General features: G+C 38.1%; 2 pseudogenes; one reads left to right on the forward strand and one right to left on the reverse strand.

Moving 5' to 3' along the window:
- The first annotated feature begins 36,246 nt into the window (after positions 1-36,246).
- On the forward strand, positions 36,247-38,373 carry LOC117975297 (syncytin-1-like; annotated as a pseudogene).
- A 32,811-nt stretch (positions 38,374-71,184) lies between these two features.
- LOC134728460 (uncharacterized) lies at positions 71,185-117,427 on the reverse strand (annotated as a pseudogene).
- Positions 117,428-144,179: the final 26,752 nt, after the last annotated feature.

Here is a 144,179-nt window from a genome sequence, read left to right on the forward strand (position 1 = left end):
GACCAATGTGCCTATTGTAAGGGGGCTGGCCACTGGGTAAGAGACTGCCCCAAAAAGAAACCACGAGGACAGGGACCTGGACCCCCTAGGTCTACACCCGTACTAGTCACTCAAGACGAAGACTAGGGAAGACGGGGTTCGGACCCCCTCCCCGAACCTAGGGTAACTTTGCAAGTGGAGGGGTCCCCAGTCCAGTTCTTGGTCGATACGGGAGCACAGCACTCGGTCTTAGTTAAAACTAATGGGAAATTATCCTCCAAATCCTCGTGGGTACAAGGGGCCACAGGAGTTAAGAAATACCCATGGACAACACAAAGAACAGTAAACCTCGGAGCCAAGAATGTAACCCATTCTTTCCTGGTCATCCCTGAGAGCCCCTGTCCCCTATTGGGGAGAGACCTGCTAACTAAAATGGGAGCAGAGATCCATTTCCTCCCTGAGGGGCCCGTCGTGACCAACCCCCACAATCGAACCGTGTCCATCCTGACTATAAACCTAGAAGATGAGTACCGGCTCCACAAGGAGAAAGCGGCCCCTGACCAGGACATAGCAACTTGGCTCCAGCAGTATCCAGAAGCGTGGGCGGAAACGGGGGGCTTAGGTCTAGCAAAACACTGTCCTGCCTTATTTATTGAACTTAAGCCTGGGACAGACCCCGTGCGGGTACGCCAATACCCATGCCCCTAGAGGCCAAGAGAGGGATTGCCCCGCATATCCGCCGGCTCCTTGACCAAGGGGTCCTACGCCCATGTCACTCACCCTGGAATACTCCATTGTTGCCGGTACGAAAACCTAATAGTGGAGAATACAGACCTGTACAAGACTTAAGAGAAATCAACAAGAGGGTTGTGGACATACATCCAACTGTACCTAACCCGTATACCCTCCTAAGTACCTTAAACCCTAAACATCAATGGTACACTGTTTTAGATTTGAAAGATGCTTTCTTTAGTTTGCCTTTAGCCCCTCAGAGCCAAAAGCTCTTCGCCTTCGAGTGGAATGACCCTGATAGGGGCATAAGTGGCCAACTGACATGGACCAGGCTGCCGCAGGGATTCAAAAACTCTCCTACCCTGTTCGATGAGGCCCTCCATGAAGACCTGGGTGAGTACCGACGTAAACACCCTGAAATAATTTTACTCCAGTATGTTGATGACCTCCTGATTGCTGCTGAGACCCAAGAAGCTTGCATCCAAGGGACCAGGGTCTCTTACAAGCTCTAGGGAATCTAGGCTACCGAGCCTTGGCAAAGAAAGCTCAAATCTGTAAGCCAGAGGTAATATATCTAGGGTATCTGCTTAAGGGAGGGCAGCGCTGGCTAACAGACGCCCGGAAACAAACTGTTCTGCAGATCCCCAGGCCACAATCCACCCAACAAGTGAGAGAGTTCCTGGGGTTGGCAGGATTTTGCCGACTATGGATACCTGGGTTCGCAGAACTGGCTAAACCCTTGTATCAGGCAACACGGGGGCAACAACCATTTAATTGGACAGACGAACCCGAGTTGGCCTTCCAACAGATTAAAACCGCCCTACTCTCCGCACCTGCACTAGGACTACCTGATGTTACCAAGCCCTTCCACTTATACGTGGATGAAAATAAGGGTGTCGCCAAGGCGGTAATAACTCAGAACTTAGGCCCCTGGCGGAGGCCAGTTGCCTACCTGTCAAAGAAGTTAGACCCAGTAGCTGCCGGGTGGCCCCTTTGTCTCCGAATGATTGCGGCTACGGCTCTGATGGTGCGAGATGCTGATAAACTTGTCATGGGGCAAGAATTGCGGGTCATTACTCCACATGCCATCGAAGGTGTACTCAAACAGCCACCTAATCGATGGATGAGTAACGCCCGGCTCACCCACTACCAAGGACTACTACTAAATCCTCTCAGGATAATTTTCCTGCCCCCAACGACCTTAAACCCTGCCTCACTGCTGCCCAACCCGGACATGGACGCCCCACTCCATGACTGCACCGAGATACTAGCTCAGGTGCACGGAGTTCGAGAAGACCTGCAGGACCGCCCACTTCCTGACGCCGACCTCGTCTGGTTCACTGATGGGAGCAGCTTCATGCATCAAGGCCAGAGGTATGCTGGGGCGGCAGTAACTTCAGAGACTGAGGTAATCTGGGCGGAACCCCTGCCCCCGGGGACCTCGGCCCAGAAGGCCGAACTGATAGCGCTCACCCAAGCTCTTACCTTAGGGGCGGGGAAAAAGCTGACAGTATATACAGACAGCCGATATGCTTTTGCAATGGCACATATACATGGGGCCATTTACAGGGAGCGAGGGTTACTGACGGCTGAAGGAAAAGAGATAAAAAACAAGCAAGAGATCCTAGCCCTGCTAACAGCCCTATGGAGGCCAGAAAAATTAGCCATTGTACATTGCCCAGGGCATCAGAAACTAACTACTCCAACTGCTCAAGGCAACTTTCTGGCAGACCAAACTGCAAGAAATGTGGCGAAGGCTCCCAGCCAACTCCTTGCACTCCAGCTCCCTGACCCGGGCCCCCGGGACTTGCCATATTTCCCTGAATATTCAGAACAAGATCTCCAGTGGATTGACAAACTTCCCCTGAAACAAATCCAGAATGGGTGGTGGACTGATACTAATGACCAAACCATCCTACCAGAAAAATTAGGACAACAGGTGTTAGAACACATCCACCGAACCACCCACCTGGGGGCCCGGCGGATGATAGACCTGATCAGATGCTCCAAGCTCAAAATCAGACATATAGCTGAGACGGCCAGCAGTATCGTGACAAGTTGCAAAGTCTGCCAGCTTAACAACGCATACCCCCAATCTCAAGCTGCAGCAGGAACAAGGCTCAGGGGAACCAGGCCCGGTATCTACTGGGAAGTAGATTTTACTGAAATAAAGCCAGGAAAGTATGGGTACTGGTACTTACTTGTCTTTGTAGATACTTTTTCAGGGTGGACTGAAGCATTCCCAACCAAAAGAGAAACTGCTCAGGTCGTAGCAAAGAAAATTCTGGAAGATATCCTCCCCAGGTATGGCTTCCCCATCCAGATAGGGTCAGATAATGGGCCCGCTTTCGTCGCTAAGGTAAGTCAGGACTTGGCTTCCATCCTTGGGGCAAATGGGAAACTACATTGCACTTACAGGCCCCAGAGTTCAGGACAGGTAGAAAGGATGAATCGGACCTTAAAAGAGGCCTTAACTAAATTGACTATAGAGACTGGCGCTAATTGGGTAGTCCTTCTCCCCTGTGCTGTGTTCCGGGCCCATAATACCCCTTACAAACTGGGCCTCACCCCTTACGAAATCATGTATGGCAGACCTCCACCCCTGGTTCCTAGCTTAAAAGATGACCTGCTTAAGTCTAAAACAGAAAATGTCTCTGAATTCTTATTTTCCTTACAAGCCTTACAGAAAATTCACCAAGAAATCTGGCCCAAGCTGAGAGAGCTATATGAGACCAGTCCCCCACCGACACCCCATCCGTACCAGCCGGGAGACTGGGTCCTGGTTAAGCGACACCGACAAGAGACCCTAGAGCCCAGGTGGAAAGGACCACTCCAAGTACTCCTGACCACACCCACCGCCCTGAAGGTAGAAGGCATTGCGTCGTGGATCCACTACACCCACGTCAAGCCAGTGGACCCAACCTCCGACCTTCTCGGGCCAATCACGGCGGCGGCGGCTGAAGCACCGGACACGTGGACTGTGGACAGAGCTAAGAACAACCCCTTAAAACTCACCCTGCGCCGGCAGCATAACTCACTGCAAACATGCAGTTAGGTAGTCTAACTCTAACATTAGTCGCCCTAGTGGCCGCTGGGGAAAACATAAAGCCAGCTCCTAATCCCTTTGTCTGGAGATTCTGGCTTTATGAAAACCAAACCCACCCTGGGCAACCTCATAAGCCCGGGAAATTAGTGGCCAGTGCAGATTGCCCCTCCTCAGGGTGCAATAGCCCAATTTTACTAAATTTTACCGATTTCCCAGTAGCCAAACCAGTGGCACCAATAATATGCTTCGAGTATGATCAGACTGAATACAATTGTAAGCACTATTGGTGGCACCAAAGTGCCGGCTGCCCTTATAACTATTGTAACATCCATAAATACCAATGGTGGGCTGGAGAAGAACAGATAGATCCCAGATGGCCCTTCCATCGCAGACGAGATAGAGACCTTTCATATACATGGATAGTTAGAGACCCCTGGAACTCCCGCTGGACCACGCCTCAACACGGGGCTGTATACTACTCCTCCGCCTCCACATGGCCTAGCAGTCACCTCTATCTGTGGCGGGGTCTAGTGCAGGTACAGCCCCTGGTCCATGGAAGTATCCAGCAACAAGAAAACCGCCTGACACAAGATTTACGTCCTTTTTCCTGGTTAAAATTATTGCAAGAAGGATTAGAACTTGCCAACCTTACAGGACTTCACAGCCTGTCTGGCTGCTTTCTATGTGCCACTCTAGGGCGTCCACCGCTAACCGCTGTCCCCCTGCCATGGGGATCATCCACCGCTGCCCAAGCTAACAACCACCAAAACCTCTCATATGCCCCTATCCCTAACGTGCCACTATACCTAAACCCCAGTCAAGAGAAGTTTCCCTACTGTTTCTCAGGAACTAATTCCAGCCTCTGCAACATCACTGCAACGCCCCCTAACGTCACCTTAAGGGCTCCGTCAGGCATATTCTTCTGGTGTAATGGAACATTATCTAAAAACCTATCAAGCCCCTCTGTTACCAACCTACTGTGTCTTCCTGTCACATTAGTTCCCCTGTTAACTCTACTTACTGCCGGCGAGTTCCTAGGGTATACCCGTAACTGGACTAGTGCTGTTATTCACCCAGACCCTAGACCGAGACCTGCACGAGCCATATTTCTCCCCCTCATTGCAGGAATCTCCCTCACCGCATCCTTCATGGCGGCCGGACTGGCTGGGGGAGCCCTAGGTCACACCCTTATAGAAAGTAACAAGCTGTACGAACAATTTGCCGTTGCTATGGAGGAGTCAGCTGAGTCCCTTGCCTCCCTCCAGCGGCAGCCCACGTCCCTAGCACAGGTAACCTTGCAGAACCGGAGGGCCTTAGACCTACTCACTGCTGAAAAAGGGGGAACGTGTATGTTTCTAAAGGAAGACTGTTGTTTCTACATAAATGAATCAGGACTCGTGGAAGACAGAGTCCAACAGTTACGCAAGTTAAGCACAGAAGTAAGAACACGGCAGTTTGCTTCAGCTGCAGACCAGTGGTGGAACTCATCTATGTTTTCTCTGTTAGCCCCCTTCCTTGGACCCCTGCTGAGTCTACTATTTCTGCTTACCATACCCAAGATTGGCTCTAAAAAAAATACCTGAAAAGAAAGGGTGGGAATGAAAAGAGCCGTGCACATTCCTCACCCCCGGGCTCAAAACAAACAAGCCCAGTACAAACACATCCCATCCTCCCATCCCACCACATATCACCATATATCTCTTAAACTTCCCCGGGGCTCAAAACAAACAAGCCCAGTACAAACACCACCAGGAAAGTCTCCGATAAGGGGACAGATGAGGGGACAGCCGTTCAAAGTTTTACTGAAAGAGCGGGAACCAAAAGAATTCCTTTGTTCCCCTGTAACTTTCAGGCTATAAAAAAGCAAACACTCGCATTGTTCGGGGCCCTCTTGTATGCGGTGAAATGGAGGGACCAGGTTCGAACTTGTAGTAAAGATCCTTGCCACTTGGCTTTGACTCTGGACTCTGGTGGTCTTCTTTGGGGAACAAACGGTCTGGGCATAACACAGGCACGTGCCTCTGTGCCCAGATCACTTTTAAATTTTTTAGAGTCTCATCACTTCATTGCAATCCTCCTGATTCAGCGTCTCAAGGTGCTGGAATGATGAGCGTGAGCCACTTCGCCTGGCCTCAGGGGAATGATTCACAACCACAACTAGTCTACTATTTTTTTTTCCTTTTTTTTTTTTTTTTTTTTAGAACGAGTCTTGCTCTGTGCCAGGCGAGGTGCATCACTTTGGAAGCCACAGCACCGCGTTCCAAAGCCCCATTAAAATGCACAAAGCTTTGTTCCCTTCCTGGAGTCAGAGCTGGTGACTTCCATAGCCTCAGGCCTCTCTCCATTCAGAAGCTTTTGCAGGCACCACCCCACCAGAAGCCTGGCTGCAGTTGGCGACTGGGGGGTGGGGTGGGGCTAGAAAGTCAGTCCCCCACCTTTGCTAGTTTGGCCAGGACATACCCCGCCCCCCACCGCTTGCTCACCCTTTGAGATTCCCCGCCTCCACAGCTTTGGAGGCTGAACTTTACTTTCTTTCTTCCTTTGTTGAGCTTCAGTAGGGGGTACAGGGGTGAGGGTGTGTGTGGGGAGGGGGTGTGGGGTGAGGACGGAGGGGAGTGTCCTAAGGGTCGATTTAGTGTCATGCCTCTTTTATCACCATCACCGAAGATGAAACCAAAAATAATTAATACCTAGTGTTCTCATCTATAAGTGGGAACTAAATAATGAGAACACTTGGGGAGAAAGGGGGACGACAGACATGGGGCTCTACTTGAGGGAGGAGGAGTGGGAGGAGAGACAGTTTCAGATAAAAACACGAAAACTGTCAGGTATTGCGCTGAGTACCCGGTTGATGAAATAATCCGCACACTGAACCCCCAGTCAGAAGTTACCTATATAACAATCTTGCACATGTATGCTTGAACAAGAAATAAAAGTTGAGAGAGAGAGAGAGAGAAATAAAACCAAACACCACCTCCTCGACCTGAGTCAGGGTTTATCCGGCCTTGTGGGGGACTTTCAGCGGCAATGGAAGAAAGCCACAGTTAGCCCCATGGAATATTTTCTGCCTCTTAAGGGATCAGAAACTGCAAACCACTGTAGTTTCTGAAGGGGAAAAGGGAAGGAAGGCGGGGGAGTATTTCAGTCTTTTTTTTTTTTTTTGGAGACTGAGTGTCTTGCTCTGCTGCCCAGGCTGGGGTGCAGTGGCGCTGTCTCGTCTCACTGCAACCTCTGCCTTCCGGATTCCAGCTATTCTCCTGCTTCAGCCTTCAGTAGCTGGGATTACAGGCGCACACAGCCACTCCCGGCTAATTGTTGTATTTTTAGTAGAGACGGGGTTTTGCCATGTTGGCCAGGGTGGTCTCAAACTCCTCACTTGAAGTGATCCACTCTCCTGGGCCTCCCAAATTGCTGGCATGACAGGCGTGAGCCGCCCAGATTTTAGCCTTTAAAAGCGCGTGTTCTGCCGCCTTTCACTGCGGCCCTTATGCTCTGAATGATGTGTAATTTTTGCTATAGGTCGACTTCCTGAGTCCCCTCTCCCCGTTAGTTACTCAGTTAAGTAAGTTAGTTTTGTTTTCTATCTTCTTCGCTTTTAGACAGTGTGATCACCACGCCTGTTGTCGGTGGCTAGCAGACTGTGTGTCGCCCCAAGACGGATGTACGGAATCCCACTGGGAGGGGAAAAACGGATCGGGGTATCTGGTGACCTTGGCCTGGGGAGACCGTCATTTTCCCTGCTCACAAAAAGGTCACGTGGGGGCAGAGGGAGCACTTTGCCTTTGGCCCTCTGAAGTTTCACCTGAAACCTCAACTCGTCAGAGGCAGATGAATAAAAGAATAGGCAGACATGTTTCTGGGACCTGTCTTCACGGGAGTCTGCAGAACGAAGGCCCTGAGATGACAGGGAAATTGTCTGTATATATGCTTGGGTTCCATAGGGTGTGTCTGGTTTGACCGTAGGTCCTGAGACCCCCGTTCCGGGGAGGGCCCTGCCCCTTCCATGAAAGGAAGGAGCACCGTGCTTAGAGAGGACGAGAGGAATCTAGACAGACGGGCCTTGCTGGGCTTCCCCACTCGGTGTATGATTTGGGGAGGTCGAGGCCAGGTCTCAATTTGGATGAAAGGGGCATTTTCAGACTTTCCCCCCGTCACTTGTGGCATCTATACTTCTCGTATTTCCCTGACAAACTCCTCCACTTAAAAATAAACGGTTAAAGAAAATTTTACCTAGTGAAACCAATTGTGAAGGTGCCGAGGAAGAAAGCTCATTATTGTGGCATAAAATTCTATACACATGGTGGGGTGCAGTGGCTGATGCCTGTAATCCCAGTACTTTGGGAGGCCGAGGTGGGTGGATCACCTGAGGTCAGGAGTTTAAGACCAGTCAGACTCACATGGAGTAACCCTGTCTCTACTAAAAATACAAAATTAACCGTTCGTGGTGGCACATGCTTGTAATTCCAGGTACTTGGGAGACTGAGGCAGAAAATTCGCTTGAACCTGAGGGACAGAGGTTTCAGTGAGCCAAGATAGTGCCACTACACTCCAGCCTGGGCAACAAGAGCGAAACTCCGTAGAGTGATTTCTAATAAATGCCACAGTGTCGTTACCAGGCTAGGACGGCAGTGATGTTATTGTGGCGAGACACTGTGTGGAGCGATGTGTAGTGTGCGGACTCCGATCTTAGAGGTCGGATGTGGATGTTTTGGGATTCACCGAACTAGATTCCTGACTGATTCACCACAGGGTGGACTTTGGGGAACACGACTGAGAAACGGGTACTACGTCAGTGAAAACTGGCCCCAGAACAGGAGGGAGTGTGGTGCCAGCTGTCCTCTCTGTGAAATCCACGCTATGTCCGGGAGCGTGGATTTCATGGAATTCCTCCCTTTGTGACAGGTATTGCCACTCTGAGGTCGTGGGTCTGGAGTATACTCTGAAACGCTATGGACTGGTCTTCTGCCTTAGATAGGTCCCACCTCGGGACCTAGTCTCAGTCCGCACGCCCGTGCTCTGGTGGTCCTCTTTTCTCTCTGGGGGGAAGGAAGTTCCAGACGATCCCATGAGCAGAAAGGTAGGCTGTGTCCCCTGAAGGCTCTGGTCGACTAGTCGTGGGCATCAGCTGGGAGGACTCCCTGGGCCCAGAAACGACCTGGACTGAGAGGGATGGGCAAGAGGTCAGGGAGTGGGTGTGCCTCTGCCGCCCCCCTCCCCAACCTCCACCGGGACCCAGAGAGATCCTTTGTTCGCTTCTTTTCCCTGCACACACTTGCAAGCATCGGTTGTCTTCCGGCGTCACCTAGCGGCCACTGTTATTGAAAGTCGAAGTGGCACGAAGGGAGGTCTGGCCGACTTTACAAAGCCTGGGGCAACTGGTTTCTCTCCCTCCCTTCTGGAGGCCCCTCCCTCTCTCCCTCGTTGCTTAGGGAACCTCAGCCTTGGCGGGGCCCCTATTGTTCTTTTACCAGCACTTTATTTTTCTTCGTGTGTTGGTTTCTTTAATGCGCATAGGCTCTTCCACTTTAGCTTTATGTGGAGTCACTTTAAGTCTCCCCCCGGCCCCCCATGCCCCTTTACCTTAATTTAGTGTTAGTTAGGTGGGTTTCCCCCAACCCCCCGCCTCCCAGCATCCTGCTTGGAAACGTTCCAGAACCACTCTTGCATGTCTCCGTCTTCTCTCCCCTTCCCCTACCCCTCACCGGCGATCTCATTCTGGCCAGGCTGACATTTGCATTGGTGGTCGTCAGGCATCACTCATTGGCCACCGTTTTTGAAGATGGGGGCGGCACGGTTCTACTTCCCCAGAGGCAGCTTGGGCAGATGGCATAGCCCTTGACCCGCCTGGGCAAGCCGGCTGGCGGGCCGGACTGCAGTTGTGGGTTTTTCCCCCTTCCCTCCTCAGGCCTCCCTACCTAGGAAAGCTTCATCCTGGCTGGGTCTCAAACAACTTGTCAAGATGTTTTATTTTCTCCTCCCTCAGGCTAGCATATTTTCAAAATGGAAAGTGTGTCACAGCTCTACCCTGGGCCTTATTAGTATTTGCCCAAAATAGAAACACTTTCTAAAACGCCTTTTGCTCATTTAAGATTTCCAGAGACGATGCATTGGCCCATGTTTGTTTGCTTGTTTATTTTGTTTTGTTTGTGTCTTTCCTTTTTCTTATTTATTTCTTTTCAGGTGAAGTAGAATTCACCAATTTTTAGGAAGACCGTATATTTTCCCCAGGACATGTTAGCTGCTGTTTTCTTCTGTTGTTAACTAGCGCTTTTGCGAATCTCTGAATGTGTAGTCAGAGCCAGTTAATGTAAACTGTAGTTCATAACATCTTATTTTCTAGAAATTCGTAAGTGAGTGCTGCTGCTGCCGCTATTGTTTTTGACGTTGTTGTTTTCGAAGCATACTCCGGCCACCATTTATGGCATCAAAGCTTTATAAAATATGTGTAATTATTTCTTGAGTACCCCCTTCCTCTTCCTCTTCCTCTCTCCATCTCTCTGTCTCTCTCTCTCTGTCTCTCTCACTCTGTCCCTTTCCTTGTCCCTCTCTCTCTGTCCTTCTCTCTCTCTCTCTGTCTATGTCTGTCTGCCTGTTTCTCTCTCTTCCTGTCTCTGTTTCTTAGTCTGTGTCTCTCTCTGTCTTCTGTCATTCTCTCTCTCTTTCTTTATCTCTGTGTGTCTCTCTCTCTGTCTCTCTTTGTCTCTGTCTCTCTCTGTCAGTCTCTTTGTCCATCTGCCTCTCTCTTTCTCTGTGTCTCTCTCTTTTTCTCTTTCTTTTTTTATGTCATCTCTCTCTGCCTTTGTCTCCCTCTTATTCTCTCTCTCTCTCTCTCTCTGTCTCTCTCTCTGTATCTTTCTCTCTCTGTCTTATTCTGTCCCTCCCTGTCTTTTTTTCTAAAATAGGCTCAGGTAGATCTAATCTAATCTATTACCAAGGGTGAATTCTTAACTTTAGAAATCCCAGATTTGATCTCCATACAGAATCCTGTACAGAACTGGTGAGTTGATTTCTGGGCTTGGATACCTCATAGATATTACATATTAATAAAGATCCAACCCTAAAATCTGAGTTTGATTCTCCCTCGCTTCAGCTGTGACCCAGAATTACTGTCTTGATAAATCATACCTCTGTTCACCTAGGATGCTAGGAGGGTTTTCTCAATCTGTATCACCCCGTGTCCTAAACAACCCATGACTGAGCCCTGTCTGTTCTGTCTTAAATATGTATCACCAAACACTTTTCTCCATTTCCAAAACTACTCATGGCCCCTTGTTGAACCACTGGCTCTTTGAAAAACCTCCCAGAAGTGGTTTCAGCTTTTTGGCTAGGAGGCCTAAGCCTGCTGAGAACTTGCCTTGCCAGGATTCTGTGTGAACACAAGTGCCTCTGCTGGGGAGCTGTGATCCTCGAGACCATGCTTGCTAGCTTCCTCTGGAAGGATGTATGGGACTTCACAAAGCTGACCACTCCCAACGAGGTCAAATGCATACCTCTACATTGGCCCTTGGCCTCCACCTTGGCCTCTCACCATCACCATCAGCATTCTTGTGAGCCTGCCCAAGCCACCCACTCCAGGGAGATATTTGGGAGGGCTACCTTCCTCTGCTTAAGTCCAGCATGACAGCAACCTCCACCCACATGGTCTCCACTGCACTGTGAAGATGTGGAGAGTAGGGCAGACAGAAGAGCAGGAGGGGAGACGTCCTGACAGGTGATGAGTTCCCTAGACTCTGACCAATCCAACCACGTCCCATGTCTCCAGCACCACCCGGACACTGCCACTCTTTCCCCTCCTCTGTCTACAGCGTCCCACACCAGCACACACGTTGGAGGTTACAAAACCACACGGTGTGAGTAGAACCTTACGCTCTCCTTATGCGAGTGTCCGGAGCACATAGATGGGACGTTTGTTTGATCTTGGCATCATCTTTAACCTGTGGCTGCTTGCTGGGAAACAGATTCTCCCATTTTTATTGAATGGAGCGAGAGCCCATTTCACGAGGGGTTCTGTAGAGAGCCTGATTCTCCAGCATGGGTGGCTACAGGCTAGAAATGAATATGGCTTCTTGAGCGGAGGGAATTTCTGAGGCCGTCACTTGTGTGGGACTACCTCTCAAACCCTCCCTTGAGGCCACAAAATAATTTCCACCCCACCCCCTGACATTTCCCCGGGTGCTGGATGTATCCTGTCAGGAGACCTGAGTGTGACACTTTGAGTTAAACACCTTCATTGGCTTTGCCTGTTAGTTTGTTTCTGAGATGGAGTCTCACTCTGTCCACTAGGCTGGATTTACAGTGGCTCCGCCTTTTGGGTTCAAGCAATTCTCCTGCCCAGCCTCCTGAGTAGCTAAGATTACAGGCACACACCACCACACCCAGTTAATTTTTGTATTTTTAGTAGAGATGGGGTTTCACCATGTTGGCCAGGCTGGTCTCACAATCATGACCTCGTTATCTGCCTGCCTCAGCCTCCCAAGGTACTGGGATGACAGACATGAGCCACTGCACCCAGCCACCTTCACTGGTTTTAACTGGAGATTCTAGATTCAAACCACACCTCATTCTATGCCACAGAATGACCTTTATCCTGCCAATTTAGGAATGTCCGGCCCCTTGTCATCCATTTCAAACCACGAGTCACCTCATGTTTGGAAAATGGGTCTGCTCTCAACTTCAGTGGAGGGATGTGGCATGTAGGATGAGGGACTGTTCCTTCTGACTTGGTCTGTACAGTGGGGCCTAGGACTAGAACTCACTGAGGACCAATGGCTCCCTCTACCCTGGATTGCATCAACCCCACCGTGGGACATAGGCCTTGGCAGATCCTGGCCTGTAAGACACTGTCAGAAACCCCATCCCTTGCTCGGATGCCCCGAATGACTGCGGCTTGTGCCTCTACAGAAACATTTGAAATCTATCCTCTACAAGTGGCCATGTAAAACCACAGGAGTGCGGCACAGTCGGCCACCAACCACCCCCACCCTTTCGGTAGAGAATGCTGAAAGTCTCTGGTTGACACTCCCTTGACTTGAGTTCTTCACGGGCATGTGTTCAAGATACAGTGAGACCAGATATATTAAGTCAGGCTGGGTGCAGTGGCTCACGTCTACAACCCCAACACTTTGGGAGACTGAGGCAGTAGGAATGCTTGAACCTAGGAACTCGAGTCAAGTCTTGGACAACACAGCCAAAACCCGAAGTACATGCCTGTGGTCCTGGCTACTTGGGAGGCCAAAGTGGGAGAATCACCTAACCCTGGAGAGGTTGATGCTGCAGTCACCCATAATGGTGTCACTGCCCTGCAGCCTGGATGACAGTCAGAGTGAGACCCTGTCACAAACAGATGGACAGACAGACAGACAACAGCTATATTATGTTTTTCTCAGGGTAGGAAGCAAAAATAACAGAATACAGCATTTAAGATTTTTTTATTTTAAATTTTAATCTATTTATTTATAATTTTGAGTCCAGATTATGAAACCAACTAATGTTTATATTTTTGTAGAGAGGAGGTTTCACCATGTTGCCAAGGCTGTTCTGGATTGCCTGGGATCAAGGGATTCACAAGCCTTCAGGTTCCCAAAGTGTGGGGATGACAGGCGTGAGCCACTGCCCCTGACAGCATTGTTTTTGTTTTGTTTATTTCCTTTTTCAATCGCTTGTCCTTATGAGAGTTTCACTGCAGAGTGTTTGGCTGGCTTGTTTAAATTCAATCTAAATAGAAATTGAGGATGTCAGCTTCTGGCCTTATAGACTCTGAGGTGATGAGTCCCCTGGTCTGTCTATCACAGGATGGTACACGTGATGAGTAAAAAAAGTAACATTTACAATAAGTAATTTCATTATACAGAAATACACGGATGCACCCAAAACAAAGAAATGATTCTTTTAAAAATTGTCTTAGTCCTAGTGGGTGTGCCGGTGATTCTTTTAGGCTTGGACCTTGACTGAGAGAATTTCCAGTCAGTCTCTCATCTCTGAATGGAAGTTCCAGGTGATCTAATGACTGGGGACTTAGGCTGTGTTTTTCAGGGACCCTCGTTGATTAGCTGTGGGGACCACCTTGGAGAGTATGGCTACCCACTGTGCTGTGGGGGCCTCTATCCTTCTCTTCCTCCCTCATTCTGGGCGATCTCAATTCACTCCAGGCTTACACTCTCATTGGCAGATGTCGGGCATCACCTAGAGGACACTGTTACTCTGAAAACTGAGGCCTCAAGGAGGAAGGAAGCTCAGGCCACCTGCCCACAGCCCAGGGCAACTGTGTCTTCCCCACTGCCCCTGCCACAACTTCCAAGTTCCTCCCTCCCTTGTTGCCTAGAAAATTGCCACACTGATGACTGAGTCAGATTGTTCTTCGCTCATATATAAAAAATATAGGCAAGTCACGGTGGTCCACACCCATCATCCCAGCACTTTCGGAGGTCAGGTGTTCGAGACCAGCCTGGCCAGCATGATGAAACCCTGTTTCTACTAACAATACAATAAATTACTCGGGAGTGGTGGCATGCACCAGTAATCCCAGCTACCTGGGAAGCTGAGGTAGGAGAATTGCTTGAACCCAGGTGGCGGAGATTGCAGTGAGCTGAGATCACAGCACTGCACTCCAGTCTTCGTGACACAGCGAGACTCCATTTCAGAAAAAAAAAAAAAAAATCTCAACTCACCAGGAAGGGAACAAAACAGCATGGACAATGAGTTTGATGGACTGACGGAAGTCGGCTTCAGAAGATGGGGAATAACAAACTCCTCTGAGCTAAAAAAGCATGTTCTAATGCAATGCAAGGAACCTAAGAACCTTGAAAAAAGGTTAGACAAACTGATAACTAGAATAATCAGTCTAGAGAAGAGCATAAATGACCTGATGGAGCTGAAAAACAAAGCACAAGAATTTCGTGATGCATCAATAGCTGAATAAATCAAGTGGAAAAAAATCAGAGATTGAAAAATCAACTGGTCGGGCATGGTGGCTCATGCCTGTAATCCCAGCACTTTGGGAGGCCAAGGCAGGCGGATCAGGAGGTCAGGAGATCGAGACCATCCTGGCTAACACAGTGAAACTCCATCTCTACTAAAAATACAAAAAAATTAGCCAGGCATGGTGGCAGGTGCCTATAGTCTCAGCTACTTGAGAGGCTGAGGCAGGAGAATGGCATGAACCCGGGAGGCAGAGCTTGCAGTGAGCCGAGATAGTGCCACAGCAGTTGGCCTGGGCGAAAGAGTGAGATTCTGTCTCAAAAAAAAAAAAAAAAAAAAAAAAGAAAGAAAGAAAATAAAAGAAAATCAACTTAATGAAATAAAGTGAGAATACAAGATTATAGAAAGAAGACTAAAAAGAAAAGAACAAAGCCTCCAGGAAATATGGGACTATGTGAAAACACCAAATCTACATTTGACTGGTTACCTAAAAGTGATGGGGAGGATGGAACCAAGCTGGAAAACACTGTTCAGGATATTACCCAGGAGAACTTCTCCAACCTAGCAGGACAGGCCAACCTTCAAATTCAGGAAATACAGAAAACACCACAGAGATATTCCTCGAGAAGAGTAATCCCAAGGAATATACATAATCACCAGAGTCACCAAGGTTAAAATGAAGAAAAAAATGTTAAAGACAGCCAGAGAGAAAAGTCAGGTCACCCACAAGGGGAATCCCATCAGACTAATATCGCGGGATATTCAGTTTTTCACTACTGGCTTCAATGGGCTCTGAAATGTCCCTTCATAGATTCTACAAAAAGAGTGTTTCCAACCTGCTGAATCAAAAGAAAGGTTTAACTCCATGAGATGAATCCACACATCCTGAAGTGGTTTCACAGATACTTTGTTTATATTTTTTATCATGGGAAATTCTGTTTTTCCCTATAGGCCTTAATGGGCTCTGAAATGTCCCTTTGTAGATTCTAGAAAAATAATTTTTCCAACCTACTGAATCAAAGGAAAGGTTTACCTCTGTGAGATGAATCCACACATCATTAAGTGGTTTCACAGATAGCTTGTTTCTTGTTTTTAATGCAGGTTACTCGGTTTTTCCCTATAGGCCTTAATAGGCTCCAAATTGTCTCTTGGTGGATTCTACATAAATAGAATTTCCAACCTGCTGAATCAAAAAAAGGTTTACCTCTGTGAAATGAATGAACACATTGCAAAGTGATTTCACAGAGAGCTTGTTTTTAGTTACTGTCTTGGAATATTCAGTTTTTCACTATAGGCCTCAATGGGTTCCAAAATATCCCTTCGTAGATTCTAAAAAAAGATGATTTCTAACCTGCTGAATCAAAAGAAAGGTTCAACTCTGTGAAATGAATCCACACATTCCAAAGCAGCTTCACAGACAGCTTCTTTCTATTCTTTATCTCCAGATATTCGATTTTTCACAATAGTTCTTAATGTGTTCTGAAATTACCCTTTGAATATTCCACAAATAGAGTGTTTCCAAAATGCTAAGTCAGAAGAAAGGTTTATCTCTGTGAGATCAATCCACACATCATAATGCCATTTCACAGGTAGATTATTTCTCATTTTTATCACGAGATATTCATTTTTTTCCCAATAGACTTCATGGGCTCTGAAATGTTCCTTCTAAGGCTCTACTAAAAGAGGTTTACAACCTACTGCATCAAAAGAAAGGCCTATCTCTGTGAGATGAATCCACACATCGCATAAAGGTTTCACAGAGAGCTTGTTTGTTTCTAGATTTTTTTTTTTTTTTTTTTGAGAAGCAGTTTTGGTCTTGTTGACCAGGTTAAAGTGCAATGGTGCAGTCTCTGTTCACCAAAACCTCCACCTCCTGGGTTTAAGCAATTCTCCTGCCTCAGCCTCCTGAATAGCTGGGATTTGAAACATGCACCATAATGCCCAGAGCAATTTGTATTTTTATTAGAGACTGGGTTTCTCTATGTTGGTCAAGCTGGTCTTAAACTCCTCACCGCAGGTGATCTGCCCACCTTAGACTCATAAAGTGCTGGGATTACAAGTGTGAGCCACAGTGCCTGCCCTTGTTTCTAGTTTTTATTGTGGGATATTCAGTTTTTCAAAATAGGCCTCAATGGGCTTTGATATGTCCCTATAGAGATTCTACTTAAAGAGTGTTTCCAACCTGCTGAATCAAAAGAGAAGTTTAGGTCTGTGAAATGAATCCAAATATGACATAATTGTTTCATAGCTAGCTTGTTCTAGTTTGCATAGTAGGATATTCAGTTTTTCATTATTGGCCTCAATTGGCTCTGAAACGTCACTTTGCAGATTCTACAAAAAGAGTGTTTTGAACTGGCTGAATCAAAAGAAAAGCTTAACTCTGTGAGATGAATCCACATATCACAAAGCTGTTTCACAGATTTATTGCAGAATATTCAATTTTTCACTGTAGGATTCAATGGGCTCCAAAATGTCCCTTAGTAGATTTTTTTTTTGAGATGGAGTCTCAATCTGTCACTCAGGTTGGAGTACAGTGGCATGATCTAGGCTCACTGCATGCTCCACCTCCTGCATTCACATCATTCTCCTGCCTCAGCCTCCTGAGTAGCTGGGACTACAGGCACCCACCACCAAGCCCTGCCTTTTTTTTTTTTTTTTTTTTTTGTATTTTTAGTAGAGACAGCGTTTACTGTGTTAGCCAGGATGGTCCCCATCTCCTGACCTCATAATCCACCCACTTCAGCATCCCATAGTGCTGGAATTACAGGTGTGAGCCACTGTGCCTGGCCATCCTTTAGTAGAGTCTAAAAAAAGTTTCCAACCGGCTGAGTCAAAGAAAGTTTTAACTCCGTTAGATGAACTCACACATTGCCAAGCAGTTTCCCAGATAGCTTGTTTCTAGTTTTTATTATGTGATAATCTGCTTTTCACTATAGTTCTTGATGGGCTCAGAAATGTCCTTTGTACATTCCACAAGAAGAGTGTTTGCAGAATCAAAAGAACTTTTTAACTCTGTAAGGTGAATCCACACATAGCAAAGCAGTTTTACAGATATCTTGTTTCTAGTTTTTATCATGGGATATTCAGTTTTTCACTATACACCTCAATGGGCTCCAAAATATAACATTGTGGATTCTAAAAAGAGAGAGTTTCCAACCTGTTGAATCAAAAGTAAGTTTTAACTCTGTGCAATAATTGCACACATCATAAAACCATTCAACAGAAAGTTTGTTGCTAGTTTTTGTCATGGAATATTTGGTTTTTCACTACAGGCCTCACTGGGCCTTGTAATATCCCTTCACATAGTCTACAAAATGAGGGTTTGCAACCAGCTGAATCAAAAGAAAGATTTAACTCTGTGAGCTGAATCCACACACCACAAAGCTGTTTCACAGATAGCTTTTTTCTAGTTTTTATCACAGGATATTATGTTTTTCACTATAGGCCTCAGTGGGCTCCAATATATTCTTTCACAGATCCTACAAAAAGAGTGTTTCCACCCTGCTGAATCAAAAGAAAGGTTCAACTCTGTAAGCTAAATCCACACACACAAAGTGGTTTCGCAAATAGCTTCTTTATAGTTTTTATCGTGGTATATTTGGAATTTCACTAGAGGCCTCATAAAGTTCTGAAATGTCCATTTGTAAATTCTATACATAGAGTGCTTTCAACCTGCTGAAACAAAAGAAATGTTTATCTTGGTGAAATGAATCTGCACATCCCAAAGCAGCTTTACAGTTAGACTCTTTCTAGTTTTTTTTTGCAGGATATTCCATTTTTCACTATAGGCCTCAATGGGATCTCAACTGTCCCTTTGTAGATGCTTCAAAAAGAGGGTTTCTGACATGCTGAATCAAAGGAAAGGTTTAGCTCTTTAAGATGAATTCACACATCACAAAGCAGTTTCACAGATAGCTTCTTTCTAGTTTTTATGGTGGAATATTTGGTATTTCAATATAGGCATCAGTGGACTCCGAAATGTTCCTTTGAAGATTCTAGAAAAAGAATGTTTTCAACATGCTAAATCAAAAGAAAAGTTTAACTTCTGGAATCCACATGTTGCAAAGTGGTTTAACAGATAACAATTTTCTAGTTTTCATTGCAGCATATTCTTTTTTTTAAATATAGGCTTCAATGGGCTGCAAAATGGCTCCTTGTAGACTATACAAAAAGAATGTTACTGAGCTGCTGAATCAAAATCAAAGTTTCGCTCTTGGAGATGAACTTACACATTGCAAAGCAGTTTCACAGATAACTTCTTTCTTGTTTGTTTTGCGGGATATTTGGTTTTTCACTATAGGCCCTAATGTGCCTTGAAATATCTCTTTGCAGATTCTACAAAAAGAGTGTTTACAAACTCCTGATTCAAAAGAAAGGTTTAACTCTCTGAGCTGAAACCACATATTACAAAACAGTTTCACAGATAGCTTTTTTCTAGTTTCTATTTCAGGATATTTGGTTTTTCACTATAGGCCTCAATGCCCTTTGAAATGTTTTGATGCACAATCTACAAAAAGACTGTTTCCAAACTGCAGAATCCAAAGTAAGGTTTAATTCTGTGAACTGCATGCATGCCTCATAAAACAAGATCACAAATAGCTTCTTTCTTGTTTTTCTTTTGGGATATTTTGTTTTTCACTATAGGCCTCAGTGGGCTCTAAATTGTCCCTTTGGAGATTCTGCAAAAAGAGTGTTTTTAAACTGCTGAATCAAAAGAAAGGATTGACTCTGTGAGCTGAATGCAGACATCACAAAGCAGTTTCACAGATAGCTTCTTTCTAGTTTTTATCATGGGATATTTCCAAACTGCTGAATCAAAAGAATGGTTTCACTCTGTGAGCTGAATCTACATATCACAAAGCAGTTTCATGGATAGCTTCTTTCTAGTTTTTATCATGGGATATTCATTTTTTTACTATAAGCCTAAATGCCCTCCAAAATTTCCATTCACATATTCTACAAAAAGAGACTTGCCAATCCGCTGAATCAAAAGTAAGGTTTAACTCTGTGAGCTGAATGTACATATCAGAAAACAGTTTCACAGATAGCTTCTTTCTAGTTTTTATCACAGGGTATTAGGTTTTTCACTACAGGTCTCACTGGACTCTGAAATGTCCCTTGGCTGATTCTACAAAAAGCATGTTTCCAAACTGCTTAATGAAAAGAAAGGTTTAACCCTGAAAGCTGAATCCACACATCAGGAAGCAGTTTCATGATAGATTCTCATTTTTATTTTTGGATATTCGTTTTTTCACTTTAAGCCTCAGTCAGCACTAAGATGTTTCTTTGCAGATACTACAAGAGGGGTATTTTCAAACTGTTGAATCAAATGTTACATTGAAAACTGTGAACTGAATGCATATGTCACAAAGCAGTTTCACAGATAGGTTCTTTCTAGATTTTATTTTGGGATATTCAGTTTTTCACTATAGGCCTCAGTGGGGTCTGAAATGTCACTTTGCAGATTCTACAAAAAGAGTGTTTCCAAACTGCTGAATCAAAAGTAAGTTATAAATCTTTGACCTGAATGTACACATCACAGAGCATTTTCACAAATAGCTTCTAGCTAGTTTTGATTTTGCAACATTCTGTTTTTCACTGAAGGCCTCACTGTGCCCTGAAATGTCCCCTTGTAGATCCTAGAAAAAGAGTGTTTCCAATCTGCTGAATCAAAAGAAAGGTTTAACTCTGTGAGCTGAATGCACACATCACAAAGCAGTTTAACAGCTTCTTTCTAGTTTTTATTTCAGGATATTTGGTTTTTCACTATAGGTCTCAGTGGGCTCTGAAATGTTTCTTCACAGATTCTATAGTGAGAGTTTTTAAAGACATCTGATTCAAAAGTAAGGTTTAAATTTGTGAACTGAATGCACAAGTCAAAAGCAGTTTCACAGATATCTTCTTTCTAGGTTTTATCTAGAGATGTTCAAGTTTTCACTATAAACCTCCAAGTGCTCTGGAATGTCCCTTTGCAGATTCTACAAAAAGAGTGTTTCCAACCTGCTGAATCAAACAAAAGGTTTCACTCTGTGAGCTGAATGCACAAATCCCAAAGCAGTTTCAAAGATAGCTTCTTCTAGGTTTTATTGTGATATATCCTGTTTTACACTATAGGCCCCAATGCTCTCCAAAATGTCCCTTCATAGATACTATAAAAAGAGTGTTTCCCTTTTTGCTATAGGCCTCAGTGCATTCTGAAATGTCCCTTAGTAGATTCTACAAAAAGAGTGTTTCCAAACTACTGAATTAAAGGAAAATTTTAACACTGTGAGATGAATCCACACATCACAAAGTAGTTTTGCAGATAGCTTCTTTCCAGTTCTTATCACAGGATATTCGGTTTTTCACTATAGGCCTCACTGCACTCCAAAATCTCCCTTTGCTGATTGTACAAAAAGAGTGTTTCCAAACTCCTTAAACAAAAGAAAAGTTTAATTCTGTGAGTTGAATGTACACATCATAAAGAAATTTCTCAGATAGCTTTTTTTCTAGTTTTTATCACATGATATTTGGTTAGTCACTAAAGGCCTCAGGGGGCTCTGAAATATCCCTTCACAGATTCTACAAAAAGAATGTTTCAAAACTGCCAAATCAAATAAAAGGTTCAACTGTGTAAGGTGAATTCACAGATCACAGAGCAGTTTCACTGATAGCTTCTTTCTAAATTTTATGTTGGGATATTCAATTTTTTACTATAGGTCTCAGTGAGGTGTGAAATGTCCCTTCATTGATTCTACAAAAAAGGTGTCTCTAACCTGCTGAATCAAAGGTAGGTTTAACTTTGTCAGCTGGATTCACACCTCACAAAGTGACTTCACAGATAGTGTCTTTCCCATTTTTATAGCTGGATATTCTGTGTTTTACCATAGGCCTCAGTGGGCTGAGAAATGTTTCTTAGCAAATTTTACAAAAATAGTGTTTCCAACATGCTGAATCAAAAGAAAGGTTTAAATCTGTGAGCTGAATCCACACATCACAAATAATTTCACATATAGCTTCTTTCTAGTTTTTATCAAGGGATATTCAGTTTTTCATTATAGGCCTCAATGCCCTTTGAAATGTTTTGAAGCACAAACTACAAAAAGAATATTTGTAAACTGCTGAATCAAAAGTAAGGTTTAACTCTGTAAGCTGAATGCACAAATCACACAACAGTTTCACATATAGCTTCTTTCTAGTTTTTATTTATGGATATTCAGTTTTTCACTTTTAGTTCTCAGTGGGCTCAGAAATGTCCCTTCGCAGATTCTACAAAAAAAAGTGTTTCAAAACTACTGAATCAAAAGTAAGGTTTAACTCTGTGAATTGCATGCACACATCACAAAACAGGTTCAAAAACAGCTTCTTTCTTGTTTTTAGCTTGGGATATTTGGTTTTTCACTATAGGGCTTTGCAGTCTCTAAAATGTCCCTTTGCAGATTCTATAAAGAGAGCATTTAAAAACATCTGATTCAAAAGTAATGTTTAACTCTGTGAAGTGAATGCACACATCAAAAGCAGTTTCAGAAGTATCTTCTTTCTAGATTTTATCTAGAGATATTTGGGTTTTCACTATATGCCTCAAAGGGCTCCGAAACACCCCTTAGCAGATTCTACAAAAAGTGTGTTTCCAACCTGCTGAATCAAACAAAATGTTTCACTCTATAAGCTGAAGTTACATATCACAAAGCAGTTTCAAAGATAACTTCTTCTAGCTTTTTATTGTGGTATATTCAGTTTTTCACTATAGGCATCAATGCCCTCCAAAAAGTCCCTTCACAAATACTACAGGAAGAATGTTTCCAACCTGCTGAATGAAAGGACAGGTTTTCCTCTTTGAGCTGAATTCACACATCACAAAGTAGTTTCACAGATATATTTTTGGAGTTTTTGTCTCAGGATATTCAGTTTTTCACTATATGCCTCAGTGCATTCCTAAATGTCCCTTTGCAGATTCTACAAAAAGACTGTTTCCAAACTGCTGAATTAAAAGAAAGGTTTAACTCTGTGAGCTGAATCCAGACCAGATAACTTCTTTCCAGTTTTTATCAGAGGATTTTTAGTTTTTCACTATAGGCCTCAATATTCTCATAAGTGTACCTTCTCAGATTCTACAAAAAGAGTGTTTCCAAACTGCTGAATTAAAAAAAAAAGGTTTCACTCTATAGTTTAATGCACACATCACAAAGCAGTTTCACTGATAGCTTCTTTCTAGTTTTTATTGTGGGATATAGTGTTTTTCAGTACAGGCCTTCTGGGCCTTGAAATATCCTCTCACAGATCCTACAAAAAGTTGTTTTCAAACTGCTGAATCAAATGTAACACTGAAAACTGTGAACTGAAAGCACATGACACAAAGCAGCTTCAGATATCTTCTTTCAAGTTTTTATTTTGGGATATTGGGTTTTTCACTATTTGCCTCAGTGGGCTCCTAAATGTTGTTTCACAGATTCTACAAAAAGAGTTTCTGTCTGGGTGCAGTGGCTCATGCCTGTAATCCCAGCCCTTTGGGAGGCTAAGGTGGGCAGATCACTAGGTCAGGAGATCAAGACCATCCTGGCTAACATGGTGAAACCCCATCTCTACTAAAAATACAAAAAATTAGCCAGATGTGGTGGCAGGTGCCTGTAGTCCCAGCTACTCTGTAGGCTGAGGTGGGAGAATGATGTGAACCAGGGAGGTGGAGCTTGCAGTGAATCGAGATCCCACCACAGCACTCCAGCCTTGGTGACAGAGTGAGACTCCATCTCAAAAAAAAAAAAAAAAAAGAGTATTTCCAAACTGCTGAATCAAAGGTAAGGTTTAACTCTGCAAGCTGAATGTACATATCATAAAGCAGTTTCACAAATAGCTTCTTACTAATTTTTATTTTAGGATATTCTGTTTTTCACTGTAGGCCTTACTGTGCCCCAGAATGTCACTTCATAGATTCTACAAGAAGAGTGTTTCCAATCTGCTAAATCAAAAGAAAGGTTTCACTCTGTGAGCTAAATACACATATCACAAAGCGGTTTCACAAATAGATTCTTTCTAGTTTTTTTTTTTTTTTTTTGATGGAGTTTCACTCTGTCACCCAGGCTGGGGTGCAAAGGCTTGATCTAGGTACACTCACCCTCTGCCACCCTAGTTCAAGCGATTCTCCAACCTCAACCTATAAAGTAAGTAGCTGAGATTATATGCTCCTGCCACTGTGCCTGGCTAATTTTTGTTTTTATAGTAGCGATGTTGTTTCGCCATCTTGGGCAGGCTAGTCTTGAACTCCTGACCTCATGATCTACCCACACAGGCATCCCAGAATGCTAGGATTACAGGCAAGAGTCACCATGTCCAGCAATTTTTTTCTAGTTTTTATAGCGGAATATTCATTTTTTCACTATAGGCCTCCAATGCCCTCTGAAATATCCCTTCACAGATTTTAAAAAAAGAGTGTTTCCAAACTGCTGAATCAAAAGTAAAATTTAACTTTGAGCTGGATGCACACATCACAAAGCAGTTTCACAGGTAGCTTCTTTCTAGTTTTTATTTTGGGATACTCCATTTTTCACTACAGGACTCAGGGGGCTCCGAAATATCCCTTTGCAGATTCTATAAAGAGAGTGTTTAAAAACATCTGATTAAAAAGTAAGGCTTAATTCTGTGAACTGAATGCACATGTCACAAAGCAGTTTCACAGATATCTTCTTTCTAGGTTTTTCCTAGAGATATTCAGGGTTTCACTATAGGTCTCAATGGGCTCCAAAATGTTCCTTTGCAAATTCTACAAAAAGAGTGTTTCCAACCTACTCTATCAAAAAAAAAAAAAAAGTTTGACTCTGTGAACTGAATGCACATATCACAAAGCAGTTTCAAAGATAGCTTCTTCTAGGTTTTATCATGGTACATTCAGTTTTTCACTATAGGCCTTACGGAGCCTCAAAACGTCACTTTGCAGATTCTGAAAAAAGAGTGTTTCCAAACTGCTGAATCAAAAGTAAAATTTAATTCTGTGAGCTGAATTCACACATCACAAAGCAGTTTCACAGAAAGCTTCTTTCTAGCTTTTATCAGGGGATATTCAATTTTTCACTATAGGCCTTAATGCCCGCTGAAATGTTCCTTCACAGACTCTACAAAAAGAGGGTTTCCAAACTGCTGAATTAAAAGAAACGTTTCACTATGTGAGTTTAATCCACGTATCACAAAGCAGTTTCACAGATAGCTTCTTTCTCGTTTTTATTGAGGGATATTAAATTTATCACTATAGACCTTACTGTGCCTTGAAATATCCCTTTGCAGACTCTACAAAAAGAGTGTTTTCAAACTCCTGAATCAAAAGCCAGATTTCACTTTGTGAGCTCAATTCACACATCACAAAGCTGTTTCACAGACAGCTTCTTTCTAGTTTTTATCACAGGACATTTTGATTTTCAGTATATGCCTCAATGCCCTCCCAAATGTCCTTTCACAGATTCTACAAAAAAGTGTTTCCAAACTGCTGAATCAAAAGTAAGTTTCAACTCTGTGAGCTAAATGCAAACTTCACAGAGAAGTTTCATGGAGTGCTTCTTGCTTGTTTTTATTTTGGGATATTTTGTTTTTCACTATAGGCCTCACTGGGCGCAAAAATATCCCTTCACAGATTCTACAAAAATAGTGTTTCCAACTGCTGATTCAAAAGAGTAGTTTCACTCTGTGAGCTGAATCCACATATCAAAAGTAATTTCACAGATAGCCTCTATCTAGTTTTCATTGCAGGATATTCAATTTTTCACTGTAAGCCTCAAAGCCCTTTAAAATATTTCTTAACAGATTCCACAAAAAGTGTGTTGCCAAACTGCTGAATAAAAAGTAAGGTTTAACTCTGTGAGCTGAATACACAAAGCACAAAGCAGTTTCACAGATATATTCTTTCTAGTTTTCATTTCGTGATATTCCATTTATCACTGAAGGTCTAAGTGAACCCCCAATTGTCCCTTTGCAGATTCTACAAAAAGAGTGTTTCCAAACTCCTGAATCAAAAGAAAGGTTTAACACTGTGAGCTGAATCCACTCATCCAAAGCAGTGTCACAGATAGCTTCTTTCTAGTTTTTATTGAGGGATATTCGGTTTTTCACCATAGTCCTCAATGCCTTCTAAAGTGTCCCTTTGCAGATAATAAAAGAAGAGTGTTTCCAAACCGCTAAATCAAAGAAAAAGTTTAACTCTGAGAGCTGAATCTATACATCACAAAGAAGATTCACAGATAGCTTCTTTTCAGTTTGTATTGAGGTATATTCGATTTTTCACTAGAGGCCTCAGTGAGCTCCAAAGTGTCCCTTTGCAAATTCTACAAAAAGAGTGTTTCCAACCTGCTGAATCAAAAGAAAAATTTCACTTTTGAGCTCAATGCACACTTCACAATGCAGTTTCACAGATAGCTTATTTCCAGTTTTTATTTAGGGATATTCCTTTTTTCAATAATGGCCTTACTGTGCCTTGAATAGATCCTACAAAAAGAGTGTTTCCAAACTGCTGAATCAAAAGAAAGATTTAAATCTGTGAGCTGAATCCACTCATCACAAAGCAGTGTCACAGATACCTTCTTTCCAGTTTTTATCATGGGATATTTTGTTTTTCACTATAGGCCTCAATGCCCTCCAAAATGTCCATTCCCAGACTCTACAAAAAGAGTGTTTCCAAACTGCTGAATCGAAAGTAAGGTTTAACTCTGTGAGCTGAATGCACACATCACAAAGCAGTATCACAGATAGCATCTTTCCAGTTTTTATCAAGGGATAATCTGTTTTTTTACTACAGACCTCAGTGGGCTTTGAAGTGTCCCTTTGCAGATTGTACAAAAAGAGTGATTCCAACCTGTTGAATCAAAAGTAATGTTTAGCTCTGTAAACTGAATGAGCATGTCACAAAGCAGTATTTACAGATAGCTTCACTCTAGTTTTTACCTAGAGTTATTTGGATTTTCAGTGTAGGCCTCAGTGCATTCCAAAATGTCCCTTCACAGATTCTACAAAAAGAGAGTTTCCAACCTGCTGAAGAATCTAAAGACAGTTTTGACTCTGTGAGCTGATGTGCACATCATAAAGCAGCTTCATAGATAGCTTCATTCTAGTTTTTATTTCTGGATATTTGGTCTTTGCTATAGGCCTCAGAGGGCTCCAAAACCTCCCTTTGCAGATTCTACAAAAATAGTGTTTCCAGCATGCTGAATCAAGAGAAAAGTTCAGCTCCATGAGCTGAATACACACATCACAAAGCACTTTCACAGATGGTTTCTTTCTGGTTTTTATCACAAGTTATTTGGTTTTTCACTATAGGCCTCAGTGCATTCTGAAATGTCCCTTTGCAGATTCTATAAAAAGATGGTTCCAAAAAGCTGAATAAAAAGTGAGGTTTAACTCTGTGGGCTGAATTCACACACCACAGAGAAGTTTCACAGCTGGCTTCTTTCCAGTTTTTGTCTAGAGATATTTGGCTTTTCACTATAGGCCTCAGTGGGCTTCAAAATGTCCCTTTGTAGATTCAACAAAAAGAGTGTTTCCAACTTGTTGAATCAAAGGAAGGTTTCACTCCATGAGCTGAATGCACACATCACAAAACAGTTTCAAAGATAGCTTCTTTCTAGTTTTTATTTCAGGGTATATTCGGTTTTTCACAGTAGGCCTCAATGTTCCCTGAAATATCCCCTTGCAGACTCTACAAAAAGAGTGTATTCAAACTTCTGAATCAACAGAGAGGTTTCACTCTGTGATCTGAATGTACACATCATAAAGCAGTTTCACAGATAGCTTCTTACAAGTTTTTTTTCCAGGGATATTCAATTTTTCACTACTGGCCCCAGTGGACTTTGAAATTTCCCTTCACAGATTCTATAAAAAGAGTGTTTCCAAACTGCTGAATCAAAAGTAAGGCTTCACTCTGTCAACTGAATGCACACATCACAAAGGAGTTTCACAGATAGTTTTTTGTCATTTTTATCATGGTATATTTGGGTTTTCACTAAGATTTTAGTGCATTCCACAATGTTTCTTTGCAGATTCTACAAAAAGAGGGTTTCCAACCTGCTAAATCTAAAGAAAGGTTTAACTCTGTGAGTTGAATGCACACATCACAATGAAGTTTCACAGAGAGAATCTTTCTAGTTTTTATCACAGGATATTCGGTTTTTCACTGTAGGCTTCAACGTCCTCCAAAATGTCCCTTCACAGATTGTTCAAAAAGGGTGTTTCCAAACTGCTGAATCAAAAGACAGGTTTAATTCTGTGAGCTCAATCCACATGTCACAAAGTAGTTTCACAGATTGCTTCTTTCTAGTTTTTATAGTGAGGTACTCTGTTTTTCAAAACAAGCCTCAATGTAGTTCAAAATGTCCCTTCCCAGATTCTACAAAAAAAAAAAAGTGTTTCCAAACTGCTGAATCAAAAGTAAGGTTCAACTCTGTGAGCTGAATGGACACATCATAAAACAGTTTCACAGATAGCTTCTTTCTAGTTTTTATTTCAGGATATTTAATTTTTCACTATAGCCTTTAGTGGGCTCCTAAATCTCCCTTTGCAGCTTCTACAAAATGAGTGTTTCCTTCCTGCCAAATCAAAATAAATGTGTCACTCTGTGAGCAGAATGCACACATCACAAAGCAGTTTCACATATAGCTTCTTTCTAGTGTTTATATGGGGATGATCTGTTTTTCACTCTAGGCCTTGATGCCTTCCAAAATGTCACTTCACAGATTCTGCAAAAAGAGTGTTTCCAAACTGCTGAATAATAAGTGAGGTTTAACTCTGTGAGCTGATTGCACACATCACAAATAAGATTCACAGATAACTTCTTTCTAGGTTTTACTTCAGGATATTCTATTTTTAATTCTATTATTATACTTTAAGTTTTAGGGTACATGTGCACAACGTGCAGGATTGTTACATATGTATACATTTGCCATGCTGGTGTGCTGCACCCATTCACTCATCATTTAGCATTAGGTATATCTCCTAATGCTATCCCTCCCCACTCCCCCCCACCACAGTCCCCAGTGTGTGATGTTCCCCTTCCTGTGTCCAAGTGTTCTCATTGTTCAACTCCCACCTATGAGTGAGAACATGCGGTGTTTGGTTATTTGTCCTTGCGATAGTTTGCTGAGAATGATGGCTTCCAGCTTCATCCATGTCCCTACAAAGGACATGAACTCATCATTTTTTATGGCTGCATAGTATTCCATGGCATATATGTGCCACATTTTCTTAATCCAGTCTATCATTGTTGGATATTTGGGTTGGTTCCAAGTCTTTGATATTGTGAATAGTGCCTCAATAAACATATGTGTGCATGTGTCTTTATAGCAGCATGATTTATAATCCTTTGGGTATATATCCAGTAATGGGATGGCTGGGTCAAATGATATTTCTAGTTCTAGATCCCTGAGAAATCACCACACTGACTTCCACAATGGTTGAACCAGTTTACAGTCCCACCAACAGTGTAAAAGTGTTCCTATTTCTCCACATCCTCTCCAGCACCTGTTGTTTCCTGACGTTTTAATGATTGCCATTCTAACTGGTGTGAGATGGTATCTCATTGTGGTTTTGATTTACATTTCTCTGATGACCAGTGATAATGAGCATTTCTTCATGTGTTTTTTTGGCTGCATAAACGTCTTCTTCTGAGAAGTGTCTGTTCATATCCTTAACTCTCTTGTTGATGGGATTTTTTTTTTTTTCTTGTAAATTTGTTTGAGTTCATTGTAGATTCTGGATATTAGCCCTTAGTCAGATGAGTAGGTTGCAAAAATTTTCTCCCATTTTGTAGGTTGCCTGTTCACTCTGATGGTAGTTTCTTTTGCTATACAGAAGCTCTTTAGTTTAATTAGATCCCATTTGTCAATTTTGGCTTTTGTTGCCATTGCTTTTGATGTTTTAGTCATGAAGTCCTTGCCCATGCCTATGTCCTGAATGGTATTGCCTAATTTTTCTTATAGGGTTTTTATTGTTTCAGGTCTAACATTTAAGTCTTTAATCCATCTTGAATTAATTTTTGTATAAAGTGTAAGGAAGGGATCCAGTTTCAGCTTTCTACATATGGCTAACCAGTTTTCCCAGTACCATTTATTAAATTGGGAATCCTTTCCCCATTTCTTGTTTTTGTCAGGTTTAGTCAAAGATCAGATAGTTGTAGATATGTGGCATTATTTCTGAGGGCTCTGTTGTGTTCCATTCGTCTATATCTCTGTTTTGGTACCAGCATCATGCTGTTTTGGTGACTGTAGCCTGGTAGTATAGTTTGAAGTCAGGTAGAGTGTTGCCTCCAGCTTTGTTCTTTTGGTTTAGGATTGACTTGGTGATGCGGGCTCTTTATTGGTTACATATGAACTTTAAAGTAGTTTTTTCCAATTCTGTGAAGAAAGTCACTGGTAGCTTGATGGGGATGGCATTGAATCTGTAAATTACCTTGGACAGTATGGCCATTTTCACGATATTGATTCTTCCTACCCATGAGCATGGAATGTTCTTCCTTTTGTTTGTATCCTCTTTTATTTCATTGAGCAGTGGTTTGTAGTTCTCCTTGAAGAGGTCCTTCACATCCCTTGTAAGTTGGATTCCTAGGTATTTTATTCTCTTGAAGCAATTGTGAATGGGAGCTCTCTTGTGATTTGGTTCTCTCTTTTTCTGTTGTTGGCGTATAAGAATGCTTGTGATTTTTGCACATTGATTTTGTACCCCGAGACTTTGCTGAAGTTGCTTATCAGCTTAAGGAGATTTTGGGATGAGATGATGGGGTTTCCTAGATATACAATGATGTCATCTGCAAACAGGGACAATTTGACTTCCTCTTTTTCTAATTGAATACCCTCTATTTCCTTCTCTTGCCTGATTGCCCTGGCCAGAACTTCCAACACTATGTTGAATAGGAGTGGTGAGAGAGGGCATCCCTGTCTTGTGCCAGTTTTCAAAGAGAATGCTTCCAGTTTTTGTCCATTCAGTATGATATTGGCTGTGGGTTTGTCATAGATAGCTCTTATTATTTTGAAATATGTCCCATGAATACCTAATTTATTGAGAGTTTTTAGCATGAAAGGTTGTTGAATTTTGTCAAAGGCCTTTTCTGCATCTATTGAGATAATCATGTGGTTTTTGTCTTTGGTTCTGTTTATATGCTGGATTACGTTTATTGATTTTCAAGTGTTGAACCAGCCTTGCATCCCAGAGATGAAGCCCACTTGATCACAGTGGATAAGCTTTTTGATGTGCTGCTGGATTCGTTTTGTCAGTATTTTATTGAGGATTTTTGCATCAGTGTTCATCAAGGATATTGGTCTATAATTCTTTTATTTGGTTGTGTCTCTGCCAGACTTTGGTATCAGGATGATGCTGACCTCATAAGATGAATTAGGGAGGATTCTCTCCTTTTCTATTGATTGGAATAGTTTCTGAAGGAATCGTACCAGCTCCTCCATGCACCTCCGTTAGAATTCGGCTGTGAATCCATCTGGTTCTGGACTTTTTTTTGGTTGGTAAGCTGTTGATTATTGCCTCAGTTTCAGAGCTTGTTATTGGTCTATTCAGAGATTCAACTTCTTCCTGGTTTAGTCCTGGGTGGATGTATGTGTCGAGGAATTTATCAATTTCTTCTAGATTTTCTAGTTTATTTTCATAGAGTTGTTTGTAGTATTCTCTGATGGTATTTTGTATTTCTGTGGGATTGTGGTGATATCCCCTTTATCATTTTTTATTGCATCTATTTTATTCTTCTCTATTTTCTTCTTTATTAGTTTTGCTAGCAGTCTATCAATTTTGTTGATCTTTTCAAAAAACTGGCTTCTGGATTCACTAATTTTTTTGAAGGGTTTTTGTGTCTCTATTTCTTCAGTTCTGCTCTGATCTTAGTTATTTCTTGCCTTCTGCTAGCTTTTGAATGTGTATGCTCTTGCTTCTCTAGTTCTTTTAATTGTGATGTTAGGGTGTCAATTTTAGATCTTTCCTGCTTTCTCTTGTGGGCATTTAGTGCTATAAATTTCCCTCCACACACTGCTTTCAACGTGTCCCAGAGATTCTGGCATGTTGTGTGTTTGTTCTTGTTGGTTTCAAAGAACATCTTTATTTCTGCCTTCATGTCATTATGTACCTAGTAGTCATACAGGAGCATGTTGTTCAGTTTCCATGTAGTTGAGTTGTTTTCAGCGAGTTTCTTAATCCTGAGTTCTAGTTTGATTGCACTGTGGTCTGAGAGACAGTTTGTTATAATTTCTGTTCTTTTACATTTGCTGAGGAGAGCTTTACTTCCAATTATGTGGTCAATTTTGGAATAGGTGTGGTGTGTGCAGAAAAGAATGTATATTCTATTGATTTGTGGTGGAGAGTTCTGTAGATGTCTATTTGTTCTGCTTGGTGCAGAGCTGAGTTCAATTCCTGGATATCATTGTTAACATTCTGTCTCATTGATCTGTCTAATGTTGACAGTGGGGTGTTAAACTCTCCCATTATTTTTGTGTGGGAGTCTAAGTCTCTTTGTAGGTCTCTAAGGACTTGCTTTCTTAATCTGGGTGCTCCTGTATTGGGTGCATATATATTTAGGATAGTGAGCTCTTCTTGTTGAATTGATCCCTTTACCATTATGTAATGGCCTTCTTTGTCTCTTTTGATCTTTGTTGGTTTAAAGTCTGTTTTATCAGAGACTAGGATTGCAACCCCTGCCTTTTTTGTTTTCCATTTGCTTGGTAGATCTTCCTGAATCCTTTTATTTTGAGCCTATGTGTGTCTCTGCATGTGAGATGGGTTTCCTGAATACAACACACTGATGGGTCTTGACTCTTTATCCAATTTTCCAGTCTGTGTCTTTTAATTGGAGCATTTAGTCCATTTACTTTTAAGGTTAATATTGTTATGTGTGAATTTGATCCTGTCATTATGATGATAGCTGGTTATTTTGGTCATTAGTTGATGCAGTTTCTTCCTAGCCTTGATGGTCTTTACAATTTGTCATGTTTTTGCAGTGGCTGATACCGGTTGTTTCTTTCCATGTTAAGTGCTTCCTTCAGGAGCTCTTTTTGGCCAGTCCTGGTGGTGACAAAATCGGTCAGCATTTGCTTGTCTGTAAAGTATTTTATTTCTCCTTCACTTATGAAGCTTAGTTTGGCTGGATATGAAATGCTGGGTTGAAAATTCTTTTCTTTAAGAATGTTGAATATTGGTCCCCACTCTCTTCTGGCCTGTAGAGTTTCTGCCTAGAGATCAGCTGTTAGTCTGATGGGCTTCCCTTTGTGGGTAATCCGACCTTTCTCTCTGGCTGCCCTTAACATTTTTTCCTTTATTTCAACTTTGGTGTATCTGACAATTATGTGTCTTGGAGTTGCTCTTCTCGAGGGTATCTTTGTGGTATTCTCTGTATTTCCTGAATTTGAATGTTGGTTTGCCTTGCTAGATTGGGGACGTTCTTCTGGATAATATCCTGCAGAGTGTTTTCCAACTTGGTTCCATTCTCCCTGTCACTTTCATGTACACCAATCAGATGTAGATTTGGTCTTTTCACATAGTCCCATATTTGTTGGATGCTTTGTTCATTTCCTTTTATTCTTTTTCCTCTAAACTTCTCTTCTCACTTCATTTCATTCATTTCATCTTCCATCACTGATACCCTTTCTTCCAGTTGATTGAATCGGCTACTGAGGCTTGTGCATTCATCACGTAGTTCTTGTGCCATGGTTTTCAGCTCCATCAGGCCCTTTAAGGACTTCTCTGCTTTGGTTATTCTAGTTAGCCATTCATCTGATTTTTTTTCAAGGTTTTTAACTTCTTTGCCATGGGTTCGAACTTCCTCCTTTAGCTCAGAGTAGTTTGATCGTCTGAAGCCTTCTTCTCTCAACTCGTCAAAGTCATTCTCCAACCAGCTTTGTTCCATTGCTGGTGAGGAGCTGTGTTCCTTTGGAGGAGGAGATGTGGTCTGATTTTTAGAGTTTCCAGTTTTTCTGCTCTGTTTTTTCCCCGTCTTTGTGGTTTTATCTACCTTTGGTCTTTGATGATGGTGACGTACAGATGGGTTTTTGGAGTGGATGTCCTTTCTGTTTGTTAGTTTTCCTCCTAACAGTCAGGACCCTCAGCTTCAGGTCTGTTGGAGTTTGCTGGAGGTCCATTCCAGACCCTGCTTTCCTGGGTATCAGCAGCAGTGACTGCAGAACAGTGGATATTGGTGAACCACAAATGTTGCTGCCTGATTTTTCCTCTGGAAGTTTTGTCTCAGAGGAATACCCGGCCGTGTGAGGTGTCAGTCCGCCCCTACTGGGGGTGCCTCCCAGTTAGGTTACTTGGGGTTCAGGGACCCACTTGAAGAGGCAGTCTGCCTGTTCTCAGATCTCAAGCTGCATGCTGGGAGAATGACTACTCTCTTCAAAGCTGTCAGACAGGGACATTTAAGTCTACAGAAGTTACTGCTGCCTTTTGTTTGTCTGTGTCCTGCCTCCAGATGTGGAGCTTACAGAGGCAGGCAGGTCTCCTTGAGCTGTGGTGGGCTCCACCCAGTTCGAGCTTCTGGGATGCTTTGTTTACCTACTCAAGCCTTGGCAATGGTGGGTGCCCCTTCCCCAGCTTCCCTGCCACCCTGCAGTTTGATCTCAGACTGCTGTGCTAGCAATGAGTGAGACTCCATGGGTGTAGGACCCTCTGAGCCATGTGTGGGATATAATCTCCTGGTGTGCCGTTTGTTAAGCCCATTGGAAAAGCTCAGTATTATGGTGGGAGTGACCCAATTTTCCAGGTGCCATTGGCCACCCCTTTCTTTGACTAGGAAAGGGAATTCCCTGACCCCTTGCACTTCCTGGGTGAGGTGATGCCTTGCCCTGTTTTGGCTCATGCATGGTGCACTGCACCCACTGTCCTGCACCCACTGTCCAGCACTCCCCAGTGAGATGAATGCAGTACCTCAATTGGAAATGCAGAAATCACCCATCTTCTCCTGCACTCACCCTAGGAGCTGTAGACTGCAGCTGTTCCTATTCAGCCATCTTGGCTCCTCCCCGCCAGGATATTCTTTTATTTTGCCATAGGCCTTAGTGGGCATGAAAATGTTTCTTCACAGATTCTATAAAAAGAGTGTTTCCAGACACCTAATTGAAAAGTAAGGTTTAAATCTGTGAACTGAGTGAACCATTCCCAAAGAAGTTGCACAGATAGCTTCTTTCTAGTTTTTATCTAGAGATACTCAGTTTTTCAATGTAGGCCTCAGTGGGCTTGGAAATGTGACTTCACAGATTGTAAGAAAAGAGTGTTTCCCAGCAGGTTAAATACTTAGGGCTAAAATTATCCAAAGGCACCAGAGTCCTCTGTGAGTAACTTATCCAGCCTATACTGGCTTATCCTTATCCCGAAACCCTAAAGCAACTAAAAGTGTTCCTTGGCATAACAGGTTTCTGCTGAATATGGATTCCCAGGTATGGCAAAATAGCCAGACCAATATATACACTAATTAAAGGAACTCAGACAGCAAATACCCACTTAGTAAGATGGACACCTGAAGCAGAAGAGGCTTTCCAGGCACTAAAGAAGGCCCTAACTTAAGCCCCAGTGTTAAGCTTCCCAACAGGGCAAGACTTTTCTTTATATGTCACAGAGAAAAACAAGAATAGCTCCAGGAGTCCTTACATAGGTCTGAGGGATGAGCTTGGAACCCGTGGCATACCTGAGAAGGAAATTGATGCAGTGGCAAAGGGTTGTCCTCATTGTTTATGGATAGTGGCGGCAGTAACAGTCCAGGTATCTTTAGCAGTTAAAATAATACAAGGAAGTGATCTTACTGTGTGGACATCTCATGATGTAAACAGCATGCTCACTGCTAAAGGAGACTTGTGGCTGTCAGACAACTTTTTACTTAAATATCAGGCTCTATTATTTGAAGTGCTAGTGCTGTGAATGCGCACTTGTGCAACTCTTAATCCAGCTACATTTCTTCCAGACAATAAAGAAAAGATAGAACATAACTGTCAACAAGTGATTGCTCAAACATACACCACTAGAGGGGACGTTTTAGAGGCTCCCTTCACTGATCCCAACCTCAACTTGTATACTGATGGAAGTTCCTTTTTAGAAAAACGACTTTGAATAGCAGGGTATGTGGTGGTCAGTGATAATGGAATACTTGAAAGTAATCCCCTAACTCTAGGAACTAGTGCTCAGCTGGCAGAACTAATAGCCCTCACTTGGGCACTAGAATTAGAAGGAAAAAGGGTAAATGCATATATACAGATTCTAAGTAGGCTTTCCTAGTCCTCCATGCCCATGCAGCAATATAGACAGAAAAGGAATTCCTAACTTCTGAGGGAACACCTATCAAACATCAGGAAGCCATTAGGAAATTATTATTGGCTGTACAGAAACCTAAAGATGTGGCAGTCTTATACTGCTGTGGTCATCAGAAAGGATAGGAAAGGGAAATAGCAGGGAACCACCAAGTGGATATTGAAACCAAAAGAGCCACATGACCCCTAGTATGGGGTAATCCCCTCTGGGAAACCAAGCCCCAGTACTCAGAAGAAGAAATAGAATGGGGAACCTCATGAGGACATAGTTTCCTCCCCTCAGGATGGCTAGCCACTGAAGAAGAAAAAATACTTTTGCCTGCAGCTAACCAATGGAAATTACTTAAAACCCTCTGTACCCATGCTCACCTGGTAAGCCTATTTAATACCACCCTCACTAGGCTCCATGAGGTCCCAGCCCAAAACCCTACTGTTGGATGTGACTCCCCCTGCACTTCAGGCCATATATTTCAATCCCTGTACCTGAACAATGGAACAACTTCAGCACAGTAATAAACACCACTTCCATTTTAGTAGGACTTCCTGTTTCCAATCTGGGAGTAACCCATACATCAAACCTCACCTGTGTAAAATTTAGCAATACTATAAAGACAATCAACTCCCAATGAATCAGGTGGGAAACTCCTCCCACACGAATAGTCTGCCTACCCTCTGGAATATTTTTTTTGTCTGTGGTACCTCAGCCTGTCGTTGTTTGAATGGCTCTTCAGAATCTATGTGCTTCCTCTCATTCTTAGTGTCCCCATGACCATCTACACTGAACAAGATTTATACAATCATGTACCTAAGCCCCGCAACAAAAGAGTACCCATTCTTCCTTTTGTTATTGGAGCAGGAGTGCTAGGCGGACTAGGTACTGGCATTGGCGGTATCACAACCTCTGCTCAGTTCTACTACAAACTATCTCAAGAACTAAATTGTGACATGGAATGGGTTGCTGACTCCCTGGTCACCTTGCAAGATCAACTTAACTCCCTAGCAGCAGGAGTCCTTCAAAATCAAAGAGCTTTAGACTTGCTAACCACTGAAAGTGGGGGAATCTGTTTATTATTAGGGCAAGAATGCTATTATTATGTAAATCAATCTGGAATCATGACTGAGAAAGTTAAAGAAATTTGAGATTGATTACAACATAGAACAGAGGAGCTTCAAAACACGGGACTCTGGGGCCTTGTCAGCCAATGGATGCCCTGGATTCTCCCCTTCTTAGAACCTCTAGTAGCTATAATATTGCTACTCCTCTTTGGACCCTGTATCTTTAACCTCCTTGTTAAGTTTGTCTCTTCCAGAATCGGAGCTGTAAAGCTACAAATCTTTCTTCAAATGGAGCCCCAGATGCAATCCATGACTAAAATCTACCAGATTCCTGGACTGGCCTTCTAGCCCATGCTCTGATGTTAATGATATGGAAGCCACCCCTCCTGAGGAAATCTCAACTGCACAACCCCTACTATGCTCCAATTCAGCAGGAAGCAGTTAGAGTGGTCGTTGGCCAACCTCCCCAACAGCACTTGGGTTTTCCTCTTGAGAGGTGGAACTGAGAGACAGAACTACCTGGATTTCCTAGGCTGACTAAGAATCCCTAAGCCTAGCTGGCAAGGTGACTGCTTCCACCTTTAAACATGGGGCTTGCAACTGAGCTCACATCCAACCAAAAAGATAGTAAAGACAGCTCACTAAAATGCTAATTATGCAAAAACTGGAGGTAAAGAAATAGCCAATCATCTATTGTCTGAGAGCACAGCAGGAGGGTCAATGATCAGGTTATAAACCCATACATTCAAACTGGCAATGTCTACTCTCTTTGGGTCCCCTCCCTTTTTATGGGAGCTCTGTCTTCACTCTATTAAAGCTTGCAACTGCAAAAAAAAAAAGAAAAAAAAAAAAAGGAAAGAAAAGAAAAGAGTGTTTCCACCCTGCTGAATCAAAATAAATGTTTCACTCTGTGAACTGATTGCACACATCACCAACCAGTTTCTTTTCTTTCTTTTTTTTTTTTTTTTGAGACAGAGTCTTGCTCTCTTGCCCAGGCTGGAGTGCACTGGCACAATCTTTGGTCACTGCAAGCTCTGCCTCCCAGGTTCATGTCATTCTCCTACCTGAGGCTCCGAAGTAGCTGGGACTACAGACACCCATCACCACACCCGACTCATTTTTTTTTTTTTTAAGTAGAGACAGGGTTTCACTGTGTTGGCCAGGATGGTCTCGATCTCCTGACCTCATGATCTGCTCACCTCAGCCTCCCAAAGTGCTGGGATTACAGGCATAAGCCACTGTGCCTGGCCACAAACCAGTTTCATAGAAAGCTTTTTTCTAGTTTTTATCGTGGCATATTTGATATTTCACTATAGGGCTTACTGCACTTGAAATGTCCCTTTGCAGATTCTACAAAAAGAGTGCTTCCAAACTGCTGAATCAAAAGAAAGGTTTAACTCTGTGAGACGAATCCACACATCACAAAGCAGTTTCACAGATAGCTTCTTTCTAGTTTTCATCTAGAAATATTTGGTTTTTCATTATAGGCTTCAGTGGGCTCTGAAATGTCCCTTCGCAGATTCTACAAATATTGTTCCCAACCTGCTGAATCAAAACAGAAGATTCACTCTGTGAACTAAATGCACACATCACAAAGCATTTTTACAGATAGCTTTCTTCTAGTTTTTATTTTGGGATATTCAGTTTTTCACTATATACCTCAATGGCATCTGAAATGTCCCTTTGCAGATTCTACAAGAAGGGTGTTTCCAAACTGCTGAATTAAAAATAAGGTTTCATTCTGTTAGTTGAATGCACACATCAAAAATCACTTTCACGGAGAGATCCTTTCCATTTTTTATTTCAAAATATTCTGTTTTTCACTAAAGACTTCAGTGGACTCCAAAATATCCCTTCACCAATACTACAAAAAGAGTGTTTACAAACTGGTGAATCAAAAGTAAGATTTAACTCTGTGAGCTGATTGCACACATCACAAAGCAGTTTCACAGATAGCTTCTTTCTGGTTTTGAATTCAGGATATTTGGTTTTTCACTATAGGACTTAATGCCTTCCAAAATATCCTTTCACATTTTCTAGAAAAAGATTGTTTCCAAACTACTGAATCAAAAGAAAGATTTAATTCTGTGAGTTGAATGCACTCATTGTAAAGCAGTTTCAAGATAGCTTATTTCTAGTTTTTATTTCAGGATATTCAGTTTTTTACTATAGGCCTTATTTGGCTCTGAAATATCCCTTCACAGACTCTACAAAAAAAAGTTTCCAACCTGCTGAATTGAAAGTAAGGTTTAACTCTGTGACCTAAATGAACAAGTCACAAAGCAGTTTCACAAACAGCTTCTTTCTAGTTTTTATCTAGGGTAATTCAGCTTTTCTGTATAGGCCTCAGTGGGCATCAAAATGTCCCTTCACGGACTCTACAAAAAGAGTATTCCCACCTGCTGAATCAAAAGGAAGGTTTCACTCTGTGAGCTGATTGCACACATTACAAAGCAGTTTCACAGATAGCTTCTTTCTAGTTTTTATTGTGGGATATTCTGTTTTTCATTTTTGGCTTTATAGAGCCCCAAAATGTCCCCTTGCAGGCCCTACTAAAATAGTTTTGAATTCACACATCACAAAGCAGTTTCACAGATAGCTTCTTTCTAGTTTTTATCTGGGGAAATTTGGTTTTTCACTATAGATCTCAATGGGCTCCCAAATGTTCCTTCACAGATTCTCCAAAAAGAGTGTTACAAACCTGCTTATTAAAAAGAGAGCTTTAGATCTGTGAGCTGAATCCACACATCACAAAGCAGTTTCACAGACAACTTCTTTCAAGTTTTTATCGTGGGATATTCAATTTTTCAATATAGGCCTCAATATCCTCTGAAATGTCCCTTTGCAGATTCTACAAAAAAGTGTTTTCAAACTGCTGAATCAAAAGTAAGGTTTAACTTTGTGAACTGAATGCACACATCACAAAGCAGTTTCACAGATAGCTTCTTTCTATCTTTTATCAAAGGATGTTTGGTTTTCACCACAGGCCTCAATGCCCTTTGAAGTGTCCTTTTGCAGATTCTACAAAAATAGTGAACAATCAGCTGGATCAAACTAAGATTTAACTCTGGTAGCTGAATGCACACATCACGAGGCAGTTTCACAGACAGTTTCTTTCTAGTTTTTATATCAAGATATTGTATTTCACTATAGGCCTCAGTGGGCACTGAAATGTCTTTTTGCAGATTCTACAAAAAGAGTGTTCCCAAACTGGTGAACCAAAAGCAACGTTTAATTGTGTGAACTGAATGAACATGTCACAAAGCAGTTTCAAAGATAGGTTTTTTCTAGTATTTGTGTGTGTGTGTGTGTGTGTGTGTGTGGTGGGGGGGGATATTCGGTTTTTCAGTATAGGTCTTACTGTGCCTCGAAATGTCCCTTCACAGATTCTAGAAAAATAAATGTTTCCAATCATGCTGAATCAAAAGAAAAGTTTAACTCTGTGAGCTGAATCCACACATTAGAAAGCAGTTTCACAGGTAGATTCTTTTTAGTTTTTATTGTGTGATATTCTGTTTTTCACTGCAGGCCTCAATGCCTTCTGAAGTGTCTCCTATGCAGATTCTACATAAAGAGTGTTTCCATACTGCTGAATTAAAAGTAAGTTTTAACTCTGTGAGCTGAATGTACACATCCCAAAGCAGTTTCACAGACACCTTCTTTCTAGTTTTTATTTCAGAATATTCAGTTTTTCACTGTAGACCTCAATGCACTTTGAAATATCCTTTCAGATTCCACAAAAAGAGTGTTTCCAAACTGCTGAATCAAAAGAAAGGTTTCACTCTATGAACTGAAAGCACACATCACCAAGCAGTTTCACAGATAGCTTATTTTTATTTTTTATCATGGGATATTCATTTATTCACTGTAGGCCTCACTGCACTCCGAAATGTCTCTTTGTAGATTTTACAAAAAAAGTGTTTCCAAACTGCTGAATCAAAACAAAGATTTAACTCTGTAAGGTAAATGCAGACATCATGAAGCAGTTTCACCAATATTGTCTTTCTAGTTTTTATCCCAGGATATTTAGTTTTTCACTATAGCCCTTACTGTGCTCTGAAATGTCCCTTAGCAGATTCTACAAAAAGATTGTTTTGAAACAGTTGAATCAAAAGAAAAGTTTAATTCTGTGAGCTGAATACAGACATCACAAAGCAGTTTCACAGATAACTTCTTTCTACTTTTTATCTAGGGATATTCAGTTTTTCAATATAGGCCTTATAGCACTCTGAAATGTCCCTTTGCAGATTCTACAAAAAGAATGTTTCCAACCTGCTGAATAAAAAGAAAGGTTTAACTCTGTGAGCTGAATGCACATATCAACAAAGCAGTTTAGCCGATTACTTCTTATAGCAGGGTAGAACCCTTACTGTTCACTGAAATGTCCCTTCACTGATTCTACAAAAAGAGTGTTTTCCAACTGTTGAATCAAAAGAAACCTTTAACTCTGTAAGTTGAATCCACAAATCACAAAGCAGTTTCACAGGTAGTTTCTTCTAGATTTTATAGCAAGATATTCGATTTTTCCCTATGGGCCTAGTGGGCTTTGAAATGACCCTTAGCAGATTCTAAAAAAACATTTTTTCCAATCTGTGGAATAGAAAGAAAGGTTAACTCTGAGAGCTGAATGCAGTGATCACAAAGTAGTATCAAAGATAGGTTCTTTTTATTTTTATCATGGCATATTCTGTTTTTCACTGTAGGTCGTAGTGGGCTCTGAAACGTCCCTTTGCAGATATTACATAAAGAGTGTTTCCAAAGTGCTGAATCAAAAGAAAAGTTTAATGCTGCAAGCTTAATCAACACATGAAAAAGCAGTTTCACAAATAGCTTCTTTTGAGGTTTTATCATGGGATATTCAGTTTTTCACTATAGGCCTAGTGGGCTCTGAAATGTCCCTTCACATATACAGAAAAAGAGTGTTTCTAAACTGCTGAATCAAAATAATGGTTTAATTATGTGAACTGAATCCACACCCCACAAAGCATTTTCACAGATAGATTCTTTTTAGTTTTTATTGTGGGATATTCTGTTTTTCACTATAGACCTTACTGTACTCTGAAATGTCCCTTTGCATAATCTACAAAAACAATGTTTCCAACATGCTGAATCAATAGAAAGGCTTAGCTCTGTTAGCTGAATGCACACATCACAAAGTAGTTTTACAGATAGCTTCTTTACAGTTTTTATCACAGGATATTTGTTTTTTCATATAAGCCTCACTGTGCTTCGAAATGTCTCTTCACACATTCTACATAAAGAGTGTTTCCAAACTTCTGAAAAAAGGAAAGGTTTAACTCTAGAAGCTGAATGCAGACATCAGAAGCAGTTTCACAGATAATTTCTTTCTGATTTTTATCTAGGGATATTAGTTTTTTTATACAGGCCTTACTATGTTCTGAAATGTCACTTCGCAGATTCTTCAAAAAGAGTGTTTTCAAACTGCTGAATCAAAGAATGTTTTAACTCTGTGAGCTGAATCCACACATCCCAAAGCAGTTTTACAGATAGAGTCTTCCTAGATTTTATTGTGGGATATTTTGTTTTTCCCTATAGGTCTAGTTGGCTCTGAAATACCCCTTTGCAGATTCTACGAAAAGAGTGTTTCCAAATAGCTGAATCAAAAGAAAGGCTAAACACTGTGAGCTGAGTCCACACATCACAAAGCAGTATCACAGATAGCTTCTTACTGTTTTTTATCGTGGGTTATTCCATTTTCCCTATAGGCCATGATGTCCTCTGAAATGTCCCTTTGCAGATCCTATAAAAAGAGCGTTTCCAAACTGCTGAATGAAAAAAAATGTTTAAATGTGTGAGCCGAATGCACACTTCCCAAAGCAGATTCACAGATAAATTACCTCTAATTTTTATCACAGGACAATCCGTTTTTCACTGTTGACCTTATTGAACTTAAAAATGTCTGTTTGCAGATTCTGTGAAAAAAGTTTTTCCAAACTGCTGAATCTAAAGAACAGTGTAACTCTGGGAGCTGAATCCACATATCACAAAGTAGTTACACAGATAGCTTCTTTCTAGTTTTTATTTCTGGCTATTTGGCTTCACACTATAGAGCTCACTGCACTCTGAAATGTCTCTTCACAGATTCTACAAATAGAGTGTTTCCAAAGTGCCGAATCAAAAGAAAAGATTACGTCTGTGAGCTGAATCCACATATCACAAAGCAGTTTCACAGGTAACTTCTTTCAAGTTTTTATCACATGATATTTGTTTTTTTCACTATAGGCCTCCATACCCTCCAAAATGTCCCTATGCAGATTATACAAAAAGTGTTTTTCCAAACTGCTGAATTAAAAGTAATGTTTAACTCTATGAGCTGAATGCACACATCACAACGCAGTTTCACAGATAACTTCTTTCTAGTTTTTATCTAGAGATATACTGTTTTTCACTACAGGCCTTACTGCACTCTGAAATGTCCATTTGTGGATTCTACAAAACAGTGTTTCCAAACAGCTGAATCAAAACAACAGTTTAAGTTTCTGAGCTGAATCCACACATAACAAAGCAGTTTCACAGACACTGTCTTCCTGGATTTTATCATGGGATATTCAGTTTTTCAATATAGGCCTACTGGGCTCCAAAAAGTCCCTTTGGAGATTCCACCAAAAAGAGTGTTTTCAAACTGCTGAATCAAAAGAAAGGTATAACTCTGTGAGGTGAATGCAGTCATCACAACACAGTTTCACAGATAGCTTTTTTGTAGTTTCCATCATGGAATATTCGGTTTTTCACTATACGTCTTACTGTGCTCTGTAATGTCCCTTAGAAGATTCTACAAAAAGAGTGTTTCCAACCTGTCTCATCAAAAGAAAAGCTTTACTCTGTGAGCTGAATCCACATATCACAAAGCAGTTTCACAGACAGCTTGTTACTAGTTTTTATCCTGGGCTTTTCTGGTTTTTACTGTAGACCTCAATGTACTCTGAAATATCCCTTGGTAAATTCTACAAAGTCAGTATTTCCAAACCACTGAATGGAAAGAATGGCTTAACTCTGTGAGCTGCATGCACACATCACAAATCAGAGTTACAGGTAACTTCTTTATAGTTTTTATTGTTGGATAATCTGTTTTTCACTATAGGCTTTACTGCGCTTTGAAATGTCTCTCGCAGATTCTACAAAAAGAGTGTTTCCAAACTGCTGAATCAAAATAAAGGTTTGACACTGTGAACTGAATCCACACCTCACAAAGCAGTTTCACAGAGATTTTCTTTCAAGTTTTTATCGAGAAATAGTCGATGTTTCACTATAGGCCTCAATGCCCTCCCAAATGTCCCTTCACAGATTCTACAAAAAGAGTATTTCCAAACTGCTGAATCAAAAGAAAGGTTTAACTCTGTGAGTTGAATGCACACATCACAAAGCATTTTCCCAGATTTCTTCCTTCTAGTTTTTATCATGGAATATTCTGTTTTTCACTATAGGCCTTACTGTACACAAAAATGTCCCTTCACTGATTCTACAAAAAGAGTGTTTCAAAACTGCTGAATCAAAAAACGGTTCAACTCTGTGAGCTGAATCCACACTTCACAATTCACTTTCACAGATAGCTTCTTTCTAGATTTTATTACAAGGTATTCAATTTTTTCCTGTAGGTATGGTGGGCTCTGAAATGTCTCCTCTTAGATTCTACCAAAAGAGTGTTTCCCAACTGAGGAATAAAAAGAAAGGTTTAACTCTGTAAGCTGAATGCAGACATAACAAAGCAGTTTTGCAGATAGCATCTTTCTGGGTTTTTTCTCAAGATATTCAGTTTTTCACTATAGGGTGTAGTGGGCTCTGAAATGTCCCACTACACAATCCACAAAAAGAGTGTTTCCAAACTGCTGAATCAAAAGAAAGGTTTAGCTCTGTGAGCTAAATTCACACAACACAAAGAAGTTACACAGAAAGCTTTTTTCCAGTTCTTATTGTGGGATATTCTGTTATCACTACAGGCCTTATTGTGCTCTGAAACGTCCCTTTGCATAGTCTACAAAAAGAATGTTTCCAATCTGCTGAATCAATAGAAAGACTTAACTATGTGAGCTGAATATACACATGACAAAGCAGTTTCACAGATAGCTTCTTTCTAGTTTTTATTGCAGGATATTCAGTTTTTTACTATAAGCCTTACTGTGCTTTGAAATGTTTCTTCACAGATTCTACATAAGGGGTGTTTCCAAACTGCTGAATAAAAAGAATGGTTTACCTGTGAGCAGAATGCAGACTTCACAAAGCAATTTCACAGATAACTTCTTTCTAGTTTTTATCATGAGATATTTGATTTTTCACAATAAGCCTTACTGCACTCTGAAATGTCCCTTAGCAAATTCTACAGAGTGTTTCCAAACTGCTGAATCAAAAAAAAAAAAAAAGTTTGGCTCTCTGAGTGGAACTTATACATCACAAAGCCATTTCACAGATAGCTTCTTTTTAGTTTTTTTCATGGGACATTCAGATTTTCACTACAGGACTTGTGCTCTGAAATGGCCCTTTGCATATTCTAAAAAAAGAGTGTTTCCTACCTGCTGAATCAAAAGAAAGGTTTAACTCTGTGAGCTGAATCCACACATCACAAAGTAGTTTCACAGAAAGCTTATTTCTAGATATTATCAAGAGATATTGGTTTTTCACTATAGGGCTAGGGGGCTGTGAAATGTCCCTTTGCAGATTCTATGAAAAGAGTATTTCCAAACTACTGAATCAAAAGAAAGGTTAACTCTGTGGGCTGAATCTACACAATCCAAAGCAGTTTCACAGATAGCTTCTTTCTAGTGTTTATCCCTAGCTATTCAGTTTTTCACTGTAGGCCTCACTGCACTCCGAAATGTCTCTCCACAGATTCTACATAATGAGTATTTACAAACTGCTGAATAAAAAGAAAAGTTTAACTCTGTGAGCTGAATGCCAACATCACAAAGCAGTTTTACAGACAACATCTTCCCAGTTTTTATCATGAGATAATTGGTTTTTCACTATAGGCCTTACTGAGCTCTGAAATGTCCCTTCACAGATTCTACAAAAAGAGTGTTTCCAAACTGCTTGAAACAAAAGAAAAGATGAACTCTGTGAACTTAATCCACATATCACAAAGCAGTTTCAGTTAGCTTCTTTCTGTTTTTTTTCATGGGATATTCAGTTTTTCACTATAGGCCTAGTGGCCTCTGAAATGTCCCTTCACAGATTCTACAAAAAGAGTATTTCCAAGTGTTGAATGAAAAGAAAGGTTTAACCCTGTGATCTGAATGCAGACATCACAAATAAGTTTCACAGATAGCTTCTTCCTAATTTTTATCACGGGATATTGGGTTTTTTACTGTAAGACTTAATGTGCTCTGAAATGTCCCTTAGCAGATTCTACAAATAGAGTGTTTCCAAACTGCTGAATTAAAAGAAAGTTTTAACTCTGGAAGCTGAATCCATACATCACAAAGCAGTTTCACAGATAGCTTCTTGCTAGTTTTTATCATGGGCTATTCAGTTTTTCACTGTAGGCCTCAATGTCCTCTGAAATATGCCTTTGTAGATTCTACAAAAAGAGTGTTTCCAAAATGCTGAATAATAATAAAGGTTTATCTCTGTGAACTGAATTCAGACATCACAAAGCAGATTCACAGATAACTTCTCTAGTTTTTATTGCAGGAAAATTTGTTTTTCACTATAGGCATTGCTTTGCTACGATGTGTCCCTTCGAAGATTCTACAAAAGGAGTTATCCAAACTGCTGAATGAAAAAAATGGTTTCACTCTGTGAGCTGAATCCACACATCACAAAGCAGTTTCACAGGTAACTTCTTTGTAGATTTCATCACAGGATATTCAGTTTTTCAATATAGGCCTCAATGACCTCCAAAATGTCCCTTCACAGATTCTACAAAAAGAGTGTCTCCAAACTGCTGAATCAAAAGTAAGGTTTAACTCAGTGAGCTGAATGTGCACATCAGAAAGAAGTCCTATGATAACTTCTTTCTACTTTTTATCTAGGGATATTCGGTTTTTCTCTATAGGCCTTACTGTGCTCCAAAATGTCTTGTAGCAGATTCTGCAAGAGTGTTTCCAAACTGCTGAATGAAAAGAACAGTTTAACTTTGTGAGCTGAATCCACACATCACATCACAAAGTAGTTTCTCAGATAGTTTCTTTTGATATTGTATTGCAAGGTATTTGGTTTTTCACTATAGGCTTAGTGATCTCAGAAATGCCCCTTCACAGATTTTACAAAAAGAGTACTTCCAAAATTCTGAATCAAAAGAAAGGGTTAACACTGTGACCTAAATGCAGACAACACAAAGCAGTTGCACAGATTGCTTCTTTCTTGTTTTTATCACAGTATATTCAGTTTTTCACTATAGGCCTTACTGTGCTCTGAAATGTCCTTTAGCAGATTCTACAAAAAGAGTGTTTGCAAACTGCTGAAATAAAAGAGAGGTTTGACTCTGTGAGCTGAATCCCCACATTACAAAGCAGTTTCACACATAGCTTCTTTTTAATTATTATCTTGGAATATTCTATTTTGCACTATAGGCCATAATATGCTCTGAAATATCCATTCACATATTCTACAAAGAGTGTTTCCAACCTTTTGAATCAAAAGACAGGTTTAATTCTGTGAGCTGAGTCCACACATCACAAAGCAGTTTCACAGATAGCTTCTTTCTAGTTTTTATGGTGAGATATTCAGTTTTTCAATACAGGCCTTACTGCACTCTGAAATTTCCCTTAGCTGATCCTACAAAAAGAGTTTTTCCAAACTGCTGAGTCAAAACAAAGATATAACTCTGTGATCTGACTCCACACATCACAAAGCAGTTTCACAGACAGCTTCTTTTTAGTTTTTATTGTAAGATATTCCGTTTTTCACTTTAGGGCTCACTGTGCTCTGTAATGTTTTCTTGCATATTCTACAAAAATAGTGTTTCCAATCTCCTGAATCAAAAGAAAGATTTAACTCTGAGAGCTGAGTCTTCTCATCACCAAGCAGTTTCACACATAGCTTCTTTCTAGTTTTTCATTGCAAGATATTTGGTTTTTCACTATAAACTTCACTGTGGTCTGAAACATCTCTTCTACAAAAAAAGTGTTTCCAATCTGCTGAATCAAAAGAAAGGTTTACCTTTGTGAGATAAATGCAGAAACCACATAGCAGTTTTACGTAACTTATTTCTAGTTATTATCTAGGGATATTTGGTCTTTTACTATAGGCCTTACTGCACTCTGAAATGTCCTTTTACAGTTTCTACAAATAGAGTGTTTCCAATCTGCTGAATCAAAAGAAAGGTTTAACTCAGTGAACTGAATCTACACATCACAGAGCAGTTTCACAGATAGCTTCTTTCTAGTTTTAATCACAAGGTATTTAGATTTTCACTATAGACTTAGTAGGCTCCAAAATATTCCTTGCAGATCCTACAAAAATTTATTTTTCCAAACTGCTGAATCAAAAGAAGGTTCAACTTTGTGAGACAAATGCAGATATTACAAAGCAGTTTCACAGACAGCTTCTTTCTAATTTTTAACACGAGATATTCTGTTTTTCACTATAGGCCTCACTGCACTCCAAAATGTCTCTTTGCAGATCCTAGAAAAAGTGTGTTTCAAAACTGGTGAGTCAAAAGAAAGATTTGGCTCTGTGAGGTGAATGCAGACATCATAAAGCAGTTTCACAGATAACTTTTGTTTGGTTTTTATCAGCGATATTCAGTTTTTCACTAAAAGCCTTATTGTGGTCTGAAATGTCTCTTCTCAGGTTCCCCAAAAAGAGTGTTTGAAACCTCCTGAATCAAAAGAAAAGTTTAACTCTTTGAGCTGAATCCACACATCACAAAGCAGTTTCAGATACCTTCTTTCTAGATTTTATTGTGAGATATTAAGTTTTTTACTATAGGCCTAGTTGTCTCTGAAATATCCCTTTGCAAATTTTACAAAAAGAGTGTTTCCAAACTGCTGAATCAAAACGAAGGTTTAATTCTGTGAGGTGAATGCAGATATCACAAAGCAGCTTCACAGATAGTGTCTTTTTAGCTTCTGTCATGGGATATTCGGTTTTTCACAGTATGTCTTACTGTACTCCAAAATATCTTTTAGCAGATTTCACAAAAGGAGTGTTTCCAATATGTGAATCAAAAGAAAGGTTTAATTCTGTGAGCTGAGTTGAGACATCACAAAAGAAATATCACAGATAGCTTCTTTAAGATTTTATGGTGAGATAGTCGATTTTACACTATCGGCCTGGTTGTCTCTGAAATGATCCTTTGCAGATTTTTCAAAAAGTATGTTTTCAAACTGCTGAATCAACAGAAAGATTTAACTATTTCAACTGAACACACACATCACAAAACAGTTATGCAGATAGCTTCTTTTTGTTTTTATCTCTAGATCTTTTGTTTTTTACTATTGGCCTTACTGTGCTCTGAAATGTCCTTTTGCATATTTTAGAAAAAGAGTGTTTCCACCCTGCTGAACCAAAGGAAATGCTTAACTTTGTAAGCTGAATCCACACATCACACAGCATTTTCACAGAGAGTTTTTACTAGTTTTTATTGCAGGCTACTAGGTTTTTTACTATTGTTCTCAATGTCCACCAAAATGTCCCTTTGCATGTTCTAAAAAAAGAGTGTTTCCAAACTGCTGAATGAAAAGAAAGGCTTACCTCTGTGAGCTGCATCCAGACAGCATAAAGCAGTTTCACAGGTAACATCTTTTAAGTTTTTATCATGAGATATTCAATTTTTTACTACAGGCCTCAATACCTTCCAAATTATACAAAATCAAAACCAAAAGTAAGGTTTAATTCTGTGAGCTGAATGCGTACACCAGAAAGCAGTTTCACAGATAACTTTTTCTAATTTTTGTCTGGAGATATTTTGTTTTTCACTATAGGCTTTATTGAGCTCCAAAATATCCCTTCTCTGATTCTACAAAAAGAGTGTTTATGAACTGCTAAATCAAAGGAACAGTTTAACTTTGTGAGGTGAATCTGCATATCACAAAGCAGGTTAACAGATAGATTATTTCTGGATTTTATCACAGGATATTCTGTATTTCACTATAGGTCCACTGGGGTCCAAAATGTCCCTTTGCAGATCCTACAAAATGAGTGTTTCCAAACTGCTGAATCAAAAGAAAGTTTAAAACACTGTGAGCTGAATGTAGACATCACAAAGCAGTTTCACAGATAGCTTCTTCCTAATTTTTACACGGGATATTCATTTTTTTCTACAGTCCTTACTGCACTCTGAAATGTCACTTTGCAGATTCTATAAAGAGTGTTTCCAAACTGTTGAATCAAAGATAGGTCTAAATTTGTGAACTGAATGCACACATCACAATGCAGTTTTGCATATAGCTTCTTTTTGTTTTTTATCATGGGATATTTTGTTTTTCACTATAGATTTTATTTTTTTCTGAAATGTCCCTTCATATATTCTGCAAGAAGAGTGTTTCCAACTACTGAATCAAGAGAGAGGCTTAACTCTGTGACATGAATCCACACATCACAAAGCAGTTTCACATAGCTTCTTCTTACTAATTATTTTCACAGGCTATTTTTTTTTCACTATAGGCCTCAATGTCCTCAGAAATGTCCATTCACAGATTCTACAAAAGGAGTTTTTCCAAACTGCTGAATGAAAAGAAAGGTTTAACTTTGTGAACTGAATGCACACATCACATAGCAGACTCACAGCTATCTTCTTTCTAGTTTTTATTGTGTGATAATTGGTTTTTCACTATAGACCTTACTGCACTCAGAAATGTCTCTTCACATATTCTACAAAAAGAGTGTTTCCAAACTGCTGAGTCAAAAGAACGGTTTAGTTCTTTTGAGCTGAAAGCACACATCACAAAGCATTTCAAAGATAGCTTCTTTCTACTTTTTATCATGGGATATTCACTTTATCATTATGGGGTTCACTGTGCTCCAAAAGGTCTCTTCAGAGATTCTACAAAAAGAATGTTTCCTAACTGATGAATCAAAATAAAGTTTAAATCTGTGTGTTGAATGCACACCTCAGGAAGCAGTTTCAATGATAAACTTTTTCTAGTTTTTATCTAGGAATATTCAGTTTCTCACTATAGGCCTGATAGCACCCTGAAATGTCCCTTTGCAGATTCTACAAAAAAAGTGTTTACAAACTGCAGCATCCAAAAAGTGGTTTATTTTTTGAGCTGAATCCACAAATTGCAAAATACATTCTCATATGGCTTCTTTCTAGATTTTATCATGGGATGTTCACTTTTTCACTAGAGGCCTAGTGGTCTTGAAATGTCCCTTCACAGATTCTACACAAAGAGAGTTTCCAAACTGCTGAATCAAAAGAAAGGCTTAACCTTGTGAGTTGAATGGAGGCTTGACAAGCATTTTCACAGATAGCTTCTTTCTAGTTTTTATCACAGGATATTTGGTTTTTCACTATAGGCCCTACTGTGCTCTGAAATATCCCTACACAGATTCTGCAAAAAGACTGTTTCCAAACCACTGAATTAAAAAAAAATGGTTTAACCCTGTGAGCTGAAGCCACACATCACAACGTAGTTTCACAGGTAGTTTCCTTTTAGTTTTTATCATGGGATATTCAGTTTTCACTATAGGCCTTTTTCTTCTTTTAAATGGCCCTTCACAGATTCTACAAAAACACTGTATGTAACCTGCTGAATCAAAAGAAGGGTTTAACTCTGTGAACTGTATCCACACAACAAAAACCAGTTTCATAGATGCCTTTTTTCTAGATTTTATTGTGAGGTATTCGGTTTTCTCTATAAGCAAAATGGAATTCTAAATGTCCTTTTGCAGATTCTACAAAAAGAGTGTTTCCAAACTGGTGAAAGAAAAGAAAGGTTTAAATGTGTGAGATGAATCCACACATCACAAGGCAGTTTCACAAGTAGCTTCTTTCTAGTTGTTTAGCAGGATATTCCGTTTTCAGTGTAGGACTCACTGCACTCTGAAATGTCCCTTTGCAGATTTTACAAAAAGAGTATTTCCAAACTGCTGAATCAAAGAAAAGGTTCAACTCTTGGAGCTGAATCCACACATGACAAAGCCTTTTCACAGATAGCTTTCCTCTAGATTTTATCTCAGGACATTCTGTTTTCCACTATAGGCCTCAATGTGCTCTGAAATGTCCCTTCAAAGATTCCACAAAAAAAGTGCTTCCAAACTGTGGACTCAAAATTATGGTTTAACTCTGTGAGCTGAATTCACACATCACAGAGCAGTTTCACAGATAACTTCTTTCTCATTTTTATTGTGGGATATTCAGTTTTTTATGATCAGCCTTACTCTGCTTCAAAATGTACCTTCGCAGACTCTACAAAAAGAGTGTTTCCAAACTGCTGAACCAAAATAAAGGTTTAACTCTGTGAGCTGAATTCCCACATCACAGAGCAGTTTCAAAGATAGATTCTGTTTAGATTTTTTGTGGGATATTTGATTTATCACTACAGCCCTTGTGGGCTCTGGAATGTCCCTTTGCAGATTCTACAAAAAATGTTTTCAAACTGCTTAATCAAAAGAAATGTTCAACTCTGTGAGCCAAATGTGGACATTACAAAGCAGTTTCACAGATACCTTCTTTCCAGTTTTTATCACAGGATATTCTGTTTCTCACTATAGACCTTACTGCACTCCGAACTGCTTCTTCATAGATTCTACAAAAAGAGGGTTTTAAAACTGGTGAATCAAAAGGAACTTTTACATCTTTGAGCCAAATACGGACATCATAAAGTAGTTTCACAGATAACTTCTTTCTAATTTTTATCACAGGATATTCAGTTTTTCATGATAGGTCTTCCTACACTTCAAAGTGTCCATCAGCAAATACTACAAAAAGATTGTTTCCAAACTGCTGAATCAAAAGAAAGGTTTAAGTCTGTGAGTTGATTCTCCAAGAAACAAGGCAGTTTCACAGATAGCTTCTTTCTAGTTTTTAATGTGGGACATTGTGTTTTTCACTATAGGCCTTACTGTGCTTCAAAATGTTCCTTAGCAGATTCTACAAAAAGAGTGTTTCCAAACTGCTGAATCCAAAGAAAGGTTTAACTCTATGAACTGAATCCACACATCACAAAGCAGTTTCACAGATAGCTTCCTTTTAGTTTTCATCGCATGATATTTGGTTTTTCACTATAGCCTTACTGTGCTGTGAAATGTCCCTTCACATATTCTGCAAAAAGAGTGTCTCAAAACTGCTGAATCAAAAGAAAGATTTAATGCTGTGAGCTTAATGCAGAAATCACAAAGCAGTTTCAAAAATACATTCTTCCTAGTTTTATTGTGAGGATATTCTGTTTTTCACTATAGGCCTTACTTCTCTCAGAAATGTCCCTTCACAGATTATGCAAAAAGAGTGTTTCCAAACTGCTGAATCAAAAGGATGGTTTAACTCAGTGAGTTGAATTCACACATCACAAAGCAGTTTTACAGATAGCTTCTTTCAAGTTTTTATCACAGGATATTTGGTTTTCCGCTACAGGCACCAATGCCCTCAGAAATGTCCCTTCACAGATACTCCAAAAAGAGTTTCAAAACTACTGAATCATAAAAAGGTTTTAACTCTGTGAGATGAATCCACACATCACAAAGCAGTTTCACAGATAACCTTTTTCTAGTTTTTATTGTGGGATGTTCAGTTTTTAACTATAGGTCTTATTGTTCTCTAAAACGTCTCTATGTGGATTCTACAAAAAGAATATTTCCAAACTGCTGAATCAAAAGAATGGTTTATCTCTTTGAGATGAATGCACACATCACAAAGCAGTTTCACAGTAAAGTTTTTTGTAGTTTTTTTTTTTTTTTTGCAGGATATTCAGTTTTTCACTATTGGCCTTAGCTTGCTCCAAAGTGTCCATCAGCAAATCCTACAAAAAGATTGTTTCCAACTGCTGAATCAAAAGAAAGGTTTAACTCTGTGAGATGAATCCACACATAGCAAAGCAGTTTCACTGATAGCATTTTTTCATATTTTATTGTGGAATATTCATTTTTTTCACCATAGTCCAAGTTGGGGCCAAATGTCTCTTTGCAGATTCTACAAAAAGAGTGAGCTGGATGCCCACATCAGAACACAGTTTCACAGATAGCTTCTTTCTAGTTTTTATTGTGTGATGTTCAGTTTTTCACTATAGGCCTTACTGCTCTCTGAAATGTCCATCTGCAGATTTTTCAAAAAAGCGTCTCCAAAGTGCTGAATCAAAAGAAATTTTTAACTCTGTGAACTGAATCCACACATCACAAAGCAGTTTCACAGACAAGTTATTTTAAGTTTTCATTGCAGGATGTTCAGTTATTCACTATAGGTCTTAGTGTCCTCTGAAATGTCTTTTTGCAGGTTCTACAAAAAGTATGTTTGCAAACTCATGAATTAAAGAAAGGCTTAACCCTGTGAGCTGAATGCAGATATCACAAAGCAGTTTCACAGATGTTCGATTTTTCCCCAGAGGACTAGTGGGCTCAAAAATGTCCCTTCGAAGATTCTACAGAAACAGTGTTTTCAAACTGCTGAGTCAAAAGACAGGTTTAACTCTTTGAGCTGAATTCAGACATCATGAAGCAGTTTCTCAGATAGATTCTTTCTAGTTTTTATTGCAGGATATTAGGTTTTTCTGTATAGGCCTCACTGTGCTCCAAAACGTCCCTTCAGAAATTCAAATGAAAGGTTGTTTCCAAGCTGTTGAATCAAAAGAAAGTTTTACGTTTGTGAGCTGAATCCACACATGAAAAAGGAGTTTCACAGATAGCTTCTTATTAGTTTTCATCACAGGATTTTTTTTTTTTTTTTTTGCTACAGGTCTCACTGTTCTCCAAAATGTCTCTTATCAGATTCTACAAAACGAGTGTTTGAAATTAGCTGAATCTAAAGAAAGTTTTAACTCTGTGAGCTAAATGCAGACACCACAAAGCAGTTTCACAGATAAATTCTTTCTATTTTTATCTAGGGATATTCAATTTTTCACTACAGTCCTTACTGGGCTCTGAAAAGTCAATTTGCGGATTCTACAGAAGGATTTTTTCCAAACTGCTAAATCAAAAGAACAGTTTAACATAGTGAGTTTAATCCACACATCACAAAGCAGTTTCAAAGATAGCTTCCTTCAAGTTTCCATTGTAGGATATTCAGTTTTTCACTATAGGTCCCAATGCCCCTTGAAATGTCCCTTTGCTGATTTTGTAAAAAGTGTGTTTCCAAACCGCTGAATGAAAAGAAAGGTTTAACTCTGTCAGCTCAATGCAGTCATCACAAGGTAGTTTCACAGATAGATACTTTCTAGTTTTTATCTGGGGATAATTTTTTTTCCCATAAGCCCTAATGGGCTCCCAAATTTCCCTTCACTGATTCTCCAAAAAGAATGTTTCCAACCTGTCAAATCAACAGAAATGTTTAACTCTGTGAGATGAATCCACTCATCATGAAGCAGTTTCACAGGTATTTTCTTTTTAGTTTTTATTGAAAGATATTCAGATTTCACTGTAGGCCTCAGTGGGTTTTTCAATGTCAGTTCTTAGATTCTACAAAAAGAGTGTTTCCAACGTGATGAAACAAAAGAAATGTTTAACTCTGTGAGCTGAATCCACACATCACAAAGTAGTTTCACAGGTAGCTTCTTTCAGTTGTTAACATGGGCCTAGTGGGCTCTGAAAAGTCCTTTTGTGGTTTCTACAAAAAGAGTGCTGCCAAACTGTGGAATCAAAGGAAAGGTATAACCCTGTGAGCTGAAGGGAGACATCAGAAAGCAGTTTCAAAGATAAACTCTTTCTAGTTTTTATCTAGGGATACTCAGTTTTTCACTATAGGCCTTACTATGCACTCAAATATCCAATCACAGTTTCTGCAAAAAGAGTGTTTTCAACCTGCTGAATCAAAATGGAAGTTCAGCTTTGTGAGCTGAATCCACACATCACAAAGCAGTTTCACAGATAGTCTGTTTCTAGTTTTTATTGGAGGATATTAAGTTTTTCTCTTTTGGCCTCAATGCCCTCCAAAATGTTTCTTCTTCGTGGATTCTACAAAGAGTTTCTTCAAACTGCTGAATCAAAAGAAATTTTAACTTTTTGAGCTGAATCCACACATCACAAAGCAGTTTCACAGATAATTTTTTCTAGTTTTTATTGCCAGATATTTAGCTTTCCACTATAGGACTTTTTGCACTCTGACATGTCCTTTCACAGATTCTACAAAAAGAGTGTTTCCAAACTGCTGAATCAGAGAATGGTGTAAATGAGAGAGCTGAATCCAAACATCACAAAGCAGTTTCCCAGGTAGCATCCTTCTAGATTTCATAGCAGGATATTCTGATTTTCACTATAGGCCTAGTAGGTTCAGAAATGTCCCCTCACAGATCATACAAAAAGGCTGTTTCCAAACTGTTGAGTTTATAGAAAGCTTTAACTTGGTGAGCTGAATGCAGACATTAGAAAGCAGTTTTGCAGATAGATACTTTCTAGTATTAATTGCAGGATACTCGGTTTTTCACTATAGGCTTTTCTGCACTCTGAAATGTCCCTTTGAAGATTCTACAAAAAGAATGTTTCCAAACTGCTGAATCAAAGGAAATGTTTACTTCTTTGAGCTGAATGCACACATCACATAGCAGTTTCACAGATAGTTTCTTTATATTTTTATTGTGAGATATTCAGTTTTTCACTAAAGGCCTTACAGTGCTCTGAAATATCCATTCGCATATTTTTTTATTTTTTTATTATTTTTTTATTTTTTTTATTTTTTTATTTTTATTTTTATTTTTTTATTTTTTTATTATACTTTAAGATTTAGGGTACATGTGCACATTGGGCAGGTTAGTTACATATGTATACATGTGCCATGCTGGTGCGCTGAACCCACTAACGGGTCATCTAGCATTAGGTATATCTCCCAATGCTATCCCTCCCCCCTCCCCCCACCCCACCACAGTCACCAGAGTGTGATATTCCCCTTCCTGTGTCCATGTGATCACATTGTTCAATTCCCACCTATGAGTGAGAATATGCGGTGTTTGGTTTTTTGTTCTTGCGATACTTTATTGAGAATGATGGTTTCCAATTTCATCCATGTCCCTACAAAGGACATGAACTCATCATTTTTTATGGCTGCATAGTATGCCATGGTGTATATGTGCCACATTTTCTTAATCCAGTCTATCATTGTTGGACATTTGGGTTGGTTTCAAGTCTTTGCTATTGTGAATAATGCCACAATAAACATACGTGTGCATGTGTCTTTATAGCAGCATGATTTATAGTCCTTTGGGTATATACCCAGTAATGGGATGGCTGGGTCAAATGGTATTTCTAGTTCTAGATCCCTGAGGAATCGCCACACTGACTTCCACAATGGTTGAACCAGTTTACAGTCCCACCAACAGTGTAAAAGTGTTCCTATTTCTCCACATCCTCTCCAGCACCTGTTGTTTTCTGACTTTTTAATGATTGCCATTCTAACTGGTGTGAGATGATATCTCATAGTGGTTTTGATTTGCATTTCTCTGATGGCCAGTGATGATGAGCATTTTTTCATGTGTTTTTTGGCTGCATAAATGTCTTCTTTTGAGAAGTGTCTGTTCATGTCCTTCACCCACTTTTTGATGGGGTTGTTTGTTTTTTTCTTGTAAATTTGTTTGAGTTCATTGTAGATTCTTGATATTAGCCCTTTGTCAGATGAGTAGGTTGCGAAAATTTTCTCCCATTTTGTAGGTTGCCTGTTCACTCTGATGGTAGTTTCTTTTGCTATGCAGAAGCTCTTTAGTTTAATTAGATCCCATTTGTCAATTTTGTCTTTTGTTGCCATTGCTTTTGGTGTTTTGGACATGAAGTCCTTGCCCACGCCTATGTCCTGAATGGTAATGCCTAGGTTTTCTTCTAGGGTTTTTATGGTTTTAGGTCTAACGTTTAAATCTTTAATCCATCTTGAATTGATTTTTGTATAAGGTGTAAGGAAGGAATCCAGTTTCAGCTTTCTACATATGGCTAGCCAGTTTTCCCAGCACCATTTATTAAATAGGGAATCCTTTCCCCATTGCTTGTTTTTCTCAGGTTTGTCAAAGATCAGATAGTTGTAGGTATGCGGCGTTATTTCTGAGGGCTCTGTTCTGCTCCATTGATCTATATCTCTGTTTTGGTACCAGTACCATGCTGTTTTGGTTACTGTAGCCTTGTAGTATAGTTTGAAGTCAGGTAGTGTGATGCCTCCAGCTTTGTTCTTTTGGCTTAGGATTGACTTGGCAATGCGGGCTCTTTTTTGGTTCCATATGAACTTTAAAGTAGTTTTTTCCAATTCTGTGAAGAAAGGCATTGGTAGCTTGATGGGGATGGCATTGAATCTGTAAATTACCTTGGGCAGTATGGCCATTTTCACGATATTGATTCTTCCTACCCATGAGCATGGAATGTTCTTCCATTTGTTTGTGTCCTTTTTTATTTCCTTGAGCAGTGGTTTGTAGTTCTCCTGGAAGAGGTCCTTCACATCCCTTGTCAGTTGGATTCCTAGGTATTTTATTCTCTTTGAAGCAATTATGAATGGGAGTTCACTCATGATTTGGCTCTCTGTTTTTCTGTTGTTGGTGTATAAGAATGCTTGTGATTTTTGTACATTGATTTTGTATCCTGAGACTTTGCTGAAGTTGCTTATCAGCTTAAGGAGATTTTGGGCTGAGACGATGGGGTTTTCTAGATAAACAATCATGTCATCTGCAAACAGGGACAATTTGACTTCCTCTTTTCCTAATTGAATACCCTTTATTTCCTTCTCCTGCCTAATTGCCCTCTCCAGAACTTCCAACACTATGTTGAATAGGAGCGGTGAGAGAGGGCATCCCTGTCTTGTGCCAGTTTTCAAAGGGAATGCTTCCAGTTTTTGCCTATTCAGTATGATATTGGCTGTGGGTTTGTCATAGATAGCTCTTATTATTTTGAAATACGTCCCATCAATACCTAATTTATTGAGAGTTTTTAGCATGAAGGGTTGTTGAATTTTGTCGAAGGCTTTTTCTGCATCTATTGAGATAATCATGTGGTTTTTGTCTTTGGCTCTCATTCCTTCTGAAACTATTCCAATCAATAGAAAAAGAGGGAATCCTCCCTAACTCATTTTATGAGGCCAGCATCATTCTGATACCAAAGCCAGGCAGAGACACAACCAAAAAAGAGAATTTTAGACCAATATCCCTGATGAACATTGATGCAAAAATCCTCAATAAAATACTGGCAAACTGAATCCAGCAGCACATCAAAAAGCTTATCCACCATGATCAAGTGGGCTTCATCCCTGGGATGCAAGCCTGGTTCAATATACGCAAATCAATAAATGTAATCCATTGGCATATTTTTTAAAAAGTGATTCCAACCAGCTGAATCAAAAGGAAGGTTGAACTCTGTTAGCTGAATCCATACATCACAAAGCAGTTTCACAGACAGCTTGTTTCTAGTTTTTATTGCAGGATACTCATTTTTTTTTTACAATAGGAATCACTGCACTCTGATATGCCTCTTTGTAGATTCTACAAAAAGAGTTTTTCCAAACTGGTTGAGAAAAAGAAAGGTTTAAATTTGTCAGCTGAATGCAGACATCACAAAGCAGTTTCACAGGTAATTTTTTAAGCTTTTTTCGAGGGATATTCAGTTTTTCACTTAGGGCTTACTGCACTCAGAAATGTCCCTTTGCAGATTCTACAAAAAGAGAGATTTCAACCTGGTGAATCAAAAGAAAGATTTAACTCAGATGAAACTACACATAAAAAAGCAGTTTCACAGATAGCTTATTTCCAGTTTTTATCTGGGGATATTAGGATTTTCACAAAGGGTCTGGTGGGCTCCAAAATGGCCCTTGAAAGATTCTACAAAAAACAGTTTCCAAACTGATGAATAAAAGGAAAGATTTAACTCTGTGGACTGAATGCAGGCATCACAAAGCAGTCACAAATAGCATCTTTCAAGATTTTATCACAGCCTATTCAGTTTTTCACTATAGGCCTTATGGCCCTTTGAAATGTACCTTCACAGTTTATACAACAAGGGTTTTTCCAACTTGATGACTCAAAAGAAGTGTTTAACTCTGTGAGCTGAATGTAGACATTAAAAAGCAGTTTCACACATAACATTTTGTGGGATATTAGGTTTTTCACTATAGGCCAAGTGGGCTTTGAAATGTCTCTTTGCAGATTCTAAAAAAAATGTTTTTCCAAACTGCAGAATAAAAGGAAAGGTTTAATTCTGTGAGCTGAATGCAGACATCACAAAGCAGTTTCACAGATAGCTTCATTCTAGTTTTTATCTCGAGATATTCTGTTTTTCATGATAGGACTTACTGTGCTCTGAAATGTCACTCTGCTGATTCTACATACAAAAGGAGTGTTTCCAAACTGCTGAAACAAACAAACAAAAAAGGTTTAACTCTGTGGACTGAATCTACACGTCACAAAGCAGTTTCACAGATAAATTCTCTCTAGTTTTTATCACAGGATATTCAGGTTTTCACTATAGGCCTCCACACATTCCAAAATGTCACTTCACAGATTCTACAAAAAAAGTGTTTCCAACCTACTGAATCAAAATAAAGTATTAATTTATGAGCTGCATCCACAAATCACAAAGTAGTTTCACAGATATCTTCCTTGTAGTTTTTATTGTGGGATATTCCATTTTCACTATTTGCCTCGGTATGCTCCAAAATATCCTCTCACAGAATCTACAAAAAGTGTGTTGCCAACCTGCTGATTCTAAAGAAAGGTTTAATCCTGTGGGCTGAATTCATTCATCACAAGCAGTTTCACAGATATTTCTTTCTAATTTTTATAGTAGGATATTCTTTTTCTCATTGTAGGCCTCAGTGCACTTTGAAATGTCCCTTTGCAGATTCTACCAAAAGGTTTTCCAAACTGCTGAATCAAAAGAATGGTTTAACTCTCTGAGCTGAATTCATCCATCACAAAGCAGTTTCACTGATACATTCTTCTTAGTTTTTATTGTGTGATATTCTGTTTCACACTACAGGCCTCAGTGCCTTTTGAAATGTCCCTTCACATATTCTACAAAAGAGTGTTTCCAACCTGATGAATCAAAAGAGAGATTTAACTCTGTGAGCTGAATCCACATATCACCAATCAGTTTCACAGATAGTTTCTTTCTAGTTTTTATTGAAAGATATTTGGATTTCACTGTAGGCCTCAGTGGGTTTTTCAATGTTGGTTCTTAGACGCTACAAAAAGAGAGTTTCCAACCTGCTGAAACAAAAGAAATGTTTAACTCTGTGAGCTGAATCCACACATCACAAAGTGGTTTCACAGATAACTTCTTTCTAGTTTTTATTACAAGATATTCAGTTTTCACTATAGACTTCAGTGGGCTCAAAAATATCCCTTCCCAGATTTTAGAAAAAGAATGTTTCCAACCCGCTGAATGAAAAGAAATGTTTAAGACTGTGAGCTGAATGCAGACATCACAAAGCAGTTTCAAAGATAGCTTATTCCCAGAGTTTTCTCTTTATATTTGGTTTTTAACTATATGCCTAGTGGGCTTTGAAATGTACTTTCACAGATGCAACAAAAACAGTGTTTCCAATTTGCTGAATCAAAAGAAAGATTTAACTTTGTGAGATTAATCCACACATTACAAAGCAGTTTCACAGACAGATGTTTTTTTTTTTAGTTTTTATTGTGAAATTTTCTGTTTTCATAATAGGCCTCAGAGGGCTGAGAAAAGGCCCTTTACAGACCCTACAAAAGGAGTGCTTATAACCTACTGAATCAAAAGAAAGATTTAACTTCGTGAGATTAATCCACACATCACAAAGCAGTTTCACAGATAGCTTATTTCTAGCTTTTATCTGGGGATATTCAGTTTGTCGCTGTAGGCCTCAATGTGCTCCCAAATGTCTCTTCACTGATGCTACCAAAAGGCTGTTTCCATCCTGCTGAATAAAAAAAAAAATGTTTAAAGTCTGTGAGTAAAATCCAGACATAACAAAGCAGTTACACAAATAGCTTCTTTCTAGTATTTATCTGGGGATATTTGGTTTTTATACATAGACCAAAATGGGCTCCCAAATGTCCCTTTGCAGATTCTACAAAAGAAGTGTTTCAAACCTGATGAATCAAAAGAAAGATTTAACTCTGTGAGATGAATCCACACATCACAAAACAGTTTCACAGATAGCCTCTTCCTAGTTTTTAACTGGGACTATTCAGTTTTTCCCCTTAGGTTTCAATGGGCTCCCAAAAGCCCAGTTGCAGATTCTCCAAAAAGACTGTTTCCAACCTGATGAATCAAAAGAAAGGTTTACCTCTGTGAGATGAATCCAAACATCACAAAACAGTTTTACAGATAGCTTTTTTCTAGTTTTCATTGGAGGATATTCCATTTGTCTTAATAGGCATCAATAGGCTTCCAAATGTCTCTTCACAGATTCTTCAAAAAGAGTTTTCCAACTAGCTGAATCAAAATAAAGGTTTAACACTGTGGGATGAGTCCATACATCACAAAGCAGTTTCACAGATAGCTTCTTTCTATTTTAGATCTGAGGATACTCAGTTTGATGCATAGGCTTCAAACTGGCTCCCAAATGCCCTTTGTAGATTCTCCAAACAGAGTGTTTCCAACATACTGAATCAAAAGAAAGTTTTAACTCTGTGAGATGAATGCACAAATGACAAAGTAGCTTGACAGATAGCTTCATTCTAGTTTATGAATGAGAATATTTGGCTTTTCCCCACAGGCCTCAATGGGCTTTAATATGTTCCTTTGTAGATTCTCTAAAATGAGTGTTCCCAACCTGTAGAATCAAAGGTTTAACTCTGTGAGATGAATCCAGATTTCACAAAGCAGTTTCAGAGATAGTTTCTGTCTGTTTTTATCTGAGGATATTAGGTTTTCCTCATATGCCTCAATGGGCTCCAAAATATCCCTTTGCAGATTCTCCAAAGAGTGTTTCCAACCTGCTGAATCAAAAGAAGAGTTTAACTCTGTGATATGAATCCACACATAACAAAGCAGTTTCACAGATAGCTTCTATCTAGTTTATGAATGGAGATATTCCTTTTTTCCCCATAGGCTGCAATGGGCTCCCAAATGTCCCTTCACAGATTCTCCAAAAAGAGTGTTTCCAACCTTCTGAATCAAAAGCAAGGATTAACTCTGTGAGATGAATCCACACATAACAAAGCATTTTCACAGATAGCTGCTTTCTAGTTTTTTTTATCTTGGGATATTTGGGTTTTCTACATAGGCCTCAGTGGGCTCCCAAACATTCCTTCACAATGTCTCCAAAAAGAGTGCTTCCAACCTACTGAATTAAAAGAAAGGTTTAACTCTGTAAGATGAATCCACACTTCACAAAGCAGTTTCACAGATAGCTTCTTTCTACTTTTAATATTAGGATATACAGATTTTCCCCATATGCCTCAATGGGCTCTCAAATATCCCTTTGCAGATAGTCCAAAAAGAGTGTTTCCAACCTGCTGAATCAAAAGAATGGTTTATCTCAGTGAGATGAATCCACACATCACAAAGCAGTTTCACAAATATCTTATTTCTAGTATTTATCTGAGGATATTTGTTTTTTTCACATAGGACTCAATGGGCTCCTAAATGTCCCTTAGCAGATTCTCCAAAAACAGCATTTCCAACCTGCTGAATCAAAAGAAAGGTTTAACTCTGTGAGATGAATCCATACATCACAAAGCAGTTTCACAGATAGATTCTCTCTAGTTTTTATCTGGGGATACTAGATTTTTCCCAGTAGGCTTCAATGGGCTCTAAAAAGTCCATTTGCAGAATCTCCAAAGAGAGAGTTTCCAACCTGCTGAATTAAAAAAAAAAAAAAAAACTTTCACACTTGACATGAATCCACACATCACAAAGCAGTTTTGCAGACAGCTTCTTTCTAGTTTTTATCTGTGGATATTCTGTTTTTCCTCATCAGCCTCAATGGATTCTGAAATGTCCCTTCACAGATTCTCCAAAATAAAAGCTTTTCCAACCTGATGAATCAGAAGGAAAGTTTAACTCTGTGAGATGAATTCACACATCAGAAAGGAGTTTCACAGGTAGCTTCTTTCTAGTTTTTATCTGGGGATATTCTCTTTTTCCTCATAGGCCTCAAGGAGCTCGAAAACAGCCAATTGCAAATTCTATAAAAAAAGTGTTTCCCACCCTGCTGAATCAAAAGAAAGGTTTAGCTCTTTGTGATGAAACCACACATCACAAAGCAATATCACAGATAGCTTCTTTCTAGTCTATCTGGGAATATTCATTTTTTCCCCATAGGCCTCAATGGACTCTGAAACTTCCCTCCACAGATTTTCAATAAGGGTGTTTCCAACCTGCTGAATTAAAAAAAAAGGGTTAACTCTGTGAGATTAATCCAAATATCAAAAAGCAGATTCGCAGATAGCTTCTTTATAGTTTTTATCTGGGGATATTCAGTTTTCCCCCTTTGGCATCAATGGGCTTTCAAATGTCCCTTCGCAGCTTCTCCAAATAAAATGTTTCCAACCTGCTTTATCAAAAGAAAGATATACCTCTATGAGATGAATCCACACACTACAAAGGAGTTTCACAGATAGCTTCTTTCTAGTTTTTATCTGGGGATATTCATTTTTTCTCAGTAGGCCTCAATGGGCTCCCAAATGTCCCTTCACAGATTGTACAAAAACAGTGTTTCCAACCTGTTGAATCAATAGAAAGGTTTACCTGTGTGAGATGAATCCACTCATCACAAAGCAGTTTCACAGATGTATTCTTTGTACTTTTTATTTGGGGATATTCTGTTTTTCCTCTTAGCCCTCAATGGGCTTCCAAATATACCTTCACCTATTCTCCAAAAGGAGTGTTTCCAACCTGCTGAATCAAAAGAAAGTTTTAAATCTTGATGATGAATCCACACAACACAAAGCAGTTTCACAGATAACTTCTTTCTAGTTTTTATCTGGGAATATTCAGTTTTCCCCCTTAGGCTTCAATGGGCTCCCAAATGTCCAGTCGTATATTCTCCAAAAAGAGTGTTTGCAACATCATGAGTCAAAAGAATGGTTTATCTCTTTGTGATGAATCCACACATCTCAAAACAGTTTCACAGATAGCTTACTTCTAGTTTTTATCAGGGGATATTCCATTTTTTCAAACAGGACTCAACACACTACAAAATATCCCTTCACAGTTTCTCCCCAAATAGATTTCCAACCCACTGAATCAAAAGAAAGGTTTAACACAGTGAGATGAATCCACACATCACAAAGCTTTTTCAAAGAGTTTCTTTCTAGTTTTGATCTGGGGATATTCAATTTGATTCATAGGCCTCAATTGCCCCCATATGCCCTTTGTAGATTCTCCAAAGAGAGTACTTCAAAAATGCTGAATCAATAGACAGTTTTAACTCTGTGAGATGAATCCACACATGACAAAGCACTTTTACAGATAGATTCATTCTAGTTTAAGAATGACAATGTACAGCTTTTCCCCATAGGGCTACCAAATGGGCTACCAAATGTTCCTTCACAGATTTTCCAAAAGGAGAGTGTCCAATCTGCTGAATCAAAGGTAAGGTTTCATTCTGAGAGACAAAACCAGACATCACAAAGCAGTTTCAGAGATAGCTTCTTTCTAGTTTTTATCTGGATATATTAAATTTTCTTGATAGACCTCATCGGGTTCCCAAAAGTCCGTTTGCAGATTCTCTAGAAAGAGTGTTTCCAACCTGCTGAATCAAAAGAATCATTTAACTCTGTGAGATGAATCCACCCATCACACAGAAGTTTCACAGATAGCTGCTTTCTCGTTTTTACCTGGGGATATTCGGTTTTTCCACATAGGCCTCAATGGGCTCCAAAATGTTACTTCACAGATTCACAAAAAATAGTGTTTCCAACCTGCTGGATCAAAAGAAAGGTTTAACTCTGTGAGATGAATCCACACTTCACTAAGCAGTTTTACCGATAGTGTCTTTCTAGTTTTTATATAAGGATATTCGTTTTTTCTCAAACACCTCAATAGACTCCAAAATTTCACTTTGCAGATACTCCAAAAAGAGTGTTACCAACCTGCTGAATCAAAAGAATGGTTTAACTCCGTGAGATGAATCCACACATCACAAAGCAGTTTTACAAATAGCTTCTTTCTAGTTTTTTTCCGACAATATTCGGTTTTTGCACGTAGCCCTCAATGGGCCCCCAAATGTCCCTTTGCAGATTCTCCAAAAAGAGCATTTTCAACCTTCTGAATCAAAAGACAGGTTTAACTCTGTGAGATGACTCCACATCACAAAGCAGTTTCACCCATAGCTACTTTCTAGTTTTTACCTAGGGATATTCAGTTTTTCCCAATAGGCCTCAGTGGGCTCTAAAATGTCCCTTCACAGAATATCCAAAGAGAGTGTTTCCCAACGTGCTGAATAAAAGAAAGGTTTCACTCTGTGACATGAATCCACATGTCACAAAGCAGTTTCACAGATAGCTTCTTTCTAGTTTTTAATTGGGCATATTCAGTTTTTCCCCTTAGGATTCAATTAGCTCCAAAATGTCCCATCACAGATTCTCCAAAAAGACTGTTTCCAACCTGCCAAATGAAAAGAAACTTTTAAGTTTTTGAGCTGAATCCACACATCACAATGCTGTTTCACAGATAGCTTCTGTCTTATTTTTATCTGGGGATATTTAGTTTCTCCCATAGGCCCCAATGGGCTCCCAAATGTCCCTTTGCAGATTCTCCAGAAAGAGTGTTTCCAACTAGCTAAATCAAAAGAAAGGATGAAACCTGGGAGATGAATCCACACATTACAAGGCAATTTCACAGATAGCACCTTTCTAATTTTTACCTGGGGATATTCTGTTTTTCCACATTGGCCCCAATGAGCTCCCAAATGTCCCTTTGTAGATTCTCTAAAAAGAGTGTTTCAACAGGCTGAATCAAAAGAAAAGTTAAACTCTGTGAGATGAATCCATACGTTACAAAGCATTTTCAAACATAGTTTCTTTCTAGTATTTATATGGGATATTCTGTTTTACACCATAGAACTCAATGGGCTCCCAAATGTCCCTTCACAGATCCCTTAAATAGAGCGATTTCAACCTGCTGAATCAAAAGAAAGGTTTGTCTGTGTGAGAGGAATCCACACATGAGAAAGCAGTTTCACATTTAGATGCTTTCTGGTTTTTATCTGGGGCTACTCTGTTTTTCCCCATAGGCCTCAGTGGACTCCCAAATGTCAGCTCTCAGATTCTCCAAAAAGAGTGTTTCCACCTGGTTAATCAAAATAAAGTTTAACTTGAGATTAATGCACACATCACAAAGCACATTCACAGATAGTTTCCTTCCAGGTTTTATCTGGGGATATTCCATTTTTTCTTCATAGGCCTTAATGGGATTTCAAATGTCCCTTTGCAGATTCTTCAAATAGAGTGTTTCCAACCTGCTGAATAAAAAAAAAAAGTTTTAACTCTAGTAGATGAATCCACACATCAAAAATCAGTTTCACAGATAGTTTCTTTCTAGTTTTTATCTGTGGATATTAGGTATTTCCCCATAGACCTCAAAGGGTTCCAAAATGTCCCTTGAGAAATTCTACAAAAAGAGTGTTTCCAACCAGCTGAACCAAGACAAAGTTATAACTCTGTGTGATGAATTCCCACATCACAAAGCAGTTTTACAGATAGCTTCTTTCTAGTTTTTATTTGGGGTATTTGGTTTTCCTGATAGGTCTAAGTGGGCATCAAATTGTCCCTTCACATATACTCTAAAAAGAGTTTCCAACCTGCTGAATCAAAAGAAAGCTTTAATCGGTGAGATGAATCCACACATCACAAAGAAGTTTCACAGATAGCTTCTATCTAATTTTCATCTGGAGATATTGGGTATTTCCAGATAGGCAGCAATGGGCTTCCAAATGTTTCTTTGCAGATTCTCTAAAAAGAGTGTTTCCAATGTCCTGAGTCAAAAGAAAGTTTTAACTCGTTACGTAAATCCTCACAAACAAAGCAGTTTAACAGATATCTTCTTTCTAGTTTTTATCTGGGGATATTTGGTTTTCCCCTAGGCCTCAATGGGCTCTTAACTGTCTCTTCGCAGAACATGCAAAAACAGGGTTTCCAACATGCTGAATCAAAAGAAAGGTTTAACTCTGTGAGGTGAATCCACACATCACAAAGCAGTTGCACAGATAATTTCTTTCTTGTTTTTATCTGGGGATATTCTGTTATTCCCCATAGGTCTCAATGAACTCCCAACCTTTCCTCGCAGATTCTTCAAAAAGAGTATTCCCAACTGCTGAATCAAAAAAAAAAATGGTTTAATCCTGTAAGAGGAATCCACAGATCACAAAGCAGTATCACAGATAGCTTCTGTCCAGTTTACCTGGAAATATTCAGTTTTCCTAATAGGCTGCAATAGGCTCCGAAGTGTTTCTTCACAGATACTTCAAAAAGAGTGATTCCAAACTGCTGAATCACAAAAAGTTTAACTCTGTGAGGTGAATCCACACATCACAAAGTAGTTTCAAAGGTAACTTCTATCTACTTTTTTTTTCTGGAAATATTTGGTTTTCCCCATAGGTCTCAATGGGCTCCCAAATGTCTTTTTGCAGATTCTCCAAAAATAATGTTTCCAAACTGCTGAATCAAAAGAATGGTTTAAATCTGTGAGATGAACCCACACATAATAACGGAGTTTCACAGATAGCTTCTTTCTAATTTTCATCTGGGGATATTCTGTTTTTCTTCATAGGACAAAATGGGCTCCCAAATGTACCTTCACAGATTCTCAAAAAAGAGTGTTTCCAACTTGCTGAATCCAACAAAAGGCTTAAATCAGTTAGATGAATCCACACATCACAAAGCAGTTTCACGGATAGCTTCTTTCTAGTTTTTATCTGGGGTATTCAGGCTTCCCCATAGGCCTCAATATGCTCCCAAATGTCCCTTCACAGATCCTTCAAATAGAATATTTACATCCTGTGTAATCCAAGAAAAGTGTAACTCTGTTAGATGAATCCACATAACACAAAGCAGTTTCACCAATAGATTTTTCTAGTTTTTATTTGGGGATATTCAGTTTTTCCAAATAGCCCTGAAAGGCCTCCCAAACGTCCCCTCGCAGATTGTAAAAGAAGAGTGATTCCAACATGCTTAATCAAAAGAAAGGTTTGACCCAGTGAGATGAATCCACACATCACAAAGCAGATAGGTTCTTTCTACTTTTTGTATGGGGATATTGTGTTTTCTCCCATAGGCCTGAATGGGCTATCAAATGTCCCTTCACATATTCTACAAAAACATTGTTTCCAAACTGCTGAATTGAAAGAAAGGTTTAACTCTGTGAGATGAATCCACATGTCACAAAGCAGTTTCACAGATAGCTTCTTGCTAGTTTTTATCTGGGGATATTCCTTTTTTTTCCATAAGCCTCAATGCGTTCCCAAGCGTCCCTTCACGGATTTTATAAAAAGAGTGGTTCCAAACAGCTGATTAAAAAGAAAGTTTTAACTGTGTGAGATGAATCCACACATAACAAAGCAGTTTCATAGATTGCTTGTTTCTAGCTTTTATCTGGGGATATTTGGTTTTTCCTCATAAGCCTCAATGCGCTCCCAAATATCTCTCCACAGATTCTCCAAAAAGAGTGTTTCCAACTGGTGGATTGAAAAGAAAGTTTTAACACTGTGAGATGATCCACATGTCACAAAGCAATTTCACAGATAGCTTCTTTCTAGTTTTTACTGGGGATATTTTGTGTCTCTACATAAGCCAAAATGTTCTCCAAAATGTCCCTTTGCAGATTATCCAAAAAGAGTGTTTCCAACCTGCTGAAGCAAAAGAAATATTTAACTCTGTGAGATGAATCAATACATCACAAAGCAATTTCAAAGATAGATTCTTTCCAGTTTTTACCTTGGAATATTCAGTTTTTTCCATGGGCCTCAATGGGCTCCCTAATGTCGCTTCACATATTCTACTAAAAGAGTGTTTCCATCTTGCTGAATCAAAAACAAAGTTTAACACCTGAGATGATCCACATGTCACAGAGCAGTTTCATAGATAGCTTCTTTCTAGTTTTTATCTGGGAATATTCTGTTTTTCCCCAAAGATCAAAATGTGCTCTTAAATGTCCCTTTGCAGATGCTCAAATTAGTTTTTATAAACTGCTGAATCAAAAGAAAGGTTTAACTCTGTGAGTTGAATCCAACATCACAAAGCTGTTTCACAGATAGCTTCTATCTAGTTTTTTCAGGACGTATACTATTTTTCCCATAGGTCTCAATGAACTCCCAAATGTCCCTTTGCAAATTCTCCAAAAAGAGTGCTTCCAATCTGCTGAATGAAAAAAAACTTTAACTCTGTGAGATGAATCCACACATCAGAAAGCAGTTTCACACATAGCTTCTTTCTAGTTTTTATCTGGTGATATTCCATTTTTCTTATAGGATTCAATGGGCTCCCAAATATCCCTTTGCAGATTCTACAAAGAGTGTTTCCAACTGACTGATTCAAAAGAATGTTTTAACTCTCTGAGATTAATCCACACATCACAAAGCAGTTGCACAGACATATTCTTTCTAGTTTCTATTTGGGCATATACAGATTTCCTGCTATGCCTAAATGGGCTCCCAAATACCCCTTCACAGATTCTCCAAAAATAGTGTATCCAACCTGCTGAGTCAAAAGAAAGGCTGAAATCTGTCAAATGAATCCACACATCACAAAGCAGATTCACTGATAGCTTCTTTCTAGTTTATATCTGGGTATATTCGGTTTTTCTCCATAGCCTCAATGGGCTGCAAAATGTCCCTTAGCAGATTCTCCAAAGAGAGTATTTTCAACATGCTGCATCAAAGGAAAACTTTAAACCTGTGAGATGAATCCACACATCACAAAGCAGTTTCACAGATAGCTTCTTTCTAGTTTTTATCTGGGGATATTTGTTTTTTCTCCTTAGGCCTCAATGTACTCCAAAATATCCCTTCACACAGTCTCCAAAAAGGTGTTTCCAACCTGCTGTATCAAAAGAAAGTTTTATCTCTGTGAGATGAATCCAAACATCAGAAAGCAGTTTCACTGATAGCTTCTTTCTAGTTTTTATCTGGGGATATTCAGTTTTTCCCCATAGGCTTCAATGGACCACCAAAATATTGCTTCACAGACTCTACTAAAAAAGTGTTTCCAACCTGCTGAATAAAAAAATGATTTAACTCTATTAGATGAATCCACACATCCCAACGTGGTAACACAGATAATTTCTTTCTAATTTTTATCTGGAGATGTTCGTTTTTTCCCCATAGGCCTCAATGGACTCCCAAATGTCACTTCGAAGATCCTCCAAAAAGAGTGCTTCCAACCTGTTGAGTTAAAAGAAAGCTTTAACTCTGTGAGATGAATCCACACATCACAAAGTAGTTTCACAGATGGCTTCTTTCTAGTTTTTATCTGGGGATATTCCATTTTTCTCTATAGTCCTCAAAGGGCTCCCAAATGTCCCTTTGCTGATTTTCCAAAAACAGTGTTTCCAACCTGCTGAATCAAAAGAAAGGTTTAACTCTGTGAGATGAATTCACACATCACAAACAGTTCACAGAAAGCTTCTTTCTAGTTCCCATCAGGGGATATTCAGTTTTTCCTCATAGGCATCAATGGGCTCCCAAATGTCTTTTCACAATCTCCAAATACAGTGTTTCCAACCTGCTGAAACAAGAGAAAGGTTTGGCTCTGTGAGATGAATCCACACATCACAAAGCAGATTCACAGATAGCTTCTTTCTAGTTTTTATCTGGAGATGTTGAGTTTTTCACATAGGCCACAATGGGCTCCCAAATGTTCTTTTGCAGATTCTCAAAAAAGAGTGTTTCCAACCTGCTGAATCAAAAGAAGGGTTTAACTCTGATAATTGAATCCACAAATCACAAAGTGATTACATGGACAGTTTCTTTCTAGTTTTCATCTGGAGATAGTCGGTTTTTCCCCATAGGCCACATTGGGCTCTCAAATGTCCCCTCACAGTTTCTCCAATAAAAGTGTTTCCAACCTGCTGAATCAAAAACAATGTCAAAATCTGTGAGATAAATCCACAAATCGCAATGCAGTTTCACAGGTAGCTTTTGTCTAGTTTTTGTCTGAAGATATTTGGTTTTTCCCCATAGGCTTCAATGGGCTCCCAAATATCCCTTCACAGATTCTTCAAAAAGAGTGTTTCAACCTGCTGGATTAAAATAAAAATTTAACTCTGTGAGATGAATCTACACATTGCAAAACAGATTCACAGATGGTTTCTTTCTAGTTTTTATATGGGGATATTCTGTTTCTCCCCATAGGCCTCAATGGGCTTTAAAATGTCCCTTCGCAGATTCTCCAAATAGAGTGTTTTCAACCTGTTGTATCAAAAGAAAGGTTTAGCTCTGTGAGATGAATCTGCACATCGCAAAGCAGTTTCACAGATAGCTTCTTTCTAGTTTTTACCTGGGGATATTCTGTTTTTCCCCTTGGGCACCAATGGGCTCCCAAATGTCCCTTCATAGATTTTCCAAGAAATGTTTTTCCAAATGTCCCTTTGCAGATTCTTCAAAAACAGTGTTTCAAAACAGCTGAATCAAAAGAAAAGTTTAATTCTGTGAGATGAACCCACATATCACAAAGCAGTTTCACAGAGAGCTTCTTTCTGGTTTTTATCTAGGGATATTTGCTTTTTCACCATATGCCTAAATGAGCTCCTAGATGTCCCTTAACAGATTCTACAAAAACAATGTTTCCAAACTGCAGAATCAAAAGAAAGGTTTAACTCTGTGAGATGTATCAACATATCACAAAGCAGTTTCACAGATAGCTTCTTTCTAGTTTACCTGGATATATTCAGTTTTTTCCAATAGGTCTCAATGGGCTCTTAAATGTCTCTTCACAGAATCCACCAAAAGAGTGTTTAAAACATGCTGAATCAAAAGAAAGTTTTAATTCTGTGAGATGAATGCATACCTCACAAAGCCATTTCACAGATAGCTCCTTTAAACTTTTTTCTGGGGTATTCTGTTTTTATACATAGGCCCCAGTGGGCTCCCAAATATACCTTCACAGATTCTCCAAAAAAGATTGTTTCCAAAGTGCTGAATGAAAGGCAGTGTAATTCTGTGAGATGAATCCGCACATCACAAAGCAGTTGCACAGATAGCTTCTTTCTAGTTTTTATCTGGGGATATTCTGTTTTTTCCCTTTTGCCTCAATGGGCTCAAAAATGTCACTTCAAAGATTCTCCAAAAAGAGTTTTCCCAACCTGCTGAATCAGAAGAAAGATTTAAATCTCTGAGATGAATCCACAAATCACAAAGCAGTTTCACAGATAGTTTCTTTCCACTTTTTATCTGGGGATATTTTGTTTATCTCCAAAGGTCTCAATGGACTCCCAAATATCTCGTCACTGATTCTTAAAAATAGTGTTTCCAACCTGCTGAATCAAAAGAAAGATTTAACTCTGTGAGATGAATCCACACATCAAAGGGCAGATTCACTGATAGCTTCTTTCTAGTTTTTATCTTGGGATATTTGGTTTTTCCCCATTTGCCTCAAAGGAATTTCAAATGTCCCTTTGCAGATTCTCCAAATAAAGTGTTTTCAACCTGCTGAAACAAAAGTAAGGTATAACTCTATGGATGAATCCACATACCACAAAGCAGTTTCACAGATATCATCTTTCTAGTTTTTACCTGGGGATATTCTGTTTATCCCTGAAGACCTCAATGGGCTTCCAAATGTGTCTTCAATGACTGTTAAAAATAGGGTTTCCAATCTGCTGAATGAAAAGAAAGATTTAACTTTGTGAGATGAATCCACACATCAAAAAGCATGTTCACTGATAACTTCTTTCTAGTTTTTATCTGGGGATGTTTTGTTTTCCCCCATTTGCCTCAATGGGCTTTCAAATATCCCCCCACAGATTCTCCAAATACAGTGTTTTCAACCTGCAGAACCAAAAGAAATTTGTAACTCTGTGTATGAATCTACATATCACAAAGCATTTTCACAGATATCATCTGTCTAGTTTTTATATCGGGATATTCAGTTTTTCCCCATAGGCCTCAAGGGGCTCTCAAATGTCCCTTCACAGATTCTACAAAAAGATTATTTCCAACCTGCTGAATCAAAAGAAAGTTTTAGCTCTGTGAAATGAATAAACACATCAAAAGCAGTTTCTCCGATAGTTTATTTCTAGTTTTTAACTGATGATATTCAGTTTTTCTCCATAGGACACAATGGGCTCTGAAACAATGCTTTGCATTTCTACAAAAAGAGTGTTTCAACTTGCTGAATCAATAAAAAGTTTTAACTCTGTGAGATGAATCCACACATCACAAAGTAGTTTCACCGATAGATTCTTTCTAGTTTTTATCTGAGGATATTCAGTTTTTTTCCTTAGGCCTCAATGGGATCTGAAATGTTTCTTCACAGATTCTCCAATAAGAGGATTTCCAACCTACTTAGTCAATATAAAGTTTTATCTCTGTGAAATGAATCCACCCATCGCAAAGCAGCTTCACAGATAGCTTCTTTCTAGTGTTTAGCTGGGGATAGTCTTTTTCTTCACAGGCCTCAATGGGCTCCCAAGTGTTTCTTTACCAATTCTCCAAAAAGAGGGTTCCCAACCTGATGAATTAAAAGAAAGGTTTAACTCTGTGAGATGCATCCACATATCATAAAGTAGATTCACAGATAGCTTCTTTCTAGTTTTTATCTATGGATGTTGTGTTTTATCACAGAGGCATCAGTTGGCTCCCAATGTCCCTTTGCAGATTCTTGAAATATTGTGTTTTCAAACTGCTGAATCAAAAGAAAGATTTAACTCTGTGAGATGAATCCACGCATCACAAAGCAGTTTCACAGATAGCTTCTTTCTAGTTTATATCTGGGGATATTCAGTTTTTCCCCATAGGCCTCATTAGGATCCCAAATGTCTGTTCTAACTTTCTCCAAATAGAGTGTTTTCAACTGGTGAATCAACAGAAAGGTTTAACTCTGTGTTGAATCCACACATCACACAGAAGTTTCACAGAGAGCTTCTTTCTAGTTTTTATCTGGGAATATTCTCTTTCTCTCCAAGAGCTCAATGGGCTCGCAAATTTCCCTTTGTAGATTCTCTGAAAAGAGTGTTTCTAAGCTGCTGAATCAAAAGAAGGGTTTAAGTCTGTGAGATGAATCCACACATGACAAAGCAGTCTCACAGAAAGCTTTTTTATAGTTTTTATCTTTGGATATTCAGTTTTTCCCCTTAGGCTTCAATGGGATCCCAAATGGCCCTTTGCAGATCCTCCAAAAAGAGGGTTTCCAACCTGCAGAATCAAAAGAAAGGTCTCACACTGTGACATGAATCCACACATCACAAAGAAGTTTCACAGATAGCTTCTCTCTAATTTTTATCTGGGGATATTTTGTTTTTCTCCATAGGCCTCAATGGGCTCCCAAATGTCCCCTTGCATATTCTCCAGAAAGAGTGTTTCCAACCTGTTGAATCAAAGGGAACTCTGTGAGATGAATCCACACATCACAAAGCAGTTTCACAGCAAGCATCTTTCTAGTTTCTACCTGTGGCTATTCTGTTTTTCCACATAGGCCGCAAATGGATCCCAAATGTCTTTCACAAATTGTCCAGAGTGTTTTTAACCTGCTTAATCAAAACTGTGGCTTAACTGTGTGAGATGATTCCACACATGACATAGCAGTTTCACAGATAGCTTATTTGTACTTTTTACCTGAGGACATTCTGTTTTTCACCAAAAGCCACAATGGGCTCCCAAATGTCCCCTCATGGATTCTCTATAAAGAGTTTTTCCAACCAGCTGGATCAAAAGAAAGGGTTACCTCTGTGAGATGAATCCACACATGACAAAGCAGTTTCATAGATTGCTCCTTTCTAGTTTTTACCTGCAGATATATACACATATATATATGTGTATATATATGTGTGTATATATATGTATATATATGTATATATATGTGTATATATATATGTATATATATGTATATATATGTATATATATATATACGTATATATATGTATATATATATATACGTATATATATGTATATATATGTGTATATATATATGTGTATATATATATATATACACATATATATATATTTTTTTTTTTTCCTATGGGACTGAATGATCTCCCAAATGTCCTTTTGCTGATTCTCCAAAAAGAGTGTTTCTAACCTGCTGTTTCAAAAGAAAAGTTTAACTCAGTGAGATGAATCCACACATCAGAAAGCAGTTTCACAGATGGCTTCTTTCTAGGTTTTACCTGGGGATATTCAGTTTTTTTAAATGGGCTGCAGTGGGATCCCAAATGTCCCTTCGCAGATTCTCCAAAAAGGCTGTTTCTAACCTGCTGAATCAAAAGAAAGTTTTAACTCTGTGATATAAATCCACACATAAAAAAGCAATTTTTATGGACAGCTTCTTTTCAGTTTTTACCTGAGGATATTTGACTTTTCTCCTTAGGCCTCAGTGGGTTCCCAAATGTCCCATCACAGATTCTTCAAAAAGAGTGTTTCCAATTTGCTGAATCAAAAGGAAGTTTTATCTCTGTGAGTTGAATCCACATATCACAAAGCAGTTTAACAGATACATTCTTTTTAGTTTTTACTTGGGGATGTTCTGTTTTTCCCCATAGCCCTCATTAGGCTCTGAATTGTCTCTTCACAGATTCTCCAAAAACAGTGTGTCCAACCTGTTGAATCAAAAGAAATGTTTAATTCTGTGAGATTAATCCACACATCAAAAAGCAGTTTAACAATTAGCTTTTTTCTAGATTTTACCTGGGGATATTCAGTTATTCCCCATGGGACTACATGGGCTCCTAAATGTCACTTCACAGATTGTACAAAAAGATTGTGTCAAATGTGCTGAATCAAAAGAAAGGCTTAACTCTTTGAGATAAATGCACAAATCACAAAGCAGTTTCTCAGAAAGCCTCTTTCCCGTTTTTCTCTGAAGACATTTCCTCTCTCACCATAGGCCTCAATGAGCTACAAAATATCCCTTCGCAGATTCTAGAAAAACAGTGTCTCCAAACTGCCCCATCAAAAGAAAGGTTTAAGTGTGTGATGTATGCACACAACACAAAGCATGTTCTCAAAAAGCTTCTTTCTAGTTTCTATATGAAGATATATCCTTTTTCAGCATAGTTCCCAATGCTCTCCCAAATATCCCTTCACAGATTCTACAAAAACAGTTTCCAAACTGCTCAACCAAAAGAAAGGTTTGAGTCTGTGAGATGAATGCACACGTCACAAAGCGGTTTCTCAGAAAGTTTCTTTCTTATTTTTCTCTGAAATTATTTCCTTCTTCACCATAGTCTTTAATGCACTCCCACATATCCCTTCAAAGATTCTACAAAAACAGTGTTTCCAAACTGCTCCATCAAAACAAAAGTTGATCTCTGTGAATTCAACACATGCATCACAAAGCAGTTTCTCAGAAAGCTCCTTTCTAGTTTTTCTCTGAAGATATTTCCTTTTACTCCATAGGCCTCAATGAACTCCCAAATATCCCTTCTCAGATTCTACAAAAAGAGTGTTTCCAAATAGCTCCAATAAAAAAAAAGGTTTAACTCTGTGAGAACAATGCAACATCACAAAGCAGATTCTCAGAAAGCTTTCTTCTACTTTTTCTCTGAAGATATTCCTTTTTCACCACAGGCCTCAATGCACTCTCAAATATCCCTTTGCAAATTCTACAAAAACACTGTTTCCAAATAGATCCATCAAAAGAAACTTTTAACTCTGTGAGATGAATGCACACATCACAAATCAATTTCTCAGAAAGCTTCTTTCTAGTTTTTATCTAAAGATATTTCCTTTTGGACCACAGGCCTCAATGTCTCCCCAAATATCCCTTCGCAGATTCCACAACAGTGTTTCCAAACTGTTCAATTAAAAGAAATGTTTAACTCTGTGAGATGAATGTACACATCAAAAAGCAGTTTCCCAGAAAGCTTCTTTCTAGGTTTTCTCTGAAGATATTTCCTTTTTCACCATAAGCCTCAATGCTCTCCCCAATATCACTTCGCAGATTTTAGAAAAACAGTGTTTCCTAACAGATCAATGAAAAAAAGTTTTAACTCAGTGAGATGAATATAGTCATAACAAATCAGTTTCTCAGGAAGCTTATTTCTATTTTTCATCTAGTGAGATTTCCTTTTTGACCATAGACGTCAATGCACTCCCAAATATTCTTTTGCTGTTTCTACAAAAACAGTGTTTCCAAACTGCTCCATAAAGAAAAGGTTTCACTGTGTGAGATGAATGAACACATCACTAATCAGTTTCTCAGAAAGCTTCTTTCTTGTTTTTCTTTTAAGACATTTCCTTTTTCACAATAGGCCTCAATGCACTCTCAAATATCCCTTCATTGATCTACAAAAACACTGCTTTCGAGCTGCTCCATCAAAAGAAATATTTAACTATGTGAGGAGAATGCACACATCACAAATCAGTTTCTCTGAAAGTTTATTTTTGTTTTTTATCTAAACATATTTCATTTTTTACCATAGGCCTCAATGTTCTCCCTAATAACCCTTGGCACTTTCTAAAAAAAACAGTGTTTCCAAACTGCTCAATCAAAAGAAATGTTTAACTCTGTGAGATGAATGCACACATCACAAAGCAGTTTCTCAGAAAGATTCTTTCTGGTTTTTCTCTGAAGTTATTTCCTTTTTCACCATAGTCCTCAATATGCTCCCAAGTATCCCTTTGCAGAATCTACAAAAACAGTGTTTGCAAACTGCTAAACCAAAAGAAAGGTGTGAGTCTGTGAGATAAATGCAAACATCACAAAGCAGTTTTGCAGAAAGTTTCTTTCTAGTTTTTATCTGAAGATATTTCCTTTTTCATCACAGGCCTCAAAATGATCCTAAATATCCCTTCGCAGATTCTACAAAAACAGTGTTTCCAAACTGCTCCATCAAAGAAAGGTTTTACTCTGTAAGATGAATGCACACTTTACAAAGCAGTTTTGCAGAAAGTTCCTTTCTAGTTTTTATTAGAAAATATTTCCTTTTTCACCATAGGCCTCAATGTGCTCCTAAATATCCCTTTGCAGATTCAACAAAAACAGTGCTTCCAAAATGCTCCATTTTGGAGCACAGGTTTAACTCTGTGAGATGAATGCACATATCACAAAAGGTTATCAGAAAACTTCTTAATGCATTTTCTCTTAAGATATTTCCTTCTTCACCATAGGCCTCAACAAGCTTCCAAATATCCCTTCATAGATTCTAAAAAAAAGTGCTTCCAAACTGCCCAATCAAAAGGTAAGTTTAACTCTTTCAGATGAATGCACACATGACAAAGCAGTTTCTCAGAAAGATTCATTCTAGTTTTTCTCTGAAGGTGTTCATTTTTCACATTAGGCTTCAATGCACTTCCAAATATCCCTTTGCAGATCCTAAAAAACAATGTTTCCAAAGTGCTCCATCAAAAGAAAGGTTTAACAATTTGAGATGAATGCACACATCACAAAGCAGTTTCTCAGAAAAATTCTTTCCTTTTTTTCCTCTGAAGATATTTCCTTTTTCACCATAGGCCTCCATGCACTCTCAAATATCCCTTCAGAGATTCTACAAAAAGCATGATTACAAACTGATCCATCAAAAGTAAGGATTAACTCTGTGATATGAATGCACACATCAGAAAGCAATTTCTCAGAAAGCTTCTTTGTACATTTTCCCTGAAGATATTTCCTGTTTCACCATAGGCCTAAATGTGCTCCCAAATATCCCTTGGCAGTTTCTACAAAAACAATGTTTCCAAACTGCTCAATCAAAAGAAAGGTTTAACTCTGTGAGGTGAATGCACACATCATGAAGCAGTTTCTCAGAAAGCCTGTTTCTAATTTCTCTCTGAAGTTATTTCTTTTTTGACCACAGACCTCAGTATGCTCCCAAATATCCCTTCGCAGATTCTACAAAAACAGTGTTTTGAAACTGCTCTATCAAAGGAAAGCTTTAACTTTGTGAAATAAAAGGACACGTCACGAAGCAGTTTCTCAGAAAGCTTATTTCTAGTTTTTCTCTGAAGATACTTCCTGTTTCATCACAGGCCTCAATGCACTCCCAAATATCCAGTTGCAGATTCTACAAAAACAGTGTTTCCAAACTGATCCATAAAAAGAAAGGTTTAAGTCTGTGAGATGAATAGATACATCACAAAGCAGTTTCTCTGAAAGCTTCTTTCTGGTTATTCTCTGAAGATATTTCCTTTTTCACTGTAGGCCTCCATGTGCTCCCCCAAAACAGTGTTTCCTAACTGCTCCATCAAAAGAAAGGTTTAACTCTCTGAGGTGAATACACAAATCACAAAGCAGTTTCTCAGAAAGCTTCTTTATAGTTTCTCTAAAGACATCTCCATTTTCACTGTAGGCCTCAATGCACTCCCTAATATCCCTCCACAGATTCTACAAAAACGGTGCCCCAAACTCCTACATCAAAAGAAATGATTACCTCTGTGAGTTGACTGCACACATTGCAAGCCAATTTCTCAGAAAGCTTCTTTCTAGTTGTTCTCTGAAGATATTTCCTTACTCACCATTGGCCTCAATGCACTCTCAAATATCCTTTGGCAGATTCTACAAAAACAGTGTTTTCCAACTTGCTGAATGAAAAGAAAGGTTTACCTCTGTGAGATGAATGGGTACATCACAAAGTGGTTTCTCTGAGATCCTCCTTCTAGTTTTAATCATTTGATATTTCCTTCTTTGCCTTTGGCCTCAAGGAGCTACCAAATGTCCATTCACAGATTTCAACAAAAACTGTGTTTCCAAACTGCTGAATCCAAACAGATGTTTAACTCTGTGCGATGAATGCTCACATCAGAAAGCAGTTTCTCAGAAAGGTTCTTTCCAGTTTTCATATGAAGATGTTTCCTTTTTCACCATGGGCCTCAATGTGCTCCCAAATATCCTGTCACAGACTCTACAAAAATAGTGCTTCCAATCTGCTGAATGAAAAGAGAGGTTTAACTCTGTGAGATGAATGCACACATCACAAAGCAGTTTCTCAGAGAGGTTCCTTCTAGCTTTTATCCTGGGATATTCCCTTTGTCACCATTGGCCTAAATGGACTCCCAAATGTCCATTCACCGAATGGACAAAAACAGTGTTCCTAAACTACTGAATCCAAAGAAAGTTTTAACTCTGTGAGATGAAGCCACACATCACAAAGCAGTTTCTCAGAAATCCTCTTTCCAGTTTTAATCTGAAGATGTTTCCTTTTTCACCATAGGCCACAATGCACCCCCAATTATCCTATCGCAGAGTCTACATCAACAGTGTTTCCAAACTGTTGAATGAAAAGAAAGTTTTAACTCTGCAGGATGAATGCACACATCTTAAGGCAGTTGCTCAGACAGCTTCCTTCTAGTTTTTATCCTTGGATATTCGCTTTTTTGCCTTTGACCTCATTGAGCTCCCAACTGTCCATTCACAGAATGGACAAAAACAGTGTTTCCAAATTGCTGAATCCAAAGAAAAGTTTAACTCTCTGAGATGAAATCACACGTGACAAAGCAGTTTCTCAGAAAGCTTCTTTCTAGTTTTTATCTGAAGGTGATTCCTGTTTCACCATAGTCCTCAATGCATTTAGAATATCCCTTTACATATTTTACAAAAACAGTATTTCCAAAATACTGCATGAAAAGAAAGGTTTAACTCTGTGAGATAAATACACACATCACAAAGCAGTTTCTCAGATAGCTTCCTTCTAGTTTTTATATGGAATATTCCCTTCATCGCCATTGGCTTCAATGAGATTCCCAATGTCCATTCTCAGAATGCACAAAAATGGTGTTTCAAAAATGTTTCAGAAAAGAAAGGTTTAAGTCTGTGAGATGGAATGCACACATCACAATTCGGTTTCTCAGATAGCTTCCTTCTAGGTTTTATATTCGTTTTATTGCCATTGGCCTCAATGAGCTCCCAAGTGTCCATTTGCAGAATTCACAAAAACAGTGTTTCCAAACTGCTGAATCCAAGAAAGGTTTAACTCTGTGAGATGAATGCACACATCAAAAAGCAGTTTCTCAAAAGCTTCTTTCTTCTTTTTACCTGAAGATGTTTCCTTTTTCACCATACACCTCAATGCACTCCCAAATATCTCTTTGCAGATTCTACATCAACAGTGTTTGTAAACTGCTGAAGGAAAAGAAACGTATAACACTGCGACATGAATGCAAACATTACAAAGCTGTTTCTCAGAGAGCTTCCTTCTAGTTTTTCTCCTGGTATATTACATTTTTTTGCCATTTGCCTCAATGAACTTCCAAATGTCCATTTGCAGAATGGACAAAAGCAGTGTTTCCAAACTGCTGAATCCAAAAAAAGTTTAACTCTGTGGGACAAATGCACAAATCACAAAGCAGTTTCTCAGAAGCCTTCTTTCTAGTTTTTATCTGAAGAAGTTTCCTTTTTCACCCTAGGCCTCAAAGTACTCCCAATTATCCCTTCACAGATTCTACAAAATAGTGTTTCCAAACTGCTCAATCAAAAGAAAGGTTTAACTCTGTGAGATCAATGCACACTTCACAAAGCAGTTTCTCAGAAAGCTTCTTTCTAATTATTGTCTGAAGATATTTCCTTTTTGACTGAAGGCCTCAATGCACTCCCAAATATCTCTTCGTGGATTCCACAAAAACAGTGTTTCCAGACTTCTCAATCAAAGGAAATGTTTAAGTCTATGAGCTGAATGCACACATCACAAATCAGTTTCTCTGAAAGTTTCTTTCTAGTTTTTATCTGAAGATATTTCCTTTTTCAAAATAAGTCTCAAAGTGCACCCAAATATTCATTTGCAGATTCTACAAAAACAGTGTTTCCAACCTGCTGAAACAAAAGAAAGGTTTGAGTCTGTGAGATGAATGCACACATCACAAAGCAGTTTCTCCAAAAGCTTACTTCTTTTTTTTCTCTGAAGTTATTTCCTTTTTCACCATAGGTCTCAATGCACTCCCAAGTATCCTGTCACAGTTTCTCCAAAACCGTGATTCCAAACAGCTCCATCAAAAGAAAATTATAACTCTGTGAAATGAATGCACCCCATAACAACTCAGTTTCTCAGACAGCATCTTTATAGTTTTTCTCTTAAGATACTTCATTTTTCACCATAGGCCTAAATGCGGTGCCAAATATCACTTTGCAGATTCTACAAAAACAGTGTTTCCAGACCTCTCCATCAAAAGAAAGGTTTAACTCTGTGAGGTGAATGGAAACATCACAAAGCAGTTTCTCAGAAAGGTTCTTCCTAGTTTTTATCTGAAGATAATTCCTTTTTCACCATAAGCCTCAATGAGTACCAAAATATCCATTTGTAGTTTCTACAAAAACAGTGTTTCCCACCTGCTCAACCAAAAGAAAAATATGAGTCTGTAAGATGAATGTAAGCATTACAAAGTAGTTTCTCAGAAAGTCTCTTTGTAGTTTTTCTTGAAGATATTTCCTTTTTCACCATCAGCCTCAATTCTCTCCAAAATATCCAGTTGCCAATTCTACAAAAACAGTCTTTGCAAACATCCCCATGAAAAGAAATGTGTAACTCAGTGAGATGAATGTGCACATCACAAACCAGTTTCTCAGAGGGCTTCTTGCTAGTTTTTATCTAAAGATATTTCCTTTTTGAACACAAGCCTCAGTGCACTCCAAAATATCCCTTCGCAAATTCTAAAAAACAGTGTTTCCAAACTGCTCCATCAAAAGAAAGGTTTAACTCTGTATGTTTAATGCACACATCACAAACCAGTTTCTCAGAGGGCTTCTTTGCAGTTTTCTCTTAAGACATTTCATTTTAAACCATAGGCCTCAAGGCCCTCCCAAATATCCCTTCATAGATTCTACAAAAACAGTGTTGCCAAACATTTCCATCAAAAGAAAGGTTTAACTCTGTGAGATGAATGCACACATCACAAATCAGTTTCTCAGAAAGTTTCTTTCTTGTTTTTCTCTGAAGATATTTCCTTTTCACTATAGGCCTCAATGAGATCTGCAATATCTCTTTGCACATTTTACAAAAACATTGTTCTCAAAAAGCTCCATCAAAAGAAAAGTTTACCTCTGTGAAATGAATGCACACATCACAAATTAGTTTCTCAGAAAGCTTCCTTCTAGTTTTTATCTAAAAATATTTCCTTTTTGACCATAGGCCTCAATGAGCTCCAAAATATCCCTCAGAGTTTCTACAAAAACAGTATTTCCAAACTGCTCCATCAAAAGAAAGGTTTATTCCTTTGAGATGAGTGCACAGATCACAAAGTGGTTTCTCAGAAGACTTTTTTTTTCTTTTTTTCTGAAGATATTTCCTTTGTCACCATAGGACTCAATGCGCTCTCAAATATCCCTTTGCAGAATTTGTGACAATATTTCCAAACTGCTTCATCACAAAAACGTTTCACTCTGTGAGATGACTGCACACACAACAAATAGTTTCTCAGAAAGCATCTTTATATTTTTTCTCTTATTTCCTTTTCTGCCATAGTCTTTGATGTGCTCCCAAATATCTCTTTGCAGATTCCATAAAACCGGTGTTTCCAAACTGCTCCATCAAAAATAGATTTGACTCTGCAAGGTGAATGCACACATCACAAAACAGTTGCTCAGAAAGCTTCTTTCCAGTTTTTTTCTGAAGATATTTCCTTTTGAATGTTGAATAGGCCTCAATGCACTCCAAAGTATGCCTTCACAGATTCTACAAAAAGAGGGTTTCCAAACTCCTCGTTAAAAAGAAAGGTTTACCTAGGTGATTTAAATACACACATCACAAAGCAGTTTCTCAGAAAGCTTCTTTCTAGTATTTATCTGAAGATATTTCCTTTTTCACAATAGGCCTCAATGCACTCCCAAATATCACTTCACAGATTCTACAAAAACAGTGTTGCCAAACATTTCTACCAAAAGAAATGTTTACATCTGTGAGATGAATGCACAAATCAGAAATCAGTTTCTCAGAAAGCATCTTTCTTGTTTTTCTCTGAAGATATTTTCTTTTCCACCATAGACCTCACGGCACTCCCTACTATCCCTTTGCAGATTATACAAAAACAGTGCCTCCAAACTGCTCAATAAAAAAAAAAGCTTTTGTTCTGTGAGACAAATGCACACATTACAAAGCAGTTTCTCAGAAAGCTTCTTTCATGTTTTTCTCTGAAGACATATCCTTATTCACCATAGGCTTCAATGCGCTCCCAAATATCACTTCACAGATTCTATAGAAAGAGTGTTTCCAAACTGCTCCCTTAAAAGAAAAGTTTTGATTGTGTGAGATGAATGCTCACATCACAAAGAAGTTGCTCAGAAAGCTTCTTTCTAGTTTTTATCTGAAGATAATTCCTCATTCAACATAGGTCTCAATGAGCTCCCAAATATCCCTTCCTGGATTCTACAAAAACAGTGTTTCCAAACTTCTCCAAGAAAAGAAAGTTGTAACTCTGTGAGATGAATTCACACATCACAAATCAGTTTCTCAGAAAGCTTTTTTCTATTTTTTCTCTAAGGATGTTTCCTTTTTCACCATTGTCCTCAATGCACTCCCAAATATCTCTTCGCAGATTCTTAGAAAAGTGTTTCCAAACTGTTCAACCAAGAGAAATGTTTGAGTCTGTGAAATGAATGCACACATCAGAAATCATTTTCTCAGAAAACTTCTTTCTGGTTTTTCATTGAAGATATTTCCTTTTTCATCATAGGCCTCATTGCCCTTCCAAATAGCTCTTCTCAGATTCTGCAAAAACAGTGTTTCCAAACTGCTCAATCAAAAGAAAGGATTAACTTTCTGAGATGAATGAATACATCACAAGTCAGTTTCTCAGAAAGCCTCTTTCTACATTTTATCTGAAGATATTTTCTTTGTGACCATAGGCCTCAATGTGCTCCCAAATATTCCCTCAAAGATTCTATAAAAACAGTGTTTCCAAACTGCTCCATTGAAAGAAAGGTTTACCTCTGTGAGATGGATGCACACATCACCAAGATGTTTCTCCGAAAGGTTCTTTCTAATTTTATTCTAAAGATGTTTTCTTTTTCACAATTGGCCTCAATGCACTCCCAAATATCACTTCAAAGATTCTACAAAGCCAGTGCTTACAAACTGCTCCACCAAAAGAAATGTTTAATTCTGTGAGATGAATGCACACATCCTGAAGCAGTTTCTCAGAAAGCTTGTTTCTAGTTCCTCTCTGAAGATATTTGCCTTTTCAACATAGGCCTCAAAGCACTCTGAAATACACGTTCATAGATTTTACTAAAGCAGTGTTTCCAAACTACTGAGTGACAGGAAATGTTTAATTCAGGGAGATTAATGCACACATCACAAAGTAGCTTCTCAGTAAGCTTCCTTCTAGTTTTTCTCTGACGTTATTCCCTTTTTCACTATAAGCCTCAATCCCTTTGTAGATTCCAAAAAAACAGTGTTTCCAAACTTCTAAATCAAAAGAAAAGTTTAAGAGTGTGAGAAGAATGCATGCATCACAAAGCTCTTTCTCGGAGAGCTTCTTTCAAATTTGCACCTGAAGATATTTCCTTTTTCACCATAGGCTTCAATGTGCTCCCAAATATCTCCTCACTGATTCTACAAAAAGAGTGGTTCCAAACTGCTCAACCAGAAGAAAGTTTTGAATCTGTGAGATGAATGCACACAACGAAAAGCAGTTTTTCAGCAAGACTCTTTCTAGTTTTTCTCTGAAGATATTTCCTTTTTCACCATAGGTCTCAACAAACTCCCAAATATCCCTGCAGATCCCAGAAAAACATTTCTTCCAAACAGTTACATCAAAAGAAATGTTCAACACTGTGAGATGAAGACACACATCACAAATCAGCTTCTCAGAAAGTTTCTTTCTGGTTTTTAACTAGATATTCCCTTTCTCATCATAGGCTTCAATGCGATACCAAATATCCCTTCAATGATTCTACCAAAGCAGTGTTTCCAAATTGTACCTTCAAAAGAAAGGTTTAACTCTGTGTGATGAATTCACACAACACAAAGCAATTTCTCAGAAAGGTTTTGCCTAGTTTTTATCTGAAGATACTTCCTTTTAAACCATAGGCCTCAATATGATCCAAAGTATGTCTTCACAGATTCTACAAAAACAGTGTTTCCAAAGTCTCAACCAAAAGAAAGGTTTAACTCTGTGAGATGAATGCGTACATCACAAAGCAGTTTCTCAGAATGCTTCTTTCTAGTTTTTCTCTGAAGGTGTTTCCTTTTTCACCACAGTTCTCAATGTGCTCTGAACTATGCCTCAGCAGAATTTACAAAACGGTTTTTCCAAACTGTTCCATCAAAACAAAGGTTTAACTCTGAGATGAATGCACACAGTGCAAAGCAGTTTCTCAGAATGTTTCTTACTAGTTTTTCTGTTAGGATATTTACTTTTTCACCATGACCATCGATGAGCTCCCAAATATCCCCTTGCAGATTCTACAAAAACAGTTTCCAAACTGCTTAATCAAAAGAAATGTTTAATGCTGTGAGATGAATGCACACATCACAAATCAGTTTCCCTGAAAGTTTCTGTCTAGTTCTTACTTAAAGATATTTGCTTTTGGACCATAGACCTCAATTCACTCCCAAATATCAGTTGACATTTTCTACAAAAACAGTGTCTCCAAGCTGCCCCATCAAAAGAAGGTTTTTAACTCTGTGAGATGAATGCACACATCGCAAAGCAGTTTCTCAGAAGTCTTCCTTCTAGTTTTTCACCAAAGATAATTCCTTTCTCACCATAGCCCTCAATGTGCTCCCTAATATCCCTTCACAGAATCTATGAAAACAAGGTTTCCAAACTGCTCCATCAAAAGAAATGTTTAACACTGTGAGATGAATGCACACTCACAAATCAGTTTCTCAGAAAGATATTCTTTCATTTTTATCTAAAATATTTCCCTTTGGACAATGTGTCTCAATGCGCTCCTGAATATCTCTTTGCAGATTCTACAAAAACAGTGTTTCCAAACTGCTCTAACAAAAGAAAGGTTTAACTCTGTGAGGTGAATGCACACATCACAAAGCAGTTTCTCAGAAAGCTCCACTGAAGTTTTTATCTGAAGATATTTCCTTTTTCACCATTGGTCACAATGTGTTCACAAATATAAGTTTGGAGATTTTACAAAAACAGTAGTTCCAAACTGCTGAACCAAAAGAAAATTTTGAGTCTGGTAGATGAATGCACACATCACAAAACAGTTTCTCAGAAAGCTTCTTTCTAGTTTTTATGTGAAGATATTTCCCACCATACGCCTGAATGCACTGCCAATTATCCCTTTGCAGATACTACAAAAACCATGTTTCCAAACTCTTCAATCAAAAGAAATATTTAACCCTGTGAGACAAATCCAAATTCACAAAGCAGTTTCTCAGAAAGTTTTTTTCTTGTTTTTCTCTGAAAATGTTTCATTTTTCAGAAAAAGCTTAAATGTGATACCAAATATCCCTTCACAGATTCTACAAAAACAGTGTTTCCAACCTGCTCAATCTAAAGAAAGCTGTAACTTAGGGAGATGAATGCAAACATCACAAAGCAGTTTCTCAGAAAGATTCTTTCTAGTTTTTATCTAAAGACATTTCCTTTTTGACCATATGCCTCAATGTGCTCTGAAATATCCATTTGAAGATTATACAAAAACAGTGTTTCCAAACTGCTCCATCAAAACAAAGATTAAATTCTCTCAGATGAATGCACACATCACAAAGCAGTTTCTCAGAAAACTTCTTTCCAGTTTTTATCTAAAGATATTTCCTTTTTGACCCTATGTCTCAAAGTGCTCCCAAATATCCCTTCACAGTTTCTAAAAAACACTGTTTCCAAACTGCTCAATAAAAAAACACCAATTAACCCTGTGAGATGAATGCACACATCAAAAAGCAGTTTCTCAGAACATTTCTGCCTAAGTTTTATCTGAATATATTTCACTTTAAACCATAGGCCTCAATGCTCTCTAAAGTATCTCTTCATAGATTCTTCAAAAACAGTGTTCCCAAACTACTCAACCAAAAGAAATTTTTCAGTCTGTGAGATGAATGCATGCATCATAAAGCAGTTTCTCAGAAAGCTTCTTTCTAGTTTTTACATGAAGGTGTTTCCTTTTTTACCACAGTTCTCAATGCACTCCTAAATATCCCTCAGCAGATTCTACAAAACTGTGTATCCAAACTGCTCCATCAAAAGAAAGGTTTAACTCTATGAGATGAAGGCACACATCACAAAGCAGTTTCTCAGAAGGCTTCTTTCTTATTTTTCTCTGAAGCTGTTTCCTTTTTCACCAAAACCCTAAATTCACTACGAAATATCCCTTCCCAGATTCTACAAAAACAGTGTTTCCAAACTGCTCAATCAAAAGAAAGCATTAATTCAGGGAGATTAATACACACATCACTAAGCAGTATCTCAGAATGTTTCTTACTAGTTTTTCTCTGAGGATATTTCCTTTTTTGTCATAAGAATCAATGTGTTCCAAAATAGCCCTTTGAAGATTATATAAAAACAATGCTTCCAAACTGCTCAATCAAAAGAAATGTTTATCTTTGTGAGATGAATGCACACATCACAAATCAGTTTCCCTGAAAGTTTCCTTCTAGTTCTTATCTAAAGATATTTCATTTTAAAAATAGGCCTCAGTGCACTCCCAAATATCTCTTGGCATTTTCTACAAAAAAGTTGTTTCAAAACTGCTCCATCAAAAGAAAAGTTTAACTTTCTGAGATGAATGAACACATCACAAAGCAGTTTCTCAGAAATCTTCTTTCTAGTTTTTCTCCAAAGATAATTCCTTTTTCACCATAGCACTCAATGAGCTCCCAAATATCCCTTCACAGATTCTACAAAAACAGTGATTCCAAACTGCTCCATAAAAACAAAGGTTTAACTCTGTGAGATGCATGAACACTTCACAAATCAGTTTCTCAGAAAAATTCTTTCTGTTCTTTCTCTTAAGATATTTCCTTTTTCACCATAGACCTCAATGCACTCCAAAATACCCCTTCACAGATTCTCCAAAAACAGTTTCTAAACTGCTCCTTCAAAAGAAAGGTTTAACTCTGTAAGATGAATGCACACATCTGAAATCAGTTTCTCAGAAAGACTCTTTCAGTTTTTATCTAAAAGTATTTCCTTTTTTGACCATAGGCATCAATGAGCTCTGAAATATCCCTTTGCAGATTCTACAAAAACAGCATTTACTAACTGCTCCATCAAAAGAAAGGTTTAAATAGGTGAGACGAATGCACACAACACAAATCATTTCTCAGAAAGCTTCTTTCTAGTTTTTATTTAAAGATATTTCCTTTTTGACCATAGGCCTCAACACACTCCCAAATGTCCCTTGGCCAATTCTACAAAAACAGTGTTGCCAAACATTTCCACCAAAAGAAAGGTTTAACTCTGTGAGATGAATGCACACATCACAAAGCAGTTTCTCAGAAAGCTCCTTGGAAGTTTTTATCTGAAGATATTTCCTTTTTCATCATAGGTCACAATGTGCTCCCAATTATCAATTTGCAGATTCTACAAAAACAGTGTTTCCAAACTGCTCAACCAAAAGAAAATTTTGAGTCTGTTAGGTGAATGAACACGTCACAAAGCAGTTTCTCACAAAGCTTCTTTCTAGTTTTTATGTGGAGATAGTTCCTTTTTCACTTAGGCCTCAAAGCACTCTGAAATATCCCTTTTCAGATTCTACAAAAACAGTGTTTCCAAACTGCTGAATCAAAAGAAAGTTTTGTCTCTGTGAGACGAATGCACACATCACAAAGCAGTTTCTCAGAAAGCTTCTTTGAAATTTTTATCTGAAGATATTTCCTTTTTCATCATAGGCCTCAATGTGCTCCCAAGTATACCTTCACGGATCCTACAAAAACAGTGTTTCCAAACTTCTCAATCAAAAGAAATGTTTAACTCTGTGAGCTGAATGCATACATCACTAAGCAGTATCTCAGAAATCTTTCTAGTTTTTCTCTGAATTTATTTCCTTTTTCACCATTGGCCTTAAAGTGCTCCCAAATATCCCTTTTCAGATTATACAAAAACACTTTTTCCAAACTGCTCAATTAAAAGAAAGCTTTACCTCTGTGATGTGAATGCAGACATCACAAAGCAACTTCTCAGAAAGCTTCTTTCTTCTTTGTATCTGAAGATATTTCATTTTTCACCTTAGGCCTCGATGTGCTCCCAAATATCCCTTTGCAGATTCTACAAAAACAGTGTGTCCAAACTGCTCCATAAAAACAAAGGTTTAATCTGTTAGATGAATGTACACAAAACAAAGCAGTTTCTTACAAAGCTTCTTTCTAGTTTTTCTCTAAATAAATTTCTTTTTTCAACATAGACCTCAATGTGCTCCCAAATATCCCCTCGCAGATTCTACAAAAACACTGTTTCCAAACTGCTCCATCAAAAGAAATGTTTAACACTGTAAGACGAATGCATGCACAGATCACAAATCAGTTTCTTAGAAAGATTCTTTCTAGTTTTTATTTAAAAGCAATTTTCTTTTTGACCATAGGCCTCAATGCCCTCCCAAATATCTCTTCACAGATTCTGCAAAAACAGTGTTTCCAAACTGCTCCATCAAAAGGAAGGCTTAACTCTGTGAGAAGAATGCACACATTACAAATCAGTTTCTCAGAAAGTTTCCTTCTAGTTTTTATCTAAAGGTATTTCCTTTTTCAACATAGGCCTCAATGCACTCCCAAATATCACTTCACAGTGTCTTCAAAAACAGGGTTTCCAAACGGCTCCATCAAAATAAAGGTTTAACTCTGTGAGATGAAAGCACACATCACAAATCAGTTTCTCAGAAAGCTCCTTTGAAGTTTTTATCTGAACATATTGCCTTTTTTTACTATAGGTCACAATTTGCTCCCAAATATCAGTTTGCAGATTCTACAAAAACAGTGGTTCCACACTGCTGAACCAAAAGAATGTTTTGAGTTGGTTAGATGAATGCACACATCACAAATCAGTTTCTCAGAAAGCTTCTTTCTAGTTTTTCTCTGAAGATATTTCCTTTTTCACCAGAGACCTCAATGCATTCCCAAATATGCCTTGAGGGATACTAAAAAAACAGTATTTCCAAACTGCTCCATCAAAAGTACATTTTATCTCGGTGAGATGAATGCACACATCAAAAAGCCATTTCTCAGAAAGCTTCTTTCTATTTTTTATGTGAAGATATTTCCTTTTTCACCATTGGCCTGAATGTGATCCCAAATATCCCTTCGCAGATTCTACAAAAACTGTGTTTCCAAACTGCTCAATCAAAAGGAAGCTGTAACTCAGGTAGATGAATGCACACATCCCAAAGCAGTTTGTCAGAAAGCTTCTTGCTAGTTTTTATCTAAAGATATTTCCTTTTTCACCATAAACCTCAATGTGCTCCCAAATATCCCTTAGCCAATTCTACAAAAACTGTGTTTCCAATCTGATGAATGAAAAGGAAATTTTAACACTGCGAGTTTAATGTACACATCACAAGGCATTTTCTCAGCTAGCTTCCTTCTAGTTTTCATCCTGGGATTTTAGCTTTTTCACCATTGGCCACAATGAGCTCCCAAATGTCTATTCGCAGAGTAGACAAAAACAGTGATTGCAAACTGTTGAAATGACAAAAAGGTTTAACTTTGTGAGGTGAATGCAAACATCACAAAGCATTTTATCAGAAATTTTCTATCTAGATTTTTTCTGACTGCTTCCTTTTTCTCCATAGGCCTCAAAGCACTCTCAAATATTTATTCAAAGATTCTGCAAATACAGTGTTTCCAAACTGCTGAAAGAAAAGAATGGTTTAACTCTGTGAGATAAATGCACATATCACAAAGCAGTTTCTCAGAAAGATCTTTTCTAGTTTTTATCTACAGATGTTTCCTTTTTCACCCAAAGCCACATTGCACTCCCAGATATCCTTTCACAGATTCTACAAAAACAGTGTTTCCAAACTGCTGAATGGAAAGTTTTAAATCTGGGAGATGAAGGCACACATCACAAAGCAGTTTCTCAGAGAGCTTCCTTCTAGTTTTTATCCTGGGATATTCTCTTTTTTGCCATTGACCTCAAAGAGATCCAAAGTGTCCATTCACAGAAGGGACAAAAAGAGTATTTCCAAACTGTGGAGTCCAAAGAAAGTTTTAACTCTGTGAGATGAATGCCTACACCACGAAGCAGTTTCTCAGAAAGCTTCTTTTTAGCTTTTATCTGAAGATGTTTCCTTTTTCAACATCAGAATCAATATGCTCCTAAATATGCCTTTGCAGATCCTACAAAGATGGTGTTTCCAAAATGCTGAATGAAATGAAAGGTTTAACTCTGTGAGATGAATGTCCACATCACAAAGTGGTTTCTCAGATAGCTTCCTTCTAGTTTTTATCCTGGGATATTCGAGTTTTAGCCATTGGCCTCAATGAGCTCCCAAATGTCTGTTCACAGAATGGACAAAAACAGTGTTTCCAAACCGTTGATTCAAAAGAAGTATTTACCTCTGTGATATAAATGGGCAAATCAAAAAGCAGTTTCTCAGAAACCTTCTTTCTACTTTTTATCTGAAGTTGTTTCCTTTTTCTCCATAGTCCTCAATGCACTCCCAAATATCCTTTCTCAGATTCTACAAAAAGAGGGTTTCCAAACTGCTGAATTAAAAGAAAGTTTTAATGCTGCAAGAAGAATGCACACATCACAAAGAAATTCCTCTGATAGCTTCCTTCTAGATTTATTGAGGCATATTAGCTTTTTCACCATTGGCCTCAATGAGCTCCCAAATGTCAATTCACAGAATAGACAAAAACATTGTTTCCAAGCTGCAGAATCAAAAGAAAATTTTAACCTGTGAGATGAATGCACGCATCTCAAAGCAGTTTCTGAGAATACTTCTGTCTAGTTTTTATCTGAAGACATTCTCTTTTTCACAATAGGCCTCAATGCGCTCACAAATACCATTCTGCAGATTCTACAAAAACAGTGTTTCCAAACTGCTGAATGAAAAGAAAGGTTTAAATCTGTGATATGAAAGCACACATCAGAAAGCAGTTTCTCAGATAGGTGAATTCTAGTTTTCACCCTGGGATATTTGCTTTTTTGCCATTGGCCTCAATGAGTTCCCAAATGTCCATATGCAGAATGGAGAAAAACTGTGTTTCCAAACTGCTGAATCCAAAGAAAGGTTTAAATCTGTGAGATGAATTGCACACATCACAAATAAATTTCTCAGAAGGCTTCTTTCTAGTTTCTATATGAAGTGGTTTCCTATTTTCACCATAGGATTCAATGTGCTCCCAAACATGCATTCGCAGATTCTACAAAAATAGTTTCTAAACTGCTGAATAAAAAGAAAGTTTTAACTCTATGAGATGAATGCACACATCACAAATCTCTTTCTCAGATAGCTTCCTTCTAGTTTTTACCCTGCGATATTCACTTTATCACCATTGGCGTCAATGAGCTCCCAAATGTCCATTTGCAGAATAGACAAAAGGAGTGTTTCCAAATTGTTGAATCCAAAGAAAAGCTGAAATCTTTGAGATGAATGGACACATCATGAAGCAGTTTATCTCAAAGCTTCTTTCTAGTTTTTATCTGAAGATATTTCCTTTCTCACTACAGGCCTGAATGCGCTCCCACATATCCCTTTGCAGATTCTACAAAACAGTGTTTCCAAACAGCTGAAATAAAAGAAAGGTTTAACTCTGTGAGATGAATGAACACATCACAAAGAGGTTTCTCAGATAGCTGGGATAAAAAACACTCTTTTTCTAGAATCAGCAAAGGCTTATTTTGGAGCCCATTGAAGCCTATGGTGAAGAAAGGAAACTATTTCAGATAAAAGCTAGGAAGAAGCCTTCTGGTAATTTCTTTGTGATGTGTGCAATTCGTCTCACAGATTTAATTAGATTTTCTAATTTTTGTCCTTGGATATTCACTTTTTCACCATTGACCTCAATGAGCTCCCAAATGTCCATTTGCAGAATGGACAAAAACAGTGTTTCCATGCTGCTGAATCCAAAGAATGGTTTAACTCTGTGAGATGAATGCACACATCTCAAAGCAGTTTTTCAGAACGCTTCTTTCTAGTTTTTATCTGAAGATGTTTAATTTTTCACCATTGGCCTCACTGTGCTCCCAAATATCTCTTCACAGCCTCTATAAAAACAGTGTTTCCAAAAGGCAGAATGAAAACAAAGGTTTAACACTGTGAGATGAATGCACGCATCACAAAGCTGTTTCTCAGATAGATTCTTTCAAAGTTTTATCCTGGGGTATTCACTTTTTTGCCATTGGCCTCAAAGAGCTCCCAAACGCCCAATTGCAGAATGGACAAAAACAGCATCTCCAAACTGCTCAATCCAAAGAAAAGTTTAAATCTGTTATTGAATGCCCAAATCACAAAACAGTTTCTCAGAAACTTCTTTCTAGATTTTATCTGAAGATGTTTCCTTTCACCACAGGTCACAATGTGCTCCCAAATATCCCTCCGAAAATTCTACAAAAACAGGATTTCCAAACTGCTGAATCCAAAGAAAGGTTTAACTCTGCTTGATTAATGCACATATTACAAAGCTGTTTCTTAGAGGGCTTCCTCCTAGTTTTAATCCTGGGATATTTCCTTTTTCACCATTGGCTTCAATGAGCTCCCAGATATCCATTAGCAGAATGGATAAAGCCATGTTACCGAACTGCTGAGTAAAAAGAAAGGTTTAACTCTGTGAGATCAATGCACACATGAAAAATCAATTTCCCAGAAATTTCTTTCCAGTTTTTATATGAAGATATTTCTTTTTTCAACATAGGCCTCAATACACTCCCAAATATCACTTCGCAGATTGTACAAAAACAGTGTTTCCAAAATGCTGGATGAAAAGAAAGTTTTAACTCTGTGAGATGAGTGCACACATCCCAAAGCAGTTTCTCAGGGAATTTCCTTCTAGTTTTTATCCTGGGATTTTCACTTTCTCACCATTGGCCTCACTGAGCTCCAAATTGTCCTTTCACACAATGGACAAAAACAGAGTTTCCTAACTGTTGAATCCAAAGAAAGTTTTAACTCTGTGAGATGAATGCATGCATTACAAAGCAGTTTCTCAAGAAAGCTTCTTTCTACTTTTTAACTGAAGATATTTCCTCCTTTTTCACCATAGGCCTCAATGCACTCCCAAATATCCCTTTACAGATTCTACAAAAACAGTGTTTCCAAAGGGCTGAATGAAAAAAAAAAAACTCTGCCAGATCAATGCACACAGCACAAAGCAGTTTCTCAGATAGCTTCCTTCCAGTTTTCATCCTGGGATATTCAGTTTTTCTCCATTGGCCTCTATGAGCTCCCAAATGTCCATTTGCCAAATGGACAAATGTAGTGTTTCCAAACTGCCATATGCAAAGAAAGGTTTTACTCTGTGAGATGAATGCACACATCACAAACCAGTTTCTCAGAAAGCTTTTTTGTAGTTTTTATCTAAGTATTTTTCCTTTCTCACCATAGGCCCCAATGTGTGCTCATATATCCCTTCTCATATTCTACAACAACAGTGTTTCCAAACTGCTGAATGAAAAGTAAGTTTTAACTCTGCGAGATGAATGCATACCTCAGAAAGCAGTTCCTCAGACCCCTTCATTCCAGTTTTTATCCTAGGATATTTGCTTTTTCACCATTGGCCTCAAAGAGCTCCATTCTCAGAATGGACATAAACAGTGTTTCCAAACTGCAGAATCCTAAGAAAGATTTATCTCTTTCAGATGAATGCACATAAGACAAAGCAGATTCTCAGAAATATCCTTTGTAGTTTTTATCTGATGATGTTTCCTTTTTCAACATAGGACTCAATATGTTCCCAAATATCCCTTCGTAGGTTCTACAAAAACAGTGTTCCTAAACTGCTGAATCCAAAGGATGGTTTAACTTTGTGTGATGAATGCACACATAAGAAAGAGGTTTCTCAGAGAGCTTCCTTCTGGTTTTTATCCTGGGATATTCAGTTTTTAACATTGGCCTCAATGAGCTCCAAAATGTCCATTAGAAGAATGGACAAAATCAATGTTTCCAAACTGTTGAGTCCAACAGTTTAACTCTGTGAGTTGAATGCACACACCACAAATCAGTTTCTCAGAAAGCTTCTTTCTAGGTTTTATCTGAAGTAGTTTTCTTTTTCATTATAGACCCCAATGCATTCCAAAATAACCCTTCACATGTTCTACAAACACAGTGTTTCCAAGCTGCTGAATGAAAATAAAGGATTAACTCTGTGAGATGAATGCGCACATCACAAAGCAGTATCTCTGATAGCTTCCTTCTAGATTTTATGCTGGTGTATTCACATTTTCACCATTGGCCTCAATGAGCTCACACATGTCAATTCACAGAATGGACAAAAACAGTGTTTCCAAAATACCGAATCCAAAAAAAGTTTAGCTCTGTGAGTCGAATGCATATATCATAATCCAGACTCTCAAGAAAGATTTTTTGTACTTGTTAGCTGAAGATGGTTCCTTTTTCGTCATAGGCCTCAATATGCTCCCAAATATCCCTTTGCAGATTCTACAAAAATGGTGTTTCTAAACTGCTGAATGAAAAGAAAAGTTTAACACTTTGAGTTGAATGCACACACCATGAAGCAGTTTCTCAGAGAGCTTCTTTCTAGTTTTTATCTGAAGATGTTTCCGTTTTCACTGTAAGCCTCAATTTGCTCCCAAATATCCCTTCACAGATTCTACAAAAACAGTGTTTCCAAACTGCTGAGTGAAAAGAAAGGTTTACCTCTATGAGATGAATTCACACATCACAAAGCAGTTTCTCAAATAGCTTCCTTCTAGTTTTTATCATGGGTTATTCGCTTTTTTGCCATTGGCCTCAATGATCTCCCAATTTCCTAGCAGAATGCATAAAAACAGTTTCCAAACTGCTGAATACAAAGAAACTGTTAACTGTCTCAAATGAATGCGCACATCACAAAGTGGATTCTCAGAAAGGTTCTCTCTAGTTTTTATCTGACGATATTTCCTTTTTCACCATATGCCTCAGTGTACTCCCAGGTATCCCTTCACAGATACTATAAAAACATTGTTTCCAAACTGCTGAATGAAAATAAAGGTTACTTCTGCAAGATGAGTGCCCACATCTCAAAGCAGATTCTCAGATAGCTTCCTTCTAATTTTTATCATGTGATATTCACTTTATCACCATTGGCCTCAATGAGCTCCTAAATGGCCATTCGCAGAATGGACAAAAACAGTGTTTTCAACTGCTGAATCCGGAGAAATGTTTACCTCTGTTAGATGAATGCAAACATAACAAAGCAGTTTATCAGAAAGCTTCTATCTAGTTTTATCTTATGATATTTCCTTTTTTAACAGAGGCCTCAATGTGCTCTGAAATATCCCTTTGTAGGTTCTACAAAAACAGTGACATCAGAGTGCTCAATGAAAAGAAAGGTTTAACTCTGTGAGATGAATGCACACATCACAAAGAAGTTTCTCAGAAAGCTTCTTTCTAGTTTACCCCTGAAGATATTTCCTTTTTGACCTTAGGCCTCAATGCGTTCCAAAACATCCCTGCACTGATTCTACATAAGCAGTGTTTCTAAACTACTCAATCAAAAGAAAAGTTTAACTCTGTGAGATGCATGTACACATCAGGAAGTAGTTTCTCAGAAATCTGCTTTCTAGTATTTTTCTGAAGATATTTCCTTTTCACCATAATCCTCAATGCCCTCCCTAATATCCTTTTGCAGATTCTGCAAAAACAATGTTTCCAAAGTGCTCAATAAAAAACGGTTTAATTTTGTGAGATGAATGCACACATCACAAAGCAGTTTCTCAGAAAGCTTCTTTCTAGTTTCGTCTGAAGATGATTCCTTTTTCACCATAGGCTTCAAAGTGCTCCGAAATATCCCTTCACAGATTCTACAAAAACAGTGTTTCCACAGTGCTTTATCCAAAGAAAGGTTTAACTCTGTGCGATGAATATAATCATCATAAAACAGTTTCTCAGAAAGCTTCTTTCTAGTTTTTCTCTGAAGATATTTCCTTTTTCAAAATAGGCCTCAATGCCCTCCAAAATATCCCTTCACAGATTCTACAAAAACAGTGTTTCCAAACTGCTTTATCAAAGAAAAGGTTTAACTCTATGAGACAAATGCACAGATCACAAAGCAGTTTCTTAGAAAAATTTTCTAGTTTTTATCTGTAGATATATACTTTTTGACCATAGGCCCCAAAGCATTCCCAAATACCCCTCCACAGATTCTTCAAAACCAGTGTTTCCAAACTGTCCCATGAAAGGTTTAACTCTGTGAGATGGATGCTCACATCTAAAAACAGTTTCTCAGAAAGATCCTTTCTAGTTTTTCTTTTAAGATATTTCCTTTTTCACCACAGGCCTCAAGGTGCTCCTAAAAAATCCCTGCAAAGATTCGACAAAAACAGTGCTTCCAAAATGCTCATCAAAAGGTAGGTTTAACTCTGTGAGATGAATGCACACATCACAAACCAGTTTCTCAGAAAGCTTCTTTCTAGTTTTTCTCTGTAGATGTTGACTTTTTCACCTTAGGCCTCAATGTCCTCCCAAATATCCCTTTGGAGATTCTACAAAAACAGAGTTTCCAAATTGCTCCATCAAAAGAAAGGTTTAACTCTATGAGATGGATGTACACATCACAAAGCAGTTTCTCAGAAAGTTTCTGTGTAGTTCCTCTCTGAAGATATTTCCTTTTTCACCATAGGCCTCCAGGCACTCTCAAATATCCCTTCACAGATTCTATGAAAACTTTGTTTCCAAAGTGCTCCATCAGTAGAAATATTTTACTCAGTGAGATGAAAGCACACATCAGAAAGCAGTTTCTCAGAAAGATTCTTTCTTTTTTTTCTCTGAAGATATTTACTTTTTCATTATAGCACTCTATTGATTCCCTAATATGCCTTCATAGATTCTACAAAAACTGTGTTTCAAAAGGCTCCATCAAAAGAAAGGCTTAACTCTGTGAGACAAATGCACAAATCACAGATCAGTTTGTCAGAAAACTTATTTCTAGTTTCTCTTAAGATAAATCCTTTTTCACCATAGTCCCCAAAGCACTCCCAAATATCCCTCACAGATTCTAAAAAACAGTGTTTCCAAACTGCTCAATCAAAAGGAAGGTTTAACTCTGTGGAATGAATACACACATCACAAAGCAGTTTGTAAGAAAGCTTCTTTCTAGTATTTCTCTGAAAATATGTCTTTTTCACTGTAGGCATCAATGCGGTCCCAAATATCCCTTCACACATTCTAGAAAAACAGTGTTTACAAACATCTCCACCAAAAAAAGGCTTTAACACTGTGAGATGAATGGAAGCTTCACAAATCAGTTTCTCAGAAAGCTTCTATAAATTTTCTCTAATGATATTTCCTTTTTCTACGTAGGCCTCAATATGTTCCCAAATATCCATTCGCAGATTCTACAAAAACAAAGTAGCCAAACAGGTCCAACAAAAGAAACATTTAACTCTGCCAGATGAATGGACACATCAAAAAGCAGCTTCTCAGAAAGCTTCCTTCTTGTTTTTCTCTGAAGATATTTCCATTTATACAATAAGCCTCAATGTGTTCCCAAATATCTCTTTGCACATTCTACTAAAACAGTGTTTTAAAACAATTCCAAGCAAAGAAATGTTTACCTCTGTGAGATGAATGCCCACATCCCAAACAGGTTTCTCAGAAAGTTTCTTTCTAGTTTTTATCTAAAGATATTACCTTTTTCACCATAGGCCTCAATTCACTCCCAAATAACCATTCACAGATTCCACAAAAACAGTGCTTCCAAACTGCTCAATCACAAGAAAGGTTTAATGTATGAGATGAATGGACACAACAAAAAGCAGTATCTCAGAAACCTTGTTTCCAGTTTTTCTCTGAAGATATCTTCTTTTTCACTGTAGGCCTCAATACAGTCCCAATTATCCCTTTGCAGATTCTCCAGAAACAGTGTTTCCAAACCGCTACATCAAAAGAAAGGTTCATCTCTGTGAGGTGAATGCACAGAAAACAGCAAAGCAGTTTCTCAGAGAGCTTCTTTCTAGTTTTTCTCTGAAGATATTTCCTTTTTGAACACAGGCCTATGTGTGCTCCCAAATATCCCTTCTCAGATTCTACAAAAACACTTATTCCAAACTGCTCAATCAAAAGAAAGGTTTAACTCTGTGAGGTGAATGCACACATCACAAAGCAGTTTTCCAGAAGGCTTCTTTCTATTTTTTCTCTGAAGATGTTTCATTTTTCACCATAGGCCTCAATGTGCTCCTAAATACCATTTTGCAGATTCTACAAAAACAGTGTTGTTTCCAAACTGCACCATCAAAGGAGTGCTTTACCTCTGTGAAATGAATGCACTCATCAAAAAGCAGTTTCACAGAAAGATTATTCCTTGCTTTATTCTTAATATATTTGCTTTTTCACCGTAGGCCTCAATGTGCTCCCAAATATCCATTTGCAGATTCTAAAAAAACAGTGTTTCCAAACTGCTGTGTCAAAGGAAACTTTTAATTCAGGGAGATGAATGCACACATCACAAAACAGTTTCACAGAAATCTTCTTTCTAGTTTTTCTCTGAATATGTTTCCTTTTTCACCATAGGACACCCAAACATCCCTTCACAGACTCTACAAAAGCAATGTTTCCAAACTGCCTCATCAAAAGAAAGATTTATCTCTGTGAGCTGAATGTCCACATTGCAAAGAGTTTCTCAGAATCTTCTTTCTAGTTTTCCTGTGAATATATAACCTTTTTCACCATAGGCATCAATGCACTCACAAATATCCCTTCACAGGTTCTACAAAAACTATGTTTCCAGACTGCTCCATTAAAGTAAGGTTTATCTCTGTGAGAGGAATGAACACATAAGTGAAACTGATTTGTGATACGTGCATTCATCTCATGGAGTTAAAACTTTCTTTTGATGGAACAGTTTCAAAACACTGTTTTTGTAGAATCTGTGAAGGGATATTTGGGAGTTTATTGAGGCCTATGGCCAAAGATGAAATATCTTTAGATAAAAAATAGAAGGAAGCTTTCTGAGAAACTGCTTTGTGAGGTGTGCATTCATCTCAGAGACTCCAACCTTTCTTTTGGTTGAGCAATTTGGAAACACTGTTTTTGTAGAACCTTATGTGTTATTATGTGAAAGAAGCTTTCTGAGAAACTGATATGTGATATGTGCATTCATCTCACAGAGTTTAACCATTCCTTTGATAGAGCTGTTTGGAAACAGTGTTTTTGTAGAATCTGCAAAGGGATATTTGGGAGTGCATTGAGGACTATGGTGAAAAAGGAAATATGTCCAGCAAAAAGTTAGAGAGAAGCTTTCTGAGAAACTGCTTTTTGATGTCTGAATTCAGCTCACAGAGTTAAACATTTCTTTTGATGAAGCAGTTTGGAAACACTTTTTTTTGGTCGAATCTGTGAAGGGGTATTTGGTAAAGCATTGAGGCCTATGGTGAAAAAGCAAATAGCTTCATAGAAAAACTAGAAAAAGCTTTCTGAGAAACTGATTTGTGATGTGTGCATTCATCTCACAGAGTTAAACTTTTCTTCTGATGGAGCAGCTTGGAAACACAGTTTTTGCAGAATCTGTAATAGATATCTGGGAGCACTTCGAGGCCTAGGGTGAAAAAGGAAATATTTTAAGAGAAAAACTAGAAAGAAACGTTCTGAGAAACTGATTTGTGATGTGTGCATTCATCTCACAGTGTTAAACCTTTCTTCTGATGGAGCATTTGGGAAAGACAGTTTTTGTATAACTTGTGAAAGGATATTTGGCAGCACGTGTAGGCCTATGTTCAAAAAGGAAATATCTTCAAAGGAAAACTAGAAAGGAGCTATCTGAAGATATTCCCCTTTTCACCATAGGCCTCAATGTGCTCCAAATTATCCGTTCACAGTTTCCAAAAAACAGTGTTTCCAAATTGGTCAATCAAAAGAAAGGTTTAACTCTGTGAGATGAATGATGTCAATACAAAGCAATTTCTCAGAAAGATTCTTTCTAATTTTTATATAAAGATATTTCCATTTTCACCATAGGCCTGAATGTGCTCCCAAACATCTCTTTGCTGATCCCCCAAAAACAGTGTTTCCAAACTGATCAATCAAAAGAAAGGTTTAAGTCTGTGAGATGAATGATCACAACATGAAGCAGTTTCTCAGAAACCTTCTTTCTAGTTTTCCTCTGAAGATATTTCCTTTTCCATCATAGGCCTCAATGCGCTCCAAAATATACCTTCTCAGATTCTACAAAAACAATGTTTCCAAACTGCTAAATCCAAAGAAAGGTTTACATCTATAACATGAATGCACACATCACAAAGTACTTTCTCAAACATCTTCTTTCTTTTTCTTATGTGCAGATGATTCCTTCTTCACCTTAGGCCTTAATGCTCTCCAAAATATCCCTTCACAGAATCTACAATAACAGTGGTTCCAAACACCTCCATCCAAAAAAAGGTTTAACTCTGTCAGATTAATGCATGCATCACAATGCAGTTTCTCAGAAAGCTTCTTTCTAGTTTTTGTATGAAGATGTTTCTTTTTTCACCATAGGCTTCAATGTGCTCCCAAATATCCCTTTCCAGATTCTACAAAAACAATGTTTCCAAACTGATTCATTCAAAGAAAGGTTTACTTTTTCAAAGTAGGCCTCAATACTCTCCAAAATATCCCTTCGCAGATTCTACTAACAAAGTGTTTCCAAACTGCTTTATCAAAGGAAAGGTTTAACTCTGTGAGATGAATGCACACATCACAAAACAGTTTCTCAGAAAGCTTCTTTCTAGTTTTTATCTGAAGACATATACTTTTTGACAGTAGGCCCCAATGTGCTCCCAAATATCCTTGCACAGATTCTTCTAAACCAGTGTTTCCAAAGTGCTCCATCAAAGGAAAGCTTTAACTCTGTGAGATGAATGCAGTTGCCAAAAATAGTTTCTCAGAAAGCTTCTTTTTAATTTTTCTCTTAAGATATTTCCTTTTTCACCACTGGCCTTAAGGTGCTCCCAAAAATCCATTTGCAGACTCTACAAAAACAGTGTTTCCAAAATGCTCATCAAAAGATAAGTAGAACTCTGTAGGATGAATGCACACATCATACGTCAGGTTCTCAGAAAGCTTCTTTCTAGTTTTTCTCTTGAGATATTTCCTTTTTCACCATAGAGATGAATGTGCTCCCAAATATCCCTTTGCAGATTCTACAGAAACAGTCTTTCCTACTGTTCCATCAATAGAAAGGTAAAAGTCTGTGAGAAGAATGCACACATCACAAATCAACTTCTCAGAAAGCTTTCCAGTTTTTCTCTGAAGATATTTCTTTTTTCACCATTTGCCTCCACACCCTCCCAAATATCCCATTGCAACTTCTACAAAAGCAGTGTTTCAAAACTGCTTCATTAAAAGAAAAGTTTAAGTCTGTGAGATTAATGCACACATCACAAATAGGTTTCTGAAAATGATTCTTTCTAGTTTTTCTCTTAAAATATTTTCTTTTTCATCATAGGCTGCAAGGTGCTCCCAAATATCCATTTGCAGATTCTACAGAAACAGTGTTTGCAAACTGCTCCATCAAAAGAAAGGTTTACCTCTGTGAGACGAATGCACAAATAACAAAGCAGTTTCTCAGAAAGCTTCTTTCCAGTTTTTCTCTGAAAGTGTTTCCTTTTTCATCTTAGGGCTCAATGCACTAAAAAATATCCCTTCGCAGATTATACAAAAACAGTGTTTCCAAACTGCTGCATCAAAAGAAAGGTTTAACTCTGTGAGATGAATGTATGCATCACAAAGCAGTTTCTCAGAAGGCTTCTTTCTCGTTTTTCTGTGAAGATATTTCCTTTTTACCATAGGCCTCAATGCACTCTGAAATATCCCTTTGCAGATTTGACAAAAACAGTGTTTCTAAACTGCTCCATCAAAAGAAATATTTAACTCTGTAAGCTGAATGCAGACATCACAAAGCAGTTTCTCAGAAAACCTCTTTCTATCTTTTGCCTAAACATTTTCTTTTTTCACCATAGGACTCAATGCACTCCAAAATAACACTTCATGGATTCTACAAACACAACGTTTCCAAACTGCTCAAAGAAAGAAGATGTGTATCTGTGAGATAAATGCAAACATCACAAAGAAGTTTCTCAAAATCTTCTTTCAATTTTTTCTCTTAGGATATTTCATTTTTCACCATGGGCCTGAAAACACTCCCAAATATAACTTCACAGCTTCTACAAAAACAGTCTTTCCAAAATGCTCCATCAAAATATAAGTTTAACTCTGTGACATGAACACTGATATCACACAGCAGTTTCTCTTTCTAAAGAATCTTTAGAAAGATTCTTTGTAATTTTTATCAGAGATATTGCTTTTTCACCATATGCCTGAATGCACTCCCAAATTTCACTTTGCATAATCTACAAAAACAGTGTTTCCAAACTGCTCCATCAAAAGAAAGATTTAACTCTGTGAGATGAATGCACACATCACAAAGCAGTTTCTCAGAAAGCTTCTTTCTAGTTTTTCTCTAAAGTTATTTCCTTTTTTACCATAGGTCTCAGTGTGTTCCCAAATATCCCTTCACCGATTCCACAAAAACAGTGTTTCTAAACTGCTCAATCAAAAAAAAAGGTATAACTCTGTGAGATGAATGAACACAACATGAAGCAGCTTATCAGAAAGCGTCTTTCTAGTTTTTCTCTGAAGATGTTTCCTTTTTCACCGTAAGCCTCAATGAGCTTCCAAATATCTCTTAGCAGATTCCACAAAAACAGTGTTTCCAAACAGCTCCATCAAAAGAAAGTTTTAACTCTGTGACATGAATGATCACAACACAAACAGCTTATCAGAAACTTTCCTTCTAGTTTTTCTCTGAAGATATTTCCTTTTTCACCATAGACCTCAATGTGCTTTCAAATATCCCTTTGAAGATTCTACAAAAACTGTGTTTAGAAACTGCTCCATCAAAAGAAATGTTTAACTCTGTGAGCTGAATGCACACATAAAAGGCAGTTTCTAAGATAGCTTCTTTCTATATTATGGCTAAAGATATTAAATTTTTTACCATAGTCCTCAATGCACTCCCAAATATCCCTTCACAGATTCTACAGAAACAGTGTTTCCAAACTGCTCCATCAAAAGATAGGTTTAACTCTGCTAGACGAATGCACACATCACAAATCAATTTCTCATAAAATTTCTTTCTGCTTTTTCTCCTAAGATAAGTCGTTTTTCAACATAAGTGTGAATGTGCTCCCAAATATCTCTTCACAGATTCTATAAAAAGAGTGTTTCCAAACTGCTCCATCCATAGGAATGTTTAACTCTGTGAGATGAATGCACAAAACACAAAGCAATTTCTCAGACAGCTACTCTGTAGGTTTTCTCTGAAGATATTTCCTTTTGCACCATAGGCCTCAAGGCGCTCCCTAGTATCGCTTCACAGATTCTACAAAAACAGCGTTTCCAAACTACACAATCAAAAGAATAGATTAACTCTGTGAGATGAATGCACACATCACAAATCAGTTTCTCAGAAAGCTTCCATCTAGTTTTTATCTGAAGCTATTTCCTTTTTCACCATAGGCATCAAAGCACTCCTAAAAATGTCTAAGCAGAACAGTGTTTCCAAACTGCTCAATCAAAAGAAATTTTTAAATGTGAGTGTTGATTGCAAACTACTCAAAAGAGTTTATTAGAAAGCTTCATTCTGGTTTTTCTCTGAAGATATTTACTTTTTCACAATAGGCCTCAATATGTTCCCAAATATCCCTTCACAGATTCTACAAAAACAGTATTTCCAAACTGCTCAATCAAATGAAATGTTTAACCCTGTGAGCTGAATGCAAACATCACAAAGCAGTTACTCAGAAAGCTTCTTTCTAGTTTTTCTCCAAAGATATTTAGTTTTTCACCATAGACCTTGATGCATTCCCAAATATGCCTTCTCAGATTCTACAAAAACAGTGTTTCCAAACTACTCCATCAAAAGTAAGCGTTATCTCTGTGAGTTGAATGCACACATCACAAAGCAGTTTCTCAGAAAACTTCTTTATAATATTTATGTGAATATATTTCATTTTTTACCACAGGCCTCATGCACTCCTAAATATCCCTTCACAGACTCTAAAAAAGCAGTGGTTCCAAACTACTTCATCAAAAGAAAGGTTTAACTCTGTGAGATGAATGCACACATCACAAATTCGTTTGTCAGAAAACTTCTTTCTAGGTTCTCTTAAGATATATCCTTTTTCACCATAGTGCTCAAGGCACTCCCAAATATCCCTTCACAGATTCTAAAACACAGTGTTTCAAAACTGCTCAATCAAAGAAATGTTTAACTCTGTAAGATGACGGGACAGCTCACAAAACCAGTTCTCAGAAATCTTTCTAATATTTATCTGAAAACATATCTGTTTCACTGTAGGCCTCAATACGCTCCAAAATATCCCTTTGCAGATTCTAGAAATACAGTGTTTCCAACCAGCTCCATCAAAAGAAAGCTTTAACTCTGAGAGATAAATGGACACATTGTAAATCAGTTTCTCAGAAAGCTTGTATAAATTTTCTCTAATGATATTTCCTTTTTCGCTATAGACTTCAATACGCTCCCAAGTATCTTCTAGTGGATTCTACAAAAACAGAGTTGCCAACCAGCTCCATCAAAAGAAACCTTTAAATCTTTGGGATGAATGCACACATCAAAAATCTGTTTCTCAGAAAGTTTCCTTCTTGTTTTTCTCCAAAGATATTTCCATTCATATCATAAGCCTCAATGTGCTCCCAAATAGCCCTTCACACATTCAACTAAAACAGTGTTTTAAAACAGTTCCAAAAAACGAAAGTTTTACCTCTGTGAGATGAATGCACACATCACAAACAGGTTTCTCAGAAAGTTTCTTTATATTTTTTGCTAAAGATATTTTGTTTTTCACCATAGGCCTCAATATACTCACAAATATCCCTTTGCAGATTCCAAAAAAACAGTGTTTCCAAACTGCTCAATCAAAAGAAATGTTTAACTCTCTGTCCTGGATGCACACATCACAAAGTAGTTTCACAGAAAGCTTCTTTCTAGCTTTTCACTAAAGATATTTCCTTTTTAACCACAGGCCTCAATATGCTCCCAAATATCCCTTCACCAATTCTACAAAAATAGTGTTTCCACACAGCTCCATCAAAAGGAAAGTTTAATTCTGTGAGATGAATGCACACATCACAAATCAGTTCCTCAGAAAATTTCTTTCTAGTTTTTATGTAAAGATATTTCTTTTTCACCACAGGCCACAACATGCTCTGAAATATCCCTTCGCATATTCTAGAAAAACAGGGTTTCCCAACAGCTCCAACAAAAGAAAGGTTTACCTGTCTGTGATGAATGCAAACATCACAAATCAGTTTCTGAGAAAGCTTCCTTATAGTTTTTCTCTAAAGATATTTCCTTTTTCACCACAGACCTCAATGTGTTCCTTAATGTGCATTCACAGAATCTACAAAACAGTGTTTCCAAACTGCTCCACTAAAGGAAAATTTAACTCTGTGATCTGAAATGACACATCACAAAGCAGTTTCTCAGAAAGTTTATTTTCAATTTTTCTCTAAAGATATTTCCTTTTTCACCATAGGCCAAAATGCACTCCAAAATGTCCCTTAGCAGATTCTACAAAAAAAGTGTTTCCAAACTGCTCCACCAAAAGAAAGTTAATCTCTGTGAGATGAATGCACACATCACAAAGTAGTTTCTATGAAATCTTCTTTCTAGTTTTTATGTGAAGACATTTCCTTTTTAACCATAAGCAACAAGGTGCTTCGAAATATTCCTTCACAGATTCTATAGAAACAGTGTTTTCAAACTGCTCAACAAAGACAAAGGTTTGAGTCTGTTAGATGACAGCATGCATCATAAAGCAATTTCTCAGAAAGCTTGTTTCTCTTTTTTCTCTGAAGATATTTCCTTTTTCACCATAGGCCTCAAGACACTCCTAAATATCACTTCCCAGATTCTGGAAAAATAGTGTTTCCAAACAGCTTCATCAATAGAAATGTTTAACTGTTAGATGAATGGACACATCACAAATCCGTTTCTCAGAAAGCTTATTTTTAGTTTTTCCCTAAAGATATTTCATTTTTCACCACAGACCTCAATGCTCTGTCAAATATCCTTTCACATAATCTACAATAACAGTCTTTCCAAACTGCTCCAGCAAAAGAAAGGTTTAACTCTGTGAGATGAATGCACATATCTCAAAGCAGTCTCTCAGAAAGCATCTTTGAAGTTTTTATGATTTATTTTGTTTTTCAACATAGGCCTCAATGTGCTCCCAAATATCCTTTTGCAGATGCCACAAAAACAGTGTTTCCAAACCACTGCATTGAAAGGAAAGTTTAACTCTGTGAGGTGAATGCACACATCTCAAAGCTGTTTCTCAGAATAATTCTTTCTTGATTTTTTCTGAAGATATTTCCTTTTTCACCATAGTTTAACTCTGTGAGATGAATGCATACATCACAAAGATGTTTCTCAGAAAGACTCTTTCTAGTTTTTATCTGAAATTATTTACTTTTTCACCATAGACCTTGTGCATCCCAAATATATTTTCACAGATTCTAAAAAAACATTGTTTACAAGCTGATCAATCCAAATAAAGGTTTAACTCCCTGAGATGAATGCACACATCACAAAGTAGTTTCTCAAAATGCTTTTTTCTAGTTTTCATTCGAAGATATTTCCTTTTTCACCATAGGCTTTAAAGTGCTCTGAAATATGCTGTCACACATTCAACAAAAACAGCGTTTCCAAACTGCTCAATCAAAAGAAAGTTTTACCTCTGTGAGATGAATGCACACATCACAAAGCAGTTTCTCAGAAAGCTCTTTCTAGTTTTTAGCTGAAGATATTTCCTTTGTCATCACAGGCCTCATTGCACTCCCAAATATCCATCACAGATTCTACAAAACAGTGTTTCCAAACTGCCTATTCAAACGATAAGTTTAATTCTGTGATAAGAATGCACACATCACAAATTGGTTTAACAGAAAGCTTCTTTCTAGTTTTTTTCTGAAGTTATTTCCTTTTTCACCATAGGCTTCAATGCAAAAGAGTATTTCCAAACTCTTCCATCTAAAGGACTTAACTCCAGGAGATGAAGGCACACATCAGAAAGCAGTTCCTCATAATGCTTCTTTCCACTTCTTATCTGAAGATATTTTCTTGTTCACCATAGTCCTTTTTGCACTGCATAACATTGCTTCACAGATTCTACAAAAACAGTGTTTCCAAACTGATCTATCAAAACAAAGGTTTAAGTTGGTGAGATGAATGTACACATCACAAAGCAGTTTCTCAAAAAGCTTCTTTCTCATTTTTATCTGAAGTTATTTCCTTTTTCACCATAGGCTTTGATGCACTCACAAATATCCCTTCACAGTTTCTACAAAACCGTATTTCCAAACTGCTCATTCAAGAGACAGGTTTAACTCTGTGAGACGAATGCACACATCACAAAGCAGTTTCTCAGAAAACTTCCATCTAGTTCTTCTCTGAAGATTTTTCCTTTTCTAACATAGGCTTCAATGTGCTCCAAAATATCCTGTCGCAGATTCTAAAAAACAGTGTTTCCAAACAGCTCAATCAAACAAAAAAAAATGTTTAACTCTGTGAGATGAATGTACACATCACAAAGCAGTTTCTCAAAAAGGTTCTTTCTAGTTTTTATCTGAAGATATTTCCTTTTTCACCATAAGCTTCAATGTGCCTATGATAAAATATGCAATGATACAAACTAGACTGAAGCTTTATGAAAAACTTCTTTGTGATGTGTGCAATCATCTCACAGAGTTAAACCTTTCTTTTCATTGAGCAGTTTGGAAACTAGAATCTGCAAAGGGATATTTGTGAGCACTTTGAGGCCTATGGTGAAAAAGGAAATATCCTCACATAAAAACTAGAAAGGAGCTTTCTTAGAAACTGCTTTGTGTTGTGCACATTCATCTCACAGATTTAAACGTTTATTTTCATTGAGCAGTTTGGAAACTCTGTTCTTCTAGAATCTGCAAAGGGCTATTTGGGAGCGAAATGAGGGCTATGGTGAAAAAAGGAATTATCTTCTGATAGAAACTAGAAAGAAATTTTCTAAGAAATTTCTTTGTGATGTGTGCACTCATCTCACAGAGTTTAACCATTCTTTTGATTGAGCAGTTTGGAAACATGGTGTGTGTAGAATCTGTGAAGAGATATTTGGATTTGCCTTGAGGCCTATGGTGACAAAGGAAATATCTTCTGATACAAACTAGAAAGAAGCTTTCTGAGAAACTGCTTTGTGTTGTGTGCATTCATCTCACAGAGTTAAAAGTTTCTTTTCATTGAGCAGTTTGGAAACCTTGTTCTTCTAGAATCTGCAAAGGGATTTTTGGGAACACATTAAAGCCTATGGTGAAAAAGGAAATATCTTCCAATACAAACTGGAGAGTTTCTGAGAAAGTGCTTTCTGGTGAGTGCATTCATCTGACAGAGTTTAACTGTTCTTTTGATTGAGAAGTTTGGAAACACAGTGTTTGTAGAATCTGTGAGGGGATATTTGGATTTGCATGGAGGCCTGGGGTGAAAAATGAAATATCTTCCAATACAAAATAGACAGAAGCTTTCTGAGAGATTGCTTTGTGATGTGTGCATTCATCTCACAGATTTGAACCACTATTTTGATGAAGCAGTTTGGAACCACTGTTTTTGTAGAGTCTGCAAAGGGATATTTGGGAACCCTATCAGTCTTATGGTGAAAAAGGAAGTATCCTCACATAAAAGCTAGAAAGGATCTTTCTAAGAAAGGGCTTTGTGATAAGTGCACTCATCCCACAGAGTTAAAACTTGATTTTGACTGAGCATTTTGGAAACACCGTTTTCATGGAATCTGAAAAGAGATATTTTGGAGTGCTTTCAGTCCTATGGTGAAAAAGGAAATATTTTCACCTAAAAAGTCAAAGGAAGCTTTCTGAGAAACTGCTCTGTGGTGTGTGAATTCCTCCCATAGAGTTAATCCATTCTTTTGATTGAGGACTTGAGGACTTTTGCAACTAATGTTTTTCTAGAATCTGCAAAGCAATATTTGTGAGTGCTTTGAGGCCTATGGTGAAAAAGGAAATATCTTCATGTAAAAACTAGACAGAAGCTTTCTGAGAAACTGCTTTGTCATGTGTGCAATCACCTCACCGACTTAAACCATTCTTGTGATTGAGTAGTTTGGAGACACAGTGTTTGTCGAGTCTGCAAAGGGATATTTGGATTTGCCTTGAGGCCTATGGTGACAAAGGAAATATCTTCTGATACAAACTAGAGAGAAGCTTTCTGAGAAACTGCTTTGTGATGTGTGCATTCATATCACGTGGTTCAACGCTTCTTTTTATTGAGCAGTTTGGAAACCTTGTTCTTCTAGAATCTGCAAAGGGATTTTTGGGAACACATTGAGGCCTATGGTGAAAAAGGAAATATCTTCCATTACAAACTGGAGAGTTTCTGAGAAAGTGCTTTCTGGTGACTGTGTTCATCTGACAGAGTTTAACTGTTCTTTTGATTGAGAAGTTTGGAAACACAGTGTTTGTAGTATCTACTTAGGGATATTTGGATTTGCATGGAGGCCTGTGATGATAAAGGAAGTATCTTCTGATACAAACTAGACACAAGTTTTCTGAGAGACTGCTTTGTGGTGTGTACATTCATCTCACAGAGTTGAACGATTCTTTTGATAGAGCAGTTTGGAAACAACGTTTTTGTAGAACCTGTAAAGGGATAATTGGGAACTCTTTGAGTCTGATGGTGAAAAGGAAATATCCTCACATAAAAACTAGAAAGGAGCTTTCTGAGAAACTGCTTTGTGACATGTGTATTCATCTCACAGAGTTAAAATTTTATTTTGATTGTGCATTTTGGAAACACCATTTTTGTGGAATCTGCAAAGGGATATTTGGGAGTGCTTTCACACCTATGGCAAAAAAGGAATGATCTTCACCTACAAACTAGAAGGAAGCTTTCTGAGAAACTTCTTTGTCATGTGTGCATTCCTCTCACAGAGCTGAACCATCCTTTTGATTGAGCGTTTTATAACCACCGTTTTTGTAGAATCTACAAAGGGATATTTGTGAGTGCTTTGGGTCCTGTGGTGAAAAAGGAAATATCCTCACAAAAAAACTAGAAAGGAGCTTTCTTAGAAACAGCTTTGTGATCTCTGCATTCATCTCAAAGAGTTAAACCATTCTTTTGATTGAGCAGTTTGGAAACACAGTGTTTGGAGAATCTGCAAAGAGATATTTGCATTCGAATTGAGGCCAATGCTGACAAAGGAAGTATCTTCTCATACAAACTGGGCAGAAGCTTTCTGAGAAACTGCTTTGTGATGTGTGCATTCAACTCACAGATTTAAATGTTTATTTTCATTTAGCAGTTTGGAAACTATGTTATTATAGAATCTGCAAAGGGATATTTAGGAGCTCATTGAGTCCTATTGTGAAAAAGAAAATATCTTCCGATACGAACTAGAAAGACAGTGTCTGAGAAACTGCTTTGTGATGTGTACCTTCATCTCACATTTTAACCATTCTTTTCATTGAGCGTTTGGAAACACACTGTTTGTGGAATCTGAGAAGGGATATTTGGATTCACACGGAGGCCTGTGGTGAAAAAGGAAATATCTTCCAATACAAACTAGATGGAAGCTTTCTGAGAAACTGCTTTGTGATGTTTGCATTCATGTCACAGAGCTGAACCATTCTTTTGATGGAGCGTTTGGAATCAATGTTTTTGTAGAATCTGCAAAGGGACACTTGGGAGCCTTTGAGTGTTATGTTGTAAAAGGAAATATCCTCACATAAAAACTAGAAAGGAGCTTTCTGAGAAACTGCTTTGTGATATGTGAAGTTAACTCACAGACTTAAAACTTCCTTTTGATTGAGCATCTTGGCAACACCGTTTTTGTAGAATCCTCAAAGGGACATTTGGGATCGCTTCCAGGCCTATGGTGAAAAAGGAAATATCTTCACCTAAAAACTCAAAGGAAGTTTTCTGAAAAACTACTTTGTGATGTGAGCATTCCTCTCACAGAGTTGAACTAGTCTTTTTTTTGAGCAGTTTGGAAACACTGTTTTTCAAGAATCTGCAAAGGGATATTTGGATTCACCTTGCAGCCTATGATGACAAAGGAATTATCTTCTGATACAAACTAGACAGAAGCATTCTGAGAAACTGCTTTGCGGTGTGTGCATTCTCACAGAGTTCAACATTTCTTTTCATTGAGCAGATTGGAAACTCTGTTCTTCTAGAATCTGCAAAGGGATATTTGGGAGTGCATTGAGGCCTATGGTGAAAAAAGGAAATATCTTCCAATACAAACTAGAAAGAGAAGGGTCTGAGAAACTGCTTTACTTTGTGTGTGTTCATCTCACATAGTTGAACCATTATTTGATGGAGCAGTGTGGAACCAATGTTTTTCTAGAATCTGAAAGCGATATTTGTGAGCACTTTGAGGCCTCTGGGTAAAAAGGAAATATCTTCCGATACCAACTAGAAAGAAGCTTTCTGAGGGATTTCTTTGTGATGTGTGTATTCATCTCACAGAGGTGAACAATTCTTTTGATGGAGCAGTTTGGAACCACTGTTTTTGTAGAATCTGCAAAGTGATATTTGGGAGCCCTTTCAGTCTTATGGTGAAAAAGGAAATATCCTCACATAAAAACTAGAAAGGAGCTTTTTGAGAAATGGCTTTGTTACATGTGCACTCATCTCACTGAGTTAAAAGTTTCTTTTGATTAAGCATATTGGAAACACTGGTTTTGTAGAATCTGCAAAGGGATATTTGGGAGCACTTTCAGGCCTTTGGTGGAAAAGGAAATATCTACACCTAAAAACTTGAAGGAAGATTTCTGAGAAACTGCTTTGTGATGTGTGCATTCCTCTCACAGAGGTGAACCATTCTTTTGATTGAGCAGTTTGCACCCAGTGTTTTTCTAGAATCTGCATAGTGATATTTGTGAACACTCTGAGGCCTATGGTGAAAAAGGAAATATCCTCACATAAAAACTAGAAAGGAGCTTTCCTAGAAACTGCTTTGTGATCTGTGCATTCAATTCATCTCACAGAGATAAACCATTCTTTAGATTGAGCAGTTTGGAAACACAGTGTTTGTAGAGTCTGCGAAGGGATATTTGGATTCTCCTTGAGGCCTACGGTGACAAAGGAAATATCTTCTGATACAAACTAGCAGAAGCTTTCTGACAGACTGCTTTATCATGTGTGCATTCATCTCACAAAGCTGAACCATTCTTTTGTTGGAGCAGATTGGAACCACTGTTTTTGTGGTATCTCCAAAGGATATTTGGGAGCCCTTGGAGTCTTATGGTGAAAAAGGAAATATTTTTTCTTTTTTTTAATTATACTTTAAGTTTTAGGGTACATGTGCACATTGTGCAGGTTAGTTACATATGTATACATGTGCCATGCTGGTGCGCTGCACCCACTAACTCGTCATCTAGCATTAGGTATATCTCCCAATGCTATCCCTCCCCCCTCCTCCCACCCCACAACAGTCCCCTGAGTGTGATATTCCCCTTCCTGTGTCCATGTGATCTCATTGTTCAATTCCCACCTATGAGTGAAAATATGCGGTGTTTGGTTTTTTGTTCTTGTGATAGTTTACTGAGAATGATGATTTCCAATTTCATCCATGTCCCCACAAAGGACGTGAACTCATCATTTTTTATGGCTGCATAGTATTCCATGGTGTATATGTGCCACATTTTCTTAATCCAGTCTATCATTGTTGGACATTTGGGTTGGTTCCAAGTCTTTGCTATTGTGAATAATGCCACAATAAACATACGTGTGCATGTGTCTTTATAGCAGCACGATTTATAGTCCTTTGGGTATATACCCAGTAACAGGATGGCTTAAAAACTAGAAAGGAGCTTTCTGAGAAACTTATTTGTGATATGTGCACTCATCACACAGAGATAAAACTTTCTTTTGATTGAGCATTTTGGAAACACCTTTTTTGTACAATCTGCAAAGGGATATTTGGGAGCACACTGATGCGTATTGTGAAAAATGAAATATCTTCTGATACAAACTAGAAAGAAAGTGTCTGAGAAATTGCTTTCCGAAGTGTGCATTCATCTCACAAAGTTTAACCATTCTTTTCATTGAAAGTTTGGAAACACAGTGTTTGTAGAATCTACAAAGTGATATTTGCATTCACATGGAGGCCTGTGGTGAAAAAGGAAATATCTTCCAATACAAACTAAACAGAAGCTTTCTGAGAGACTGCTTTGTGATGTGTGCGTTCATCTTACAGAGATGAACCATTCTTTTGATGGAGCAGTTTGGAATCACTGTTTTTGTACAATCTGCAAAGGGATATTTTGGAATCCTTTGAGTCTTATGGTTAAAAAATGAAATATCCTCACATAAAAACTAGAAAGGAGCTTTCTTAGAAACTGTTTTGTGATCTGTGTGTTCATCTCACTGACTTAAACCATTCTTTTGATAGAGCAGTTTGGAAAGAGTGTTTGCCGAATCTGCAAAAGGATATTTGTATTCACCTTGAGGCATATGGTGACAAAGGAAATATCTTCTGATACAAACTGGACAGAGGCTTTCTGAGAAACTACTTTGTGGTGTGTGAATTCGTCTCACAGAGTTAAAAGTTTGTTTTCACTGAGCACTTTGGAAACTCTCTTCTTCTAGAATCTGCAAAGGGATATTTGAGAGCACACTGAGCCCTATGGTGAAAAAGTAAATATCTTCCCATACAAACAAGAAAGAGACTTTCTGAGAAATTGGTTTGTGATATAGGCATTCATCTCACAGAGTTTAACCATTTTTTTGATTGAGCAGTTTAGAAATGAAGCGTTTGTAGAATCTGCAAAGGGATATCTGGATTTGCATGGAGGCCTGTGATGAAAAAGGAAACATCTTCTGAGACAAACTAGACAGAAGCTTTCTGAGAAACTGCTTTGTGATGTGTGCATTCATCTCACAGAGTTAAACGTTTCTTTTCATTGAGCAGTTTGGAAACTCTGTTCTTCCAGTATCTTAAAAGGGATATTTGGGAGTGCATTGAGGCCTATGGTGAAAAGGTGTATATCCCAATAGAAACTAGAAAGAAAGTTTCTGAGAAATTGATTTGGATGTGTGCATTCATCTCAAAGAATTTAAAGATTCTTTTCATTCAGCAGTTTGGAAACACAGTGTTTGTAGAATCTGAGAAGGGATATTTTGATTCCCATGGAGGCCAGTGGTGAAAAAGGAAATATCTTCCAAAACAAACTAGACAGAAGCTTTCTGAGAAACTGCTTTTTGATGTGAGCACTCTTCTCACAGAGTCAAACCATTCTTTTGATTGAGCACTTTGGCCCCACTGTTTTTGTGGAATCTGAAAAGGGATATTTGGGAGCGCTTTGAGACTTATGGTGAAAAAGGAAATATCTTCACACAAAAACTAGGAAGAAGCTTTTTGAGAAACTGTTTTGTGATGTGTGCATTCCTCTAACAGAGTTGAACCATGCTTTTGATTGAGCAGCTTTTGACCACTGTTTTTCTAGAATCTGCAATGGGATATTTTTGAGTGCTTTGAGGCCTATGGTGAGAAAGGAAATATCCTTACAGAAAAGGTAGAAAGGAGCTTTCTTAGAAACTGCTTTGTGATCAGTGCAATCATCTCACAGAGTTAAACCATTCCTTTGATTGAGCAGTTTGGGAACATAGTGTTTGTAGAATCTGTGAAGGGATATTTGGATTCACCTTCAGGCCTATGGTGACAAAGGAAATATCTTCTGATACAAACTAGACAGAAGCTTTAAGAGAAACTGCTCTGTGATGTGTGCATTTATCTCACAGAGGTAAATGTCTCTTTTTATTGAGTAGTTTGGAAACTATGTAATTCTAGAATCTGCAAAGGGGTATTTTAGGGCACATTGAGGCCTAGGGTGAAAAAGGAAATATCTTCCAATACAAACTAGAGAGAAAGTTTCTGAGAAATTGCTTTGTGATGTGCAGATACATCTCAGAGAGTTTAACCATTCTTTGATTGAGCAATTTGGAAACACAGTGATTGTAGAATCTGTGAACGGATATTTGGATTCACATGGAGGCCTGTGGTGATAAAGCAATTATCTTCCGATACAAATTAGACGGAAGATTTCTGAGAAATTTCTTTGTGATATGTGCATTGATCTCATGGGGGTAAATGCTTCTTTTCATTGAGTGGTATAGAAACTCTGTTCTTCTAGAGTCTGAAAAGGGGTATTTGGGAGAGCACTGATAGCTAAGATGAAAAAGGAAATATCTTCCGATACAAACTAGAAAGAAAGTTTCTGAGAAACTGCTTTGTGATGTGTGCCTTCATCTCACAGAGTTGGACCATTCTCTTGATTGAGCACTTTGGAAGCACTGTTTTTGTAGAATCTGCAAATGGATATTTGGGAGCCCTTTGAGGCCTATGGTGAGTAAGGAATTAACTACACATAAAAACTAGGTAGAGGCTCTCTTAGAAACTACCTTGTGATGTGTGCATTCCTCTAACAGAGTTGAACCAAGCTTTTGATTGGGTAGTCTGGAACCTCTGTTTTTGTAGAATCTGCAAAGAGATATTTGTGAGCGCTTTGAGGCCTATGGTGTAAAAGGAAATATCCTCACAGAAAAACTAGAAAGGAGCTTTCTTAGAAACTGCTTTGTGATCTATGCATTCGTCTCACAGAGTTAAACCATTCTTTTGTTTGAGCAGTTTGGAAACACAGTGTTTGTAGAATCTGAGTAGGGATATTTGGATTCACCTTGAGGACTATGGTGACAAAGGAAATATTTTCTGATACAAACTGTATGTCAGCTTTCTGAGAAACTACTTTGATGTGTGCATTCATCTCTCAGAGGTAAACCTTTCTTTTCATTGTGCAGTTTGGAAAATCTGTAATTCTAGAATCTGCAAAAGATATTTGGGAGTACATTAAGGCCTATGGTGAAAAAGGGAATACCTTCCAATAGAAACCAGAAAGAAAGATTCTGAGAAATTGCTTTGTGATGTGTGCATTCATCTCACAGGGTTTAAACATTCTTTTGTTTGAGCATTTTGGCAACACAGTGTTTGTAAAATCTGTGAAGGGATATTTGGATTCCCATGGAGACCTGTTGTGAAAAAGGAAATATCTTCTGATAGAAACTAGACAGAAGCTTTCTGAGAAACTGCTTTGTGATGTGTGCATTCATCTCACAGAGTTAAAAATTTTTTTGATTGAGCATTTTAGCAACACTGTTTTTGTAGAATTTGTGGAGGGATATTTGGGAGTGCTTTGAGGCCTACAGTGAAAAAGGAAATATCTTCACATAAAAACTAGAAAGAAGCATTCTGAGAAACTACTTTGCAATATGTGCATTCATCTCACATAGTTAAAAGCTTCCTTCGAGCAGTTTGGAAGAAAAGTGTTTGTAGAATCTGTGAAGGGATATTTGGATTCACCTTGAGGCATATGGTGACAAAGGAAATATCTTCCAACAGAAACCAGACAGAAGCTTTCTGAGAAACTGCTTTGTGATGTGTGCATTTGTCTCACTGAGTTTAACCATTGTTTTGATTGAGCAGTTTGGAACCACAGTTTTTGTAGAATATGCAAAGGGATATTTGGAAGGACTTTGAGGCCTATGGTGACAAAGGAAATATCTTCCCCTAAAAACTAGAAAGAACCTTTCAGAGAAACTGCTTTGTGATGTATGCATTCATTTTACAGGGTGAATCGTTCCCTTGATTGAGCAGTTTGGAACCACTGTTTTTCTAGAGCCTGCAAAAGGGATATTTGTGAGTGCTTTGAGGCCTCCTGTAAAAAGGAAATATCCTCACATAAAAGCTAGAAAGAATCTTTCTGAGAAACTGCTTTGTGATGTGTGCATTCATCTCACAGAGGTAAACATTTCTTTTCATTGAGCAGTTTGGAAACTCTGTTCTTGTAGAATCTGCAAAGAGATTTTTGTCAGTGCTTTGAGGCCTATGGTGAAAAAGGAAATATCTTCCAATAAAAACTAGACAGAAACTTTCTAAGAAACTGCTTTGTGATGTGTGCATTCATCTGACAGAGTTGAACCATTCTTTTGATTGAGCAGTTTGGAACCACTGTTTTTGTAGAATCTGAAAAGGGATATTTTGGAGCCCTTTGGGTCTTAGGGTGAAAAAGGAAATATCCTCACATAAAAACTAGAAAGGAAGCTTCTGAGAAACTGCTTTGTGATATGTATATTCATCTCATGGTGTTACACCTTCCTTTTGATTGAGCATTTTGGAATCAATCTTTTGCAGAATCTACAATGGGATATTTGGGAGTGCTTTGAGGCCTATGGTGAAAAAGGAAATATCTTCCAATAAAAACTAGACAGAAACTTTCTGAGAAACTGCTTGGTGATGTGTGCATTCATCTCACAGAATTGAACCATTCTTTTGATTGAGCAGTTTGGAACCACTGTTTTTGTAGAATCTGAAAAGGGATATTTTGGAGCCCTTTGAGTCTTAGGGTGAAAAAGGAAACATCCTCCCATAAAAACTAGAAAGGAGCCTTCTGAGAAACTGCTTTGTGATATGTTCATTCATTTCATAGAGTTAAAATTTTCTTTTGATGGAGCATTTTGGAATCAATTTTTTTGTAGAATCTGCAATGGGATATTTGGGAGCACTTTGAGGCCTATGGCAAAAAAGGAAAAATCTTCACATAAAAACTAGAAATAATATTTCTGATAAACTCTTTTGTGATGTGTGCATTCCCTTAACAGAGTTGAACCACTTTTTTGATTGAGAAGTTTGGAACCACTGTTGTTCTAGAATCTGAAAGGGGTTATTTTTGAGCACTTTGAGGCCTATGGTGAAAAGGAAATATCTTCAGAGAAAAACTAGAAAGAAACTTTCTGAGAAACTACTCTGTGATTTGTGCATTCATCTCACAAAGGTAAACCTTTCTTTCATGGATCAGTTTGTTAAGTCTGTTTTTGTATAAACAACGAGGGATATTTCAGAAAACATTGATGCCAACCATGAAAATGGAAATATCCTGAGACAAAAAGTAGAATGAAGCTTTCTGGGAAACTGCTTTGTGATGTGTGCATTCATCTCACTGAGATAAACTTTTCTTTTAATGGAGCAGTTTGGAAACACTGTATTTGTGAATCCTTGAAGGGATATTTAGGATTGATTTGGGGCCCATTGTCAGAAACAAAATATCTTAAGAGAAAATTTAGAAAGAAGCATTCTGAGAAACTGCTTTGTGATGTGTGCATTCAACTCACAGAGTTAAATGTTTCTTTTCATAGAGCAGCTTGGAAATTCTGTTCTTCTGGAATCTTTAAATGGATATTTGGGAGAGCCATGAGGCCTATGGTGAAAAACAAAATATCTTCCAATACAAACTGGGAAGAAAGTTTCTGAGAAACTGCTTTGTGATGTGTGCATTCGTCTCAAAGATTTTAACCATTTTTTCACTGAGGAGTTTGGAAAGAGTGTTTGCAGAATTTGCGAAGGGGTATATGGATTTGCAGGAAGGCCTGTGGTGAAAAGTAAAATATCTTCCAATATAAACTAGACAGAAGCTTTCTGAGAAACTGCTTTGTGACATGTGCATTCATGTCAGAGTTGAACCATTCTTTTGATGGAGCAGTTTGGAAACACTGTTTTTGTAGAATCTGCAAAGGGATATTTTGGAGCCCTTTGATTCTTATGGTGAAAAAGTAAATATCCTTAGAGAAAAACTAGAAAGGAGCCTACTGAGAAACTGCTTTGTGATATGTGCATTCACCTCTCAGAGTTAAAACTTTGATTGAACATTTTGGAAACACTGTTTTTCTTGAATCTACAAAAGGGATATTTGAGAGCACTTTGAGGCCTATGGTGAAAAGGTAAATGTCTTCACTTAAAAAGTAGAAAGAAGGTTTCTGAGAAACTGCTTTGTGATGTGTTCATTCCTCTAAGAGAGTTGAACCATTCTTTTGATTCAGTAGTTTGGAACCACTGTTTCTCTAGAATCTGAAAAGGGATATTTGTGAGCGCTTTGAGGCCTATGGTGAAAAAGGAAATGTCCTCCCATAAAAGCTAGAAAGGAACTTTCTTTGAAACTGCTTTGTGATCCGTGCATTCATCTCACAGAGTTAAAGAATACTTTGATTGAGTAGTTTGGAAACTTAGTGTTTGTAGAATCTGAAAAGGGATATTGGATTTGCCTTAAAGCCCATGGTGACAAAGGAAATATCTTCTCATACAGACTAGACAGAAGCTTTCTGAGAAAATGTTTTGTGATGTGTGCATTCATATCACAGAGTTGAACCATTCTTTTGATTGAGCAGTTTGGAACCACTGTTCTTGTAGAATCTTCAAAGGGATATTTTGGAGCACTTTGAGTCTTATGGTGAAAAAGGAAATATCATCACATAAAAACTAGAAAGGAGCTTTCTGAGGAACAGCTTTGTGATATGTGCATTCACCTCACGGAGTTATAACTTTCTTTTGACTTAGCATTTTGGAAACACTGTTTTTATAGAATCTGCAAAGGGATATTTGGGATCACTTTGAGGCCTAGGGTGAAAATCGAAATATCTTCACATGAAAACAAGAAATCTTTCTGAGAAACTCCTTTGTGATGTGTGCATTCTTCTAACAGAGTTGAAGCATTGTAATGATTGAGTAGTTTGGAACCACTGTTTTTCCAGAATCTGCATGGGGATATTTGTGGGTGCTTTGGGGCCTATGGTGAAAAAGGAAATATCCTCATATAAAAACTAGAGAGGAGCATTCTTATAAACTTATCTGTGATCTGTGCATTCATCTCAAAGAGTTAAATGCTTCTTTTGATTGAGCAGTTTGGAAACACAGTGTCTGTAGAATCTATGAAGGGATATTTGGATTCACCTTGAGGTCTACGGTGACAAAGGAAATATCTTCTTATAGGAACTACACAGAAGCTTTCAGAGAAACTGCCTTGTGATGTGGGCATTCATCTCACAGAGTTAAACGTTTCTTTTCATTGAGCAGTTTGGACACTCTGTTCTTCTAGAATATGAGAAAGGATATTTGGGAGTGCGTTGAGGCCTATGGTGAAAAAGGAAATATCTTCCGATATAAACTGGAAGGTAAGTTTCTGGGAAACTGCTTTGTGATGTGTGCATTCATCTCACAGTGCTTAAACATTCTTCTGATTGAACAGTTTGGAAAAATACTGTTTGTAGAACCTTCGAAGGGATATTTGGATTTGCATAGAGGCCTGTGGTGAAAAAGGAAACATCTCCTGATACAAACTAGACAGAGGCTTTTTGAGAAACTGCTTAGTGATGGTGCATTCATCTCACAGAGATGAACCTTTATTTTGATGGAGCAGTTTGGAACCACTGTTTTTGTAGAATCTGCAAAGGGATATTTCAGAGCCCTTTGAGTCTTATGGTGAAAAAGGAATTATCCTCAAATAAAAGCTAGAAAGGAGCCTTCTGAGAAACTGCTTTGTGATATGTTCATTCATCTCAAAGAGTTAAATCTTTCTTTTATTGAGCATTTTGGAAACACTGTTTTTGTAGAATCTGTAAAGGGATATTTGGGAGTGCTTTGATGCCTACAGTGAAAAAGGAAATATCTTCATATAAAAACTTGAAAGATGCTTTCTGAGAAACTGCTCTGTGATGTCTGCATTCCTCTAACAGAGTTGTACCATAGTTTTAATTGAGTAGTTTGGAACCACTGTTTTTCTAGAATCTGAAAAGGGATATTCATGAGTACTTTGAGGCCTATAGTGAAAAAGGAACTATCCTCACATAAGAAGTAGAAAGGAGCTTTCTTAGAAACTGCCTTGTGATCTGTGCATTCATCTTCTTTTGACTGAGAATTTTGGAAACACAGTGTTTGTAGAATCTGTGAAAGGGACATTTGGATTCTCCTTGAGGCCTATGTTGACAAAGGAAACGTCTTGTGATATGAACCAGGCAGAAGATTTCTGATAAACTTCTTTGTGATATGTGCATTCACCTCACAGAGTTAAACATTTCTTTTCATTGAGCAGTTTGTCAACTCTGTTCTTCTAGAATCTGCAAAGGGATTCTTGGGAGCGCACTGAGGCCTATGGTGAAAAAGTAAATATCTTCTGATACAACCCAGAAAGTTTCTGAGAAACTGCTTTGTGATGGGTGAATTCATCTCACAGAGTTTAACCATTCTTTTGATTGAACAGTTTGGAAACCCAGTGTGTGTAGAATCTGCGAAGGGACATTTGGATTAGCATGGAGACCTTTGTTGAAAACGAAAATATCTTCCAATACAAACTAGACAGAAGCTTTCTGGGAAACTGCTTTGTGAGGTGTGCATTCATCTCACAGAGTTGAAACACTCTTTTGATTGAGCAGTTTGGAACCACGGTTTTTGTAGAATCTGTAAAGGGATATTTTGGAGCCCTTTCATTCTTATGGTGAAAAAGGAAATATTCTCACATTAAAAAGTAGAAAGGAGCTTTATGAGAATCTGCTTTGTGATATGTGCATTCATCTCATAGAGTTAAAAGTTTCTTTTGATGGAGCATTTTGGAAACACTGCTTTTATAGAATCTGCAAAGGGATATTTGGGTGTGCTTTGAGGCCTGTAGTGAAAAAGGAAATATCTTCACATAAAAACTTGAAAGAAGCATTCTGGGAAACTGCTTTGTGATGTGTGCATTCCTCTAACAGATTTGAAGCATTCTTTTGATTGAACAGTTTGGAACCACTGTTTTCCTAGAATCTGCAGGGGGATATTTTTGAGCACTTTGAGACTTATGGTGAAAAAAGGAAATATCCTCACATAAAAACTAGAAAGGAGCTGTCCTAGAAACTGCTTAGTGATCTGTGCATTCATCTCACAGAGTTAAACCCTTCTTTCAATTGAGCAGTTTGGAAACACAGTGTTTGTAGAATCGTGAAGAGATATTTTGATTTGCATTGAGGCCAAAGTTGACAAAGGAAATATCTTCTGATACAAATTAGACAGAAGATTTCTGAGAAACTACTTTATGCTGTGTGCATTCCTCTAACACAGTTAGCCATTCATTTGATTGAGCCACTGTTTTTGTAGAATCTGGAAAGGGATATTTTGGAACAACTGTTTTTGTAGAATCTGCAAAGGGATATTTTGGAGACCTTTGAGGCCTAAGTTGCAAAAGGCAATATCTTGTGACACAAACTAGAAAGAAAGCTTTTGAGAATCTTCTTTTTGACGTGTACATTCATCTCACAGAGTTTAACCATTCTTTTGATTAAGCAGTTTTGAAACACAGTGTTTGTAGAATCTGTGAAGGGATATTTGGATTCCTATGGAGGCTTATGCTGAAAAGGGAAATATCTTCCCATAAAAACTAGACAGAAGCTTTCTGAGAAACTGCTTTCTGATGTCTGCATTTCTCTAACAGAGTTGAACCATTCTTTTGATTGAGCTGTTTGGAACCACCGTTTTTCTAGAATCTGCAAAGGGACTGTTGTGGGCACTTTGAGGCCTATGGTGTAGAAGGAAAAATCCTCTCATAAAAAGTGTAAAGGAGCTTTCTTAGAAACTACTTTGTGATCTGTGCATTCATCTCACAGATTTAAAGCCTTCCTTTGATTGATCAGTTTGGAAACACAGTGTTTGTAGAATCTGTGAAGGGTTATTTGTATTCACCTTGAGGCCTACAGTGACAAAGGAAATATCTTCTGATACAAACTAGACAGAGGCTTTTTCAGAAACTGCTTTGTGTTTTCTATATTCATCTCACATGTTTCAATGCTTGCTTTTGTTGAGCAGTTTGGAAACTCTGTTCTTCTAGAATCTGCAAAGGGATTTTTGGGAACACATTGAGGCCTATGGTGAAAAAGGAACTATCTTCCAATACAAACTACAGAGTTTCTGAGAAACTGCTTTCTGGTGTGTGCATTCATCTGACGGAGTTTAACTGTTCTTTTGATTGAGCAGTTTGGAAACACGGTGTCTGTAGAATCTACTTAGGGATATTTGGATTCACATGGAGGACTGTGGTGAAAAAGGAAATATGTTCCGTTACAAACTAGACAGAAACTTTCTGATAAACTGTTTTCTGATGTGGGCGTTGATCTCACAGAGTTGAACCATTATTTTGATTGAGCAGTTTTTTTTTGGTTTCATTTTTTTCTTTTTTAAATTTATTATTATTACACTTTAAGTTTTAGGGTACATGTACACAATGTGCAGCTTTGTTACATATGCATACATGTGCCATGTTGGTGTGATGCACCCATTAACTCATCATTTAGCATTAGGTATATCTCCCAATGCTATCCCTCCCCAATCCCCCTACCCCTCAACAGTCCCCAGTGTGTGATGTTCCCCTTCCTGTGTCCATGTGTTCTCTTTGTTCAATGCCCACCTATGAATGAGAACATGCAGTGTTTGGTTTTTTGTCCTTGCAATAGTTTGCTGAGAATGATGGTTTCCAGCTTCATCCATGTCCCTACAAAGGACATGAACTCAACATTTTTTATGGCTGCATAGTATTCCATTGTGTATATGTGCCACATTTTCTTAATCCAGTTTATTGTTGTTGGACATTTGGGTTGGTTCCAAGTCTTTGCTATTGTGCATAGTGCCACAATAAACATACGTGTGCATGTGTCTTTATAGCAGCATGATTTATAATCCTTTGGATATATACCCAGTAATGGGATGGCTGTGTCAAATGGTATTTCTAGATCTAGATCCCTGAGGAATCACCACACTGACTTCCACAATGGTTGAGCTAGTTTACAGTCCCACCAACAGTGTAAAAGCATCCCTATTTCTCCACATCCTCTCCAGCACCTGTTGTTTCCTGACTTTTTAATGATCACCATTATAACTGGTGTGAGATGGTATCTCATTGTGGTTTTGATTTGCATTTCTCTGACGGCCAGTGATGATGAATATTTTTTCATGTGTTTTTTGGCTGCATAAATGTCTTCTTTTGAGAAGTTTCTGTTCATATCCTTTGTCTATTTTTGATGGGTTTTTTTTCTTGTAAATTTGTTTGAATTCTTTGTAGATTCTGGATATTAGCCCTTTGTCAGATGAGTAGATTGCAAAAATTTTCTCCCATTCTGTAGGTTGCCTGTTCACTCTGATGGTAGTTTCTTTTGCTGTGCAAAAGGTCTTTAGTTTAATCAGATCCCATTTGTCAATTTTTGCTTTTGTTGCCATTGCTTTTGATGTTTTAGACATGAAGTCCTTGACCATGCCTATGTCCTGAATGGTATTTCCTATGTTTTCTTCTAGAGTTTTTATGGTTTTAGGTCTTACATGTAAGTCTTTAATCCATCTTGAATTAATTTTTGTATAAGGTGTAAAGAAGGGGTCCAGTTTCAGCTTTCTACATATGGCTAGCCAGTTTTCCCAGCACCACTTATTAAATAGGGAATCCTTTCCCCAGTGTTTGTTTTTTTCAGGTTTGTCAAAGGTCAGATAGTTTTTGATATGTGGCATTATTTCTGAGGGCTCTGTTCTGCTCCATTTGTCTATATCTCTGTTTTGGTACTATTATCATGCTGTTTTGGTTACTGTAGCCTTGTAGTATAGTTTGAAGTCAGATAGCTTGATGCCTCCAGCTTTGTTCTTTTTGCTTAGGATGGACTTGTCAATGTGGGCTTTTTTTTGGTTCCATATGAAAGCCTGGCAGAGACACAACAAATAAAGAGAATTTTAGACGAATATCCTTGATGAACATTGATGCAAAAATCCTCAATAAAATACTGGCAAACCGAATCCAGCAGCACATCAAAAAGCTTATCCACCATGATAAACTGGGCTTCATCCCTTTGATGCAAGGCTGGTTCAGCATAAAAAAGTCAATAAACGTAATCCAGCATACAAGCAGAACCAAAGACAAAAACCACATGATTATCTCAATAGATGCAGAAAAGCCCTTTTACATAATTCAACAACCCTTCATGCTAAAAACTCTCAATAAATTAGGTATTGTTGGGACGTATCTCAAAATGATAAGAGCTGTGTATGACAAACCCACAGCCAATATCATACTGAATGGACAAAAACTGGAAGGATTCCCTTTGAAAACTGGCACAAGGCAGGGATACCCTCTCTCACTACTCCTATTCAACATAGTGTTGGTAGTTCTGGCCAGGGCAATCAGGCAGGAGATGAAAATAAAGGGTTTTCAGTTAGGAAAAGAGGAAGCCAAATTGTCCCTCTTTGCAGATGACATGATTGTATATCTAGAAAACCCCATCATCTCAACCCAAAATCTCCTTAAGCTGATAAGCAACTTCAGCAAAGTCTCAGGATAGAAAATCAATGTGCAAAAATCACAAGCATTCTTATACACCAATAACAGACAGAGAGCCAAATCATGAGTGAACACCAATCCACAACTGCTTCAAAGAGAATAAAATACCTAGGAATCCAACTTACAAGGGATGTGAAAGACCTCTTCAAGGAGAACTGCAAACCACTGCTCAATGAAATAAAAGATGATACAAACAAATGGAAGAACATTCCATGCTCATGGGTAGGAATAATCGATATCATGAAAATGGCCATACTGCCCAAGGTAATTTATAGATTCAATGACATCCCCATCAAGCTACCAATGACTTTCTTCCCAGAATTGATTTAGCAGTATTGAACCACCGCTTTTGTAGGATCTGCAAAGGGATATTTTGGAGCCCTTTGAGTCTTATGGTGAAAGAAGAAATATCCTCACATAAAAACTAGAAAGGAACTTTCTGAAAAACTACTTTGTGATATGTGCATTCATCTCACCAAGTTAAAACTTTCTTTTCATTGATCATTTTGGAAACACTGTTTTGTAGAATCTGCAAAGCGATACAATGGAGCTCTTTGAGGACTATGGTGAAAAAAGAAATATCTTAAAATAAAAACTAGAAAGAAGCTCATTGAGAAACTGTTTTGTGATGTGTGTTCTCCACTAACAGAGTTGAACAATTCTTTTGATTGAGCAGTTAGAAACCATTTTTTTTAAAATATCTGCAAAGGGATATTTCTGAGCCCTTTGAGGACTGTGGTGAAAAAGGAAATATCCTTACATAAAAACTAAAAAGGAGCTTTCTTAGAAACTGCTTTGTTATCTGTGCATTCTTCTCACACAGATAAACACTTCTTTTGATTTAGCAGTTTGGAAAAACAGTGTTTGTAGAATCTGCGAAGGGATATTTGGATTCTCCTTGAGGCCTGTGGTGATAAAGGAAACATCTTCTGAGACGAACTAGATAGAAGCTTTCTGAGAAACTTCTTTGTGATGTGTGCATTCATCTCACAGAATTAAACGTTTCTTTTCATTGAGCAGTTTGGAAAGTCTCTTCTTCTAGAATCTGCAACTTGATATTTGGGAGTGCATTGAGGCCTATGGTGAAAAAGGAAATACCTTCTGATACAAACTAGAAAGAAAGTTTCTGAGAAACTGCTTTATGATGTGTGCATTCATCTCAGAGAGTTTAAGCATTCTTTTGATTGAGCAATTTGGAAACCTAGTATTTGAAGAATTTGTGAAGGGATATTTGGATTTGCATGGAGGCCTGTGTTGAAAAAGGAAATATCTTCTGATACAAACTAAAAGGAAGTTTTCTGAGAAACTGCTTTGTGATGTGTGCATTCATCTCACAGAGTGAACCATTATTTTGAGTAAGTAGTTTGGATCCTGTGTTTTTGTAGAATCTGCAAAGGGATACTTTGTAGCCTTTGAGTCTTATCGTGAAAAAGGAAATATCCTCACATATAAACTAGAAAGGAGCCTTCTGAAAAACTGCTTTGTGATACGTGCATTCATCTCTCAGAGGTTAAACTTTCTTTTGATTGATCATTTTGGAAGTGCTGTTTTCATAGCATCTGTAAAGGGATATTTGAGGGCGCTTTGAGGTCTATGGTGAAAAAGGAAATATCTTCACCTAAACACTAGAAAGAAGCCTTCTGAGAAACTGCTGTGTGATGAATGCATTCCTCTAACAGGGTTGAAACAGTTTTTTTGATTGAGCAGTTTGGAACCACGGTTTTTCTGGAATCTGCAAAGGGACATTTGTGGGTGCTTTGAGGTCTATGGTGAAAAAGGAAGTATCCTCACAGAAAAACTAGAAAGGGGCTTTCTTAGAATCTGCTTTGTGATCTGTGCCTTCATCTCACAGAGTTAAACCTTTCTTTTGATTGAGCAGTTTGGAAACACAGTGTTTGTAGAATCTGCAAGGGGATATTTGGATTCTCCTTGAGGCCTATGGTGACAAAGGAAATACCTTTTGATATAAACTAGACAGAAACTTTCTGAGAAACTTCTTTGTGATTGGTGCATTCATCTCACAGAAGTAAACGTTTCTTTTCATTGAGCAGTTTGGAAACTAGAATCTGCCTTGGGATATTTGGGAGCTCATTAATTCCTGTGTTGAAAAGAGAAATATCTTCAGAGAGAAACTAGAAAACAGCTTTCTGAGAAACTGCTTTGAGCAGTTTTTTTACCCTTTTTCTGTATAAACTGTGAAGGGATAATTCAGAGCACATTGATGCCTATGATAAAAATGGAAATATCTTTAGATGAAAACTAGAATGAAGCATTCTGAGGAACATCTTTGTGATGTGTGCATTCATTTCACTGAGTTAAACATTTCTTTTCATGGAGCAGTTTGGAAACACTGTATTTGTAGTATCTGCAAAGAAATATTTGGGAGCGCATGAAGGCCTATTGTGAAAAATAAATATCTTCAGAGAAAAACTACAAAGAAGCTTTCTGAGAAACTGCTTTGTGATGTTTGCATCCATCTCACTGTGTTAAACCTTTCATTTGATGGAGCAGTTTGGAAACACTGTATTTGTAGAATCTGTGAAGGGATAATTTGGAATGGATGGAGGCCTATTCTGAAAAAGGAAATATTTTCAGAGAAAAAGTAGAAAGAAGCTTTCTGAGAAACTGCTTTGTGATGTGTGCATTTATCTCACAGAGTTAAAACATTTTTTTTTGATTGAGCAGTTTGCAATCACTGTTTTTTTGAATCTGTGAAGGGATATTTGGGAGCACATTAAGGCCTGTGGTGAAAAGAGAAATATCTTCAGAGAAAAACTAGAAAGAAAGTTCCTGAGAAACTGCCTTCTGATGTGTCCATTCATTTCACAGAGTTAAACCGTTCCTTTGAAGGAACAGTTTGAAAACACTGTATTTGTAGAAACTGCGAAGCTATATTTGGGAGCGCTTTCTGGCCTATGGTGAAAAGGGGAAATATCTTCAGATAAACACTAGACAGAAGCTTTCTTAGAAACTCCTTTGTAATGTGTGCTTTCATCTCACAGAATTAAACCTTTCTTTTGATGGAGTAGTTGGTAAACACTTTTTCGTATAATCGGTGAAGGGACATTTCAGTGTGCATTGAGTCCTATGGTGAAAAGGAAATATCTTCAGAGAGAAACTAGAAAGAAACTTTCTGAGAAACTACTCTGTGATTTGTGCATTCATCTCACAGAGCTAAACCTTTCTTTGATGGAGCAGTTTGTTAAGCCTGTTTTTGTATAAATGATGAAGGATATTTCAGAAAACATTGAGGCCAACCGTGAAAATGGAAATATCCTGAGACAAAAACTAGAATAAAACTTTCTGAGGAACTGCTTTGTGTTGTGTGCACTCATCTCACTGAGATAAACCTTTCTTTTAATGGAGCAATTTGGAAACACTGTATTTGTAGAATCCCCAAAGGATATATAAGAGTGCTTTGGGGCCCATTGTGAGAAACAAAATATCTTAAGAGAAAAATTAGAAAGAAGCTTTCTGAGAAACTGCTTTGTGATGTGTGCATTCAACTCACAGGGTTAAACCTTTCTTTTGATGGAGCAGTTTGGAATCATTGTTTTTGTACAATCTGCGAAGGGATATTTGGTATCGCATTAAAGCCTGTGGTGAAAAGAGAAATAACTTGACAGTAAAACTAGAAAGCAGCTTTCTGAGAAACTGCTTGGAGATGTGTCCATTGACCTCACAGCATTAAACGTTTCCTTTGAAGGAGGACTTTGAAAACTGTGTATTTGTAGAATCTGTGAAGCCATATTTGGGAGCGTTTTCAAACCTATGGTGAAAAGGGAAATATCTTCAGATAAACACTAGTCAGAGGCTTTCTGAGAAACTTCTTTGTGTTGTGTGCATTCATCCCACAGAGTTAAACCATTCTTTTGATGGAGCAGTTTGTTCCACCTATTTTTGTATACACGGTGAAGGGATATTTCAGAGCACTTTGAGGCCTACAGTCAACATGGAAATATCTTCAGACAAAAACTAGAATGAAGCTTTCTGAGAAACTTCTTTTAGATTTGTGCATTCATCTCACAGAGTTAAAGCTTCCTTTTGTTGGAGCAGTTTGGAGTCACTGTTTTTGTGGAATCTGCAAAGGGATATTTGGGAGCACCTTAAGGCCTGTGGTGGAAGGAGAAATATCTTCAAAGAAAAACTAGAAAGGAGCTTTCTGAGAAACTGCTTTCCTATGTGTCCCTTCATTTCACGGAGTTAAACATTTCCTTTGAAGGAGCAGTTTGAAAACACTGTATTTGCACAATCTGCAAAGCCATATTTGGGAGCGCTTTCATGCCTATGGTGAAAAGGGAAATATCTTTGGATGAAAACTAGGCTGAAATATTCTGAGAACCTGTTCTGTGATGTGTGCTTTCATCTCAAAGAATTAAACCTTTCTTTTGATGGAGTAGTTTGTAGACTCTGTTTTTGTATAATTGGCCAAGTGACTTTTGGGAGCTCATTGAGTCCTAGGGTGAAAAGGAAATATCTTCAGAGAAAAACTAGAAAGAAACTTTCTGTGAAATTACTCTGTGACTTGCGAATTTATCTCACAGAGTTTAACATTTCTTTTGATGGAGCAGTTTGTTAACCCTGTTTCTTTATAAACTGCGAAGTGATATTTCAGAGCACATTGAGGCCTATGATGAAAATGGAAGTATCTTTAGACAAAAACTATAATGAAGCATTCTGAGAAACAGCTTTGTGATGTGTGCATTCATCTCACAGAGATAAACATTTCTTTTGCTGGAACAGTTTGGAAACAGTCTTTATGGAGAATCTGCAAAGGGATATTTGTGAGCAGTTTGAGGCCTATGGAGAAAAAGGACATATCTTCACATAAAAACTAGACAGAAGCTTTCTGAGAGACCTCTTTGTGATGTTTGCATTCATCTCACAAAGTTGAACCTTTCTTTTGATTGAGCAGTTTGGAAACAGTCTTTTTGTATTATCTGCAAAGGGATAATTGTGAGCGGTATGAGACCTATGGGGAAAAAGGAAGTATCTTCACATAAAAACTAGACAGAAGCTTTCTGAGAAACTGCTTTGTGATGTACACGTTCATTTCACAGAGTTAATCCTTTCCTTTGAAGGAATAGTTTGAAAACACTGTATTTGTAGAATCTGCAAAGCCACATTTGGTAGTGCTTTCAGGCCTATGGTGAAAAGGGAAATATGTCCAAATAAACACTAGATAGAAGCTTTCTGAGAAACTGCTTTGTGATGTGTGCTTTCATCTCATAGAGTTAAAGATTTATTTTGATGTAGTAGTTTGTAAACACCATTTTTGTAGAATCTGTGAATTGATATTTCAGAGTGCTTGAGGCCTATTTTGAAAAAGGAAATATCTTCAGAGAAAAACTAGAAAGAAGTATTCTGAGAAACTGCTTTGTGATCTGTGCATTCATCTCACAGAGTTAAACATTTCTTTTGATAGAGCAGTTTGGAATCACTGTTTTTGTAGAATCTGCAAAGGGATATTTGGGAGCACATTAAGGCCTGCAGTGAAAAGAGAAATATCTTCAGAGAAAAACTAGAAAGAAGGTGTCTGAGAAACTGCTTTGAGCTGTGTCCTTCATCTCACAAAGTTAAAACTTTCCTTTGAAGGAAGGCTTAGAAAACACTGTATTTGTAGAATCTGCAAAGCCATATTTGAGAGTGTTTTCAAGTCTACAGTGAAAAGGAAAATATCTTCAGATAAACACTAGACAGACGCTTTCTTAGAAACTACTTTGTAAAGTGTGCATTCATCTCACAGAGTTAAACCGTTTTTTTGATGCAGCCATTTGTTAAGCCTATTTTTGTAAAAATGGTGAAGGTATATTTCGAAGCACTTTGAGGCCTTCAGTGAAAAGGGAAATATCTTTAGACAAAAACTAGAATGAAGCTTTCTGTGAAACTGCTTTGTGATGTGTACATTCATGTCACTGAGTTAAACTGTTCTTTTAATGGAGCAGTTTGGAAACATTGTTTTTGTAGTATTTGGGAATGGATATTTGGGAGTGCATTAAAGCCTGTGGTGAAACGATAAATATCTCCATAGAAAAATTAGAAGGAAGCTTTCTGAGAAACTGCTTGTGATGTGTCCATTCATCTCACAGAGTTTAAACATTCCTTTGAATGAGCAGTTTGAAAACACTGTGTTTGTAGAATCTGTGAAGCCATACTTGGGAGTGGTTTTAGGCCTATTGTGAAAAGGGAAATATCTTCAGATAAAAACTAGACAGAAGCTTTCTGTGAAACTGCTTTATGATGTGTGCTTTCATCTCACAGATTTAAACTTTTGTTTTGGTGTAGCAGCTTGGAAACACTGTTTTTGTATGATCAGCGAAGGGACACTTGGGAGCGCATTGAAGTCAAAGGTGAAAAGAAATATCTTCAGATAAATCTATAAAGAAGCTCTCTGAGAAAGCACTTCATGATATGTGCATTCATCTCAGTGAGTTAAAATGTCCTTTTGATGGAGCAGTTTGTTAACCCTGTTTTTGTCTAACCTGCAAATGGGTGTTTGGGAGAGCTTTGAGTCCTATGGTGAAAATGAAATATCTTCAGAGAAAAACTAGAAATAAACTTTCTGAGAAACTACTTAGTGATGTTCGCTTTCATCTCACAGAGTTAAACCTTTTTTTGATGGAGATGTTTGTAAACTCTGTCTTTGTGTCAACAGCAAACAGGTATTTCGGCATGTATTGAGGACTATGGGAAATATCTGTAGAAAAAAGTAGCATTAAGCATTTTGAGAAACTGCTTTGTGATGAGTCCATTCATCTCACTGAGGTAAACCTTACTTTTGATTGAGCAGTTTGGAAATACTGTATTTTTAGAGTCTGCAAAGGGATATTTGGGAGTGCATGGGGGCATATTGTGAAAAAGGAAATATTTTCAGAGAAAAACTAGAAAGAAGCTTTCTGAGAAACTGCTTTGTTATGTGTCCATTCATCTCACATAGCTAAACCTTTCTATTGATGGAGCAGTTTGGAATCATTGTTTTTGTAGAATCTGCAAAGGGATATTTGGGAGCACATTAAGGCTCTTGGTGAAAAGAGAACTGTCATCAGAGAGAAACTTGACAGAAGCTTTCTGAGAATCTGCTTTGTGATGTGTGCTTTCATCTCACTGAGCTAAACCTTTTTTTTGGTGGGGCAGTTTGGAAACACTGTTTTTGTAGAATCTGTGAAGGGATATCTGGGAGCTCATTGAGGCCTACGGTGAAAATAAATATCTTGACAGAAAACTAAAAAGAAGCTTTCTGAGAAACTACTTTGTGATTTGTGCTTTCATCTATCAGATTTAAACCTATCTTTTCATGTGGCAGTTTGGAAACACTCTTTTCATAGAATCTGTGAAGGGATATATGGGAACTCATTAAAGCCTATGGTGAAAAGAAAAATCTTTAGCTAAATCTAGAAAGAAGCTTTCTGAGAAACTATTTTGTGATGTGTGCATTCATCTCAGAGAGTGAAACCTTTCCTTTGAAGGAGCAGTTTAAAAAGTCTGTATTTGTACAATCTGTGAAGACATATTTGGGAGCACTTTCAGGCCTATAGGGAAAAGGGAAATAACTTCAGATATAAACTAGATAGAAACTTTCTGAGAAACTGGTTTGTGATGTGTGTTTTCACCTCACAGAGATAAACCTTTCTTTTGGTGGAGCTGTTTGGAAACAATGTTTTCATTGAATCTGTCAAGGGATATTTGGGAGTGCCTTGAGGCCTATGGTGAAAAGAAATATTTTCAGATAAATCTAGAAAGAAGCTTTCTGAGAAACTATTTTGTGATGTGTGCATTCACCTCACAGAGTTAAACATTTCTTTTGATGGAGCAGTTTGTAAACATGGTTTTTGTGTAATCTGTGAATGGATATTTTGGAGAGCTTTGAGTCCTACGGTGAAAAGGAAATATCTACAGTGAAAAACTAGAAAGAAACTTTTGAGAAACTACTTTGTGATGTGTGCATTCATCTTCTGGAGTTAAACCTTTCTTTTGATGGAGCTGTTTGTAAACCCTTTTTTTTGTATAAAATGTGAAGGGATATTTCAGAGTGCATTTAGGCCTACTGTGAAAATGGAGATATCTCTAGACAAAAACTAGAATGAAGCTTTCTAAGAAACTGCTTTGTGATGTGAGCATTCATCTGACAGATTTAAACATTTCTTTTGATGGAGCAGTTTGGAAACACTTTATTTGTGGCATGTGCATGGGGATATTTGGGAGTGCATTGAGGACTTTTGTTAAAAAGGAAATATCTTCAGGGAGAAACTAGAAAGAAGCCCTGTGAGAAACTGCTTTATGATGTGTGCACTCATCTCACAGATTTAAACCTTTCTTTTGATGGAGCACTTTGGAATCAGTGTTTTTATAGAATCTGCAAAGGGATATTTGGGAGTGCATTAAGGCCTGTGATGAAAAGGGAAATATCTTCACAGAAAAACTAGAAAGAAGCTTTCTGAGATACTGCTTTGTAATGTGTCCATTCATCACACAGAATTAAATGTTACCTTTGAAGGAGTAGTTTGCAAACAGTGTATTTTTACAATCTGCAAAGGTATATTTGGGAATGGTTTCAGGCCTATGGTGAAAAGGAAATACCTTCAGATAAACACTAGACAGAAGCTTTCTGAGAAACTGTTTTTTGATGTGTGCTTTCATCTCACAGAGTTAAACCTTTCTTTTGATAGAGTAGTTTGTAAACCCTGTTTTTGTATAATCAGTGAAGGGATACTTGGGAGTGCATTGAGTCCTGTGTTGAAAAATAAATATCCCCAGAGAAAAACTAAAAAGAAAATTTCTGAAAACCTACATTGTGATGTGTGCATTCATCTCACAGAGGTAAATCTTTTTTTTGATGTGGCAGTTTGTTGAGTCTGTTTTTGTAGAAACAGCAAAGGGATATTTCAGAGCACATTGAGGCCTATGGTGAAAAAGGAAATATCTTTAGACTAAAACTTGAATGAAGCTTTCTGAGAAACTGCTTTGTGATGTGTTCTTTCAACTCACTGAGTTAAAGCTTTCTTTTAATGGAGCAGCTTGGAAACACTGTATTTGTAGGATCTATGAAGGGATTCTTCTGTGTGCATTGAGGTCTATTGTGAAAAGGGAAATATCTCCTGAGAAAAACTAGAAAGAATCTTTCTGAGAAACTGCTTTGTGATATGTCCATTCAGACCACAGAGTTAAACCTTTCCTTTGAAAGATCAGTTTGAAAACTCTGTATTTGTAGAATCTGTGAAGCCATATTTTGGAGCGCTTTCAGGACTATGGTGAAAAGGGAAATAACTTCAGGAAAAACTAGATAGAAGCTTTCTGAGAAACTTTTGTGATGTGTGCTTTCACCTCACAGAGTTAAACCTTTCCTTTTGTGGAGCATTTTGGAAACACTGTTTTTGTAGTATCTGCAAAGGGATATTTAGGAGTCCATTGAGGCCTATGGTGAAAAGAAATATCTTCAGATAAATCTAGAAAGAAGCTTTCTGAGAAACTACTTTGTGATGTGTGCATTCGTCTCACAGAGTTAAACCATTCTTTTGATGGTGCTGTTTGTTAACCATGTTTTTTTTTTTTAAACTGTGAAGGGATATTTTGGAGTGCATTGGGGCCTATGGTGAAAAAGGAAATACCTTTACATAAAAACTAGAAGGAAGCTTTCTGAGAAACTGCTTTGTGGTGCGTGCATTCATGTGACAGATTTAATCCTTACTTTTGGTGGAGCAGCTTGGAAACACTGTTTTTGTAGAACCTGCAAAGGGATACTCTGGAGTGCATTGAAGCCTATTGTGAAAAAGGAAATATGTTCAGAGAAAAACTAGAAATAAACTTTCTGAGAAACTTCTCTGTGAAGTGGACATTCATCTCACAGAGTTAAAGCTTTCTTTTGAAGGAGCAGTTTGGAAGCACTGTATTTGTAGAATCTGCGGAGGCATATTTGGAGGCACTTCCAGTCTTATGGTGAAAACGGAAATTACTTCACACAAAAAAGTAGACAGAAGCGTTCTGAGAAACTGCTTTGTGTTGTGTGCTTTCTTCTCACAGAATTAAACATTTATTTATGTGGAGCAGCTTGTAAACATTGTTTTTGTTGGATCTGTGTAGGGATATTTGGGAGCTCATTGAGGCCAATGTTGAATAAGGAAATATCCTCAGATAAAAACTGAAAAAAAGCTTTGTGAGAAACTGCTTTGTGATGTGTGCAAAGATATTGCAAAGATATTTGCAATCGTCTCATAGAGTAAAATCTTTCATTTGATGGAGCAGTTTGGAAACACTGTGTTTATAATATTTGCAAACGTATATTTTGGAGCACCTTGAGACCTATGGTAAAAAGGGAAATGCCTTCAGATAAAAACTAGAAAGAAGTTTTGTGAGAAACTGCTTTGTGAAGTGTGCATTCACCTCACATATTTAAAACTTTGCTTTTATGGAGCAGCTTGGAAACACTGTTTTTGTAGAATCTGAGAAGGAATTTTTGGGAGCACATTGAGGTTGATGGTGAAAAGAAATATCTTCAGAGAAAAACGAGAAAGAAGCTTTCTGAGAAACTAGTATGTGATGTGTGCATTCATCTTAGAGAAGTAAAACTTTCTTTTTAAGGAGCAGTTGGAAACACTGTGTGTAGAATCTGCAAAGGCATATTTTTGAATGCTTTCAGGCATATGGTGAAAAGGCAAATATCTTCAGATAAAAACTAGAAAGATGCTTTTTGAGAAAGTTCTTTGTGATGCGTGTGCTCAACTCACAGAGTTAAACCTCTTATTTGATTGAGCAGCTTGAAAACACTATTTTTGTAGAATCTGTGATGGGATATTTGGAAGCTCATTGAAGACTATGGAGATAAAGGAAATATCTTTGCATAAAAACTAGAAGGAAGCTTTTTTGAGAAACTGCATTGTGATGTGCACATTTATCTCACATAGTTAAACTATTTTTCTATAATCTGCAAAGTGATATCAGGTAGCCAAACAGGCCTATAGTGAAAAAGGAAATATCTTCAGATAGATATTGGAAAGAAGTTTTCTGAGACACTGATTTGTGATGTGTGCATTGATTTCACAGTGTTAAACTTTCCTTTGGTGGAGCCATTTGAAAACACCCTTTTGGCAGAATCTGCGAAGGGTTATTTTGAAGCACATTGAGGCCTATGGTGAACAAGGAAATATCTAGGAAGCAGCTTTCAGAGAAACTGCTCTGTGATGTGCACATTCATCTCACAGAGTTAAACATTTCTTTTGGCTGAGCAGTTTGGAAACACTTTGTTGGCAGAATCTGTGAAGGGATACTTGGGAGCACACTGAGGCCAATGGTGAAAAGGTAAATAAATTCGGATAGAAACTACAAAGAAGTTTCGAGAAACCCCATTGTGATGTGTGCTTTCTTCACACAGATTTAAACCTTCTTTTGATTGAGCAGTTTGGAAACACTGTTTTTTAGAATCTACAATGGGATATTTGAAAGCATAGTTAGGACTATGGTGAAAAAGGAAATATCTTCAGAGAAGAACTAGACAGAAACTATCTGGGAAACTGCCTTATGACGTGAGCAGTCATCCGACATGGTTAAACCTTTCTTTTGACTGAGCACTTTGGAAACACTGTTTTTGTATAATCTGCAAAGGGATATTTGGGAGCACACTGAGGCCTATGGTGAAAAAGGCCACATCTTCGGATAAAAACTAGAAAGAAACTTTTTGAGAAACTGCTTTGTGATGTGTGCATTGAACTCACAGAGTTAAACCTGTTTTTTGATTGAGCAGCTTTGAAACACTGTTTTTGTAGAATCTGCGATGGGATATTTGGGAGCGCATTGAATCCTATGGTGATAAAAGAAACATCTTCACATAAAAACTAGAAGGAAGCTTTTTGAGAGACTGCTTTGTGATGTGTGCATTTATCTCACAGTGTTAAACCCTTCTTTTGAGTGAGGCTTTTGGAAATACTGTTTTTGCAAAATCTGCTAAGCAATATTTGGCAGGCAGCACAAAAAAGCCTATGGTGAACATGTAAATATCTTCAGATAAAAACTTGGAAGAAACGTTATGAGAAACTGCTTTCTGATGTGTGCATTCATCTCACAGAGGTAAGTCCTTTGATGGAACTGTTTGGAAACACTGTATTTGTAGAATCTGTGAAGGGATAACTGGGAGAACATTGAGGCCTATGGTGGAAAAGAAAATATCTTCAGAGAAGAACTAGATGGAAGCTTTGTAAGAAACTGCTTTGTGGCCAGGTGCAGTGGCTCATGACTGTAATCCCAGCACTTTGGGAGGCTGAGACAAGTGGATCACAAGGTCAGGAGATCGAGACCATCGTGGCTAACATGGTGAAACCCCATCTCTATTAAAAATACAAAAGATTAGCTGGGCATGGTAGCAGGCACCTGTAGTCCCAGCTATTCAGGAGGATGAGGCAGGAGAATGGTGAGAAACCAGGAGGTGAATCTTGCAGTGATCCGAGCTCGGGCCACTGCACTCCAGCCTGGGCAACAGAGCGAAACTCCATCTCAAAAAAAAGAAAAGAAAAAAGAAACTGCTTTGTGATGTGTACATTCATCTCACAGAGTTGAAACTTTTGATTGAGCAGTTTGTAAACACTGTTTTTGTAGAATCTGCAAAGGGATATTTGGGAGCCCATTAAAGCCTATGGTGAAAAAGGAAATGCTTTTGGATAAAAACTAGAAAGAAGCTTTCTGAGAAATGGCTTTATGATGTGTGTATTCATCTCACAGAGTTAACACTTTCTTTTGATTGATCAGCTTGGAAACATTGTTTTTCTAGAATCTGCAATGGGATATTAGGGAGTGCATGAGGTCTATGCTGAAAAATTAAATAATTTCAGATAAAAACCAGAAAGAAGGTTTCTTAGAAACTGCTTTGTGATTTTTGTATTCTTCTTACAGTGTTAAACGTTTCTTTTGATTGAGTAGTTTGCAAACACTCTTTTTGTAGAATCTGCAAAGGGATATTTGGGAATACACTGATGACTATGGCAAAAAAGGAAATATCTTCAGATGAAAACTAGAAAGAAGATTTTTGAGTAACTGCTTTGTGATGTATGCATTCATCTTACAGAGTTAAACTTTCTTTTGACTGTTTTTGCAAAATCTATGAAGCAATATTTGGTAGCACAAAAAAGGCTATCGTGAACAAGGAAATATCTTTAGATAAAATCTGTGAGAAACTGCTTTCTGATGTGTGCATTAATCTCATAGAGTTAAGTCTTTCTTTTGATGGATCAGTTAGAGACACTGTTTTTGTAGAATCTTCGAAGGGAGATTGGGAGCTCATTGAGGCCTATGGTGGAAAAGGAAATATCTTCAGAGAATAACTAGACAGAAACATTCTGATAAACTGCTTTGTGATGCCTGAATTCATCTCACACAGTTAAACCTTTCTGTTGATTGGGCAGTTTTGAAACACTGTTTTTGTAGAATCTGCAAAGGGATATTTGGGAGTGCATTGAAGCCTATGGTGAAAAAGGAAATATGTTCAGATAAAAAGAAGAGAGAAACTTTTTGAGAAACTGCTTTGCTATGTGTGCATTCATCTCACAGAGTTAAATTTTTCTTTTAATTGATCAGTTTGGAGACAATGTTTTTGTAGAAATCTGCGAAGGGATATTTTGGAGTGCTTGAGGCCTGTGGTGAAAAAGAAAACAACTTCAGATAAAAACTAGAAAGAAGCTTTATGAGAAACCATTTTGTGATGTGTGCATTCTTTTCACACACTTAAATGTTTCTTTTGATAGAGCACTTTGGAAAAACTGTTTTTGTAGAATCTGCAAAGGGATATTTGCAAGTGCACTGATGCCTATGGTGACAAAGGAAATATCTTGGGAAAAAAACTAGAAAGAAGATTTTGAGATACTGCTTTGTGATGTATGCATTCACCTCACAGAGTTAAACTTTTCTTTTGCCTGAGTAGTTTGGAAACCCTGTTTTTTTTGTATAATCTGCAAAGTGATATTAGGTAGTGCAAAAAGGCCTATGGTGAACAAGGAAATAGCTTCTGATAAAAACTGGAAAAAAAGTGTTATGAGAAACTGCTTTCTGAAGTGTGTGTTTGTCTCACACAGTTAAGTCCTTCTTTTGATGGAACAGTTTGGAAACACTGTTTTTGCAGAATCAGTGAAGGGATATTTGGGAGTGCTTTGAGTCCTATGTTGGAAAAGGAATTATCTTCAGAGAAGAACTAGACAGAAGCTTCCTGAGAAACTCCTTTGTGATGTGTGCATTCGTCTCACAGAGTTAAAACTTTCTTTTGATGGAGCAGTTTGGAAACACTGCTTTAGTAGAATCTGTGAAGTCATATTTGGGGATGCATTAAAGCCTATGGTGAAAAAGGAAATAGCTTTAGATAAAAACTAGAAAGAAGCTTTTTGAGAAACTGCTTTGTGATGTGTGCATTCATCTTACAGCATTAACTATTTCTTTTCATTGGTCTCTTTGGAAACACTGTTTTGGTAGAATCAGCAAAGGGATATTTGTTAGCCCAGGAATATTTTTGAGCACTTTGAGGCCTATGTTGAAAAAGGAATTATCTACAGATAAAAACTAGAGAGCAGCTTTCTGAGAAACTGCTTTGTGATGTGTGCATTCTTCTCAAAAAGTTAAATCTTTCTTTTGATTGAGCAGTTTGAAAACACTGTATTTGTAGATTCTGCAAAGGGACATTTGCACTGAATTTGCACTGAAGCCTACGGTGTAAAAGGAAATATCTTCGGGTGAAAACTAGAAAGAAGCCTTTTGAGAAAGTGCTTTGTGATGTACGCATTCATCTCACATATTTGAACTTTTCTTTTGACTGAGCAGTTTAGAAACACTGTTTTTGTATAATCTGTGAAGCAATGTCAGGTCACACAACAGGAGTATGGTGAACAAGGAAATATCTTCATAGAAAAACTGGAAAGAAGTGTTATGAGGAACTGCTTTATGATGAGTGCAATCATCTCACAGAGTTAAATCCTTCTTTTGATGGAACAGTTCAGAAATACTGTTTTTATAGAATCTCCAAAGGGATATTTAGGAGCACACAGAGGGCTATGGTGGAAAAGGAAATAACTTCAGAGAAGAAGTAGACAGAATCTATCTGAGAAATTGCTCTTTGATGTGTGCATTCATTTCACAGAGTTAAACTTTCTTTTGATTGAGCAATTTGGAAACACTGTTTTTGTAGAATCTGCAAGGGTATATTTGGGAGTGCACTTAGGCCAATTGTGAAAAAGGAAATATCTTCAGATAAGAACTACAAGGAAGTTTTTGAGAAGCTGCTTTGTGATGTGCACATTAAACTCACAGAGGTCAACCTGTTTTCTGATTCAGCAGTTTGGAAACACTGTTTTTGTAGAATCTGCAAAGGGATATTTCAGAATGCATTTAGGCCTATGGTGAAAAAGGAAATATAATCAGAGAAGAACTAGAAAGAAGCTTTCTGAGAAAATTCTTTGCATTGTTTGCATTCATCTGACAGATTTAAGCCTTTCCTTTTATTGAGCAGTTTGGAAATACTGTTTTTGTAGAATAACAGAAGGGATATTTTGACACACATTGAAGGCTAGTATGTAAAAAGAAATATCTTCAGATAAAAACTAGAGAGAAATTTTTTGAGTAACTGCTTTTTGATGTTTGCATTCATCTCACAGATTTAAACCTTTGTTTTGATTGAGCAGTTTGGAAAAACTTTTTTTGTAGATTCTGCAAAATGGGAAATTTGGGAGCTCATTGAAGCCTACAGTGAAAAAGGAAATATCTTCTGATAAAAACTAGAAAGAAGCTTTCTGAGACACTGCTTTGTGATGTGTTCACTCATCTCACTGAGTTCATCTTTTCTTTTGATGGAGAAGTTTGGAAACACTGCTTTTCTAGAATCTGTGAAGGGATATTTTTGAGCACAGGGATATTTTTCAGTGCATTGAGGCCTATGTTATTTTTTTTGGTATTTATCTTGTATTCTTTTTTATTTTATTTTAT

This window comes from Pan paniscus, chromosome 10 (genome assembly GCF_029289425.2).
Source record: "Pan paniscus chromosome 10, NHGRI_mPanPan1-v2.0_pri, whole genome shotgun sequence".
In the NCBI taxonomy this organism is placed as follows: domain Eukaryota; kingdom Metazoa; phylum Chordata; class Mammalia; order Primates; family Hominidae; genus Pan; species Pan paniscus.